Source organism: Balearica regulorum, chromosome Z (assembly GCF_011004875.1).
Source record: "Balearica regulorum gibbericeps isolate bBalReg1 chromosome Z, bBalReg1.pri, whole genome shotgun sequence".
NCBI lineage: Eukaryota > Metazoa > Chordata > Aves > Gruiformes > Gruidae > Balearica > Balearica regulorum.
This window is the reverse complement of record NC_046220.1, coordinates 17,915,527-18,059,705: the sequence shown is the minus strand read 5'-3', so window position 1 is coordinate 18,059,705 and position 144,179 is coordinate 17,915,527. Positions and strand designations below refer to the sequence as shown.

The 144,179-nt window shown below is 41.6% G+C and overlaps 1 protein-coding gene across 9 annotated transcripts; it reads left to right on the top strand.

The window, feature by feature from the left end:
* The first annotated feature begins 26,891 nt into the window (after positions 1–26,891).
* SEMA6A (semaphorin 6A) lies at positions 26,892–143,977 on the top strand. Of its 9 annotated transcripts, none has more exons than XM_075739452.1 (19): positions 26,892–27,017; positions 79,829–79,966; positions 82,620–82,737; positions 87,924–87,984; positions 89,503–89,565; positions 90,422–90,523; positions 93,312–93,402; positions 96,317–96,436; positions 97,494–97,582; positions 98,468–98,685; positions 101,514–101,645; positions 104,413–104,568; positions 105,990–106,166; positions 106,895–107,035; positions 107,131–107,211; positions 109,174–109,232; positions 111,011–111,031; positions 118,225–118,389; positions 141,968–143,558. In XM_075739452.1, exons 2-19 carry the CDS (start codon positions 79,867–79,869, stop codon positions 143,155–143,157), a joined length of 3,084 nt encoding a protein of 1,027 aa, XP_075595567.1. In that variant the 5' UTR covers positions 26,892–27,017; positions 79,829–79,866; the 3' UTR covers positions 143,158–143,558. The 9 variants fall into 9 exon arrangements, with proteins under 9 accessions (XP_075595567.1, XP_075595569.1, XP_075595573.1 ...); XM_075739458.1 differs by lacking the exons at positions 26,892–27,017; positions 141,968–143,558 and adding exons at positions 28,330–28,931; positions 143,789–143,977; XM_075739450.1 differs by lacking the exon at positions 26,892–27,017 and adding an exon at positions 28,330–28,931 and having other exon boundaries at positions 141,968–143,559.
* The last annotated feature ends 202 nt before the right edge of the window (positions 143,978–144,179 follow it).

Genomic DNA, 144,179 nt, shown 5'->3' with positions numbered 1-144,179 from the left:
GCTTGAAAACAAATAAACAGCATTTTCAGGGTTCAGTTTCACTGTCAAGTAAAATCTGCTTAGCCTGAGCCAAGGAAAACAGAGATGCAAGAGGAGCTGCATGCCCAGGTGCAACTGTCTGTCTCCCTGTTCGTGGACTCTAATTTTAATCTCTTTGACAGACTGACGTTCAGGTATAAAAAGCTGCCTATATTTTGATCTACAGATATAACTGGATCCTGCAAACAGCTGAACTTATTTTAGAATCTTATTCTTTGCTTTGCTGGCATCAAAGGCAGCACACGATGATAGCCATCAGAAGAGAGGCTGTCTTTAAAAGCAGCAGAGTTGATTTTTAGTGTTATTTCTCGTGAAACCTGGACTAGAAGGGAAGTTACCAGTTTGCACTCAGGCAAGCAACAGCCTGCTATGGATGAGTAGCTGGGTCATCAACATATGCTAATACATCAGTAGTACTGACAGTTCTCAGGGACAGGCCCATGTACATCCTCTCTGTAGGTGGTTTTAAGTAAAGGTACATACAGTAGGCAACTGCAAGCCACCTTTGGGAAAAAAAAGTGCAAAATCAACTAGGATAAGGAACAATCCTGCAGAGGAATTAACATTTACCTTTGCCTTGCACAGGTATTGTAAAAGTCTCTTAAAAAATGTGGATTCCCGCTGCCTGTCAAATACTCGTGTGTTCAAAGGTGGGAAAGCAGCTGTGTTTTTCCAGAATGAAAAGGATGATCAATTTGAAAGGCTTTTAGGAAGAACTGCCAATGCGTTTAAAAGAGCAAATCAGACTAGGTATTGGCATATTCTTTCTGATGACAAATCACTTTCTACTTTTAAATATAGGTTGTAATTCTAAAAGTGGAAACAGTAAATTTGGATTTTTTCATAAATGCCAGATGCAGACTTTCTGTGTTAGTAACTAAAGATGATATAATGACATGGAATATAATTTTCTCTCTGAAATAGTTTAATTTCTAAGTGGGGTTGTGGCTTGGCAAGCAGGTCCAAGGGGTCTCTTAGACCAACAGATCTCCATTTAGCTTTGAGCTTTCTCTTTGCAGATGAGCTTGCAAAAGTGGAGTAAAATATTACATGAGAACTTCTTACTGAAGATTTGTGTTAGGACAGCATTTGCAAGTTTGGTTATTCAGCTGAATAGAGCTCAAATGCATTGTCATGGGACTTAGTATTAGTTAATGTTGTTTGGTATATTCTCTTGTTTTAAAATTGTAAAATTCAAATACTAAATGGGAAAAAACCAAACAAACACTAAAAAAAACCCCAAGCCCAACAACCCAAATCTGGCTGAAAATACAAGAAAACAGGCAGCATTGAGCGATATCTGTGTATTTCATCTTTCCACATAGGTTAGGCCTGCTTTGACATGAGAAAAACAAATAAGGTCTTCATGAATTAGGCCAAAGATGGGGATGGGAGAGGAGCATAAAACCTGAACATCTTCAGAAGCTTAAAAGAAATGTTCTATTCACAAGTTCAGACCGAGGTTGGATGAAGGTTTGAAAGTATGAGATACAAGTGACAGCTGACACACAGAAAAGCATCTAGACTGTGCTACTTTCATTTAAGTTTTCAGGCAGCTCTGTCCCAGATAAATGACGGCTGTATAACAAGCATTTCAAACAGTGGATGCAGACCTTGTTATGTGAGCATGAAGGGACCTGCTAGGATTTACCATCTTAGTATATCAAAGAAGATGCCCACATCTTCTTTGCCTAGAAACATAGAACCTAGAAAGGACTGTTCTGGTCCTCAAATATGGACAAGCATGCAAGAGATTTTTAAATCACATATATCTACAAGATCCCTACTTCACATATCTTTGCATAACACATGCCAAAGAAAAATTTCTATCATCACGTTAAAATAAATGGAGGTCCTTCAGCACAAGAGATGAAAAATGAGGTTGAACTACAGGAAGGGAGCTTGAGATGTCCACAGTGTTGCCGCTATAAGCTTCTCCAAAATCCGTAAAAGACTACTTGCTCAGCAGCATATGTGTTTAGGAAGGTTCAAGAACAGCCATCTTAGCAAACACAGTTTCTGTCCCTAAGTTCAGAATAAATGTTGAAGGATTCTTAAATAGAAAAAACTACAGGCAAAACTATTTCTTAATTAAGAGATGGAGGACATTAAAACCGTTTTTCAAAGAAAAGCCCCTAGTAGTCCATCAAATATGGAGGTCTTTGTATGTCTACCCACAATGTGCAAGGGAACGTGCTAAAAGTATCATAGCTAATGGGCAATTGATTGTACAGCTTTTGAAGTTACTACCAGCAATTATGTAATTGTTTTTCCCCTTATAATACCATCTGCATGCATTACGTCTTACAAAGATGTATGAAACAGAAACTACTTCATGTTCACCTACCTACTTCAAACTAATGCCCTTTAATTCTCCTTAAACAACCTTGAAGTTGCTTCTGAATCATTGCAGGAAGTGCATAGGCAAGGCAAGGTATTGGGTGAAATTATTCATCCCTTAACTATTTGGAAGTTCCTCTTTGCCATAGTGTGCACATGCTTGCTAAATTGTTAGTTGTTGTTATTGTGAGATGAGTCCTTCAAACATCACTGATGCAAAGGAAGATATTCATTTTTCACACTAATCCCATGTTATTCAGCAGTAATGAGTGGCATAGAGAGCTGGTTCTGAAAATTCAGTTTCAGTTTAAACTGGCCTCTGAAGTTGAGTGTTCCTCAATGTTTAAGTTCCTTCCTTTTAAGTTTTCAAAATATATATGTATCATAAAAATAAAATTATTAACAAGATACACAGCATTTAGTGTAAAAAAACCATTAAAAAATATTTTAATAATGCACATTTATTTCTAAATCCCCATAAAAAAAAACCTTATTACAATAGTAAGCCACTCTGTAATACCTTCTCCTAGGGCTAAAAGTAAACTGGATGAAAATCATCTCAGAGGTGTGTCTGAGTGTAACATGCTTTGAGCATGAGCATATTAAGTTTTATGACAGGCTGAGCTTTGTTTATAACTAGTCCATAGAAACTCTCCAACAATTAAAGCATTACTGCCCTGAAAACGGCTGTGATATTCCAAAGCTTCACTGTTTAGATGTTCCCTGTAGTCTTCCTTCTCCTTCAGATCTAATAACAATATGAAATTATCTATTTCTCTTTGAAAAAAGAATAAATAAAAAATAGACTGCAAGTGATGCTGTTGGCTGCGGACACTGAGGAAATTCTGTGCATTTGCCTAAGTCCCTCCTGCTATCCCAGTCGGATTAGAGTTCTGCTGTGTAAAGCCCTATTGTATGAAATGCTTCCTGTCTCACAGACCATACGCCAGAATCCAGAAAAGCCTTTAGGGATCTAAGATAGGCTTTAGCTGCATAAATACAAATTGCAGTCCTCAGAAATGTCGGTCAGTTGTTTCCTAATTCTGGAAAGTGCTCAAGTTTTCAGCATTACACTGACTTAAACCTCAGCTTAGGGTCATTCTCAAAATGACTGGGAAGCCCTGACTTTCTGCCTCATGTGCAACTCCAGATCTATTATCTGCTGGGTGTCTCAATACCATCCGCACTGTGAGAGTGCAGCTTCCAGACGGGGTCCTGCAGAAGGCATGGACATTGCATTGCCCCCAAATGTGTCAGATGATGGACAGGGTACACCACTGGCCCTGCTGCTTATGGAAGATATATTTTGGTTCTCTTCCCTACCTGAGAAGATCCCAAACTACATATCTGTCCTCCTGTCACCTGCCACAGTAAGAGATGGACTCCTTTATTGTCAGTTTTTCCTGTTGTTGATCCACTTGCTATTGAATATGTCAAAGTAAAGTGGGGACAGATAGTGGGTGCGAGTGTGTCCATCTGTCATACTAAGGCTCTAGTCCCTGCTGTACTGACATCAGATATTTTATCAAATACTGTTTAATGTAAAATACAAGTAGGAAGAATAAGGCAGACTGTCTGCTCTAAATTCCTGCTGGCATATTTGCAAGGTATGAATAACTTAAAGGAATTTTATTACAGTGACCTATATTCAGAGTGCTCATTCAGTTACATCGGTCTAAAACTGCACTGCAGGAAGTCTGTTTGGTGCCATACGTTGCCTTCCAGGATGCCAGTCAATGAGGCAGTCAATGAGGTATAACATTTCCAAGCTGCTCCTTCCTTTTTCTAAGAAAGGGAGAAAAGGAGAGAGAGAAAGGGAGAGAGAGAAAGAGAAAGAGAAAGAAAGAGAGAGAGAGAGAAAGAGATAGGAAGGAAGGAAGGAAGGAAGGAAGGAAGGAAGGAAGGAAGGAAGGAAGGAGAGAAGGAGAGAAAGAAAGACAGAAAGAAAGACAGAAAGAAAGACAAAGAAAGAAAGAAAGAAAGAAAGAAAGAAAGAAAGAAAGAAAGAAAGAAAGAAAGAAAGAAAGAAAGAAAGAAAGAAAGAAAGAAAGAAAGAAAGAAAGAAAGAAAGAAAGAAAGAAAGAAAGAAAGAAAAAGAAAGAAAAAGAAAGAAAAAGAAAGAAAGAAAGAAAGAAAACTATCTTTTTGCCATGTTTTGTAATGCTACTCATTATTACTTTGTGAAAATGTCAGTTAGATCAGCTACACCCTGAGAGCATTACTGTGATATTGGACAGGCTGGCAGACCTACTACTGCGGTTGTAACACAGGTATTTTGCATCCTTGGACCATCTGCCCTGACAGCTTTCACTTTTTAATGGAGCTGAATGAATGTTTAGCTAAAAAGTAGTCATAGTTTGATGGTCGATGATTCCTGTCTTTCATCAGAAGTCCATCCACTGTAAGGGGGTGGGAGTGCGCCTGGTTTTGCTGGACTCAGTTCACTCTCTCTGTTTCTACAAAAGTATGTTTTTGTTGCAGGACTCCCTGCTTTAGTTACTTTTTTTTTTTCTTTTCTTCTCTTTTTGTCCTGGTTTTTTTTTCTAATTTCAGCCAAAACAAACAGAAAAATATTACAAAAGATAAAAATCTTCAGTGGAGTTACAGTTCCAGAAATTTACAGGCCTGTTTCTCATCCAAAGACTTTTAGGCAGTACAGGTCTACTAAAGCTCTATGCCAAGCCATTACCACTTTCAATACTGTCACTATTGCACTAACACGCCTGAAAAGTTCACTCTGACTTTACACCAGCTGATCGCCCCTGTGGTTCTGCCGGCCTGCCTTCACCAAGGCTTTCACACCACTTGGCTTGCCCACCTGCAGAAAGTGGTCACTAAAGCCCTCTCCAAGATCCATGTAGAACCACAATAAGATGCACATTTGTCTAGAGGTGTCCCAGCTAGTTATTGCTCCCATTCACTCATTCCTCAGAAGTGTAACTGGAATTACTCCTTTATTTTTGGAAACATATCAAAGTAATATAAACCTAGCCTGTACAATACTTTTTGAGCAATAGATGCAGTCCAAGAAAAAAAATTGCTGTCATTCCTATTCACTGCCTTGTCCTGACTTGTTTATTACACTCCTCTCTTGTAGAGAGACCTCCAACAGATTTGGTGGGTGAAGGCAGGGGGAGGTAATTAAGATCCCCCTTCACCAAGGTTAAAAAAAAACAACACCAAAGAACACAACCACATAAAACGTCACTTCATTATAGGTTTCTCAGGGGAAAAGTCCAGACCCTCATTGTAAATGAATTATGGTTTCTAAGATACCTCAGTGTTTTGGATGGTGATTCCAAGTAATTGGAAGAAATATACAGCATGTAAGTAAAGCTAATAATTTTATCAGGCGCTTTGTTGAAAAATGAGGCTGTGCGATTTTTCTCTCTGGGCTTTAGTAAAAGGAAAAATACAAGAAAAAATAAGGATTTTTTTTCTTCCTGTTTGAATCCCATTCAACAGGGAAGAGAGCCATAGGGGCCCTAGAAAACCTAGTCTTATCAGTTCAACCAGTACACTGAAATATTTTGCTTTTGAGTGAAAAATTATGGTGCTAGAAATGGTTGCTAAAGAAAGAAAATCTCATATGTCTATCAATTTCCAGCATTTTTAGCTAAGGCAGCATTTACACTGAAATTTGTTATCTTCATTGTTCAGTTGTCAGCAGCCTTGGTTGGGTCTTGAGCTTTCCACAAACTTCTGTTTCTATTTGTAGGAATATATAGGCAATCAAAACTCTAGGCATTGTTAGAAAACAAAATATATTAATATTTTTAGGTATTTAAATCTTATGGAACAGTAGACAAGTCACATCATTTTACTTCTAGAACTATTCTTAATGATTCTACATATTTCAGCTGAGGAAGGCATTATAAATAAGCCCTGGATGCAGTACACTTATGAAGTTTAATTTTTTATAAATTCGTATTTTCTCTCAAAGTGAAATTGAGTGATCTGTCTTACTTTCAACTCAACAGATTAAAACAATCTCTTAGGGTCCTACCAAGAAAGAATTTTACAAATACTTCATTAAGCATATTTATATAAAGCTTCACTACCAGCATCTCTGCATCTACAAAGCCGCATCTTTCCACAGCTCAGTTTAGGGATTTTATTTTCCCTTTATCCAACAGTGGTATCCTCAAAAATAATGAAGGTTTCAGTCAGAACTCCCACAGTTCCTTAAAAATACCACAAGGATTTTATTGCTAATTGAAGAAATAGATAACATGTGTCTTCACTTCAGCAGCCTTTATTTATTTTATGGACGTTTTTCATCAACTTTCAGACATTTTCTGTTTGAAATTCTACATAATTTAATGTGCCCCATCTGGAATGTTAATACTCGGCATGAAGAAAAGGAAGTCAAAGTAAAAAAAAAAAAAAAAAAGTAACAACATTTCTCTGACTCCTGTGTCAGTAGTACCAATTAGCTACATGAATTTTCCATCTGGTTTCGCTAAAGAATAGGTGAACAGCTGCATCCTACAGGAAGACAACCTGATGCAGCCAACAGAAACTGTCAAGCACCTGGTCATTTCCTGTCACTAGCTTCACTAGTGCTGCAGATATCAAATCACACAGGCTTTGTCTGCTAACTTTGACCAAACTCTGCTAAAAAAAATTGCTAAAAAAAACCCCACTTTCTCTTAGTGAAATCTCTTTGCCTATTGATTTAAGTGTTTTGGGTTTATATTTTACTTTATATGCATTGGATTGAATAGCATAATGCCATATGTGCGGAAATTTATGGGCCTCACAGTCTCCTACACAATAAGTACACCAGAGTAAGGCTGCAAATTAAAGAGAAATCAATGATTTTCTTTGGCACGATCTAACTCTGCTGTTAATTGGTAATATATCTTGTGCTGGGTAGTTGCATCTAATCTATTTATTTGCCTAAAGGAATACCTACAACTTCACCCTTATGTTTCACAGTATATCACGCAGACTGTCTCATTCCTCAAATTTAAAAGAGATACTATTTTCTACCTTCCTCCTCCCCACCACCCTAGCCCTCTAAGGAAAAAAAAAAAAAAAAAAAGATACATCGATATTATGGTGATGATAACTTCAAAATGTCTGGCTAGCTGACTTATACAACTGGAAGTACTGATGTTTTCAGATATTTTGCGTGAAGCACAAAGTTTTTTGCAAGATATCTGGACATTTTGCTTCTGTATCCTGCCGAAAATGTTGAGAGAATACCTTTCTCCTTGTTCATTGTTGAAGCAATCTGCTTACTCACGTGGCATTGTTCAGCTCTCTGGCTGAATCAGAGGAAGGCTTACAAAGAGGTAAGACCATCTGTAGTGTTAGGCAGAGAGTGAAAATGCTTTCTGGAACTGTCAGAGGAATTAGGAGATTTCTAATCTTTTTAAACCTGAGGATTCTGAATCCTATAATTTTGACCTCACTTGTGAAATAACTAGTTTTAAAATAAATAGATCAATTTGAAAATAACAGTAGCTATCAGAATTTAAACTTACACTCAACGTCTTCACAAAAAGCAATTGAAAGTCACACATTCATATATAGTTTGGGGCATGACGTGTGTGTATTTATGTAATTTTAGTGCAGCATCTCTTGTCAGTAGTTTTGCCTGACTGTAAAAACTGCCTTATGGACTGCCTGCCTTATTAAATTTGCTGATACCATGGCTGTGGTCTGCAGAGGTGTGAATGCAAGACCGCCTCCTTCATATTACTCTGGGTTTTAAGATCTATATTCCTTCTAGTTCCTAATGATCCAAATAAATTGTCCTTGTCCTAGTTTCCACAGCAATCATCTTTAAAAACAACTGTTGCGACAGAGGTTTTGTATTGTACATGCACTATGAGAATGCAGACAGGGTTTGCTAATAGGTTTGCATCCTCCCCTGGAAATAGGAAGGATGCTTGAGCAAGCCTTCTCCTGTGCTCTGTGAAGATCTCTGTTGCAAAGATGAGGCTTTGGGCAACGTCGTCTAGTGGAGGGTGTCCCTGCCCGCAGCAGGGGGGTTGGAACTAGATGATCTTTGAGGTCCCTTCCATCCCAAACCATTCTATGAGTCTATGAAAGACTTGTTCTGTGTTGTCTTCCCTGGTCCTCAGCACTCACAAGCTCACAAAGAGAGCAGCTAACAGGGAAACAAACACCTGTATGTGGGCCTGGACAGACTCTGGGGATGATCTCATATGAGTTATGCTGACATAGCTGCATCTTTGCAGCCTAATATTTCTGTTAGGTCCACTCGCGCTGGGAAGTATGGCACAGCAACAGCAGCCTCTTTATGTCATTTGACTGGGAAATACATGTTTTCTGCCACAAATGCATTGTTGTACCTAATTTATACACAAATATTTGTGAATCTCCCGCATTTTTAGCAAAGGGAATTGAAATACAGGGGTCAGAGCTATAACCACCAAGTGTCTTAGCTAATTGCAGCTGTTCATCCTGTGAAACACACAGCATAAGTGTACAGCATTTCATGACACTTCGTAAGTTCTGGGTGAGCCATTCCATCTCACTGCTGTGTTAATACCTGTTCCCACAGTGCCTGTCCCTCATTTTTTCCTTTCACAGTTGACAGCCAAGCCAGTTTTTGGTCTCAGCCCAAGGAGGAAAAAAAAAAAACCAAATCATTCAGACTCTGATTTACAAGTTTGTAAGTAAAACTGAATAACGATCTTGGATAGGGAAATGCGGAAATGCATATGATTGGTATTCAGCAAACTAAAATCGTGATGGCCATTATTAAAATTCAGAGCTCACAAAACTCCTCAGAGATAAAAGAGAGTTCATTTATGAGTTCTTTTATGGTATTTTTTACTAGTCCTCAGAATACCCAAACATCTGTATCTATGAAAAAGCAGTGATTTTTTAATACAAATATCTCTACCTTTTAAATATAACTGAAGCTAAAACTGCTTTTCTTAAGATACATTTAGATCTTTTAGATAATGCTTGTTCATGAAGAACAGAATATAAAAATGATTGATTTTTGGATTCTGAATCATTAGGTTATCATGTTATGAGGGATTTTTTGAAGCACAGTGTAGAAGTGTATGGTTTCTGAGTACCTTCTCTCTTCATAAACCATTTTGTTGCAGATGTATCTCTATTCTGTCTTTCTCTTTTAGCCAATTGCCCCTGACAATAACTACATCCTGACAAAATTACACTTTAGGTCTGTGAACTGAAGATCATAATAGCAGATTCTGTAATTAATTTTCAGAGATAAGATATAATATCCACAAATTAAAGATTAAGCTGCAGCAGATATTCTTCTTCATTATTGGAGCTATTTGTGCAAGGTTTATTCTTGACTCCTATGCAACACCTTATACACTTGCTTTAGCTGTATATAGGCTCCTGTTTCAAAAGATTTATGATAGGCGTGCCATTGTCCATAAAACCAGCTCCAGATATTCAGCTTTTGAAAATCTGCACCTGTTCAGTAAGTGCCCAGATGTAGCTTACCCTCCATAAACAATCCCCACACCTAGACATTATTAGTCTCCCATAACAGTGTAACTCTCTTTTTAAGACTCTTTTATGATGACAAAATCTCTGATAAGGGCTCCTAGTACATCAAGCTTTATCATTATCACCACTGCTGTAACAGTACCAGTCTACAACACACAAATAAATTGGCTTTTGAAAATTGTTTTAGGTTTCACAAAGTACCCATTAGACAGACACATATAGTATGTCATATATCTACATTGGATAGCAAGAAAGGATGGGGCATCATGGCAAAAGTAGCCCATTGTTTTGGATGAGGGTCTGTCCTACTGAATCATTTGTGTTTTACTGACTGATTCACTGGATGAACCAAATGCTGCAAAACAGGAATTATGTTGAATAAAAATGGTGAAGAATAATTCAGTTAAAAAACTGAAATAGAGACAGGTATATTATACTGTATTGCTTTACGCAGAAAGCAGAAGGATTGTGAACCTGTTGAGGTAAATTTATTTTTATTTCATTTGATTTACAAATCCACCCATTTTGCAGTCTTTAAGTTCTGCACATTTTGTCATGTAGTAAAGGTTCATAATCTGAAGCATCAATCAGTGTATGTATCTAGATACAAGCCAACTATCTTTTAATTTCATAATAGCCACTATATAAATAGATACACAAATATATAGCATCAGTCACTAATTGCCTTGGTGTTTCCCATCAAGTGTAGGGTTCCACTGAGCTAGCTACTGTACTAATAGGGAAATGTTTAATGGCTTTCATATTAAAGAGAATGCCTTTCTTTTAATCCCTGTGGTTACTACCAAGCTAAAGGCTAGAATCAGCAGTAACAGACCATGAAAGGCAGATAAGAGGATCTGCAATGGAAGGTGTGTATTTGCGCAGCCAGAGGTGTACCATACACTACCTGCTGGTATGGCTATGCAATATTTATCCCCTTTAGACACCCTGTAGCTCAAGAGAGAGAGAGAGAAGGTGAGCAGGAGAAAGAGAGAGCAGAGGACTGCGAGTAAGAGGGACAGGAGGGAGAAAAGGAGATGACGGTTTTTCAAAGCACAGGAGGAGTGGGGTGGGGGTGGGGGTGTGGAAAGCAACTTATTAACAGCAGTCAGCTATGAGAGCTCCACTGGGGAGGCAGAAAGTGCAGCTTGAAGGCATTGGTGTGAAAACCATTGGCTGTGGTGTCAGTTTTGACGTAATTCTGTCTCTAGCTGCTACTGTGGTTTCTCGCGCTGCTCACATCTATCACTCCCACAAGCCTGAAGGAGAAGGCAGGCTTTGCAGTACCATCGGATAGGTGTAAAAAATTAGTCAGAGAGCCAGTGGACTGAGAGGGGGAAGGAAATTCTTGTCTGTGAGGATATGTCGAGCCTGTCCCACGAGCAACCCCATCATTTAAATCAACAGAGCAACAGCAGCTTAAGCTCCTCCAATCACCCCAGCAGTAATGCTGGGCTGCGCTGTGCCATGCCGTGCCGTGCCGTGCCGTGCCGTGCTGTGCCATGCCGTGCGGGGAGTTATGGTCTCTCGGGTACACAGGTTTGTGCCAGAAATCGTCAGCATCAGTGAAAGTGCATGATTTTGGATGGGAGGATTTGTGCTAGTTCTGTGAGTAAAGCTTTATACTGGAGACTTCACAGCTTCATCAAAAAGATTTCTTAAGGAGCAAGCTGAAAAGATGGTGCTCAGTGACTAATTTCAGACACTGAAAACCAAGAGAAAGGGAAAAGATATTCAGTGGATGTCAAAAACATTCATGTCAGTCAACCAGCAACATCTTCTTGTTTATTCTAGATGAATTATTTTCCTTGTTGTTCAAGTCTTCATAGATTTTTTTTCCTGTTTCAGTGATATAATTATTATATAGGCAGAATCACTGCTATAAATGAATTCCTTGTTCTATTGTCAAAACAGTGGGACCCAAGGTATGCCTTACTATCCATGTGTAAATGACAAAGACTAAAAAAAAATCAAGTTAATTAAAAAGAGATGAGAACGTGTATCGATTGTTTCCCAGGGTTGCAATTTTTTCTTATAACCCTTTATGCTCTTTCTTGATGCACTCATGTGAAAAATAATGCTCCTACTTGAATCAGTCTTCCAAACTCTTTTCAAGTCTACTGTGCACTCCAACCTTTAACGACAAGCACTTAAACAAAATGCACTGTTCCACTGGATTTACTGTGAGCCTCTTAAGAGATTCTTCTAGTCAGCAAACTCACTTGAAAGCTTGACAATCTAGCTTTTTTTTTAATTATTTTTTAACTTGAAGAGGAGGTAATTTTAGATCACTGAAGAAATCAAATTTAGGAAATTAAAGCAGCAAATCAACAGAGGGAAGGTGAACAGAATTAAATGGCTAGTGATTTAACTGGTATCATCTCCTCTGATTATGGATACGTTATGTGAACTTTGCCCCCTTTCCTGCTGGTACTTCTTTAAGATCACTAGGGGTGCAATAGCTACTTAATGCACATACTATGAGTAAAAATAATCTTTTTTTTTTTCCATAAATGCCTCTATTTGACTTCATATCCCTGAAGTGAAATAACTCAGTATAAGCTATATGTCTAAACTGGTTTCCATGTAGCATGATTTCTGAGGCGATCACTTCACAGGAATTAGACAATAATGGAACTATGTCCAGATGTATATTTTCTTTTGAAACCAGTAACAAGCCCATTTATTTGAGCCATAACCCTGGCTTAGTGGTCCTGAAACTAGTTACAAACTTGCTAAATCATTTTGACTTTAAAAAAAAAAAAAAAAGTAGTCTTCAAAGTAGGCTTCAGAAAACTGAGGAAGAGACATCGATGCTACTATGCCCCTTTTCATCTCACGGGCTAGTGATATGTGTGCTCACCCGAGATCAGCTCCCTCATCCCCCCCGATGGGGATTGCAGCTGACACCTCTTGCAGCATGCTGCCTCTATCAACATGCCAAAGTTTATTCCAGGATGATCAATCTCCCTGTTCATACCTTGTCAGTCTCACTGCTGTCTCGGTGCCATGGCTCTTTGGATGGGTCACGTGAAGTGGAACAGCATCATAAATGAAGCTGGGAGTAATTCAGCCTCGCACACCCGGTATCACGGCGGCAGCAGCAGCACTCCCCTGGGCTTCCAAGCTCCAAGTCTTCTCAGGCACAGGAGAGGACTGAACCCAAGCCTTGCCCGAGCCATTAAACAGACCAGTCCTCAGGCTACGGGATGGCTGAAGCTGCCACCGCAACTACATCGATGCAAAAGTATTGCTACTAAAAACTCTCCCAACGAAAAGAGACTCGGCTCGACTTGAAGCAGAGCGTGTGAAGTTTTCCTCCCTTCACCCCTCAGCCTCCTGGTTTGCTTACCCGAGGCTGTAACCCACATTGTGCTAACCTTTGGATGCACAGCTCTGTACAACCGTGGTTAACCCCTTGCTCTTTCAAAAATCCCAGTGCCCAGCGCCCACCCCTGCTCTCCGAGGTCAGCGTTCTGCAGCTCGCCTGGATTATCACCCTCTTCGATCTGCCACGGGAGCTGTTGGTGTCATTCTCTCCTTAATACATTTCAATCTGGATGTGTCAGGCTGGCAAAACCCTACCGTTCGAATTGTTTAAGTCAGACAAAACACTGTTTAAAGTGGCACATGAGGGCCTTTCACACCTGTTCTCCCTGAAAACATTTCAGAGACAAAACAGGCCTTGCACTAAGCAGGAGAAATGTAGAACTGTTGTGATTTTGTGAGTGACTAAAAATAACATGTCATGGGACCTTCTTTTTTTGCCTGTGTCTGATAAAATGAGACAAAAGCAATCATAAATATGCTGAGCTGTTTTACACAGGACTAGATCTCAGCCCTGAGATATAGTCATAAGTTGTCAAATCACACACACAGGTTTTCATAAGATGCAAAACAAAAACCCTCAACCATATTTTACGTCTTTTTTGTTTTGCTCTTGGTGTTTTTTCTGCCTCTGTACTGTCTACTGACTCATAAGTAAAGAATAACCTTACATTTTATCTTTGCAGAAAACAGTGATCTCTTAATTTTCAAATAATTTCACAGTAATACAGGTTTTCATACAGTTTTTGTATTTGGCTTTCTCAACATCTGAGCCCTGAGATGTGCACATGAACAGATCTTCATGATACTGTTTCAGACTGCTCCCAGTTAACAGCCTCAGTGAAATCCTGCCCCACTGAACACAAAGGCATTAAAGGGAGATTTGCTGTAGCATTGGACTCCTTACCTATTTCCATGGACAGTCTAGAGAAATCTAGCAACATATGTTTCGCTTTGAATCTAATGGATGAAAAGTGGTTAAGGGCAGACTCATGTCTCTGGCTTCCCGCTTGCTGCTGCAGCTATATTTATTAATTCTGCAGTGGGTATTTTATAGGCGCCATGCAATGCCAGCTGAAGGTTACCACAGTAAAGCAGCAAAAAAGATGAGGACTACAAAGTCATTGGCAGTTTATTTTAATTCAGCTGGAAAGAGCAACTTCTGCTTTTATCATCCTTTGTATTTGGCAAAGGTTAGAGTTTATCTGAATTTCACAAGCTGCCAAAATGCTGAGTAGATCCTGCCATTGTCTCAGTGAACACTGAATTGCATATTAATTGAAGATCTAAGGCTCTACATCAAACAATAGAAGTGTAACCAAACATTGCAGACCTGGGACATGGATGTCTCTGGAGCTAGATGGGAATGTTTGATTTAACAAGACCCTTTAAATGTTTCCTACAGAAATGTTGCTAAATCTTTGAAAATTTGACAGTGTTTTGTTACTAGTTACAGTTAAAAATTATTTTCTATAGGTCAGTCCAGGCTGCGTACCTTGTGGTCATATCCAAACGACCTGTGTTAGGAACGGCCTCATCATCCCAGCTCCTAGGGCTGCTTGAGACAACACACATCACGGAGATTAAACACCTCACCTCCCGCAAGGCTGATTGATCACGCACACAGGCGCATTCTTACCTTACTATTTCCTGATAAAAGGAGAAATAAGATGAGAGAGGCTGCCTATCTCATCCTTCCCAGAGGTGTATGAGCATTGCAAGGGCAGAAAACAGCAGCCAAGAGAGGAGACCTAAACCAGTAAAGTGACATTTGTGCACTGCTTGAATAAACAGGTGAATTCAGTCACAAGGTAATGCATTAAGAATTTATATCAGCCACAGATAAGAAGACATCTCCTGGATGTCACTTAATATATGAATATACATAAAATAGAAGGAGGCAGAGAGAACTGAGGATTTATGCAATATGAGATACTAATAATATAATGTATATTACTAAAGGTGGAAATCAGGAATAACGCCAAGGAGTTTAATGGATTCATATCCATATAAAACCAGGTCCAGTAACAATTACAACGTATGTGATTTGCAGAAATTGTTCTAAGCTGTTTATCTGGATAGGTTTACTCTTTTAAGGAAATTTGCATTGGATCCAGGTCCAGCTTTGCTGCTCAGTCCTTCTTTTATAGTGGTCATGATCTAAAACACAGAATTTCAGCATTTATAAGTCTACATGTTTAGGTGTGACTCCTCTATTGTATGATTTGTTTGTCCAGGGAAACACTGAACTAAATCCCAGCTTCCACAATGTGGAGGTAGCTAGTGATAGTATCATTGCAGTTAGGTAAGTAAGTCCCTTGTTTTAGAAGTTGAGTCACAAATACAGGTTACAGCGTGGATATGGTATCTTAATTGCATACTAGATACCCATATCCCTTTCTGGATCTGACTCCACCTGACTGCCCTATGTATATTATGTGCCATTTACATAGGGTATTTTGTCGAGCACATTCCTACACATCATTTTTCTCATTATATTTGTAATGCAAAAGGTAAATAGTGCACAGATGAAAAAGATTTGCAACTATAAGTGATTAATGATAACATATGTAGTTTTAATGGACCTTCTTTTAACAGAGAATGGATTATAATCTTCAGCATGCTATGGTGTAATTTTAGATGTGGTCCAAAAGTCTAGGAATCAGACATTCAAGTAGGAAGTAGCTTAAAGTACTAAGTATCTGTCATAATTTTAGCCTCTCAATGCTGTAAACTGCAGCCAGAAAAATTTGCATCCCAGGGTTGGATATCATCCAGAGAAGATCTTCAGGCTCCTACAACTTCTTACAGACTCACCATAGCAACTTCCATCTCTGCCTCATCCATACAACTGACAGCCTTCCTTCTGCCCCACACTTTGGGGATGCACTCATACTTTCAGTAAATATACAGGGCAACTGACTCTGAAGACTGCAAAGAAAGGATTGGTGAACTAGAAGATGTTAAGGCTCTCTTTCCATATTCAGTACACATGCTTTAAGTAACAGAGGTTTCTTGAGTTGCTTTTATTTCTTTTCTCGTGGGCATATAACTGATGCATTATAAAAACTTTGTCCTACAGCTACTGGAGCCAGAACAAAGAGGTCATGGTTTTGAAAAGTCATTTATTACCAAATGCCTCCTCTATATAGTTAAACACACATAAAACCTGTGATTCTAAGAGGTAGCAATAAAAAAATAAAAAAAACCCAACCCACAACAGTGAGATAAGGGAGGTAAGTTCAGTGAGATAAGATCTGCTCTATATAAAAAACTCTACATCTTTCTCCTATTAGCATAGCAAAATGATTTTGACTGTTGTGTATATTTCACCTAATTTTTCCAAGTGCTTTTTTACTTCATAGTTACTATTTACGCACTCTAGCATTTGACATGCTATATATTATAGATAAATCACATTTAGCCCTGTTGTCAGAATGTTAAGTTCCATAAACAAGAAAGTGTGTGCAAGAGCATCACCTCTCAACGAAAAAGTTATAATATAAAACTAAGTTCCTAAAGTAAAAGATACTATTTGTGATTTACCCGCATGCTCAGAGGTGACTAACAATCCCCACCCTGCTTCAAGTTCTAACAATAAAAGAGTGCTTCCTAGGTACTTTTTCCAAGACAAGTTACAGCTTCAAAGGAAAGAGTAGCTCCATTCACAAAATGGGTCGCCAAGAGCTGTTGGATAGAAAGAAACATAGCAAGCAAGAAGCATGGAAAAATGGAAAGTAAATTTACTCAGATCTCCTTCATGATATACAAAGGAGAACCTCTACCTGTTCTTATTAACTCTGGAGAGTTTTATAGCCTTGCTTTTCTAACACTGGATACAGAAGCTTCAGTAACACACCCCCCCCCCCCAAAAAAAAAAAGCCATGCAAAAATTACAGAACTTTTTTTTTCCCCCACAGTGTTATGCACAGTGCAAAGTCAACTGGATCATGTAATAAAATCTCTTAGAAAGCTTCACCTATATTTTGTCACATACAATACAAATAAGGAATGGATTGTATTTAATCTCCACTATTTTTTTATTTCCTCATTCACCACTGAATTCATCCAGTCCCGGTCTTCCAGTCACACAAATCGAGGGCAATTAGTTGTGTACTGGAACCCCCTCTTCAATTCATCCAAAAAAAAAAAAAAAAAAAAAAAGAATTTTTGAGCCAGTTTGGAGACAATGGTTACATAGGAGCCCAACTTGCACAAATCTGCATCCAATATGTTACCTGTTCTTCAGAAATTCCAACAGTTTGCTTGGAAAACATGTTAAAAGCATATCCCACTCTTCTGTACAGCCAAATAGTGTAGCTGGGGCTTTTCAAAGAGGTGGCCACCCTTACTTAATTACCTGTGCAGTTATACAAGCTGAGCTAATAAGGCTAATTGAGTTTCCCATGTCACACTGTAAACTCATCTGTAGAGGAGATCAGTCTGCTCATCTAAATAGCTGGAGCTTTTTGCCTGTCTTCTAACAACAGGTGGATAGAGAAAATACAGCAGTCACAGATTTTTAAAAATCCTCACTTATTTCCAATTGCCAGGTAGTATGGTTTTCAATGCTTCCCTACTAAACTTACACACATGGGCACAGGGCATTCGCAATAGAGTGTGGTAACAGTGTTGTATTTTAGGTTTGTTAACACCAGCCGTTTGTCTGGCAGCACAGTGCATACTGTTTTCTCATCCTAAATCTAGAAGGCCGAGAAACTGAGTCTATCAGCTCACAATTAAATGCGATCTACAGGACTCCCCCACCTTTTTTGCAGCCACATATGCAGCACTGGAATACCCAGCTTGCTTGTTCCATTGTATTTCCTCCCAAAGAGGAGCTCTAAAGGGACATTTCTTTGGCTGCTGAATGCCCTGTATTTTCTCTCTTCACTAATCATGCATACTGTGCAATGTAGAGTTTGAACTGCTAAGCATAGTGTGATTCACTTTCTTATGTGAAAAAAAAAGGCAGGATGGTTGCACTTCACATCAAAATCAGCGAGTTTGTAACTGCTGGGACTTTTAATGATTGATGAGAGCTTTGGCATAGTTTCTGTTTGGAAAAGAGAGCTTTGAACTGGTGGATGAAACAGAAGAGGAGAGACTTACATAATGGGCCCATCTCCCCTAATCTCCTCACCAAAGAATACACAAGGAAGAAAAACAAGGAGTCCCTTGTAACCCTTGCAGTGACGAGCGACTCATTTAATGTATTCAGTTACTTATTAGTAGGCCAATATAAATCTAGCACAACAGTGTGCGAAGTCAGCAGGGGGTCTGAATCCTGATGTTATTTTTCCCACCACTGAATAAATGATCCCAACCACCAGCTTCAGAAGCTCATCCTCATTAGTATGTATGAAATGAGTGGAATAAGCACTGGGAGATTTATATTGTTCTGTATTCAATTTAATTAATAAGAGACGGTGCTGATTTCTGGAGGAAAGAGGCAGTGTCCATAGATTCCTGTGCACCTTTCATTGTTATTAGTGATATAAATCTATCACAGCATGGAGACCTTAAAAAGTGCCCTCATCATTTTCTAATCCTACTGACATTCATTAACTAGACATTTCAGCAACCTGCATATTATAATCTGCCACCATCATTAAGGGCACTGTAGAGTTTTCATTATAAGCCCACTACTTAACAAGGTTTTATAACTCTGATGGAAAATTTAAGGATAACCACGGAGTACTTTTTGCAGTAGTCTTGTCCATTTTTAAATTCTGGACAGGCCAAAACAAAAAAGAATAACATGAACACCATTCAAAACAAAGCAAAACAAAGCAAAACACTTATCTGTTGGTGTCAGACACTGCTTTGAGAGCAAATAGTACAGGTAAAGTCACTGTGAAACCAGTTTCCAACAGGCAGGAATGGGATATTAATTTCATTAGCATGAATTAGACTGTGGGAAAAGGTAGCTTGCATACGTCTTATCTGTCATCCACAAAGACCATGCCAAAATCTGTACTTGGACTTGAAAATCCGTGTCTTAACACACTGAGGTCAGCTACAGTTTTGTCACTGACTCCAGTAAGACCAAGAATTTAATCAGACTTTCGAGTCTAATGCCTGTTTTCTTTTATTTTACAGTTATGGTCTTCTGAATTTTCTGTTTTCACAGCGTTAGAAGGCATGGTTACAAACTGGTTAATGTTACAGATTTTGCATCTCAGGTGACCTTTTAGGCCCAAGAAAGTCAGTGACAAAACTCCCAAAGACTTCTGCAAGGCCACCCCTTCACCCCAAGCACTTTAGCCCACATCAAACATAGCTCTTTATAAATCTACTTTGGTTTTTATTCAACTGAACACCCAAATTAAAGATTTGAACAGAGTACAGGCCCAAGCAAAAACTTAATACTCTTAAATCAAGTTTTATTTGTGTCTTTGACATAGGGTGTAAGTAGATATTAAAAAGCACATATGTTTTCTGCTGATTTTCTGTGAACACTAATGTATATTCCACACAGGGCTGAATGTACAATCCAAGCAGCATCCACAGGAAGTCCCTGCCAAAAGTGAGGAATAATGTTGTCTTCAGGACAGCCCAAATAAAGAGTTAGCCCCCAAGAATATTGCTATAAATGATACCCTTGGCAATAATACATGAATTTATTTTTCAGCTAGTGGGAGTTTCATCACTGACAGCACATAAATGAGGATGCCTGTGGTTTATTTCATGAAAGTTGATGTTTTCCTCCACATTTCTTCTTCTTTATGCATAGTCTTGTCACTTCCAGACCTGTGAGGTATCCTGCTTTATCTACTATACTTCCACATATGCCATGGTAACTTCACGCTAATACACTATGTTTGGTAGGACGGATTAAGGAAAGGACAATAGTTTGACTCAGAAATCAAATATGTGTCTCCAAGCAATGGAAACTCTCCTTTCACCGTGAGTCAAGCAGGCTTCTCCTAGCAGTCAGTTTCTGCATGGTCTCTTGCCCTTTCTGTTGGATCAGTGACGCATCTTCCAACCAGCTTCCACTCACTTCCTCTCAATTTTGCTGCACTAGTATCAGGTGCAGTGCAGTGAGTGAAACTCACTTAGGCAGGGCTGGAATGTCTAGGCTGTGATTTACCTGGGACAGTCACACCCGGGAGCACAGGCTAGCTAATGATTGCCAGGAATGAGCAAACACAGGAAGTCTCCGCTCCCCTTTCCCTCATTCCCTGGTAATAGTGCAGGCTTCATCAGCAAATGCTTTTCAGCTCTAATAATCACCAGGAAACTCCAGACTACAACCAGCCCAGAGGGCGGGAGGGGTTGTACGTAGCAGTAATGCTGTTATCATCATCCTCAGACGGGCCAGAAGCTATCACCTCTGCACACAGTAAAAAACACCTAAATCCACAGCTACCTGTACTACTAGCTTCAGTGCAACTTTTTGTGGAGTAAAACCCTTTTAAGTACCATTGGCAGAGTGCAGATAGTTATCTGGAAAAATCTAGATGACCTAATTTGCATCTCCAGCATTCTTATTATTACTTTTCCTGGCCTAATGCAATACAGAGAAAAGCAAAAGCAAGCCCTTTCTATGCCAGTTAATTGAACTAGTGCTAGAAACACCTTCATGTCAGTTTTCCTCTTAGGAAAAGAATTACAGAGAAGCAGACAAGGGAAACTATCGATTTCAGCTCTTTTTCCTGACTAGCAGCTTTGCTAGATAAAGTATACTCAGAAATCACTGAAAAGACCCCATCAACTCCCCACTGCCAATTCGCCGCCACATCCCGTAAAAGCCACACTGTGCTACAAACTGACGGCTCATCCCAGGTCCTCCCTTGGAGAGGAATCATTTCCTGCTCTTCCCCACAAGACACCAGGGATATTAGCTTGCCCTTGGTGAGGGCAGGTGCACAGAGAGCATGAGAGAGATATGTTTCCCACTCACCTCCTGCTTTTGCCTTGCTCACAGGTGTGAGCCAAGCGGAGTCACAAGAGCTCCAGCCAGCCCACCTGGGGATGATGGCCACTGGTCGCCCTGGTGCCTTTATAGACTGATCCACCATCTGACCTGTGTCCTGGAGCACTGCTATTTCCTGGCTATCCTATGTCACTTTTTTCCACACAGAATTACATCCAAATAGCTCATCAGGCTGTGTGGGGAGGTGACTGACAATGATGAAAACTGCTTTTTGCCAAAAGCAGGACATGCTCTTTTCTTCCCAAATACAATGTCATGTCTTTCAACACGTTTTCAGTCACTCTTCTGTATCTTGGCAGGCCACAATGTGTTTGACATTAATTTCTCCTTTAGTATGTAAAAATATTCATATTGTTTAAAAGTAAGTGTAAACCTAGAGCAACTCAGTCTCTCATTTCTTCTTGTTTTAATTCAGTAATCTCACAGGATCAAAGGATGAAACCTGACTAAAAGATCATTTTCCATCAGCTGCTCATTTGTCAAGGTTTAACCAATCCCATTTTTCCTACATTGCTTTACTGTATGTCACTAATCTTTTGCTTCATACAGAGGCTATTTGCTTTCCTCTCTCTTTGGTCCTCTTTCTGCCTTTCTCCTTCCCCCCATCTCTTCTCTCTGGTTTCCCTCCCTCTCCCAAACTGCACACTCTACTTCACAAATTTTCTCAGCTGTTCTCCTCTACTCTTCCATTTTGTCCTGGCTGCTCTTTTCCCCTCTGTTTTTCTCCTTCTTTTTCTTTTTTTTTGTCTGTCACTTGCAGACCCTTTTTTCTTCCCTCTGCCATCAATTTAAGGGTTAAAAAAAAAAAAAGTCAGCTGGATGAGATTTAATGTTATGAATTAAAGTGTGTGTGTTGGGAAGGAAGATGGAATAAAGCCTCTTTCTTTCAGATACTGAAACCGTTAAAGGTTTCTCTTTGGTAATATTGTATTGCCTGGCAATTCCATTTACTGACTGTTCCTATGGGCTCAGTTCAACTGAAGGGACACTGAAAGCAATGATTTTGACTTATTAAAATATCCACTTCTTATTATTTTAAATTGGATTTGCTCTCAGTTTGATGCTGTAATTGTATTTAAAATATTTTTATTATAGTATTGACTTCTTTCAGTACTGTCTTTTCAATTCTGATAATTTTACAGTCAGTCTCCCCATCTAGATCCGAAATGTTGCTTTTTTGGGAGCCACCATGATGGTTCACTTTGGACCATATTTATTCACTGCAAGAACACAGGCAAAGCCAAAATAAATCTCTTTTCTCACTGTTTTACTTAACCTCTTGATCAAGTCCCTCACTTTACACAGTCCTGATGAGAACAAAGGATATATCCCAAGAAAACTGTATGAATTTGACTTAACTTTCCAATCAAAATACATTTTGCATGTTTTCAGAGTGCCCTTCTACACCCCTTCGCTTGTTGTGCAAGCAACACAGTAGTTAGTGTCAAATCTTAATTATATAAAGAGAAACTGCAGCTGAAAGACATGTTTTATTCTGTTCAGTTCCTCACGGTGCTCATAAAGGATGCAACATTTAAGCACAATGCTGGAAAAGCTGGGGGGGTGGAATTTCTGAAATAGTGAACTAAAAATGTAGAGCACAATACTTCAAACTAAACCACCATGAAGTAACTGAGGAGCATATGGTCTTCTCCCATAATAAAACTGATGCGAAAGAAATCCTCAAAACTCTCTTCAGATGCGCTCTCTACAGTTTCTGATTAGTTTTCCTCTCAGAGACCCTAACTAGACGAGACTAATGTGAGATCATCAACATCCAATGTGTGAAGTAAGCTTCCCTTTATGGAAAATCCGATAGAGTTCAATAGCAAATAATTTTTCTAGTGGCTTAACTGCATATGGAATACATCAGATCAGTTGTATTCCTGTTGTAGAGCTCTATAAGCTAGTTAAAAATTACCATACACTCCCTTCCTGGTGAAATTTTACAAACCAGATGATCAGCAAGTGAAACTGGTATGGATGCACTAATGTTAATAAGATTATGTTAATTTACTCTAGAGGATGATCTGGCTTATGTATATTTAGAGTAATTTGATAATGAATCTCTGCAAATTTCTGTTGGTTTTAACAACTGTTAAATTCTACATCACTTTCCCATATTGATCTTCCATGCTCTGCTGTTTTGGTTTTTTTTTTAACAGGGAACCACTCCCGTCACCATATGGTCCAGCCGTTATCCACAGTATTCTCTGCTTATTTCACCATCATGTAACACTCTCCTCTTCTGGGAACTAGATGACACAGTGACATGTGAATGTTGCTCACAGCGCAACATGAATTTCTGCTGATTTTTCTGGCACAGTACAGCAGGGGCTGACCAGGGCAGCCTCCTGCATAAAACATCTGCTCTGCAGCCTTGTTTGCCTTCCAAAATCCTCCACAGCTGTAAAGACCAACCTGCACAGAATTGGCAGAGAGACACTCCCTTTGGGTTCCCAGGCAGAGGCAAATCCTTCACTGGAGTCCCTGGTATTTCTAGTGAATATTTCGAACTACTTTCCTGAATCTTGAATGCTTTGGGTACCCCCGCTGAACACATCCCAGGTCACCCTACAGACATCTGGGTATCCATTTGGAAGATGTCTGAACAAAATGATTAAGAAAAAGCAAATCCATATATGCCATCCAGCAAGCTAAAAATGTGGCATTTCTAGAGAGGTCCTTAGTTATGGAAGGAATTTTGCAGGGATTCACCAACCATTAAAAATCACATCCATGGAGGAAATTAATGGCTTACCTGTTCTTAATCTAATCTCATTTTACATGTTTACAGTGGTCTGTAAAATGTCTAGTGCTTATTTTAAACTATGAGTCTGACTCTACTGGAGTTAATTGGGCAAAAGACCTGTTGCCATTTTACGTTAAGAGATTGAGCATTGGGTCCGTGTTGGGTTTTATGCGTCGTCTTTCCTTTAGCTGTAGTGTGCCCAAGAATGACTATGTGTTGATTAAAAACCTGTCCACTTTCAAACACATTTTTCAGAGTACAGCTGAGTTTGGTGAGTTCCTCTGAAGTGATTAAAAGAAATATCTTATTTTTTCTCTGTGTAGGAGTGATTACTTTGCCAGGCATTCAATAACGTTGTCTTGACAAAAATCATATTTACAGTTTGATGAGTGTTCACTATTGCTGTAAGAGTAAAGAAGTCAACACTTCTTTATATTAAGATGTCCCTGCACTCAACATTTTGTTTTTATTTGTGGTGAGATAGATCCCCACAAGTAAAGGCATCTCCTCTTATGCCAGAATGGGAGATGGGAAAAAAGAGTTACAGCCCCTCCTAAAATTACAGGCTTTGAGTGCCTCCTGGACATCAAAACCATCTCGTACCTTCCTTCGGGCAAAACCCCCTTGTGTTTCTCAGACAGCTGTCAAAATCCTCAGCTCTGACACTTGTGTGTTGTTTCTTGTTAACATAAAGCTCTGCTGCAATTTGAACCTTTCAAATAGGGGCAAGAATGAACTGGATTGAATCTAGTAACACCTGATACAGAAACTGGGGAAGGTTGCACGGGTTATTCTGACGTGGGAATGAGTGGGGATGTGCTCAATGACAAGGTGCCGTTGCACCCCTGCAGTATCCCAGCTCCTCAGAACTATATCTAACGGGGTGCTGCTCCTACAATCACATGGCTCTGCGAAGTTGGTAGAGTAGAAAATACATATGTATACAGTGTGGGGCTCAGCATGCCAATTGGCATCAAAGTTCACACAATCCAACTGAAAGAGTCCAACTGCTGCAGGGAAGCGCCTTCTCCCATACAGGCCAGGTGTCCCATGAACTTCAAGTCAATGTATTTCACATATGATTAGGAAGGAGGGGGTAGAGGTAACATTTTCGTATGAACTCAAGTCAAATCTTTGGTAGAGACCTACTCTAGAAGAGGGGTCAGAGTGAGCTGGAGAACTTCTCTGCAGCTTGTGTGAATTGTTCAGATAAGGCTTTTAAAATGCACAGCTCCGTGGAGACCTCACCAAGAATTCCTGACGGGAAAACCCACTGCACTCTACCTCTTCAGCTGCCAAAAAGCAGCCAGTGAAAAACTATGTCTTTTCCCGTGAATAAGGGTAATAATTCCCTTACCCAAGCCAGTGTGAGTAGCCCACAGTTGTTAACTAGTCTAGGCAAAACAAATAAGGTTGTGTCTCTGTTTTCAGGAAATCTGACAGCATGGAGAATTGAGATTGATATTAAAGTTCCACAAAAATAGTCTAAAAAAACTTGGTGGGAGAGAAAAGATGAGGAGAATAGTTTACTGGCTTGGGTACAGAGAGAGAAAGGGAACAGGGAGTCAGGTAAAAAGCAAAGAGGTGTTTTGTTAAGCCATGAAGACACATCTGATTTTGCAGATGGACTCTAGTATGTTAAGAGCAGAAGAAGCAGTACAGGAATGAAGGACAGAAGAGGTGACTTTCATTTTGACAGAAGGCTAAATGAAAAAGGGCTACAGTGTGTGACTGAAGTGAAGAAATTAGGTAGTGCAGGTTTGGAAATTAAAGAAAGGGAAAGGAAGTGGATGAATGGAAAACACTTTTGTAAAAGAACTTGAATATAAAACTTGTAACAACTGCTGCCTTGGCTAGTATCACTGTCTGGAAAATAGGATTTTGTAGTGCTTTCTGCTTCTTGCAGAACTTTCATAATATAAAAATCTGGTCTGTATTTTTAAAACCCCTAAATATAGGGGAGGGGGAAATGTTCTCTGTCAGAGAGCCTTTTTTGATTAATGAAGAAATGCATGTGTAAAATAAACCATTCAGTACTGCGGAAATATTTGTGAAGTATCTGAAACGCACAGTAAGGGCCCAATCTAGATCTGCTTACAGTTCAAACCCACAACAAAGTCAGTGGAAGTTTTGAACACCTCAAAACGTATGTAGTGATTGAGCACAACGTAATGATTGAATGTCAGCCTTTGGTAGTGTTGAATGGGTATTCCTGCAAATCCTGACTGTGTTCAGTCTCTGTTCTCGCTTCCTGACAGACAGAGAAGTAGCATGAGATGATCAGGGGCCTCTTTGTGGAAATGAGGTTAGGGGTCTTGGCAAATCAAGGTACATTCATCTGGTTTACCCCCCTGATACACGCTTGGGTACCCAGAAATTATTTGTACCAGTTCAGCTTCTTTAATTGCTTTCAGATCTAGTGTAAGTTTGTTTCACTAAAATTTATCTGTCCCCAGCAATTACTCCATTTGGTGCAGAAGTAATTTCTGGTTTAGATTTTCACGGAAAGAAAGAAAATATATATTAAGTCTCAGTTCCTTAGGTTAGAAAATTACCCTAAGTATACATTCAGTTTAAACTGTCTGTAAGGAAAGAAGAAACTTCTCCTTGATACAGATGAATGTTTTCCCTTGTAATCTAACAACTAGAAATTGAATGAGTGTGTAATTTTAGATCCCAAATCAAATACCAAATAAAAACCAATTTCTCAGAGTCCTTTCATTATCTGAAAATAAAAGGCAAAAACCCAGCTGTCATAAACAAGTAATTATTTTAATGTTAATGCCACACTTCGTGGCCTGACAGTAAATCCCCTAGTTGCAGTCTGTCCTTTCACTTATCTGGTTTGGGGGGGGGGAAAAAAAAAAAAAAAAAGAAATCATGTTAAAGCAATTGCACATGTAAATGAATCCGCTGGAAACTAGATACCTTCGCGCTGAAGTAACTAGAGGCTCTGTCCTTGCAGCGTTACTCCGGCGAGATCTAGAGGGTGGAAATTAGTGCTAAAACTCTTGAGGGATTGCATGCCGCCGCCACCAAAGAAACGTGCACACGGATTTCCAGCTCACTGACTTTGGGCTATTTTGTCGGCTTTATGTAGTTCTCCGCTCCCGCAGCTTGTCCGTCCGAGCCTCGATGCTCTGAAAGGTCAGCGGGGCGCGGGGGGCGCCCCACGGGCGCGAAGGGGCGGACCCACGGGCGGTCGGGTCGGACCCCATGGCGGCCGCGCCCGCAGCAGCGGCGGAGGTCCGCCCGGCCGCGGCGGGGTCTGAGAGCTCGGCGGTCCCGCAGCACCTCCCGCTCTCGGGGCCGCCGTCCCGGGGCGGCGGGGAGGGGGGGAGGCGCGGGAGCCGGGACGAGCGGCTCAGTCTCCGTGCGCGGCGGGTGGGGAGCGGTCCCGGCGACAGCCTCCGCATCGCCCCGCCGCACCGGGGCCCCGCCGGGGGGATTACCGCCGGCGGCGGGCCCCGACGCGGGGCCGGGGAGAGGGGGATTAATGTATTAGGGCCGCTTGCTCCTGCTTCTGGCTGGATCGGCTCCGAGACAGGGATTAGCGGAGCCAGCGACCACCGAAGCGGGATTTGGGCGGAGGGACAGGGGAAAAGACAAACGGACGACCGAGACCTGCGCCAGCCGCCAGCTGCGGTCCCCGCCCCCGCTCCCCTCGGGGATACGGGGGATACGGCCTGGCCCGGCTCCGCGCCTTCTGCCCGGCGGCAGCGTGCGCGGGGCTCCGCAGCGGCCCCTGCTGCCGCGCCCGCTGCCCGCGGAGGAGCCGCGCAACCCCCGGGGGGCTGCGGGCGGCTGCCCGGTACCGCGCCCCCGCCGCCGCGGGCGGTCCGGGCTCCTCTGGTCGCTCGTGGGCGTCTCGGTACCCCCACCTTCGCGCCTCCCGGCCGCCTCTCCGAGCCCCGCAGAATGACCGTGATGGTCGGAAGCGGCGACAGCTCCGGGGCGGGGGTTGGGAGGGGGACGGGACAAAGACGGGGGCTGGGGGCAGCGGGCCCCCTCCGCTTGCACCTGCTCGACAAAAGCCCGGTTACGCTCAGCACCGGCCCCGCACCGGCGGAGCGGTGTCGCTGGCAGCAGCGTCGCCGGTACAGAGCACCGCAACCCCCACCCCCGCCCGCCCGCCTCGACACGCGGCGCCTCGGTGCTACCGGCCGCCCCCGCCCCGCGCCGCGCCCGGCACCGCCCAGGCACCGCCCCTCAGCCGCCGGCACCGCCCCCGGAGGCACCGCCCACCGCTCGGCGGGGCGGGGCTGCAGGGCACGTGCTCCGCCTGTCGTGGCGGGCGGGGAGAGAAGAGAGGCGGGGAGCGGGGCGCACCCGTCCGCCGCGGTCCAGTCCGGGCTTTGTCTCCGCCTCCGCCGGCGGAGCCGCGTCCCAGGGGCGGGGGGGCGGGCGGCGGGCGCCGAGGGGAGGCAGGGCCGAGGGGAGGCAGGGCCGAGGGGAGGCAGGGCCGAGGGGAGGCAGGGCCGAGGGGAGGCAGGGCCGCAGGCAGCGGGAAGCAGCGGCTCCCCGGTCCTCACTGCGCACAGTCCAATGCCCGGCAGCCCGGGTCGAGGAGAGACTGCGCTTTCCTGCCGTGGCACGGCGAGTGTCTCCAGCCTAGGAGTTTTCCTGAAGCAGCCGTCGCACCGGGAGCACTTTTGGTAGAGAGGGAGCACGAGGAGACAACACCAGCCCCCCCCTCCCCCGAAATGACTTTCCTCCCGAGGCGCGACTGAAGGGGACTTACTGGAGTGGAACCGTAGTGGAATTTGAGTCCGGAGAGGAGTTGCTCACGCTTTTTTTTTTTTTTTTTTTTTCCTCTTCTTCTCTCTGTTCCCTCCCCTCTTTTCGCCCGTCATTGGAAATGAACAAATTGCATTTGCAATTCAGAAAGTAGAAATATTAAATATTTCGTCCCCCGGGAAGCACACATGTAGTAATGACAAAGGATTGCAAAGGAGAGAGTGGCTCCAGTTTCCCAGAGAGATCCCCTTAAATGGATTACTAAATGGGACACTACATCAGCTAGTTCTGTCCTCTAGCTGCCTAGATACATGCACCGAAAAGGTACAGTACTCCCCCGTCCGTATCCCTACCTGATGTTTTGGGGTTGTTCGGAAAGGAAGGCTCCCGGGTCGCCCCGGCAGGCTCGGGAGGAGCGAGGATGGTGTGTGGTTTAAGGTCGGCTGCTGCTTTCTGTCTCGACAGCGTTTGCAGCGTCTAGGGAGGAGGAGAAGAGCCGCCTGCAAGTGCACACTCTGCGCTTGCTGTTGCCACTTTCCAGGCATCTCGCGGCTTCGCCTTTCTTTTCTTTTTTTCCCTTTCTTTACCTCCTCCCTCAACTGCTTAACGTGTTAGCTTTCCTCCCTAGCCCCTTGGCACGGCTTGCATGCGCGGCGCTGGGGCTCCTCTCCGCCTCCCCCGGCCCCGAGCCCTGCTGGCAGCGGGCCGGCGGCAGGGGGTCTCGGCCGCGGGGCGCCGCGGGGAGCTGGGCGGCCGCGGGACGCCGCCGGCGGGGCTGGGGCCGGGGACGCCGCCCGCTCACGCCGGGACTGCCGGACACCGTGTGGGGCTGGGTCGGGGAGGGGTGTCTTTGTTACAGGGACAATGTGGGCGCTCCGTGCAGAGGCGTAACCCCGCTGTCTTCTGTGCGGGGTAGTGGGGTGCGGTTGATTTTTTTTTTTTAATTTTATTTTTTTTAGGGTATTTTTTTTTTTCCCCCAAGGCTGGGGTTGCGTTTTCGGGGAAGGGGCCGGGAACCGAGGAAACTTCTTCCGCAGAGCAGCCCCCGGCGCTGCCGTGGGCTTTGTTCGCGATCGTGGGCTGGGGCCGCGGGCTCCCCTCCCCGCCCGCTCCCCGCGGACAGCGGCCGCCTTCCCCTCCGCCCCGGCCCTGGCGAAGGGGGGTGCCGGCTGCCCTCCCGCAGCCCCGGGGAGAAGGGTGGCTCTCGGGCAGGGTTGCTCCCCGCCCCCTTTCTGGCGGACGCTGCCAGCCTCTGCCCCGCGGGCCGGTGGCTCTGCCAACCCCTTCTCCCCGGCTGGTGAGCGCAGACAGACGGGCTGGCCCCGGCGGGCGGGGAGCATCGCGGGGCAGCCCAGCTCCTCTCCCTCCGCCCGCGCCCTCGCCCCGCAGCTCCTTCAGCCCCTCTCGTCTCTCCGGCCCCGGGGGAGCCGGGCGAAACGGCGGAAAAAGATAAAGTTTTTCTAAAGGGCCGGTCGGCACAAAGGAGTTCCTGTTCGATCAGCTTTCCCAGAGGGGCTGCGGGCTGGCGGCGCCCCACACACGCCCCGCGCCACCGGGGAGCCCGGAGGCCAGTGGCGGGGCGCGGGGAGGCCGGGCGGGGGCCGGGAGCGGGGCGCCTTCGTGCCGCTGATGCTGAGGTGGGGAGGGATGCTGAGAAGGGGACAGGATGCTGCTGAGGGGAACGGACGCTGAGGAGTGGAGGGATTTCCCCGGACACACATAACACACCCCGTCCCCATGTACGCACGGGCAGGGAAGGGTCCCAGCTGAGGGCAAGGTGCGTTAGCAGCCGCGGCTGCGGCTCCGCAGGACCGGGAGCCCGCACGCCCACCCGGGCTGTGCTCCTGGCGGCGGTGCGCCGGGGACGCGGAGCCGAGGCGCGGGGGGGGAGGGAAGGGAGGCTCGGGCAGCCCCTGGGGCCGGCTGGGGGTCAGCACCGCCCCGCGCTCCGCCGACGGGGAGGGCGGCGAAAAGTTTGTGTCTCCTGCACCACGCGTGGAGAAAGTACCTGCTTCTTGCGAGGGCTCGGCCGTCCCACCGCCCCTTCCTTCCTTCCTTCCTTCCTTCCTTCCTTCCTTCCTTCCTTCCCTCCTTCCTTCCCGCCCGAGGGAGGCGTTTCCCGGGGGTGGCTCCGGCCGGCGTGCGGGTGGGGGGCTGGCGGGGGAAGCGGGGCTGAGGCTGGAGCCCGGTCAGTCGCAGCGGAGATGCCCTTCTGCCCGCCGCCACTGCCTCTGTCCTGCCCGGCTCTTCCCAGGGTGAGTCGCAAGACGGTAACTGTTGGGTTTTCCTTAGGCAAATAGCTCTGTCTTTTTCTAACCTTGACCGCTTGTTCAGAGGGAAATTTGTTCTTCTGTTCCTCTCCCGAGCTAATTGCTGCTTTTGAAGTTTGTAAACGCGCGTTTGTGCCAGCGTCTGGACAGCGCGGATCTCTAGCTGCTGTAGACGGAAAATTATTTTACTAATAGAATTGCAAAAACAAAGGCTTTTGTCAGCTCTGTGATAAATTGTGAAAGACGCAAATTCCTGACTCTGCAAGGTGAATGCTTGATCTACCAAAGGGGCACACACGGCTTGCAGGTGTTCCAAGTAACGAAGAGCTGAATCTCCACAACCGTTTTCTGTCACAGGGCTGCAAGCGGTGGCTTATTATTTGGCATAGATTCTGCTAACTTTTGTTTAGTATCATCCAGCAATGATATTAATTATTAAGTTAATCTCAAAGATAGTAGCTAGAGGCATCATTGTCCCACTGTCTTTGCAAAAAATAGTTAAGTGACTGGTTTTGGTTTGTATTCATTAAATCCAAGTGTCATCCAGTGAACCATTCTCATGCAAGTGATCTTTACTTGGTTGGTAAATCCTTTGGCACCAACGTGATAAAGTCCAGTGGAGTCTGGCTCCACAGATTTTGAGGAGTCTGTGGCATTTCGCAGAGTAAGATTTATGCAGCTGTTATCGTGTTCATGGCTTCCTTTGCCATTTGTTTGCAGATCAGGAAAGCAAACTGATCTTGCTCTGGCTAACTTCTGGGGTTTTTCTTGGTTTGGTGGGGGTTTGGGGGGTTTTTTGTTTGGTTTTGTTGGGGTTTTTTTGTTAGGTTTTTTTTGGGGGGGGGTGTTAAATAAGACTAATCTAGTGTATTGTGAGGAAATTTGAGTCTGCTCCAGCAAATCCCTTTCTTCGTGGAATTGCCTCGTATGTGGTGGAAGGCAAATACTAGCTTCACTAAGATCAGGAAGGTTTGTCACTCTTAAAAAAGTACAGTTGCCAAGGCGTTACACTGTCTAGGGTATAATTTTATCTAAAAGGAATGTGTTTTTAATATGGTAGCTTCTCATAAGGTATAAGACAAAGAGAATATATACTAACTCTCTTTAAAACCAAACAACTTCCTATGCATAAAAATGTTGATCTTCTTTCTCTGCCACTCTTCACTGGAGAAAATCTCTGGCTTTCATGGAAGTTTAGTTCAGAAGCAGAATGCCCCGATAAGGTTTCTGTCTGAATGCTACATGAATTTTAAAATAGTAAGTAATACCATAAAGTATATTTGCAATGTTTGCTTTTCATGTAGTAGGAGTCAAATGCTTGTAGCATGGGTGAATACTTTCAGGGAAGATGAATGGTATTGTCACCGATGTTCTGTGTATTCTCTATTAGTCTACATTAAAACTCTACATTCTTACTTAATGGCAAAACTAACCTTATCAACTGAACTCATACTACTTGAACCATAAAACAATTGGACACTAACATCTATGAGAGACACAACTAGCTAACATCGCTAGCTACTTGAAGGTGAAAGTGAATATTAGCCATAGTCCCCTCTTAATGTTGGTAAATAGAGGATCACAGTTACTGGAGTTGAAGACTGAAGAAGGAGATAGGTTGGGCTAAGGATGAGGAGCTGCCTTCATTGAATTTTTGAAAAGAAAAAGAAAAAAAGGACAGAGATCAAATTAATGACCTGTGTAAATCCAAACTAGAACTGTTTGCATTAAAAAGGAAGTAGGCGATTGTGAACTTGCTTGTGCATGTTTTGTGAAGGGAAGGGGAAATTTGTCATCTTGTTTTGAAGAGCTATACATAAATACACATGAAAGGAGTTCACATGGTTTACAGCAGGAGAGACATAAAATGTTTTAGGATTAAATTGACCTGAGCTAATACATGCCTCGCATCCAGCTTGTTTGCAAGAACACATTGTTACACTACCCAAACAAATGTTTTGTGTATAGTACCTGATTCCCATACACTATAGCAGAGTGCTGAAAACAACCAACTGGGTAAATTCTGGAAAATAACATTCAGCTCTGTGAGGCACAGCATATGCTACAGAAAAAGTTGAACCATACTAAAGCAGAAGTTTTCACTATCCTAATTTAATACAGATGCTGCAGTATTTTACGTCCAACTATTAATTTATTGAGGAGGTAAATCTTGAGCCCTTGTCCTTCCCAGTCTCATTCACCTGAGTAAGCTTTGATTACCCAGCGAAGCCTTGCTTGCCAGAGTAATTTTCTAAGAGTAAAAGCAGTTGCTGAAATACTGCTCGAATAGGGACTTTTTTTTCATGTTTAGGCCCCAATCTGAAAATTCTGTTGTCTGTTGGGAATCGATACTTGGTAAGGACTGAAGCTACGTTGCAGGTACATTTGCTCTGCATCGACCTTCAGTGTTAAGTCAGACCTAGGTCTGTGTGCTGTGGAGCAACGCCTGACAAATTGTGACAAGGTTTGTCATGACGGGGCAACAGAAAAATAAGAGGTGAGCGTTTAAGCATTTTAGACTTATTAATTCTGTGTATCAGGATTACTCTGAGGTGGGTTAGGCGTGCACGGAGATCATTTTGGCAGTAAGATAAAGCCAATAGTAGCATGGAGTCTGACTGCTGACCAAGAGCATACAGCAACTATGAACAGTGTTCAAAGCCAGAAACCAGCGGCTGAGGGAAAACCTGGGCCTGAACCTGCCAATTCTCTATAGGAATATTTTAATTTTTGGTCTGTCGCACCAGTCTTTTGAATGAGGAACAGCTTAGATGTGCGTAGGGTCTGTGAAGGCAGAAGTGGACTTCCTCAGTTCCTGCAAACCTGGCAGACCGGAGTTTGCACGTCTTTGTTTTCTTTATGTGCTGTCTTGTGAGACAACTAAACCATTACCTATGGCCATGGAAATAACTGAATGTTCACATTTATACAGCGTTTAGGGATCTTAATTGTCCATGGTGAACGATGCTTTGGTTTTGAGTCTCGGTTGCAACGTGGCAAGCATGGCAGCACAGCTCCAAGGCACTGCTTCAGGATTTAAAGGGAAGAGTGCCACCTACTGTGTTATAATTATACATATTGCACGTCCCGCATATCTTCTGGAGTTCCCAAGCTGTTTGTTTCCCTATCCTATTTTAGCAGCGGGGAGATGTGGAGGGATTCAAAATTAAATGTGATATGGGAACTGAGGGACGAAAAAAAACAAAAAAAAAAAAAAAGAAGAAAAGAGGTATGCACCTACAACATCAGGGTATTCTGGAAGTCTTAGGAGGGATTCATTGAAAGACAGGTATAGAGGCATTTACAGCTTTTGTCACTTCAGACTTATAAAGGCTGCTAACAGTTAATAGTAGGGCCACTGGAAATAGGGAAGGGGATGAGAGATCTATGCCTCCCCCCATAAAATAATCGTATTCTCAGCTTTCATGCACCAGATGAACATAAATGAGGCTGCCAGACGGATGCCCTCTGAAATCTAAAGTTTAGCTCTAGCTATAGTTTAATAAAAAAAGGAAGTAGATATCACTTAAAAAAAAAAAAACACAAACACCAAAAAAACAGCTTTCAAAAAGGAAGAAGAAACCAAGAAAAACCCAACATGAATTATTCTGTAATTCGCAGCAAAACCTCTTGGAAGTCTTTCTCACTATAGAACTGTATAGTTATTTATCAGCTAAAAGGAGGGGTGTACTTTGCTCTATGTGAATACAGAGTCATTTTTGTAGAAAGGAATTTTTCCCCAAGCCCCAAAGTGTTTCTTTAGTGGCTGAAATAGAGATGTAAAATGAAGTAGATAAACCAGCTATTAACGGAACTGCCAGTTGCTGTATCTCTAGAGTGAAGACATATGGTAATTCACTACATTCAGCGATGACCTTTCCTCTAAAAGTATTGTTAATAATAGGCATTTCTATATAGAGTATTTATACTAGACACTTGAATTTCACATATCATGGACTACACCATGCCAATTTTTTTCAGAGGGTTTTTTTTTAGCTACCATCAAAACTGCTACTGAGGAACTTTCTACAGAAATATAGTTTTACAACATTCATGCAATGCTGAAATTAAAGAGTTTCTGGGGGCAGATGCACAGCATTGCAGCACATACCCATACCAACATGTGTTGTCCTTGGTATGGGAAGCCGTTGGCTCCTTCTTCATCACCCTCCCTAGGTAAAGTCATGCCTTGACTGGAGGGTTATACCCTTTGTGTAATACGGGCAAAAAAAGCATTCCTATGCTTTCATGATCTCTGTAGCCAATTGTCTTTAGTGAAAAATTAATGTTTATGAAAGTGGAAAGAAATAAAGAGTATTTTTATTATGCCCTTTCACCTTAATCCGAGTCCGTCTAGTGAATGAGGACTATAATACCAGTATTTTTACTGGAGGTAATAGCAGAAGTTTGATTTTGTGCTTTAAAAAAAAAAAAAAGGTATTCCTAACCCTCATCAATTTTGCAATTACCCTGACAGACTCATAGGGCCTTCTAGTAATGAAAATATGTAGAGTATATAATAGATACGGTTGGGTGTTCCAGTTTAGCGGATGGAAAAAGTACTCTCTTATATGAATCCCCAGCACAATGGGAAAAACTGTGTCCAAATATATTCCTGACTGCAGCAAACACTATTTCTACTTTCTTATCTCTGCCTGCTCAGCTTCACTCAGATGTTCTATATATTGAGTATTCCTACATATGGCTTTGATAGTCAGATGGGAAATTTGCTACCTTGGTTCCTGCACCATCGTTCATGAACATTTACCCATTACTTGCACTCAGGGCAGCCATGCATTGAAATGTTAATGAGAATTTGAACAGTTTATAGTTCTATAGAAAATTTTTTTTAGCTGAAAAAAAATTGCTGTTTTGTTGATGCCTTTCAAAATCTACTTTTTATTGGTAGATTGAGATGGATTCTATGCTAATTCCTCTTGCATTCCTGAATTATGGCCTAGCTAGGCACTGTCGCTGGGATCTTCATCTATTAATCATGGAAGCTGCTTTCTTATTCGGTTGCCATAGTTTCAGTGCCTCAGATAGTGTTGGGGTGCCTTGGGAAAGGTTTGAGATATACTCGGACTTGCAAGCCTTGCAGTTATTTTGGCAGTAGTAGAGCTCTGAAGGAACAGAGAACAGCATCCAACATTATTCAGAGTTGGATTAAAAGAGGAAACTTCTGGATATGTCTCTCTGGACCTTGTTATGTGAACGTCCAGCTGATGTTTACTCCCAAGATTTGCTTTTTGTTTTGTCTTGCTGGTAAAATTGTACACTTCAGAGACTAATGGCTACCTTTACCCATTGCAAGAGCAAAAAAGGCTTTTCATTAGTTCTGCTGACAAATGGTCGGGCAAATTAGGGTATTTAGGGTTTCCTAAGCAATCCAGGTAATTTGTTTTACATTCTCTTTTAACCTAGCTACATACAGCATGACATCATGTTTGAGAATGAGTTAATGTTTATTGTTACCTTAAGTTTAATAAAATGACAATAAGTACCCTCTTGTTAGCTGCAGAGCAGCTTGAATTGCAAAGTAGAAAAGGGGAAGTAGACCTTTTTTTCAGACAGAACTAGTGCTCTTTCAACACTGCGTTGTCATTGGCAGTATTTTTTAATAAAGTGTCAATATCTGTTCACAAATTCAGCAGTAAAACATACATACTTTCAGGAATGTGGAGCTGTGAGTAGTCAAATACGGTTTTTGACAAATGAGAAAAATGATAAAGTAGTAAATAGGTCTAACAGGAAAGTAGCTGGAAGACTGACATGTCAGTGTAGTACAGAATATTAATTTTTTTGTCAGTTATGCATACTATGAAATAGTGCACAAACACCTTTCACTAAGCAATTCATGGTCTCCTTTTTCCTTCCCCATTGAGAAAATATTTTCATTGCTTCTGTGTGAGCCGGAATAAGCCACACATTTTAGCAGATATTTAAATCTCATTTCTTTTGCACTTTACAATGTCTCCAGAATTAAGTGATTTCCCTCCAGTTCTAATAAAGCAATTTGATTCTTGCACAGATAAGCTTGTAACATATCTTCTCATCACAAAAAAAAAAAGCCTTGAATATTCAGATGAAGGAAAGAATCATGTTAAAAACTGTGCAGTTTAGATTAAAAAATTCTAACTGTGCAGTTTAGATTAAAAAATTCTGTATAATTGGAACTAATGTGGAAAATTAGCCACTTTTTTACTTTCAGATGGTTAGCTTGCATTCAAAGATGAGTTTCAGATCTTCAGCTTGGGACTTTACCACTCAATCTTGTCAATTTTTCAAGTGAGATCAACAACAGATTGAGAACACGTGCCTGAGGGTGTAATCCACCCTCAGGAGCCCTACCAACTCAACAAATTAAAGTCCAAAAATTTCACATGAATTTTAAAGGTGACAAAGCTTTGTTTGCTGGTAGATGCACAGAAAATCTGTATTTGTAATTTTATACTCTCATATAGTATGGAAGTTTCTGGTTTATAGTCTGGCTTTTGCATACTCTGTTGTATACGCATATTTTACATGAAATTAATCCCAGCCTTTTTCCTGTTAAACTCACAATGTGCATGTATCTAGCAGATTGACAGTCTGATAGAACAAAATAATTTGCCCTGATTATTTTGTAGTTCCCTTTGGAAAGGAGCTGGTGATTGCATAAGAAAATTGTTAGAGTGGAAAAATACCTTAGGTCAAAAGCTGTAGAGGTGCAAATTCAGTTGTGTTTTTCTTCTCAGAATTTATTGCACTGTTTAGTTTCAGGTTAGGTATAGAATTGCTCTGTGTATCAATTAATTTAAGTAGTTCTGTAAGGTATCTTTAGTACTTTCTTTAGCATTAATTGATGACTTTTATTGCTTATTACTTATTTTTTACCTCTAAGATACAGAGAAGTGAGTGATAAGTGATAGTATAGTCAGTATAGAGGCCAAGTCTTGTTCCTGGAGAATCCTGGAGTATCTTGGAGAATAAAGAAGAGTTTCTACTGAACACCTCAGCAGCAAGCCCTTACTCCATTTGTAGTCAAGTATCGATCTTTCAGTTTATTTATGGTTGGTCAAAAGAGTTCTCCATCCCCAAGCAGCTGAATTTTAGCATCAAATGCACTAATCTCATCAAGGAAAGAAAACAGTCATTTCAGGAAAAGTAATTGTTATATTTGTGTCCTAATAGCAATGTTACGGAGTTTGCTTTGCAAATCTTGCACATGTTGAATAGCATCTTACTGCCTGAATATACCTGGAAGGCTGAAACAGCTTGGGCTGCATGCTCACAAAGGGACCTGAGAGAGTGGAAAGTTGTCCCCTCTTCAGCCGCAGAGCTGCCCGGTGCCTGCAGCCGGTCCCCGCGTGTGGGCAGAGTACACCCCTGCCCGCTGGTCCTTTGGAGTGGGTGGATGGGCAGGAGTGACGGGAGGGCAACCGGAGCCCTGGCCCCCATGCCTGGGTCTGCATGGGAAGTGCAGGGCCAGGAGGATACTACTACATCCTGGCCCAAAACACCACAACAAGGAAGAAGATGGGACACAATGCTTTTGTGCCATCTGGAGCTGCTTTTCCACCACTTGTCCTACACGCAGGGTACAGCCTGGTGTCTGTTGCCTGATGGCAAAGTAGACGTTGAGTCCCATGGGATTATCTTTCTTGCGTAGTACTTCACTCCATGAGCATGGCTAAATGCAGTCTGGTATTTGATTCAAAATGCCGTTTTTATTACCTAGAGAGAATCACAGGCAGTTTAACTTAGGTCATAGTCTTTATAGTACTGGCTTTTCATCATAGCTCTCTAATGAAAGAAGGGCATCATGCATTAAGATCAACTTTTGAATTTAGTTTTCTGCATGAACAGAATTTGGTACTATGTGTATAAACTTCTAATAGCGTTCAACCCATTCCGCTTTTGAATAATTTGTACTTACTAATTACAAATGCGCAGCTTTTGCAATTACAACTTACTCATCCTAGCCATATTGGTCAGAAATGACTACAGTTAAATTGATTTTTTAAATTTGCTGTAGTCTGTTATAGGAAGGTGATTGTATTATGTGTTTTTTAAGAAGTGTGTCCATGCAGTAAGACTTTCTTTTACAGAAATAAAATGTGCAGAATTTTTTGTTTTGTTTTTTGTTCTTGGAAAGGAATTAAAGAGGAGAGGCTTTTCAGGTTTTGTGAAGAAGTAAGAAGACAAATTTTTTTCTAGTGATTCGTTGGGATGCTTTTTTCCTTATCCGGTGAAATTATTCTTGAATTTGAATAGGAATTTATTTATTTTTAAAAAGAAATTAAGAACTGAATCCTTGAAGAGCTGTTGTGGGAAGAGGAAAGATTTTTGCATGAGCTACTACACTTTTTTATTATTATTATCTGCAAGGTGTTTCCTTTTAATTCTGTTGTAGGGAAGTTCAGCATGTTCAGATACACTGATTAATTCCGTCACGAGATGCGTATATTGTAGGGTGGTGTCGTCTCTTTTGCTTTATCCTGTTCTAAGCATAAGACCTAGAGATACTGCCAGAACACTTCCTTTCCCAAGGAAAAAAAAAAAAAAAAAGATCCTGTTCTTGTTCAACAGCATGTATAGTCCAAAAGGCAAATTTAGCCAACCTGGAGCTAATAGCCTGAAGGTGTGAGATGAAGGCTGGTGACTGACTGGCTGACTGTGAGAATAATGCAGTTTTGATTTGTCAGAACACTTTTCTTAGACTACTAAGATACATGTGCTAAAGTATCTATCAGAGAAAAACTTTGAAAATAAAAGGCAAAGTGTGGAATAAGTAAGTTCTCTGACACACAAATTCTCATGCCTTTTTGGTGCACCCTTTACATTTGACCAGCTGGTTTTGTGTTTATCTGCTTTTATGTCATAAGCTCTCTTGCATAGCTGAAATCCTGCAGGTAACACCATTTGCAAAAAAAACCCAAGTAACACCCAACTCAAGTGTTGTTTATGTGAGAGAGGCATGTTAGCCAGGCCCTTTCTGGTAACACGTTTGTGCAACTAAATGCCGGTGATGTGCTGCAGAAGGGTGGAAAATGTAGAGCGTACAATGACTGTTAATGTCAGAGAAGAGGTCTGTAAGAATCCTTGCATTGATTTACCTTGAATAGCAAATCAATTCTTTAGACTTTCTTTTTTTTTTTTTTTTTCCCATAAATGGTCAGTAATCTGTTTTAGTTTGAAACAGATGAAAAAATTCATTGTTGTCACAGTTAAAGAACTGAAAGAACTTTTCAAAACCTGAAGCACCTATATAGAGGCTTACACCACTGGTTTTTTAGAAGGACTAATCCTGACCTACTTCTTTGTGCCAGGCTCCCAAGATCCAAATATCTGGACTCCCAGCTGTAAACCTCTATTCAAACAGGTAGCCTTAGCTTACATGAATCTGTCATCAGAACCAGTTACATTGCTCACATAGGTAAGTGCAGAGGCGCTGGGCCAAGGCACAAGAATATGGGTTGGCAGGATCTAGCTTTTGATCTGTTAACATCAAACAGAAAAATGAGGACACAGTTTTGCTTCAGATTGCATGTCTGTATTTATTTCACAAGGCATGGGATTTGTCTAGAAAAGCTAACCTCGGACTCGTTCATAACGACTGACTTCAGTAGGAGTCATTAATTACTGAAATAAAAAAATTTTGGAGGAAATTAACTCATGAGCAAAGTAGTACCAAAACCATCAAGAATGCATTGTACTGTTACGTCATCTGTACACTGAATTGATATTTTAGCTTCAAAGAGTCTAGTACTGGAAATTTTTCAACAGTAAACCAGCAGAGAACATGTTAGTAGAGGTCTGGAGTGCTACTTCACAGCTACGCTGCCTGCTTCTCTAGACAACCTTCGTATGGCAGCATGCTCTTATAACTACCCGTGCTTAAAAACAGTTGTGTAATAATGAACACACACATTTACCAAAATACATTTATGGGAGGAGGGCCTTTAAGTTTTCAACGGATGGAATTTACTGAGAGAGAATCCATCGCATTTTCATTACATTGCATGTCAAAGCCTGGAAGAGGGCAAGTAACTTTTCTTACCGTTACGTAGTGGCCTTAGAAATTACCACAGATTTCAAGAGAAAAAGACCTTTCACCTTTTGATGCAGTTTCTGAATGCAGGAGTACAGCTATAACTAATAGTATACTGTCTAGAGAAAGAGAGGAAGAGCTTGGTCACATATTTTTATGCTGAAAGTGAGAAAATCACCTCTTTTAAAGTTTTCCGACAGCCTGTTCAACTGGGCTATTTACGTGGTGAAACCTGATAGGAAAATGCACTGTGCTTTTTCCTTTGCATGTAGCCTGCCCTCTTGTGTTTCCGAATCTCAGTGCAGACGCTTCAGGCATCCCGATAATAATGACAGTAATGATAAACATGCAACAACAACAGGAGATGATGGACACAAGCCACGGTCTTCAAAGGCACTGGTTTTGTGCGTGCATGTGTTGTCTTGCTGTTTGCAGTATAAGAAGCAATATAGTTTTCAGCTTTCTTATGCAGAGACAGAGACATTAGAAAGTGGGTTAGCCAAACTGATGTGCAGAAAAGCTCTGAGAGTAAATTTGCAGCAATGAGTAAAGGCCGTAATGCATATGATGAAAGTGAGACATGCTGCCTACACAAGGAATTGCTAACAAGATTCTTTCACAGCTTTCATGTCTCAGCCTTGCTTTTACAGAAAATAAATTCATGTTTAGTTTCAGTGGTTGCACCGTTTTGCTCAGCCCTACAGGATAGATAAGACAATCAAACTATACAAGTGCAACCAGTTGAACACAAAATAATACAATTTGCACTAAGCAGAAACCGTGGCTGTGCATATTTAGCAAAACTGTGTCCCAGGTTAACGTTCGCTTGATCTATCTTGAGCTCCTTACTGCTTAGTTCTTTAATACTCACAGGGAAGGGAGGCTAAAAGCACAGATTAAGTTAAGGCAAATTAGTTGGATATTTTAGAGAGAAGGAAAGATAGATTCCATGTCCTTTAAACAATATTTTTTTTCTCCTGTTCAAACAAGAGGGTAGAAATTGCTTCAAGCTATTAAATAGTTTCTGGCAGTAGTTCTACTATTTCCCCTTGCTCATATGAAGTATATTTTTTGTAGATCAAAAGAGTATTTAAATACTCTCTTATGTTTAAAGAACTTCCAGAACTTAGAATTATATAAGGTTTTTGCAAGATGTAGAAAAATAGACTACAGCAGCTGTACATTGTCCCAGTGTTTAGAAGAATAAAGAAATAGTAATTCAAGTAATTCGTTATTTTAAAAGTGACTTAGAAGTCAACTAGAAATGGGTTTGACCCACAAATCTAAGGCCATTTTAATTTTCAATTTTCCAATCATTTTTTTTAACTTCTTGAGAAATAGTGTGCATTTGGATTTGGATTTTTCCTCAGATCAGTCCCATGTGAACTCAGTGCTTATTTTACACCATTTCATTCGTGTTTTGCTTGAGATACAGCATCTTTCAGCCTTCATTTTCTTAACAATATTCATATACATCCAAAACAGGTAAAATAGAGATTCTGGAAGTGGTTCTTTTAGCCGTCCAGGAGTTACTTTTGCATTAAGGACGCAAGTCAAAGTCTTAAAAAAATAATTTACTGGGGTTAGCATGTTTTGGGGTTTTTTGTTTGGGTTTTGGGTTTGGTTCTGGTTTTGTTTGGGGTTTTCGTGTGTGTGTGTTTTACTTCAAAGGAAGATGCCCATGGAGAGAGTTTTATATGTTTTGGAGCGATTCTGCTCACACTTCTGCTGATCTCTTGAGATCTACACAGGCTGAGAAATCAGCAGAAAGGCACAGCTGGCTGGTCAAGATGCCTATGCCCACGTGCTGCTTGTGGGCATCTTGACTTCCCTTGTGGCTTTAAATTTGTGCCTCTCCCAAATCCGTTTTGCTGGGGTACAGTGGACTCCCATCTGGGGAAGACCTTTCCGAAAAGGCGGCGTGTTTGTATTTGCATCCTGGGATCGTTCTATGGACAGATGCTTGCTTCTGACCCCATTTCACACCTTTGCTCTGTGCTCAATCCACACCTCAGTCTTAGATCTGCAAGCTTGCAGGTGGTTTTAGGCAGAGCCTTGGGTAGAAAGCTGCTGCCAAGCAGCTGGCATTGTGTGTAGAAGAAGGGTGATGTGTTCACAGAGAAACCACTTGGTTCTTCAGTCTCATCTGATCAAGTCTCACTTCTTTTTAAAAAAAATTAGGGAGTTGTGTGTGTGTACAAAGTGTTGTGGCTAAAATGTCCGGAGACTTAGAACAGAAACAACTCAATAAATCAGACATGCCAAAATAATTATGAAAGACTCCAAGCTTTCACTTCCTGGGTACATTGTGAAGGTGATGCTCTGGAAATACATTGGTGATGCATGGAAATTCATCTGCAAATAAAAATGTTGCCTGATTGCTTCACTCTCACCTGTTACCTGCTGGTAAACCAGACTTTTCAGACCAGGCATTTGTTTATGTAGATTTCTACTTTGTACAAGCTAGTAAGTTCAGATTTAGAGAAGTTAAGATTGGAAGCCTCCAGTTCTTCTCACTACAAACCACAGACTCTGCAGGTATCTGTCCCAAGCCCATCTCAATACTCACTGAATAGCCTGGAAATTAGGGAGGTTGTACATCAGAGAGGGCGTTGGACTTTCAGCACAACCAGCACAGGGTGCAAGGAGATGGGGAATGTGTTGTAGCATCAAGCTATCTTGCCAAGAGTGGTGTCTCAGCAGCCCTGGCTCGGGAGACGCTGCCAGCTCCAGCTCAGGTCTCGGCAATGTGGACAAGGAAAGATGATTTCTGCCAACTCTGTGGTGAAACAAGTTACGATGAAACAGAGGTGTCACTGAGTGACAAGGCGGCTCATACTAACTAGATTATCTTTTAAGAAATAGGTGGGATACTCCATAAAATATTATGTTACACTCTTGTGACAGAACCTGTGATCTACTGGGAACATACGCAGTATTTCCATTGGCATCAACAGGTGTGAAACAAGGACACTGTCTTTGGCCGTGGATTTGGCTTGGAAAACACTAGGATGTCTTAAAGTCAGTGCTGTCATTCTTTGCTTTAAACTCCATTGCAACTCTGTGTTGTAGTGTGAGATATAAAAAGATGAAACATTTTTCTGGAAGCTGCAAGACTAAATGGAAAATTAAGGACAAGAAGTCTCCCTTAACTGCAGGAAAAATCCTTGCTTTTAATCACTTTAAATGAAACCCTCTTCTTGAACCCAGTACTTCATACCTAATGCATATTTTCAGCACTAACTCAGCAGGCACAAAATGGGAAGGTGTGTTGTCCTGCTGAAGGATACATTGGAGGAGAATTAGTAATAGAGAATTTGTCTACTTCATTTTTGTGGTGTCTATGAAGTGCTAATAATATTTCAGAAAGCTGGTATGTTAGGTTAATGTATGTTAGGTTTAATGAAGAGAAAAATGTTTTTAATAGGTGCTCCCCAGTTAATTAGGTTGAAATTAAATTTATGGAGGTGTATCAGTGCTTTTGGTATCTCAAAAACATTATCTTTGAAAAGATGACATCATGACTGAGTAGGTCAACAAGAAACCCATAAACCTTGACACTGTGAGTCGATACAGCTCTTGCTGGATCCCAACTACCCCCACAAGTGGTGGGACAAACACAGATATGTAGAGTAACTTTTAAAGAAAAAATGGTTATAGGGAGGAAGGAAAGCAGCTGTAAGGTTGAGGCTGAGGGGTGGAAGGCTTCTAGAAACAGAGGACTTAAGGGAATAGCTGTAGGTATATGTCCATACTGGTACAGAGGGATACCAAAGCGCTGAGGTAGAGGGGAGGACAGGATGAATGTGCTGTATTTCATCGCGCTCTCTACCTTACAAACCGACACTATGCCGTGGGACGATTCCTTTCTGATGAGCTGTCACTGTCTAAAGTATATAGGAAGCTTGGAGTGGAAAAAAACAGATGGCACAGGGGAGATGCAAGTGACATCGTTTGTGTGTCTGCCTGATTTCTTTACCCATCATACAGAATTCAGTAGGTGGGGGAGGAAAAAAGCCCAGATGGGACTCTGATCTGTCCCTACACCCTCCCCCTTGTCCCTGGGAAATCTCACGAGACTGCTTCGACTTCTCTCACGAGCTATTGGTAAAGAAGAGGGTTTCCCATCATTGTGAAGCATCTTGAATGATTGAATTGGAAAGGTGTTTTCTTCCATGGGGAAGAGAGATTGACACGTAGCAGTGCAGAGAGAAGAGGCACAGAAAAGAAGTGCAGTAACCAATTTTGTTGTAATAAATCTTGGGAAAAGAGGTGGAAGGAAGCTTTGCAATATGTGCATTTTGAGGGAAGCTGCTCATGGCTGTATGATCTTCTTGCTGCCAGGCCAACTGTGAGTTGACGTGTTTGCGGTCATGAGGGAAGGGCATTGGTACTACCCTTTGCAGCTGGCTGGTCAGCTGTCAGAAACAAGTTCATGGCTTTTGGCCAGTTTCCACCAAACTAGTAAAACTTCCTTTAGAAAAAATCCCTGCACCTGGCACTGTTTTGGAAAATTGTTGGTAGCCTCAGTGGGGAAGTAAAAGCCTGGCTCAACACGGAGGTTAAAATCCCTAAAAGTTAGATTTTTATATATTACACTTTTTTAAAAAAATGGCAGCCTGTGTTTTTGAAGGTAGGGTTTTTTTTGGGGGGGAGGGGAAGGGAAAGGGAGAAGCTGGTGGCTCTGAAGGCAGAAGGCCAAAACTCTTGCTGAGATGACCAGGACTTGTCTTTGTGCAGGCAACAAGAATAGGGTTGGTCTTTGTAGTAGGGGAAGAATAACATCAGCGCAAAGATCATCATTCTAAGGTGTGATTGTCACACTGTGACTGTAACTGCTGATGTGCCAGGAGGCATATGAAGTTCAAAGACTCTTTTCTATCTCCAGACCTGGATGTCTGCAGAGGAAAAACCGGCCGAGCTGGCTGCGCCGGAGCGAGCCAGGAGTGCAGCATGCTGGCCAGACGGGTAGCACCAGGAGGCAGGGCAATATGTGTGGTGGCTCTGCCTGCGTCGTGATGAACATGAGCAATGTGGTGTTTGTCACAGGTTTTAAAACTAAACCCGAGTGTAAATAAAGAACCCTGCTGCAAGCGAGCAGGAGTTTTATAGCGGTTTCCAGAAACGAAATCAAACCTAAACTGCAAGGGAAATACTCTCTGCCATATTCAAAGTTTGTGTACAGAACTTTTCAAATAAATGCTCTGTAAAAATGATTTAATTCTGCTGTGATTATGAACTTTCACAAACATGCTGTTTCATGTTACTCTTTTAAATAAATTTGATTAGTAACAGCTGTGATTCCTTAAGCCCCCCCAATTTTATTTTCTCCATAGAAAAGAGTTGAAGAAATCCTCAAATTTTTGTGAACAAAGATTTTGTTTGTTCTTTAAGCTAAAATGTGCTGGACAACGTCACAGCAATAATTAGGTGGACATGCTCCTGCTTGGAGAGACTGTAGTGAACTGCCTTTAGTTCAGACAAACAGTCCTTTCAGTTTCTGGAGCACTTTGTGAGTATTAGCTGCTGTGTGCTGAACAAGTACTAAAATCTAACTAAGTTATAAACAGCCTGCTCGGTGACAGGCTGTTTGAACGCAGAAGCAGGCTGCCATGGCTGCATTGTAAATTACCCCACACACACCCCGTGCAGACTAGATGCAGACACTCACCCCCTCCCAGACACACATATATGGCATGTTTTCTGATGGTAGTGTTTGTTTACCACCCATGTCTCTGTTGGTTTATTCACAGTGTGGTGCTCTGTGGGACAAAACAGCATTTGGATGCTGAGTACATGGGTTGTCTTTCCCACCCGCTCCTCCCTTGTGCAGAAAATATACCTGATTAATGGAGCAAGGATGTGCTCTGCCGGTCGTGCTCTGTGCTGTTGAATCCATTGTTTGGCTCCCCTCCAAAGATACCAAATTTCACTTGATGGCACAGTGTGCTGCAGAGCGTCACCTTCACTAGGAGGACAGACTTCCCTGTCCCCAGTTCTGCCATATACTGCTAGTGCTGCCAGCGCCACATGGCTTTCTTCATGTGTGACTGCAGCCTACTTCACAGTCCTTGATGTGAGCAAGGGCTGCAGGCATACTCTCTGCTAATGAGCTTGTCTGCTAATTAAATAGAAAGATGAAGTTGGCAATGTCTTTGATATTTATTCTCAGTGTGGCCCTTTTGACTTGTTTAGAGTTTCAGGGTGGTCTTGAGGGAAGAGATTGGTAAGCAATTGCTGAGTTTGTATTATGCTTTATCAACATTGAAATAAAGTTTGTAAAATATTCTTTTGTTCCTTCTAAGCCAAATAATGCAATGTAATTAAAAAAAAAATAAAGCTTAACCCAGACTGAACCTAAAATTTAGAAGCAAAAAAAGCCATGTGGGAAAGTCCTTTTGAAATTTAATAATGTTTTTGTATATGCCACACATGTTCAGTGAGGTCCATGATGAATGACAGTCAGAGGTTAAATAGCATTTATTACCCACTTTTGACCACCTTACTTGCACTTTGCTTCTTAATTCTCCCTTAAGATTACTTTAACCATTTCAGCCTTCTTGAACAGCTTCAGGCAGCTGCTATTTTCCTGAAGGCAAAAAAACCCAAACCCCACAACAACCCAGCCCAGGATAGGAAGGCTGCTTTTTTACCCAGAAAATGAAGAGTGCTCTATCCAGACATACATTTGCCAAGGGTAAAGCACATTTTTTTTGCTGAGGTAGAAAATAGTTTTAAAGCTGAGACCCTCTGATCTGGTAGGGTGAGAGACAGATGGCTGGACCCTCAGGTGATTTGTACCTGCTCACTCACTGCTCCCTATCAAGCATCAGTGCTCTGCAGTATGCAGAGCAGGAGATTTCCATACTTCCAAGGAGAAACATGTTATTTGCCTCCTAGTTGTGTGACTTACATAGGTATCAGAATGTGAAGCATTAATTCGCCTAAAAAAACCTAGACTGGGTTTATAATTTTTAATTAGGTACTGGGGTTTTTTTCCTTTCTTCCCTCTATATCCACCTCTAGGTAGCTAAAGCACTAAAGCTGGATATATCACAAAACTATGTGAAAAATGGTACAGAGCCATAATACAGTTTAAATATGTGAAATGCTATGAGTGTTCAGTAATGCTGCTTCTGTTCATGGCTTTTCCCTGGAGTTCTTGATTGTTGCTAAAGATGGGATACCAGGGCAGGTGCACCTCTGGTTGTAATGGCCAGTATGTCCATTCCAATGTTCTGGTGGTGTGGAGAGTTTCGGACATGTGCCTTGGTCTGCTGTTCAACAGGATAGGTACAGGTGGAGGTTTGTATGGAGACTGAATGAAGAAAAATTAATGTTACGAGCCCAGCTCTTTGCTGGTGTCAGGTCAACAAAATAATAAAGGAAAAGTTGAGATAACCATGTGCCACACAGACTTTCCATATAGCAGAATCATTCATGACTTCCCATAGTTACTTCGTAGTGCTAATTTCAAGCCCAAGAACTAAAGGACTGCAGCTCTACTGGTATCAAGTGATACTTGAGAGAGTTGATCTCTTTTGTAACCTTTTCACAATCCTGGTAAGTGTTGTTGAATGTGTAGTGACCATCAGGCTAGATGTTCATTTCAGCCACACTCATTAAATGGAAACAAGTGCTGCTTATGTTTGTATCTTCTGTGTTAGAACATTACAGGTTCAGAAATTGGCATTAAGAACAGATTGTATTAAGAGAGATTATGAAAATCTGCAGACATTAAAATTTGTGTTTAGGTGAAAGGTGTTGAAGGTTAGATGTATGTTATATAGGATGATCTATGTAATTATTTCTTGGTAGTTCATTATATTCAGTATGAATGAGAACTGATCTAGACATTGTAAACTAAAATGGAAATATAGCTAAATGATTTTTCTTTGTACGACTGTGTAGAAGAGGAATGCGAGTTAATTATCAGAGACCTGTTTATAGGCTGTACATGGGAGAATTGGACTGGCAGGGAAGGCACTGTAGGTACAGTTACTTTCATTCTGATCCCATCAGTCATCATGACTTGGTGCTAACCGTTACATATACTGTCTAGTTTTTTCAAAATGGAAAAAATATTACTTTATATGGACATGAAGAGGTGTAATATTAATTGCCTGCTCTGTATTTTTAGTGCAGATAGGAGCAGTTTTATTGTTTTGCTTAATAATAAAGGTTAATGCTAAAGGGAATGTTCTACTGGAGATGCATTTGATAATTTTCCCTCTTTTACAAATAAAGAGATTTTAATGTTTTATCTTCTCCAGGGGCTTACTCTTATGGTTTAGCTTTGTTTGCATTTGTGGAGGCTTAAGGGAGATGTCACGACTTTCAGAACTGCCGAACATTCAAGAGTTCCTGGTGCAGTCAGCGGCACTGGAAGGTGTCGCACACTTTTGAAGGGCAGACCACACATCTCTACTTTTCGCTTGCAAGAGCAGGGAGCACAGGTCTTTTCTTTAACCAGATCCCACAACTTGTGTTGATGCAAAATGGACCACTGGTATCAGGTAGAACCAGCAACCTGGTGCAGCCATGCCAGCCCGCTCTGCCCTCGCCTGGGTCTGCTCGTTGGGCTGAGCTCTGCCCGAGGGCCAGAACAAGCTTGCTGTGTCTGCAAGAAGTGGTGCTCGAAAAACTCCTTTTTATCAGTGGTTTGAATTCCTTAACCCTGGTCTGACAATTGGCGGTGAAATACGTCACTGAGTCTTTACGTCACTGAGTCTTTCCTAACACTCAGAGGAGAGTGCTGTTTTTCGGGAGTCCCTGGAAATACAGAGACACAGTGTTGCCAGCTGATCAGGTCTTCAAAATGATGCAGGGGAAGCTTGCAACACGAACAGAGGGACCAAAGAGTTCTCTTGCTCTTGGAAATTCATTTAATATTGTGATTCCAGAAGCCAGAGCATCAGTGCAAATACCCGCTGTTATATAGCCTTGTGATAAAAATTGTAGGAGTTAGCAACACTGGCACACAGGAAAACTTTTCTATAAAGGTATAAATATGCATTGCATTAGCTGGCAAGCAATCTTCGGGTGAATCTTAAGTTATCTTCAAAAAGGTGTATGTTCTTGTCAGCTGCCACTTAACACAAAAGATGACTTGATGAATAAAGAAATAAAGTGTTTCTAGACTTTGGTGCTACTGTTCATTTGTTGTCAAGTATGTCAGAGTAAACAAGGAGAGATTCCCTGTGAGCAGACAGCATGTGAAACTAATGTGTGCCTTCAGACTCCAGGCCTGTTTAGTGATGGGTTTCTTGCAAATTAGTCGTTGGATTTAAGTCATGTTTTAAACAGCTTTATTCATAGACTATGGGATGGGAAAGCAAGGTCAGTGTAGAGTCCGTCCTGTAGTTATTAAAGCAGATGGTTGAAAAATACAAGCAGACATCTGCATCTGCTTTGCATATTTGAACGCAAAATAAAAAAAAGAAAAAGCATCTCAAGTTCTGTGGGTCTTTGAGACAGCGAGTGTGTATTTCTGAGAGGAAATAAGAATAACTTTAAAAATTCAGGAGTGCTAGGGCAGCATGAGGATGAAATTGGGAAGAGCTTGACTCTTGGGAAATAGTTTTTTACAACTCTTGAAGAATATGAAGAGCAGTGACATTGAAGTTTGATTCTTTATACAAGAAATTTAGGGTGTTGTCAGCAACCAGACTCACTGGGAAAAGAAGTATCATCTGCAGTGGGCCTTTTTTTTAAAAAAAAAAAGAACAGTTTTCAGAAGTCATATCTGATTGTCAGTCCTATTGTATTTGAAAGTAGGAACCAAAGCTACTGAATCACGGCTGACTGAGAAAAAAAAAAATATAAAAAGTGAAAGATGCTCTGAATAGGCTAAGGATAGTTCCACAGTCACCAGCACATCTAGCAATGACCCTGTTAAAAAAAAAAAAAAAATCTGCTAAAGAGCTGGGAATTGGTCCAGTAAATTTGCTGCAAGTACATTCACCAGCTAGGTGCTCTTGTAGAGGAAACTGACAAGGAACAGTGTTTTTAAGCCCTTGTATGTAGGCACTGGAGTGTAGAAACAAGGGGAGCATCATCATGGTTCAGTGGGCAGAGGTTTACCAATTGGCGCTTGGTGATTTGTGCAGAAGCCCTATGGCTTTGTCAGCACAGGGCTCTGCCAGGGTGAATAGACTCGGCTTTTTAGGGTCTTGTAATACTCACTCCCTTGTTTGATGTAGACTCACTGTTGTTTTACCTTATCAATGTATATGAAGTTCACACAAAGTAATACTTACTGTTCCTATCGAATATTCCAGGAAATGAACTCATTGACTGGAGTATCTCTGTATAGAAAGTGAAAAGGAGTATAACAGCTGTAAATAGAAATATTTTCTCGTGATGTTCACAAATGAATCAGGTAGCCTTATGGATGTTAGGGACATGAAGATTTTGCACCTGCTTTCAAAAACAGGATATAGCCTCCAGGTAAAGTAGATATGTTAAATTGATGCTAAGTGGTATCTCTCTTCCTTACCAAATATTTGATAATTACTTGTCAAGGAAAAAACCCTAGTTCTTCAGTTCACGTAGAAACCATATTTGCAGCCAGCCATTGTAAGGTATGAACACTTGTGAAATAAAGTCAGTTAGTGGGAAAGAATTTCCTACTGGAATTCACAATAGTTGGAAGGTATTATTCAACCCAGTCTCATGTAGCTAATTTGCAGCTCTTTGAAACTGCTTACTTTACAGTAGTAACAATACTGTAATTTTCAGGGTTTGAGAGGGGCAAAAGCTATAGGCACTGACTGCAGACTCTATAGAAGAAAGTTCCCATTGCCTTTAATAGCTTGTAAGATCCCCAAGAGTTGCAGAAACCTGCGGGATTCCTGCATGTGGCATGATGAGCCTTCAAAGCAGCCCTCGTTTATGAAAACCTGGCTTGGGCATGTGCTGAGGAGAGGTGTGTGAAAACTGTGTCGCAGCCAGGGGCTGGAAATCAGTAGGAAAATTCCTGGAAATCAGTAGGACACAAAGATGCATTGTTCACAGCTTCTTTCCCTTTATTTCCCATACAGTGGTGTTTTGGGAAGCAATAGTTAAGGACACAACCTGGCAGCTCTGTGCCAACATCAGATGCCTCCCTTTCTGAAAAAGTCTTGTTGCAGCTCAGCTGCAGAGGTCTGTGTCCAGTTTACCCTCAGAGCCAGGATGACAGCACTGACAGGGTCTGAACCAAAAAAACCTCTCCTATGAGCTGGCCAAAAAAGTGCTGTCCGTACTTCCAGTTCAAAAGCAGAGGTAGTTCTTCAATGTGAAACAAGAAGGGATAAGGAAATATTTCTCAGCTTTGGTGGTTTTTTTTCAACTCCTTTTAATTTTAGAACACATTTTTTTATTTTTGTTACTCATTGCACATAAAACATACTAAACTGCCAGACTTGATCGAAAAACTAATTACAGCAGACCTCAGCATTTTTGCATGCCTTACGGAGTACAACACCTGCACTCCAGGGGACTGAATTCTCCATTGGTAGGGCTGGAGCCATCTTCTGCTGGGGTAAACAAAGACTCCAGACAAGACTGGCTGGAAGTGGTGGGAAGAGTTACCCCACATCAGGCAGTTGTTTGTACTAGCTTTATCCTTATCAGGGAATTCAACAACAGGTACTTGAGAAAAGGTACTTTTATTTTATTTGTTCAGTGAGCTCTTGTAGTTTATAGTCTAAAAACATCTCAAAAAGCTTTTGTCTGAAAGGAGCAAAGGAGACAAACACCTTGTGTGTACAGATGGCATATGGGTAGCTGGAAAGGAATTAGGGGAATTTGCAAACCACTGCTGGCAGGATTGAGATGGGAAGTGGGTTCGTGTGTGAAGGAACAATCCGATGAGTGTCAAAGTCCTGCAGTCTTACTGCCTCAGCTAAATGTTTAACTAACAGGAACAAGGGAGGTGAAATATCCTGTGCTCTTACTTGAAATGCCTTTGCTGCTTTCATTGTTTCCTGTAGTAATGCACAGGATATCCAGCTGATTAGCCACAGCAGGCAATGTGATCTTCACAACATCTACAGGAACCTTCTAGGATGTAATCTCTTGCTGAGTCTGCAGAAGAAACTTCTACAATTTACGGGCAATTGCAAATGTTACTCCTACCTATACGGATTTTGGAGAAACTGAGTGCAGATGAGGATGTCAAAGATCTGGTCAGCTAGGACAAAGTCTTACCATTTTTTTTGCCAACCAAACTTTTTCAGGTCTCTTCTCTATATCACCATGTCCTTGTTCTCCAGGACATAGATAGGTAAGACTCATTACCTACAACTATGCTTTAATTAAAGTGCATTGATCCCTGTATGAGTGATCTAATTCTGACGTGGCCTTATATCAGCTTAACTCTGCATGCTTTGGAAGATTAGTATGTTTTAAGAATTAACTTTGAATTCACATCTTTCTTCAATTGTCTTGACTTTCCTCAGGATCCGAGTATTGACAAGCTCCTAATCTTTACTGCAGTTCAACCAAATCCTTTCTTCCTCTGAAGGATTCGTATTTCAAGCCTTTCTCCTTTCTTCTCTGTAATTGCAGCTGCCTTTCTCTCTACATCTTGATTGCAGTGGTTCCTGCTCCTCCGTATTCTTCTTTCTCTAGCTTAGTTTCTGACTCTTCTTGTTTGTTTGCCTTTTTCTTCCAGTACGTGACATCTTGGGAGGTCTGATCTTCAGGCTGTCTGATGCCTTGTACCATCAGTGTTTGAGAAAAACCTGAATCATCTGAGACTTAGGAGATCCCTGAGAGGCAGACAACATTGTATTTGCTGATGCCCACATTATATTAATAAACATACTTTCTCTGTAAACAGTGAGCCTGGCATAAAGAGGAAGCATTATTTACACAAATTTAAAGAAGATATGAATGAGGTTTAGGATTTGAGCTGGAGTTCCAGTTGCAGCTGGTTCTTAATTTTTCCCCAGACAAAAGCAACTACTGCTAACTCAACCAAAAATTTGATGATGTATTGAAGGAAAAGACCTGCATTCATCTTTCTGTATCATTGAAAATACTTTGACCAGTAAATAACCTGCTAATATGAACAGAATCATCACTAGCAGAGCTGTGGTAATTAAATCACTTTTAATAATGCCTGTCCTGCAGCAACAGAAAGTGTTAGTTACAGTGTGTGCTTGGGAATGAGTGTCAGAGGAACCAGTCGTCTGCAGGTCTGTCTACATGACTGGCTGCAAAATTTTTATCTTTTTAAGCTTTTGTTTAGGTTATGTGTAGGTACAAAATAGGCAGAAATATCCACCAACACATCTCCATCTTAAAAGAATGGGTGCTTTCCTGTTCTTCGTCATAATAAAAAATGGGTGCTTTCTTTTTGGCGTCAGTGAGTGTAAGCCTCACAGCAAGGGAGAAATACTCTTTTGAGGTCAGTGGAAAAACTCTCACTAACTGTGATTTTGTTCCAGGTTCTTGCCAGACTGTTCTGAACATGTGTGGATTTATCCGGGGATGAAACAGGTGGGGTGCCCTTCATTACTCCCTGTCAGAGTGGTCTGTGCTGCCAGCCCTCTGAACTGCTCGCAGACAGAGCTGCCTGTGGTGCAGATCCATTGGGTCGCGTTCGGATCAAGGCTGCTGAGTCTCCTGTTCTGAAAGCTGGAATTCAGAAGTACTAGTGCACACACGGTGGATGTGTGTCTAAGAGCAGTATATACTGCTTCCCTATTTGGAAAGCCTGTAGTAGTTTAAGCATTTTTATATTAACTCTGGTGCGTACATAGCTTGCAGTTTGTTCCATTGATTTTAATGATGGGCAAAGGGGAAAGTAGAGAATGAAATTCTCCTTTGATTGAAAATAAATTCTCAAAAGGGAAAGAGAAATGGAGGATCAGAAAAACGGGAAGAGTCAGATCACCTTCATGCCCTAGGTTCAGTTGGCAAGTGGATCCCAGAAGCAGTTATGCTGGTTTTGGCTGGGATGGAGTTAATTTTTGTTATAGTAGCTGGCATGGGACTATGTTCTGGATTTGTGCTGGAAACAGAGTTGATAACACAGGGATGGTTTCATTCCTGCTGAGCAGTGCTTACACAGAGCCAAGGCCTTTTCTGCTCCTCACACCACCCCACCAGTGAGTGGGCTGGGGGTGCACAAGGAGTTGGGAGGGGACACAGCTGGGACAGCTGACCCCAACTGACCTAAGGGACATTCCATACCATATGATGTCATGCTCAGCATATAAGGAGCTGGGGAAAGAAGAAGGAAAGGGGGGACGTTCGGAGTGATGGCGCTTATCTTCCCAAGTCACCATTACACGTGCTGGACCCCTGCTTTCCTGGAGATGGCTGAACACCTACCTGCCCATGGGAAGGGGGGAATGAATTCCTTGTCTTGCTTTGTTTGTGTGTGGCTTTTGCTTTACCTGTTAAACTGTCTTAATCTCAAACCAGGAGTTTTCTCACTTTTACTCTTCCAGTTCTGCCCCCATCCCACCATGGGAGGAGCGAGCAAGTGGCTGTGTGGGGCTTAGTTGCCGGCTGGGACAAAACCACGACACAGTCCAGCTGGAATCCCTAGTGACGGGGATTGTTTCAGTACATTAACAAGGAGTGTATCCAAGATACAGTTGCTCAGGTCTGGCCAGAAAAAAATAACGAGCACACCCTCTGGTACTTGCAGCTGGCACTTATTCGAACCTGTCATCACCTTCACTGCCTTTGAAAGAACGTTTTGCTAAAAGGTGAAGGCATATGCTTTTCCCCATGTTTCATCTGCACAACTTTTTATAATCTTCAAGTAAATAAAAATGCCACTTAGTCTCAAACAGGTCTCTAGTCACATCACTGGGATTTATGGAAACTCAGATTTATTCGCTTGTTTTAACACGTTGATTATTCATCACAAGCAGAGTCAACAAATGTGAGTGCAGAAAGTCTTGAGAAGGGAGCCTTGTAACTCGATAACTGAACTTCTTAAGAAGCAAAGAATGAAGTTCAAAACCTGTTAGGAAAAAAAAGTGAAATTAAGGTATTCAGAAAGTTCCTTGATGTGGGAAATGCCATGACCATCATGTGTGCGATTCTTGAAATAAACAAAAAAAACCCTTTATACTTGAACTTACGTGTTCTTCTTAGTCATTTGTAAACCAGGCTTTCTAGTTCATTAGGCAAAGAGAAAAATAGCAAATAAATTGGAGTGTGAGGGTGGTGGACAACGTGCATTATATTTATTATTTATTATTTCAAGGGGAGAGGTCCCCAAAGCTGGCTTAGCAAATCACCATGTTATTAAGCACTGCAAAGGCTAAAAAATGTGCGCTTTCTAATGAGAACCATGGAGGTAAGCTGTCCATTGAATTCTAATAAAAAGCATGTTGTACCTCATTTTGCTCTCACAGCAGAGGAAGTCGGGAATTATAACACTGAAGCCAACACCATTGTTAAGTATGAATCAACCTGGTGGCAGTTAGGTAAAAATCTTTTATTTCACTGGGAACCTAACATGGAATTTTCCTGCAGAGCAGAATTTAAACAGTGAGAGTTCCTCCGTAGTTTTCACTACTGCTAGCATGATGGCCTTTGCTGGGACTAGCAGGATGCATGTTTTTAGGTAAATTGAGGCTTAAAGTACTTTGTTTTGTTCTGCTGAAAGGAGCACCATGTCAGTCAACAAATGTCTGTGAGGGCTGAGGTTGTACTCAGAGTCTCTGCACCTTCAGAAATGCTTTCTGCAGTAGTCTGCCAGCGTAGGGTCTGCTGTGCATTTTTGAATGCTCTTTTTGTGATTGAAGGGATTTTATGAAATCTGACGGAGTGAAATAACTCACTGAAATAAGAGAGCACTAATTTAGTAATGGGGGTTACAGAAAGCAAAAAACATGTGAACAAGGACATGATACAGCTACGAGGGAGAATTCCTGTGTGGATAAATCAATCTTCTTTAAGGCTTACAGAACTTAGAGCTTTTTCCTGTCCTAGATATCCAGCCACGTGTAAGACAGCAGCATGTGTGCTAGAATTACTAGTGTTTGCACCTGTAATGACAATAATGTGTTAAGTACTGGCAGACAAAAGCTATGTGGGTGGACTGTTATTGTCGGTATATTATCATTAACCCTTTCCTGTGTCCGTGGCAATCTTTTTAGCAGTTAACTTCAACTATATTTTTAGTACGCCATCTTGTATGATTTATTCATTCAGAACATCATGGCTTTCAAGTGAAAACTCTCTGCAGTTGTTCTTTTTCTTCTCAAAATGGACACCTTATTTGTGTAACACTGATGGATGGAAGGACTGCATTGTCTGGTTTCAGTTCCAAGAAGTTCAGGATTTTTAGACTAAGCTAATTCCAATTAATTAGTAATTTGCTTCAGCAAGTAATTCAGCATGTAATTCAAGCTTTCCTTTACTACTGGGCTTTTTCTCACTGCACCCTGCATCTGCCCCCCCACCCCCAAATCTGTGCAAGTGTTCACAGGGATATTCAGCCTTCAGCCCATATGGCACAAAACCAATTGGTGACCTTCAAACACTTTGTCGTCTTTTGGAGAGCTCTATGAAAAGCTTTTGCAACAGGGATGAGAGAACTAAATTTTTATGTTACTGTTGGTATAGCTTGTTTTAATTCCCATAGTTTACACTAAAAACTCTGACACTGACTCAGCTTTGCTAGTGGAAATTTATTTGCAAAGTTTTTGGCCTTGATTTAGAGACAGAGCAATAAACTGTAGCCCCAGGGCTAAGAGAGATTAAAATTAAGCAGGGAAAGGGAGAATTGTGCCAACTAGGAAAAAGGGGGAATTTCCAGGGAACAATAACATTACCATACACTTGCCTAGCATCCTTTATTTGATTATCTTGAAGTGCATTATGAGAATTAATGGAGCCTCATAACTTCCTTGTGAGGCAGGTACTGCATTACGATACTGATTTGCAGATGAATAAACAAAGGCCTCGGGCAATCCTGGCGAAATCGTGAATATGCTGAAGAGAAGATTGGGAAGGGATAGCAAAGACGAGCTAATGTATCGTGGACTGGTATTTACCAGTAGATTACCCATACGGCGCTCAGTCTTAATTCAGGATGGCTCCCTGGCATCCGTCTCCTGGAGAAAATCAGGCTTGAATGTTAAGAAGAGGACGTTAAAGAACTCCCCCGAAAAAAAGAACACGTTTGTACACCTGGTATTTCAGTTGGCTACTAGCTTGCCACTTGGAACAGCCACTCCAGTCCTGCTCTGCCTTTCTCTCCTGATAAATTATTTTGTTTCTCTTCGTGTTCCTCCAGTGCAAGTCAAGTAAGTTAGCAGTGGCTTAACCGTCTGTGCTAACACAGGGTTTCACTCAGCAGTCTAAAGGGAATTTCCCACCTCTCATTTATTTGGCTATGATTTATTCTTTGGGGAGAAAAGATTGGGAACTGGGAAAAATCATACATTTCACAACCTTTGAAAAAACAAGCTGCAAGACCACTAGTTGGTGACAGCTTTATATCTCCTGTGTTTGCCCCCACTGGGGAGCACAACTAGTGAAGGGGAAATGCTCCACTTACACCTCATCATGAAGAGCAGGCTTGAGTTGCACTGTGACTAAGTGCTTGATCCCTGCATGCCAAAATACATACCTTCTAATTGGCATGAATGCAGCTTCTGGCTTGGTATTTAGGATGTAACACAGCTCCTAGTGCAGGCTTGGTTTCCAGAATAAAGCACATTCTTTTCTGCCATGCATGTTAATGCATTGTCCTTCTTCCTTCTCCTAATAGCCCGTGAGATTTGAACTTGGAGTCAGCAAAGTAGAGGCTTTGTGAAGCACAAAAGAACACCAGGTTTTTATCACACCATGCCTGTATAAAGAGCTGTTCAACCATTCAGTTGCTGCTTGTATTGTGCAGCTGTTATTCTGCTGCTGAGAACATCTTGCTGTCGACACTGAAGTAGTACCTGCAGGAAACACTGGCACACTGAGCTTTTCAGGAGGAGCTGGGCTTGGGGATTTGCCAGATCCCTCTGTGGAGAACTGAGGTATTTTCTCCCCCTGTGCCTTTCCAATCTAAAATCCTTGTAAATAAGTAACAAATTTTTGTCCACCCGCCAGCATCTGCTCCGGGATTTTTGCACAATGATGTCTTCCCAACAGGATGAAGGTCCATCCATTTTCTTGTCTTCCAAACCTAGCTACCCAAAGCTGACAGTGGGGCTGCGACGTGTGATGGCAGCACTGTGCCGCCTGGATCCCCCATGGCGGGATGCGGCTTTCTCACACAACGGCCCTTTCTTCCCTGAACTGGTGGTCACTATCTGGTCAGCCTCATCTATTTAAAGTCAGCCAAGCAGGGATCCCAGTGCTGGTGGAGAGGGTGCTTTGTTTGCTTACGAGTGAACAGGAAATTCAACTGTTTCCAATTAAGCACAAACAACTGTGTGAGGACAGGGTGAAGGAAGTGTCTGAAATCCACAGAAGGGAGGAGGGGTCAGAGATAAGCTTAGCCTTATTCAGCCTTCAGGGCTAAATTTGGCTCTGTGCAACTGGGGGTACAATTCCCACTGTAGTTCAGGGCTGAAATTCTTCTGAGCAATTAATGCAAATGGCTATATTTTTAGCCTGGCATCCTAAAGAAACAAGACTTGTGTGATCGTATTGTCTGTGTATATGCAGTTGTCAGCTCCCAGTAAGTTGTGAGTTTTTGAGTTGACTGAGCCCAGGCTGCAAGACAGTGGCTTTCCAAGGTCCTTCCTGAAATCAGGCAAGCAGGTGAAAGAGTGTGGCTTCAGACAGGCAAAGGGTATGCGGGGTTCTCTGTCCTTTTAAAGACATGAGCATTGGGACACAAATTCCTAACAACCAGGTTTCACTGGTTCAAGTGCTTGTTTAGTAGTAACGTTTCCGTATCAATAAACAGAACATTCCTGCTGTAGGGTTGTGTGAGGCTGAATTTGGTATGTTGAGTTTCGCAGTGCCCGACACATTCTATAACGTAAACTAGCAGACTAGCTAGTGCAGAATATTAATTTGGTAAGGTCTGACTCGCTGGCTACACTCCCATTGACTTTATTAAATTAAATGGCAGTTTTGTCTGCCTACATTTTTCAGGATTGAGACCCCCAGTTTGCATATTTTTAACAGTTTGAAAGTGTAACACTGCACAGCTCCTGGTCTTTGCCGTATGGGATACTAACCTTGTGTGCCTTGTGCGGGAGATGTAACCCCATTAAAATAAGACGGCACTAGAAAAAAATGCATGGTAAAATGCATGGTAAAATGCATGGAAATCAATGAACAACTGTGTGCAAGCAACAGCAGTGTGTTGGATAACGGCATGGCAGGCTGGTAAGTGATATACCAATGTCAGTATCTATTGTATGTGCTCACGACTTAAATGTTCTCATCTTAAATATTTGTGCTTTGTTTCTTGCTTTTTTTTTTTTTTTGGTTGTTTCTTAGAGGAAGAATGCTGAAGGCATGTCATCTGTATTTTTGACTGGATCCTTTAAATCCAGTGAGAATCTTTCCACTGACTCTACTGAGAGCTGAACTGATCCCTAATTTTAAAAATTAATAGTCTTTCTTTCACTTTGGAGTGGTATAGAAAACATTTAAAACCCTTGAAAGTACAATTTCAGGCTGTAAAATAGAGCATTGTAGATCCCCTTCTCATGTGGAATTGATTTCAAGTCTGGGACTGCCAAATTCCAGTCCGATACAAATTGTAACAGCTGAGTTAAATTTTTAAATCAGCCCTGAAGATGAGGGATTTATAATGGTTTCATGGGAAGGATGTTTATCTTTGCAGCTGTATGAAAATAGAGGTCTATTCCACTTAGATGTAGCTACCCAACTCCCATGAGGCAAGTTAGGTACTTGTTGTCTTGGGCTTTCTGTATATATCCTTGCTCCATCTTATTTCTTGGAGGTTCCCTTCGCACTGCCAGTGCTCATCCCTCAACTCTGTCCTTTCCATCTTGCTCTTCTTTCATTCCACCTTGAGGCTTAGAAGTCTTTTCCCCTCCTTGAGGGCCATTTGTCAGTGCTCTCTGATGCAGCTGCTGACTGGGGTGTACGGTAGTGCTCTGCAGGAGGACATCTTCCTCTGCTTTTATAACAAGTCCCTGTGCTGCAGGCAACAGACACAATTACTATATAAATCAAGCCACACGTGGATACATACAGGGAGCTGGGCCCAGACTCCAAATCTTTCATCTCTGAAACATAAGGACAATTCTCATGCACAGGCAAAATTCCCTTGGCACAGTAAGTCTCCTTTTTTTTTTTTTTTTTTAGTTTGGATCTCACATGAGTGATGTTGTTGTTTGTTGGACCACCTGCCTTTCCACCTATGATGTAAAAGTTACTTTCCCTTTCATTCATTCATTTTTTTAAAAAAACGTCTCTGAGACAACTACAGCGACTGCTGACATGGAAGAGTGCATTTAAGAAAGTATTTAATGTATTTTAATGTCTTTAGACAGTTTGTGACCAGAGAGGTGCTGACAGAAGTGACAAGGAATTGTCTTTTCATCCAGTAGTGACCTATGGGACACAAACTGTGAACCTGTGTTTGGATGTAACTATAGTATTGGGACCTGCAGTCTTCCTGTGAGCCAGCTGCTGGGAGGGCAGCATCATTGCCTCCTTTAATACATGACATTAGTCGATGTGCAGAAGACTTCCTTGTGTCCTTCCCTCTCCTTGAATTATTTCTGTTAGATTAAAAAACTGATGAGTTAGTAAAGGAACAAAATAACACATACCCATGAGACCCAATTCCCAAGCAAGGACTCCAAATGAAAATGAGTGTGATACACAATGGTTGCTTTGACAATGTGTTTTCTTACTCTATCGTTTCCTTCCATCCAGCTGATGTCCTTCTCTTAAGTCCATTTCCTTACAAATCTCCTCTGAATCTTTTCTCTTTCTTCTCCTCTTACCTGTAATTGCCTGCCTTCACTTCTAAAGATTCCTTTACACGTATTTGCATCTGTCCTTCTGCCTCACAGTCTTTTCACAGCTATATTCATTTTGAAATGTCCTCCTCATCTTTGTATTTTTCACTCCGTCTCCTACTCTCTGATCATTTCTGTCACTCTGTGCCCAGAAGCCACGACAGCTCTCCCTCCCTGACCTGCTTCACCTGTTTGAACCTCCAGCTTCCCAGTTTTCAGTCTCCGTTCTTTGCTTCCCTGTACCTATACTCAGGTCTGCTGCCTTTTTTCCCCACTTTAACCTTGCTCTTCCTCATTTCTTTTCCAGGTTCTTCCATCCACTGTGTGTCAATATAACTGTACCTTCAGCCACTTCTGTTCTTTAGTGTGGGAAATCTTTGTAGGATTCAGAGAGTAGGATTTCATCTCAAGTATAAGGTACATTTTGGAGGTTGCGGTGGTGATTTATGCCTCCTTCTCACATTTGGCCCACTACTTGTGTTTGATGAGGAGTCCTAACAAATCCCTGGCACTGGAAGACATTGGACATTGATTCTTCTGTTGATGGATGTTACTGGATCAGTATTGCCTTGAAAGCATCACAGTATGAGAACAGATTAAGACAGCAACCACACAGCAGTGGGATGTGGAGAGATACAGTCAGCATCAGCCCAAAGGGTTGTTGGAACTTGTAACACTGCATCATCTTTCTGCATTTTCCCAGATGCTCAGGTATATTCATGCCTCTTCTTTGTTGGTCTTCACAGTAGTTTCCACAAGGCCTAAAACATAGTCCATGTAGGAGCAGTCGTTGAACCTCATCTCACTGTACCTACTGCTTGATACTATATCGGCTTGTACAAAAGCCTTAATACGTGCTTCTGCAGCTGCTCCCCATAGTGAAGTCAGTGGGATTTCTACATGTAGAATGAATGCTAAACTCCAGTACGTTAGAGTATAAAAGCTTCCCAGGAGTAGGGAGCGCATCTCTCTCTCTCTGTACAGTGCCGAGCACACAGCTGGTCCTCAATAAATAATGTATAGGCTTGGTAAGGAGTAACTGTTCATCTAGTGCAGCTGAGGTGAAACATCTTTTTGTAATAAGAAGAAATGCATTATCACTTTTACTGGTCTATTTTATAATTTAGGCTTTAAATGATGAAAGTGTATTAGCCAGCTAGTTCAGGGGAAGCTCATTTACACCTCCTTCACACAACATGTCCCATGTTTCAAATGACAGGAAGGATAGCTGGTTCTCTACAGCCGAATGCATAGTGATTAAACTGTCTGGGCACCAGCAGTAGGCAGCCATCGAATAGATCATTATTAAGATGGCTATAATTACAGAGTCAAAGCAGGCCCTTGCAGCGCGCTGGTAATCTGCTTTGAAAACTGGGGGCACAAAGGCATATCTCCTTTATATGTTGAGGCCCAAGCTGTGCAAAGTAGCTGCAGGTTTTAATGTTACATCAGCATCAGTTGTGTCTTACACTGTTAACTGCTTCTGTCTGCTGTTTGGAAGCTGGCCTGTTTTCCTGGCCAGGGGGATCTGAGATAGAAATAAGTGCTGAGTAAAAGGCTGTTTAAAAAAAAAAAAAAAAAGTATAGCTGTGACACCTCCACAAGAGCTCTCATGGTATTGCTTTAGTCATTAGCTGAGTGGATACTTGAGCTTAATCAGTATCAAAGGGACATACACAAAGTCATCTATTTCATTAAGTTAATTTGCATGACTCGGCTTACCAAGAATCAAATTTTCATGTATTGTCCATCTTGCTGTCAGCAAAATAAGGGGAGGGGGAGGAGTACGTGGTAAGCAATGCAAGACTGAGATGTGGTGAGGTTTATTCCTTTTTTCAGAGATGCCCGCTAGTCTCTCAGGAGCCTTCATTGCTTTTGGATACCAAAGATACAGACTAGTAAGCATTATAAAGTTTATTTTTAGTAACCTCTAGTTAGAAATCAAGCTTACAGAGCTTTATTAAGTGCAAGATCTTCAAAGTAATGCGTAGTTAGGCTTTTAGCTGCTGCTGTGGTTGAAAAGGAAGGTAAGTGTTGGTTTGCGAGGAAGCAAGGGGAGGATTAGAACAGTTAGCTAAAATTGACCTTCAGCCTCCTCTGGTCCCCAGGAGACATCAGTGAAGTGTTTTGTGTGTAGCTTCACACAACATTGCAGTCCCAAAGGAATTGCTGCTGCTGTTTATATCGAACCAGATCTGGCTGTGGCTTTAACAGAAAGCTGTAATGTGCTGAGATGGCTGTTCGTGTTCTTCTGTTTTGTCCCTGGTGCTCATGACACTGTCCTCCTTCAGTACTGAATTTTTGTCTGTCTTTCTTTCCCTCTTTCTTTCTTTCTGAAAGGTAATATTTAATATGTTCCTTTTCATTACTGCTAGAATCGAAACTTAATGACTGTTGAGTGAAACCATATTGTTTTAGTTGTATCATCTGGTAACTGTTTGTATGTTAAACCTTCAATTTGTCCAAGACATTGTGGCTGAGGTTTGCTTTTAAGTGTGAATTTGTTATGATGATTAGATTATTCTGGTAAAGCCCAGCTGTTGGAGTCTAATAATTAAATGTAATTTAACTTGATTGATTAGACAGAATGAAGGAAAACTTTCATAAGACAACTAAAGAAATGTGGGGTATCTTTTCTCTTGTTATTGAACTAAGAAGTGGTGAATTCTGCAATCTGTTCCCAGACCCTGACCAGGGTTTTTCAAACATCAGTGTTTCTAAAGTCTGCTGTTTAGGAGAAAGATTTGATATCAACTCTTTTGTTATTTGGGTAACTTTTGTAGGTATAGCTAGAAAAAAATGTAGCTCTGACTGACCAGTTGGTAATGATGGAAAAACTAAACAAATGCATGATTATGAGTTGAATATTCCCAGTGAGATGATTCATCATGTTTGTACTCCTTGAGCTGCAAAACTGTGCTCCAGAGCCATGTCCCTGCCGAAACAGAAAGTGCAAGCAATAACTCATCTATCTTGAGGAATGCATCCCATGTGTGTGCATGTGTGAGTGGTTCAGTTTTTAAGTACTTGGTGCTGGACTGGAGGTCAGCAATTGAATGCATTTGTTCAAGCCCAAAAACACTGATCTGAGCAGTTTGGGATGTTGGAAGTCAGCTATTACGGAGGCTGTTACACCATAGAAATGCTGTCAGTATTTTTACAGTTAGGTAGCTAAAATGTTTGCTTAGGGAAAGAACAGGGACAAGACTTGTGTGTTTGAATCAAGAACTGCAGGTGGGAATAGTTTTTCTTGTACCTGTAAAAATTGAAAAAAACACCCACCTTTATCCACAAATGCATGTGTTGTCTACGTGGATTGTAAACTTTTCAGAACAAGGCCTTTTTTTCTTAAAAATTGTGCACCACCTAGCATTCTTGGGGTAAAATACAAGTTTGGGAAAAAATAGCCAAAAGGAGCTCCAGTGCAGTAACATCTTCTGCCGGTGAAGATACTTTTTTTTGTTTTGTTTGTAGTGCTACTTTAATCCCCAGCAGTATTTTGCTATAGGGATTGTAGCCCAAACTTTATAATTACACTAGCAACAGACAGAAACTAGGTTACAGTCTTCTAGTTGATCGTTGGGTCCAGACAGCAACAGAAGTGATAGCGTGGACAGGACTGCTTAGTGCACTACTTTGTTCAGCTGATGCAGGAAGTTGGTTGACTGTAGATGATGTGCAGTGGCTTTGTGACAAAGCAGTAATCAGTAATCAAATTGCTATTGTAGGAAATCATCAATTCATCTATTGTATAGCTTTGCAGAGTCAGAAAAGGGTAAAAGAAGATGGAAAGGTGGAAGACTGCTGGCTGCTGAGCAAGTTCAAAGGAGAGGTTTCTTATCCTTGCATTCAAAACTGTGTTACCTCTGAAGTTGTATCTGGTTTTGCTAATTAGAGCTGCTTTATTTCAGGCCTGTCATAAAAGAGAGCATACCTTTTGTCTGTATTTACATTAGAAATACCTTTAAAGCAGCATATTGGAAATGGAAGTTTTTTATAGCATTTGTGTGTGTTGGTTCATTCAGTACAATTAATACTACCTGAGAGAAATCTAGGCAGGAGTACCCTATGGAGGATGTGTGGCTTAGCACTTTTGTCCTAATGTGTTTGGTCTTGTGCATTGCTAAGTGTACGCAGCAAGAGAAGAGACTGAATTGGAAGTTCTTATGAAAAGATTTCTATCCTCATTTGCATTTCCAGTCAGGCAAAATTCTTGTGGATGACTGTGTCCTGCCCCTGGGGATCGCACAGCAAGGGCAACCCACTTCATTCCTGGCAGAGGGAAAATGGTTATTTTGTTTGGTGGGTCAAGGGAAAAGAGAGTGCCTAGCTCTACTGACTGAGAAAGAGCACAGTAGTTGATCTCTCTCCATGACAAAAAAAGAAGGAACGTGCCTGGTGAGCTCCAGGAGGAAGCACCTTCTTCTCCATTCTCTTCATTGTCCAAACCCTGGGAGAAAGCTACCACATCTCTCTATCCCCGTTTCTCTGTATAACACCTGTCTTCAGAGCTTACCAGCATTCAGCTAAGAGAAATGATGTCACAAGTCAGCTTTATTAAAATGTACATTCAGAGGTATATGCCAAGTTTAGTCATCCTTTGATCATCAAGAGCTGTTTTTTTTATTTATGTGAAGCACTAGTGATCTTCTTAAAGCTGTCCAAAAAAGGAGGGAAGATACCATCTGTCCCCATGAGCTTGCAGCAGAAATAACATTCTCAGTTTTTGGGGAATGTAAGGGTGTGTGTGAGTAAGGGGAGTAATCTGTTCTGGTGCAAGGAAAGCCAAATCTGTTCTTGCGTGAGGAAAGCCAAGTCCTTTTACGAGAGAGACTCCCTGTATGTAAGTGCCAGGAAGGGAAGGGGTTGTGGGGAGCTCCTTAGGATTCAGAAAGGAAGCATACAAGCATTTCTCATACCCTGTACCAGGCAGGCATCACAGTTTTCAGTCTCACAAAGAAATTCCGTTCTTTATAAAAGCACTTCAATGTAGAGCATCACCAGTTTGCAACTTCTTCTTGCTAGTCATAGGTTCGTGTTGCCCCTCCTGGCTGCATTCTCCTCCATGCAGACCCTGTGCAGGTTGTTTCTTCCTGTCCAAGGCAGTAAGTAATACTTTTAGGACAGCAGGGAAAAAAAGTACAGTGATTTGCTGAGGGGAAAAATAATGGTTTCTAGGTCTGAATTAAGGAGGGGAGTTGTGGTAGGCACCAATATTCAGTGTTAATCATAAATTATCAATTAATTTCCACCTTTTTTCCACAGTTTTTTAATATGTGAGAACATAATTTTTTTGTTTGTTTGTTTTAAATAAAATTGTTCTTCAGCATGTTCCGAGAGTGCCATTTGTTCTGTGGCTGGACATGTTTCTGGCTCCACATGCATTAAGCACAGCTTACTGGTCAGTGAACTAAATAAAGGTCTTTCTCCTTTCTGGAAGGTTTGTGAGAGCATGGAGAAGCTCTGGGCTGTTGGTCCCGCTGAGGTACCTCTATGGCTGGTGTCTAGGAAAAGCTATTGCTGAGGTAAAGCAAATGTCAGGTAACAGGGTCCCTCAGAGCTTCCACAGAAGATATTGTAGGTTAAATGCTTTCTTTCAAAGTTACATTTTTCCATCAGAAAAAGGGGAAATGCCTGAAGGGATGTCCCTCGGATCTCTTTGTTCCTGCAAGTCATTGAGAGAGATCTTCTTCCGGAAAGCTTTTTCACTGAGCCATCACAGACCATTTTGTAGGTGGTATTGGTCCTGTTATTTAGGATACCAGAAATTATCAGTCTATGTATTATAGACAATGCAAAATTGACATTTTCACAAGAACAGGTTGAATATAGGGGCATGCATGTGCAAAGAATAGTCTCTTAAAGCTGATGTAGTAATGTTTACCACAGAAGAATAATGCTCCTGAGATTCTGTTTTGAATTGCTCACAGGCAAATTTGAACAAGAAGAAATACAGCATGGAATATGAACAATTAGCTTACTCTAAGAAAGCAAGAATTCAAACCAAAAGAAGAATTCCTTCTTTTAAAAGATTAAGTATAACCTCAAATTTCACAGGAAATTTGGATGTGGTATTTCCATTTCCTCATATTAGATATGAGACTTTGCCCGAAAGCCATATAAAGTTAGCAGAATTTAACTGAGTCTTTATGTAAGGATGTGTACTTTCATGAGGATGAAAGTATTAAATATATACAGTTCTTTATAACTGGAAGGCTTATAAATAGGTAAAGCAACATCACCTGTGGACTGATGCAGATGGTATGAGCTGTAGAGCAGCTACAGGTCTTTCTGAAGTCCAGTGGGAATCAGTACTCCACAATCTAGCAGGTATCACTGTCAGCATTTCCACTGACATAAATAAAAACAAGTTGAAGCCCTTTAGTTGTAACTGCTAACTGCGTGACTGTGCTGCAAGCTGGAGAGTCACTGCTCCGTGGTACAAGGAAGCATAATCTGTGAGACATCATTCCTACATGTAGCCAGGGCTTGACATGGGGTTGCCGGATTGGAGTCCAGTTGAGAATGTCACACCTTGATGCCAACCTGGATCTCTTCAAGCTTTTCTAGTGAGTTCAGCACGGTCTGTGCATACAGCCTTGAGTCTCATTAAAAAGTAATTTGATTTTCTGGTCTAATGTCTTTTGTGCTTTTTTCCTCTTCTATCTGCTGGCAGGAATTTGTGTCTTGGCTGTAGATCAGCTCCTGGCAGCTGATCAGCTGAATGTCCACATTATTGAGGCCAACCCAAAGTTAGAGGAAACTCTCTCTGCAGCATTTGATATAAATCACATAAACAGCAGAACTGCGGAGTAAGAAATAACAGCAGCAGTTTGCCAGCTATGCTGTCTTCTTCCCTGTTCCTGCACAGGAATTTCTGTTCTGTCAGGCAAGCTAGGAAGGACTCATTTGGGTTCAAGAACACCTGGCAGACTTGTTAAAAACCCGTAACTCTGTGTGCCTACTCATCAAGCAATCTTGCTGAATTCACATAGATGCACTCAGCTAATGAACCATTGCATTTCCTGCATCCCCCACCTTAATGGAATTAAGTTGCAGTGGGTGGGGGAGGAAGAGGTTTGGGAATAGGTCTTGGTTGTCTGAGAAAGCCTTTATATTTTGGTTAGAGCCAAACTTTCCTCAGTGAACCCCAGAGAGAGTCTTCCCGTCCTGGTGCTGGTGGATATTATTTCATCACTGGGATGATGCCTGCTTTCTGTCTGTTGCACACAGTGTGGGTTTTTTTCAACTCCACAAAATTAGCTGGAATATTAGTAATGATGTTTTCAGCATCAGTCATTAGCTGTGTGCTGGTGCCGTGAAAATGACTTCTCTTCCCGTGTATCTCATTATTTGCAGTCGGAACCTGAATGCAGCCAATCATTCCTAAAATAGCCATAGGAAGCGCAATATAGAAACGTCTTTGTCTTGCTGCAGGGTTTTGGACTGCGTAGCTGAGCCTGCCCTAGTGCAAGACCTGGAAACAGGCTGCTGTCTCATCTGGGTGACAGTCTGGATTGTCCTTTGCAAAAACCCTGCACGTGGTATCGAAAAGGCAGAGGATATTTCACGCAGAAGAAGAGACCGACTTTGCCTTGCTCTACCAATGAGCCGGAGAACAGATTAGAGGCTTTTCCTATCTGCAAGGAAGCTCATCCATCATGCCCCATTCAGGCAGTCATACTCAGTGGGCTTGTTCTCTCTTGCTACACTGAACCTTTTTCTCCACTGCTTTTCCAAAGAAGTAAAGCACATAATAACAGAGCTATTGCTTTTGTAACTTGTACTACAGGCATTTGTCAATGCTGCTTTGACTTCCTTCTCTATGCTGCTCTAATTCCCTCATGCTGTGCTAAGAAGCAGGTGTGAACAAATGTGTAAGGATGCTTGTATTCTTCAGTATGTGGGTGAATGTGTGTCAGGAGAAGAGAGTAGTGTATTTGTGTGATGCAAGGGCTCATCTCTGTCTAACTGTTGGGTTTTTTTGTTTACTTTTTCTGACCTACACCAGCTCAATTTTAAGTTTGCCCTTGAAATCACATCAGATAGTTCCTGTTTCCTCCCAATAACAGACCCCCAGTAATTACAGTGATCTTGCACTGTTCTATTAATTACAGGGATTGTGGTTTTTATATTCAGAAGTTAATTGATGATATGTGCATATAGCATTTTCCCTTAAAAGAAATTGAATCGTAGTAATTAACCTTATGTCCAGGTTTACAGACAATATCATTTGTCTCACCAGTATCCTGGAAGTAGGATGTTTGTTATGTATCTGTTCTTCCTTTGCCTTCCTTGCTTCTTGCTTTGCCTTTTGTTTTCTTCATAATCCTGAAGTGGTGAAATGAAAAGTGAAAAATGTGTCATGTTGGCATATTGAGGTGATCCCTTTACTCAAAAGGCATTCTTTAGGATAGGGTACTTTCTTGTATTAACTTGTCCATAGAGCTGTTTGGATTATATATGATGTAAAATTTGGGAATTTGTTGGGCATGAACCTAGGCAGAGCAAAGCTCAGTGTCTACCACTTGCAGCTAGCAAACTGCAGGAACTCGATTATTGCAAGCATCATGCTCATCTCAGAGGAAAAGCAAACTACATAGATTTTCTGTCTCAGAGTCAAATTTATTCTACTCTGTTAAGGTTTCAAAAAATATCGGCAAAAAACATTGGGCAACGACAATCATGACAGATAGAGGTCTATGAAATTTCTCTAAAGTTTTAATAAAAAACCTTTCCTGTGATATCTGAGCCTTTTAAATTTGGTTGAATGTCTATGAGTGTATGGGCACATGTGGATGGATGGATGGATGGATGGATGGATGGATGGATGGATGGATGTCTGAGGGAGAGAGATGTCAGAGGTAGTGCTGACAGACAATGTTCCCAGTTAATTTGATTGTTTTCTTAGCACTCAGAGTATTCTGGTTTTTTCTCCTACCTGCTCATGTCTATCCATAGGTGTTTTAAAAGTTTCCCTCAGGGATTACATTTGTTTTGTGGACATTTTTCATTTTTGCAGTAATGTATTTCATGTTCTTCTGCAAGGTGCGTAGAAACCTGAGAAAACTGATTTCAGAAACAAATTAGGGGCTCAAATTATAAATATGTCTTGGGAACTCTTTGCTTACCTGCATTTTTTTGTCTGTCAGGGACAAACGTAACTTACCCTGATGAGACTGCCTGATTTCCGGAGGGACAAGCTTTACCCTTTCTCCCTTCTGTAGGAGTCACCTTGCCTGACCACCACGTGTCTGCACGTCCTTGTGCTGAGCAGCCTTCCCCAAAATACCGTGCTGAGATTTGGTCTGAGTTTTCCTGCTGCTGTGACTAGGCTGTTGCAGTGTGCAACAAGTGGTGGGCTCTCCAGAGGTGGCTGTCGGAGTAAAACACTTTGGGGTATATGGTGTCCACAGCTAGAGTTATTAATACGTAAATGGTAATGTCTGTTCTTAGTGTTTGCAGTGTTACAGTAGATTTCATTCACATTTTGAGGTTAGGGGTGTAGGTTTGATGTTTTATCAAACCATTTTACGTCAAAGTTGATTGGTGTCTTTTGAAAAAATATTCTAACAAAACTTGCTCTTTCACTCAAGGTAAATGAAGCCAGGTTAATGAGTCAATTTTTACATAAATGGATTTAGGGCCAGAACTGACCAAATAGAATGAAAGCTAAGCAGTGTGCTCTGGTTATTTAACAGCTGATTTAAATGTGAGGATTTGCATTTCTCTACTGCTTTATCACCTTAAAAATGGGCATTTTCATTTCAAATGAATGAGACAAGTTTCCTGAAGAATACAGTGAGGGTTCATGCATTACATGCATGAACGTTTCCTGCATTAACAAAAAGCAAAGGAGAATTGTTTGTGATTACATTGAGCTTTAAACACAGTGGTGTGTTCTATGGGATCCTAGCTTTTTCTTAAAAGTTAACCTATGCCCTTGTATATTGATCTGATCTGTAACACAGACGTAAGAGGACTGGAAATTAAGTTTTTCTTCCTGGTTAGAGGGTGAAGAAGGGCTGCAATCCATTTAAGTATGTACCAGCAGTGAAAGGAAGCAAATGCTGAGTATCTGAGGGAATCTGACCTGAAGAGTTGGCTGAGCTGTAGGGATTGTTTTAGGATTACTGCCTGACCCTAATGTTATGTTTACAGTAAGCATGTGGCAGCTGAGGCAGTGTCTGCAGGGCTGTGTCAAACTTTTAATCAGTGACAATTGTCAATATTGTTGTGAAAAAGAATCAGGCACCGTGTTTCACCTTTGTTATCTAAAAGGAGAGAAAAACAAAGGGAGACCATTTCTTTCCCGTTACAGCTTTGGGTCACCTGCAGCTACCTAATTTTTATTCCATCCATCAAAAGAGAGAATGGAAGGTCAGTTGACTGGCACTGATATTTCCCAGGGAAAAATGAGGATTGGGGAGAGTAATGGTGTTGCTCATAGTGTATCTGTTTTCTATTAAGCATGCTGAGATGAAACAGCAAAGTATATATTAGAAATGGCGTTGTCTCCTGTCAAAAGGCAGTGATTGCTGCATTTAGCTCGTAAATCAATTCAAAATCTTGACAGAGATTTGCTGAAGTCCCGCAAATAATCAATAGGGCTATTTTTACCTCTTAAATGAGTGAGGCTTTTAAAAATAATAAAGACATCTTTGTAATGACCAACCAAGCTGTTCCAGAGTTAGGTCTGTTGCTGTGTGTGGTTGGGGGTGGTGAGTGAAAGGGGTTATTTAGGCATTGCCTTTGTTCCGTTCTGCAGGTTTATAACCCCAAAATAAAATTGCAAATGTTTCTGGCAGTCATCCTCCAGGCACAGATGGCTTTCCTCCCAGTTTTGGCAAGCCTGATTTCAGTATAAAACTGAGCAATTATTAGAAAGTGAAATATTGCATGATATAATATCACTACTGCCACCATCAACATCGTGACAAATGGAGCGTTCATTGTTTCTGGTGCCACGTGAGAGAGCTAGTGTTACCCCTTCCTCTAAAACCTGTATGTTTGCTGCTGCTGGTGATGCATAGGCAGAGGGATGGAACAGAGCAGATGCTTTAGCAAGGAACTGTGGCCATTTTCTCATTTACGTCGGCTCTATATTTCAATGCAAATATCACTGAACAGGTGGCTGATGAGGCCCCTGTGGACTGTTTACAGTAAAGGTTACAACCAAAATCGATAGGCCTGAGATGCTTCTAATTCCATATGGGAGATGTTCATCTTCCATCTGACTGTTCCCTCTCTGAACAGCAGCATCCTATTAACGCTGCAGTCATCAGGGACGTCTCACTCAGGTCAGCAGAAGGTTTCTCCTATTTAGGCCTCCATTTGTTCTTTACATTTTCTTTTTGCACTGCACTGGATTGAGCAGTAACGTTGACAAGAAAGGTTGCCAGCATTAAGCATGCTGAGTTTTGCCTACTGACTTGACACCTGCTACTACCGTTCGGTAGGCCGAGGCTCATCAGTGCTACCTGGGGGTTGTCCAGATCTTTTCAGCTTATCGCTTACTGAAGCAGAGGGTAGTGATGTTACATATCGTAGCTGACATTATTGTGCGTGATGTACGGCCTTGTAAAGTTACAAATGAGGAGAGAGGAAAGCTGGTAAGGACTCACAGTTGCACGAACCTGAGCAAAATAAGCAAGTACCCCTGAAGCTTGCTTGGAAGGTACTTTGTAGTTTGGCTGAAATTTTATTTTAGACATGCATTTTTGCAAGTATTAGTCCGCATGGTCCATGTATCTGTGTTTCATCAAACTAGTAATGAAGTTTGTATTAGTCTTTCTAATGAAGGTAGATGCTGTTGCTTACTGTATGAGGCAAAATCACTCTCGTTGGTGTCTTTCCCTTGGGCCTAATCGTCACGTCTGGCGTGCAGCCCACAGCAGCTGGGCAATGAGTAAGCAGTACTGAATCCAATTAAAATGGTAGTAAAGCGTGTATGGCAGAGGGCACCCATGCATTCCTGTTATGGTCAGCAAGAACTTTTTGATACACACAAAAAAAAGAGAGGAGCGTGTTTCATACATGTAATTTAGGGTCAACAGGGATGCCAGAGAGGTGGGGGCTTCCCTTGGGCACTGCCTCCCTCACCACGCCAGCATTCAGGAGCGACCCCTTGTTACCACATGATTTGAAGGAGTACAGGTGATTACCCCAATGCAGTCATGCACCAGCTACCTGCAGTGCTAGAGTGCTTTTTTGGCCACGTGAAATGAATGGCCAGCTGCAGAGACAACAGGAGAGGACAGGAGAGGAAAGATGAATGATGGCTGCACCATCGGTCACAAAAAGATGTTGGAGGTTGGTAGTGATGATGGGCACAGAGTTGGCATTAAGTCTCTGTGGCCACCTGCACCACCCTTTAGGTGACTGAGCAGCAATCATTAGAGAAAGGACAACATGAGTGAAAGAGCTGGCCACCCCGGGCACTGTCCTGCCACGTGCCAATTCAGTTGTAATGTCTGGCACTCCATGCTGTGTCTTGCTGATAGCCACTTGTGTCTCCTCTCTCTTGAGCTCCCCGAGCACCTGCTGAGCTTCTATTCACTCACATCTGTCTGATCCACTCAGCAGCGGTCAGCCTGGGCATTTTGCATGATCCCTTCTGCTGCCAGGTGCAGCCACGTGAGGTGGCTGAGCAGCAGCTAGCCCACCACCCAAGCAGTGTAGACAAAGGATGCTCTCCTGAACAGCTCCACTGTGCCGGCCTAACTTTCCTCATTTTTCTGGAAGCTGCAGTCTGCAGGTTGTATTCCTCTCTGTTTGTTGTTGTTGCATTATTCCTAATTCCTTCCTGTGACTTGCACAGAACTCGTCTTTCACTTTCTAGGAGCTGTGAATTTAAAGGGGTAAATAGCAGTAACGGTGTCTTCCACTCAGAGATTTCCAAAGGCTCAGCCAAAAGAGATGAAGGATGCTTGCCAGCATCGCATGGCAAATCTGTACCGTAGCAGGGAACAGCAGTCAGGTCGGCTGACTGGTTTCTGCACTCTGCCTTCAGCACTGCAAAGCATGTGCTGTGTAGATCAATACGTGATTTTTTATCTATGGGTAGATAGATCTTGCTCTCTTTCGATGAGATGCTGTAGTAGGACTTGAGTTTCTGATTCATTTACATGCATTAAAGCTGTTGCTGCAGGAGAATCTCAAATCTTTTTGTTAACTCTGTTATGCAACTCAAATCAGTTTCTTCCCTGCTTTTTTATGGTCCTTTTTTTTAATCTCAGGGTAAGAAATTATGATTGTGATGAGAAGGGCTATTTGCTGAGTATGTCCAGGGTCAGATCACCAAGGCTGCTACTTTTTCTGGTCATGCATTTTTCCTTATGCAGTAGTTCAATTTCATCCGGCTTCAGTTTTCAGTTTCCTCACTGTTTGGTTAAATGCTGCTCCTTCTTACTAGACTTACTCTCTTTTTGAAGACTAAGTTATTTCTACATGTTTGTAGAAACAAAAGAATTTATTTAAGACAGTCATGGGTTTTTATGGCCATTAGGTTTTCTGGTCTTGCTTCATGCATAACACAGATCATTGAATTTTGTCTGGTAATTCTCACATTAAGCTTAATAATTTGTGGATCAAAATGCAGCTGTCGTGTATGAACACAACCCATCATGGTATAAAGAAGGTTTGTAATAAATGAATTTAACAAGATCTGTCCATTACTGAGCAGGCTTACTGTGCCATGGGAAAATTCTGACATGGTTACATACTTTGATTTTACTTGGAGTTACACTGGGGTTAGCTGAACGTACTACAGTGAGGCCAAAGCAACAAGATGGGAGGTTTTCTAACATGGAAGGGCGTCCCTTTCAATATTTATTTGTAGACGTGTCTACGCAGTCATTGCTGTTGCTGTTGAATTTGTTCTCAAGATCAAATCTGGCCCTACAGTTTTATGGAGTTTACCAGGAAGTTAGCTCTTCCATTTAGGATTTTTCATGTGATTTGGAACTTACAAGGTGTAGATACGATAACCTGGTTACGTTGGTTAGGGTATTGTGGCAGCAGCCATGTAATAATTTCCTTAGCCAAGCAGCTATTCTGTATGCATTTCGACCCAGATTGTTGTTCACTAAATGCTAAAAATATTAGACAGCAAAAAGCAGAGTTCATCCTGGTGGCTCAGATAGATAGCCATGGATGACCATAGTGGAGGGCACTTGACACGAAAAATCAGACTTTTCTCTTTGATTTGGAATGATTGTTACTTTCCTAGCTTCAGAAACTCCTTCATGCCAGCAGCATGATTTTTACAAAATTAAACACCCCTATTTCAAGCATATGTGGTGGTGGGGGAGATGTATGTGTATATGTATGTGTATATGAATATGGATATATATACATGGCCTTTGAGTGAGTAAATATAATAGTAATAGCAACTATATTGCACTAGTATCCAAATGTCCTGCTTAGAGGTGGTTCACCTTTGAGCTGCACTGTACAAACAGAAAAACTTATTCCATCTAGGAAGACAAAACTTTGATTTCTATATATGTTAAGAGATCATATGGTTTATTTATACTTAATCATAAGATGACAAACAGGAGGGAATACAGAAGTAACCAGAACAAGTCATCTTACATACATTTTTGAAACCATCAACTTTAGAAAGAAGAATCAGAGCACCGAAGTATCTTGCATATATTTGCATTGGTCTTAGGCGTGCAAGAAGCAGATTAGTTGTGGGTTTTTTGAAGCTTGGAAGAAATCTGACCTACTCCACCAACTCAATGGCTACAAGCCATTGCATTAGACATAGATTATAAAACATGCTCTTAAACATTTGCAGGGCTGTATTTTATTAGCATGTCTGCTAATAAAAGAACACCACCAAAACTCACTCATCTTGTCACCACTAGCTTCCTTCGACAGGAGCAGTAATCATGTTTTGAACAGGGAGAACTAGAGTTCTCAGAGCCGGATTTCTCTCAACCAATCTTAACGGAGCCCACATTGAACTGCAGTGGGCTACATTGACTGAAGATCTCTCCATTGATGTTTGCAAAACTTTTATTTGGAGACAGTGCCTGTAGTTGCTCAGCATCACTGTCTAGCTACTCATGCTTCATCAGACACGGCATTCACAAGCACTTTTGATTGGAAAGTAGTTTCAGCACAGTTGCAAGTGAGAACGTTTGCATCTCTCCCAGGAGCCCAACCAGAGCTGAGTATTTGCTGAAAAGGAAATTTCTGCTAAAAATTAGCGTGACTTTCTCGAATCAGCACTTTTCTTAAATTCCACTGAAACAGTATGGCCCTTTCCACCATTGTAAGAACAGCAAAAGTAACATTGTGTTTGAATAATTGCTTCCTAGTAAAAAGCTGCCTTTGGATGCGACTTGAGACCTACTCAATGTTACTTTATTGGCACAGACATTGTTACAGATGTGTAGTCCCCTTGAATCATTTTCAGATCAAGTAGACATTTTGCGTTTACTTTATATGAATTTGAACAACTATGTTAGCACTGGAGCAACAGAGAATTATGCTTTTTTCCTCTCTTCTCCCTCTTTTCTTCCCCAGAAGCTACCGCTAAGAATGACAGAGAATTTAATATACTTAAAAAACTACTAATCTAGTATTTGTTAAAAGGCAATATGTCAGTTCATTTGTCAGTTAATTCTTTTCAGGTAAAGAAAAAAGATCTGTCCCAATGCCATGTACATAAAATGACAAAATAAGTGTCCTGGGCATTGTTCATTTTCCTGGGAGCTCCCTCTTGTATATATTTACGTGGAGCGGTACACATCTCTGAATGAGAAGCAGGGAATGATGGTGCAGAATCGTCCATGGGAAAAGTTTTTCAGGCTCTGAAATGGAGTGGCAGTGATATGTCTGCAGTACCGTAATGCTTTCCTCATAGAGTACACACATTGTGAGATAGTGGATGATGTGCTGATAGGCAGTAACAGAAAGCAGCTATTCTTATGCTCCAGAGTCTCACTGTGAGCCAAGTGGTTTGGATTCTCAGCCTGCAGACTGATACTGTGGATGAATAAGGTTTAAGTGGAAGAATAGGATTGCTTGATAAGTTTCTTCCCATTAAACTGTTGCTCCTCATGTGCATCTCAGAAAAGACTTCTGCATTGGACTGTAACAATTTCAAGAAGGAAAGAATTTCATTCTATTTGTGTATTAAGATAAGGCACTTTGTTTTGTCGCTTTGCATTGTAGTTACAGGGGCAAAATTTTTAAAGCAGCAGAATTACATTTCAAAAAATTGTGTAGAGAGAAAGGAATTAACCCCTTTAATGTGTATATCTTAGTTTTAATTCAAACCTTTTGAGGAAAACTGTGTTTCCAAGTATTATATTTACTTCTGCTGCTTATTTCTACTTTGAGCATTCCTAAGGGCTTCAAGTGATGTTTTGCTGGGCATGGAAACAAATAGAAAGAAACAGTTCCTGCCCCAGAGAGCTAACAGTCAAGAGAAAATGTAAGAGGTGATTAAAGAGGCAAATGGAGGAAACAGGTAAAGAAAGTGTCTGCAGGCAGACATAGCTGTGTCAGTAATCATACACAGCTATCGGCCTAACCAGTGCTAGATGGAAATGCTTCTCTTGGGGCTTGTACGTACTATTTTCTAGTATGAATTCTCACATAAGGTATAATAGACAGACAGTGTCTGCATTGTGTTCCATTTATTCTTGCTATTTTTATCCTTTGCCATCCGTCTCTCACTTTGTTCAGTTATGGTGTCAGACATTGCCTTTCATTAAATTTTAATTTTTCTAGTCTCAGTCTAACTTAGTCTCTCAGTTATTTTGTTAATAGAAACAGAGAATCAGCCAAGTTTCTGATTTGTGTGTTTGAATAATAATAGGCAAACACAGAGTATAATAAATCGTTAGTCATTGTGGACTATATCACCCTGTAACAGAGTCCCTATTCCAATCCAGTTATGGGAGCTGAAATTTTATTTGAAGGTAAATCTCTGATAAGGCAAATTAATTATTGTGACATTTTTCAGTTGGGTAAAAGATGAGGAATTAGCTGTGTCTGTGAAATTACAAATGAAAATGCAACACTCAAGAGTTGTTAATGCTTTTTTTGGCATCGAGAAAGGAGACAGAGGTATCTAATATTAAATGATGTTGCAGGAGAGCAAGTTAGCACTTTGTTTGCCAAATTAAGTTTCAAAGACTATGTAGGTTATGAAGTTTGACTTTTTGCCCGTAAATCTTGAATGACTGACAGACTACTGTAAAATAGCCTTGTTCAAAAGGAATCTTTGGCAGGTGGCATCAAAGGTTTGAAACTCTGGAAAGGATGAAAAGAAAACCCCACTTTTACACTGATTTCCCCTGCAGATCAACGTCTGTGTGAAATTTGCCAGGGAATTATGAGCTATTTACTGTATTATATGTTGTTTTCTTTCACTGTATCCAAAGACCCCTGTGGTTCCTTTTATCTTCAAGATTTAGGGTATTTTTTGTCCATGAAATGTGATTGAGTGAACGCATCAGTGGAACACGGGAAAAACGCTCGGTTTAGACAGTTCTGTTCTCCTTTATTTTATCGCAAGTTGGAGTATTGGTTTTATGGCACCTAAATTTATGGGTACATATTTTTATGGTAAAGCCCAATGACATGTTCTGCATGCTCCATCAAGCTCTCTCAGTGTTTCTTCACTTGATTCATAACTCTGTAGGGTATGAATCAGTCTTGTAGTGTAACCTTTAATCTCTTTTTAACCAGAGTAATGTAGTGTAGGGTTTTTTTATTTATGGTGTGTGCCATTGTGTCATCATCTAATTATGTAAACCAAAGAAGAGGAAAACAAAATATTTCCCGAAAAACTCTTGTCAGCTGTCGATCAGTGCAGGAGATGAAGTTTCTTTACTGCATATAAGCAGCTGATGCAGAAAATTTTTCATAACTCACAGATAATTAAGTCTATCCTCAAGCAAGATGTGGCACTGCTGGGGCTTTCTGTATACAGTGGTTAAAACTGAATCAGCAGAAGGCACTTAAGCCCTTGTTTGTCTTCCACAGGGTGAAGTGAAGAAGTGAAGCCTCCCAGCTGAACTACTATGAGGTCAGAAGCCTTGCTGCTATATTTCACACTGCTACACTTTGCTGGGGCTGGTTTCCCAGAAGATTCTGAGCCAATCAGTATTTCGCATGGCAACTGTAAGTATAACGTGCCAGAGGACCTCGTTTGCTTAATTCAAATCAACAGTCTTTTGTTACAGTTGCTATTAATAAATTAATAATAATTAATACATTTTCTTGATGTCTCCCAGATCAGCCAGTTTACATTCTCAAATACTAATACAGGAACATGACTTTTTCATGTTGACTTACGACTACTGGGTGGTAAACTGCTTCATCTTCCAAAACCACAGCCTTGCTCCTTGTCAAACAGAGACACTTCAGTAGCATAATCAAAACAATTATCTTGCTCTATCCAGCAGCAAAGGAAGGAAGCTTTCTCCCCACCCCGATAATCAAAGTGTCCCTCGCCTGACTTGTGAAAACACAGTTCTAGATAACCAATGAAGCACTTCAGAGTATCAAGCATAGCACATGAAAGTAACCAAGCTCTGAAAAACAGAATTTGTTGATCTAATAGAAATAATTGAACTTACTTCTTTAAGTTCTGATGGATTCTGCTTTAGCATTAGGCATTTTTTGCTAAGCTCGAAATGTAGCTAAAAAACAAAGAATCTTTTGTAACATAACCGCTTTTCTTTCTTACCAGTAATTGGCAAACTCTCCAAAATCTAGGGTAACACAGACAGCTGTGAGTCAGTACTGAGATTTGCTGGCTAAACAGGTGAAGAGCTTTCTGTGCATTTCACCATGCAAGTCAGGCTTAGCATAACTGATTCTTTCACATTTACCTCAATTCGATAACAATTACTGCAAAGAAAAGTCTTCTGAAGTCCCGAAGGTTCAGATATTTGCATGGAAGTCTTTAGTGTCTGGGTCTGTAAGAGTATGCTAAGGAGCAGCAAGTCAGCAATGAGCAGGCTTATGTTTAAGTCTACTTCGGGTCAGGAATTTGAATTCAAAGTGAATCTCTTCATTGTCCTTGCTTACTGTGCCTTCGCACCCATAAGCTTGTCTGTCTTAGGTAAGACCAAGCTGAAAAATGTACTCCAGGGGTGCACTTGATGTGCTCCAAATGCTAGTCAGCATCTGGGATACAAGAACAGGGTGGAACTGCTCTGAAGCAAACCCTGCTGAAACATGTCTAGTGTGAACACTAGATCTTCAGCACCAACATTTTCACCCTCCAGAGAGGTGATGCTGATCATCCTTGCTAATGCAGAAATAGCCAGTCTTGATCCTTTTGGAGAAATAGAACATGGGATAACTTCTTCCCCTGCAGCATGGCATGCTGAAACGCACATGAATGTACAAGCCCCCAGCTCATGTTAAGTCCGTGAGTTACAGAGGAAACGCAACTGGACAGAGAACAGCTTGACAGCTGAACTTGGCATTTTACATGTAGGACTTGGTCAGAAGGATTAAGCTTTTGAACATAAATCCTGCCTGGGCTATCTTAATTTGTTTCTCCAAGAGTTCTCAGAATCTGATTTGCAGGGAAATTCCTGTTTCTGTACAGTTTTATCACCAGGTTTTCTGATGCATGGGACTCTCAAGTGCTTTGCTGAAGCCACAGTATGAATCAATATTTTGACCAAGCTTAACAGCGGAAATACTTTTAGAGAACAATAGCTGAAAACATGACAGCAGTAGCTGAGTTTCTGGAGAAACAGACTCCCTCAAACAGCTCCAGGAGAAGCATATGGATGGGGAAAAGGCCCAGGCAGAGCTAGTTGCTAGTCAGCTCTATATTACATGTACATGCATCAGTTCTGCATTGATGATGATGCTCATCAGAGGTTTATTCTCCTCCTGTCTTTTAACTGTTGTTTTGTTTACTTAACTAACTCCCTAGTTTGTATATGTAGATATCATGATCATGTATAGATATGAAATCTCACAGGGTGGTCAGAAGTGTTCATTGTTGTTATAGGTTGTACACACATCTGGGGAGCAGCAGCACACCCCATGTATGCTGAGGTCTCACCAAAATAATTGTGGGAATAGAGTGAATAAATGCTCTTGCTGAGTGGTAGAACGGGGGAGGAAGCTGACTTGTTAATAGCATAAGCTCAGTACAGGGCTTCTACTCAGTATTGTTGTCCAGTTGCCAGAAGAACTGGAGTATCAGACTGGTTGCCAAAATAATATGCAGTGACTTTCATTTTATAAAGTTCAAGTGGTGGTTTCCCACTGTTTCTCTGAAAACCCCACAGCTGTTCTACGATGGCAGTCCAATCCTGTAGGAAACCCAGAGAACTGGCAGTTTGAACCAAGGAGAGGCAAGTCTTTTGCTTTAACCACTACCAGTCCAGTCATTGTGGTGATTGATGGGCCACTGTGAAACAGCTTTGTCCTGCTAGACACACTTTGGCAGCCAGGAGCAAGCATTTAAGCTCTGCAAGCAGTGAAAGAAAAACTGTGAGAAAGTGCTGTGTACCTATGTGCCAAGAGCTCCAGAACAGCTTTATACTCTAAAAAAACTCACATTTTTTGTCTTCTACAATGGTGATGACTTTCTCCTTTGCAGCTGCAGAGACCATAACTTTGAAGAACTCTCCAGCCCTCTGTGCTCATGCCTTCCAGCTCCAGGCTGTGCTGCCAGGGCAGAACAGAAACCACAGGTTTTGGCTGTAGCTGGGCCCCATAGCGCTCCATGTTAGCACAGTTTCAGTTTATGATTCTCTTTTGACCCTGTTTTGTTGTTTGGTTTTTTTTTTCCTTCCTGCAGATACAAGACAGTATCCGGTGTTTGTGGGTCACAAACCAGGGCGGAACACCACACAGAGGCACCGGCTGGACATCCAGCTGGTCATGGTAATGAACAGGACCCTCTACATTGCTGCTAGGTCAGTAATCCCCTGCCTGGCCACTCCTCCCTTGCTGCTTTCAGAGGAGGAAGGAGAAGACAAGGGATATTCTGATTTCTTCTCTGCCAGACATGTTATTTTTAGGATTTTGTCACACTCAGAGAGAGCTTTGCAGCCTTTTAGTAAGACGTATTGGAAACCTTGTTAGTCAGTCAACTAAGGTTCAGTTTTGCAAGGTGCTGAGACAGTCCTTTCAGGATTACACACCTCTGCTTTCCTTTGAGTTCTGCAAGAGGGAAGTTGCCAGAGAAATTGTTCAGCCCCGTGGATGAGAGAGTCCGTCCTCATCCTGTAATTTTGTTTGTGCACACCATTAATGATGTATTTTAGAGAATGATTCTGCTGGTGCAGAAGTGCATGTTCAGGTAAAGAGTTATTAAACTGTAACGTTGCTGTTTTAGGCACGGTTTTAGTGTCTTGAGACAAAAAAGAGGCGAACATTTGCTGCTGTTCTTTTGTTGTACTCAACAAGCTAAGCTGAATTTGGTGTATGGATTTTTTTTTTTTTTTTTTTTGAGAGCTATACTGTGCAGATACAAGCACATGCCTTTTTATAATAACTGCGTATAGAACCACCCATTCAGTTTGCATAGCTCAGCATGGCACCATCAGCTTCAGTGGAGCTACACTGATTTATACAGCTGCCAACCTGGCACAGGTCAGGCATTAACACTTCCTCTCCCTGCCTGTTGTTAGCGAAGGAGATGATTGATGATCTTACAGTGGGAATTACCTGATGGATGCAGGATAAATGCAAGGGTCCAGATTAGCAAGGGTGAGTAGTCCAGCTTAGGAGCTCTTGGACCCACATCCTGTTTGGGACCTCCCCACAAGCTGCCCCTCTGGTAGCAGCTTGTTTCCTACTGGTTTTCTGTTCCTTCTCCATTGGAGAAATACACAACCTTCTGTGTGTGCCGCAGAGAGCCAGGCTGTTGCTGCAGATGGGAGAAGTGGTGGGTGGGATGCCCAGGAGGAGAGAGGGAACATCTGCTGAACAGGCAGCCTCTCACCACCAGCCCTGTCCTCAAAGGCCTTGGCAGCCTCCGGAAGCTGCCTGGCTTCCTTCTCAAACAGCCACTCCCCATATTCTGGGTGGTCGGATGTGTCCTGTGGTGGAGAATTGCCTGTTGATCTCCACTTGGCACCAAGTAATGAGCTGCGTTACGGCACCAAGTAATGAGTTGCGTTACACCAGCAGAGTCACTGAATGCCATTTTTACACAGTCGTGCCTGCAGGAAGACCACATTTCTATCTGCTGACCTACCCAAGCACGGCAGCCTTACCAGCTAAGTGCAGCTTCTTTGGGCTTCTCACATACGCCAGTTTGAACGGGATCAGAGCAGCAGAGCTCTGGGTTCTCGTTCATGCCAAGTCCTTCCATCAAGTCCGGGCAAAGAGCCCGCATCCTTCCACGGGGAGCTGCAGTGGCGTTGGTTGTAGGGCACAAGAGTGGGCAGCCCCACAGCAAGACCTCCTTGCGCTTTGCCTGAGCTTGGGGCTTAGCATTTTTGCTGCATGTAGTGTGATAATGAGCGGGGCGGGGGAGCGGGCTGAAGGGGTTTGAAAGGTGGTGGCAGGATTTCCTCCTTTTCATGGCTGAGTACCCTTTGCTTTCCTTATTTGTTTTCCTTTAAATTAGGAAATCATTTGCAGTGAGAAGGTGGTAAATCCGCTTTGTGGATTTTGCTCAGCTGTATTCATAGTTTGTTCCCAGACTGAGATTGACGCAATTAGACTGTCGCAGTGCCCAAGCAACTGGTATTACAGCAGGAAAACCCAGCGAAACATTTTGGGATATGAAACCACTGTGTGCAAAAATTATATAAAGAATGCCCATGTTTGGGGGATAGTATGTGTACTGGTATGTGAATATGCATTCTTACGTATAACATGGCTATATATTTGTATAAATCAGCTTACTATAGTGAGAGTGCTTATATACTCTTAGGTCTAGTGACCTACAAAAAAGAATAAAGGCATGATCTGTTTTGTACTTACATAAGCCCAAAAAATGTTCTTACACTTTTTCCCTGTGGCAACTCAAAAACTCTTTGACATATTCTTTCTCCCTCCACACGTTACTGAATAAAATCCCTGCTGGGCTGAGAAGCCTATGTGATACAAGTTAAAATTCAAAGGTCATTTTTATCTTTAAGTAATAAACTTCAGAAAATGAGTCATCCTTTGACAACTAGTGTGAATGGAAGTTTATAACGGCAGCGCTTCATCTCCCTTAGAGGTGGTAGTAAATCTAGAGATTGAAGCAAATATGTACACAATCAAATGTGTTTCTCAAAGAGTTTTGTAACAAGATACATTGAAAATTGTAGCTAATATAAATCCCTTAGCTATCATATCAGATGTCGCTTTCATGACAGTTTTTTTAGACATGGAAATATAGCTATGCTAAGTTTATACTCAATTATACTGAAAAGCAATCAAAACAAAATGATTAAGCATTGAGAGTTTTTATTTTGGGGTTGTTGGGTTTGTGTTGAGGTTTTTTGTTTTGTTTGCTTGTTTTAGAAAAATCCAGTGTTTACTTTGCAGACAGTTTCCCTGTGCAGGGGAGAACTAACTCACATTTGAGAACCGCTAACAGTTTATTACTCAGCGACTGGCATAGAACAAAATTTCTGTCTGTCCGTTGCTTGTTTTGTCATACAGGATATGTGAATCCTGCATTAGCTATTACCAAATAAAATTTTGTGTCACTTCGGAAAGGCTTTATTTCATATTATCAGGCAGAGATATCCAGCCAGTATAAATCAGAATACCTCAGCCGAAGCCCATGAATCCATGCTGTCCAAATATCTGGCTTGCATTCTGCAAAAGACTAGCTCTGTTTTCTTTTTTCTCGTGGGAAGGGTACTCCCTTGCTGTCTCTCTCACATTCACCCACACCCACGCACACACCCCCTTTTCTAAGTTTGCCATGTCTCCTCCTCCCATTGTCTTGCGCGGTGGCAGCTTTTGCTCACATTATCTGTCACCCCTCATGTGTATGTACAAAACGGTTTATTGAGCCCACCAAGCATCGGGGACGGCTCCCTCCTCATTTGCAGTTACACATTTCCAGACGATGCACTGCGTGGCCAAGGGTCAGGCACAGCCGGTGGCATTATTTAAATTCCCTTCCTCCACAAGATTATGCCATGGCAACAAAACTCGGTTCTGCTGACTGGAGGTGGGAAAAACGGAAGCTCTAGGATTAAGTCAATTTGTGTTAGAATAACTTAATTAGCAGCGAGCTGTACACATACCACAGCTAGTAGATAGTAGGAGTTGGGCAGCAGTGGGAAAAGGAGGGCAAGGACAATCCCGCATTGTCCGTGATTAGCGAGCCCTCCCCTGAATTTGACAGCTCTTTTGCTCTCTGCTGACATTGTCAGCAGCTACGTTTCACGTACGGCATAAGAAAATGATATGTAATTTGTCAGATACTAACCTTCTTTCAGATGATCCCGTAACTTAGCATCTGAGTTTTCTTTGAACTGTTTCTTGAACCAGAAAGTAAGTCCCCTGAAAGCTCTTTTATCGAGAGTGGAACTAAGCAACTCAAGGCTCATTCTGAATACCACCACTGTATTTTATAATTGTTTTGTCTAAAAAGAAAAAAATTGTGACCACTAGAAAGCAAGACTGATGATTAAAATCAAGAGCTGTGCTGGAAGAAGGTTTTTAGAGATCCAGCCGCACCTAATTTGCAATTCAAGAGATTTTGTTCCCACTTTTATATAGTAGGAGTGACAGCAACAAGGAGTGATGTACATAAAAATGGAACCATGCCGTAATCTGTGAAGCTGACACCACGCTAATATGTAATTTTGGTCCATCACCAACTCTGACCACTGCTCTGCCAGTAAATTCAGGCAAATAATAAACTGAAGCATTAAACCAATCTTGGAAGTAAATGACAGCTCTGGTTTTACACAGCCTGGAGGAGAAGAAAACCCACAACTCCTCAGTTTGGCATCTTACAAAGCAAAAAGCCTCAAGCAGTGTAGCAGACAGTAGATTTTTAAAAGCTGGTTCCCTGCAACAGTGCTGCCTCTTTTCTCCACATGAGAGAAGTGTTGCTTATGCCTCTTATAGCAGTTTTGTGTTGGCTTTATTTAAGACTAGCACTGTTTCCCCAAAACACAATAAAATTAAGCTAACCTCGGGAGTGGGGATTTCTAAAATGGAAACAGTCTGTATCCTACTTTCAGCAGACCCTTCCAGTGCTGTGGATCATGCTCCAGCTGCACAGCTTCTTGCATTTTGAAAAAAGCCAATGTTATTTTAACGGAAAATGAGAGGGTCAGTCCCAATTTGATGTGGCAGTTACTACAGCATTGTGGGTTGGTGGGTTTTTTTCAGATTTTAGGTTCCATACGAGATGTCCTTGTTCTCAGTTTATACAGAGGAGAATGTTTAAAAAGATCTCTTTACCTGAGTAGCTGAGTCTCTTTCTTCTTTCCAAGAGAGATTGGCAGCTAATTGTAGAGCGGGACAGGGTCTCAGGAAAACAGGAAAGTAAATGCAAGCAAGAAATGTGAACTCTCTTAGAGGAGTATTTTACAGTTTAGTCTGGCCACCATTGTGTGAAGAGAAGAACGATTTCTGGGAATAGTTTTGTGGCTGTCAGCCTTTTGCCTACCATATTGTCAATCAAATAATCACAGCTGAAGTTAGATGCATGATTAAAAAAAAAAAAAGAAAGAAAGAAAGAAGCATTAATCTTTTTTAACCCTGAATAGCTAAATGTGGCACAGTGACTGCTAGCCCAGGAATCTGGCAAAGGCTGCCTGATTTCAGGATAGGCAAAAACATCTGCATGCTAGATCGTGGCATCTGCTGTAGGACCTATAGAGCAGAAACTATGTGAGGCTCATCTCCTTTCCAAAATCTCATTTGTTCAAATAATGGCTTTTGGGAAACAGTATTGCTTTGAAGTTTTGTAACATTGTTCTTTTTTTTCTTAATGGGAAGGAAGATAGTTTATATATGAAAGTGCTTTTCTGGGAGAAGCAGGCAGTGCTGTCAGTAATGTTCCCTGGTAAGACCTGTGATCTTTTTTTGAATGGATTATGGATTATCTTGAGATAGATAGCTCTCTTCATAGAAAATGAACTGTCTGACTACTCCATTTGACTTTGCATTCATTTGCCTTTGTTTACAGGGACCATATTTATACTGTTGATATGGACACATCACATACAGAAGAAATTTATTTTAGCAAAGTAAGTAGCTTTTATCATCATTCAGAAACCAAGGACACTAGAACAAGCTTCAGATAAATAGGAAGATGACATTGTTTCAAACAACTTGCCAGCACTGCTGTAAAAACTGTAATAAGCAAGTAAGATGGCATTACTAATCATATTTGGGGAAAGCTAGAATAGCAATCATGTCCTCTGTGAATTTCTGATAAGTGATTTAGCTGGGCTGATAAGCAGTCCATACTGAAATAGTGATGTCCCTGATGGAACATCTGTCAAACATCTATTCATTTATATTCAGCAGTTTTCTATAACAGCTATACTATCCCAATTAAGTATACTGAAACTTTCATCGTAAAAGGCAAGTGCTATTTACATATTTTCATGCACACAAATTTTATTCACTCATGCAACTGCTCGCTAAATAAAATCTTATTATAACATCACTTTGTAGACATATTCACATTATCTCCATGGAAAGTTACGTTCAAACTAAGAAGAGCTTTGTCTGCATCACCATACTGTATATTAACATAAACATAATTGAAATAATCTCTCTTCAGCTGCTTTGCATTGCATAAACATTGTGTAATATGTGCCAAACACAGCCTTGGTCCAGCAGAAGATCATACGAATTTGGGTGTTGGATGAATTCCACTGTAGGAGGGGAGAGTGTTTCTTTATAACTATGAATGATGCAGAAGATGAGCTTATGACTAATTCCTCATCAAAAAGTGAGGGCACAGGCTTGTAATGGAACAAAGCCATGGTTACTCTAGGTACTTACATGGTTACTCTTTCAGCTTGGGGCCCTTCATGAATGCACAGTGCCTCAGTTTACCAATGGGAAACACTGTCAGGACTGTTGTGGCTATAGTGTCTGAGGTGTTACTATCCTGGGCTATATGTTTTTAAATAAAGTTTTATTTAAATTAATCAGCCTACCACATTTGACCACTCCTGAAACTCACTGCAAAAAACTCCAGGCTGGGATTTAGCTTTAAATGTTTTGGAGAAAGAGTATTAGCAGATAAAGTCAGCAGTGTCCTGATAGGTGGGGGGGCTCTCTGAGCCTGTTAGCTGACTTGAAGTGATAAGAATTACCTGAATTTGATTTCTCTGGTAATCTAAAATGTCGTCTTCCAGAATACATGTTTCATTTAGAGTCCAATTAAGTTTTATAGTCCATAAATGTTTGTTCTGATTTGCAGAACAGTATCAAATTAAAAAAAGAGATCATCTAGTATTTTTAAGAAACGTGCACATATTTTTGAAAGTTGGCCTATTGCTGAATTTCATTGGTTTAGGCTTTAAAAAAAAAAGACATAGGTTTCTAGTCTAATGAATAGATGGCAACACAAAATTAAGTGAATGCTCCACATCGCTGATCTTTCATTGTTGTGGTGAGTTAATCATGGAGAAAGGGTGCAGAAAGCTTTCAATAAATATATGTTCAACAGCTAGTCTCCCCTAAGGGACTTCTGAAATCAAATGCAACAGCCTCTGGGCTCTAATTGATTTCTTTCTTGATCCTTGCAGAAACTGACATGGAAATCTAGACAAGCTGATGTAGACACGTGCAGAATGAAGGGAAAACATAAGGTACGCAATTTTCTTTTCTTCTGCATCTGCCACTTTAGTTTAGTTGCTTCACTATTATCTCAGGCTGCTGTCTGTGATGTGGAATGGATCATGCCATTCACTTCTTGCCAGTAATTGTTTTTTTCCATCAACTTACTGAAGGCTTTAATTTGCAAAAATACTTTACTGTTAATGTGATAAAACATTACGACAGGAGCCACAGCAATATCCTGAAATACTTAAAGCACTGGGGATTTTGGACATAATGCTTAGTTTACTGATTTTGCTTATTATTGCCTCAAAAGCTAAATGCTGCTGTCTGTCATCTTGCAGGAATTTACTGAGAAGTTTGTGTAAAGCATCAGAAAGCATGAATGTGTACAGTTGTAGAAGGACTTCTTCTCACACCAGTTTTACCCTACTGTAACCTATGACTAGAACAAGTGGTATCAGAATTAGATGCAGACTCTGATTCTTTACACCTGTTTCCCCTTCTAGTTACAGATGCTTTATGCCAATACATTGCATTGGTGATGCTACTGTCTTACAGCAAGATAGTTGAGAAGAACAGATTTTTCACTCTTGAGGACACCAACAGCATTCAAACAAAATTCACCTGTGTGAACAATAGCAAAATCTGAGCTATAATATGAATATTGTATCTTCAGTCCTTTGTAACCATTTTTAAACTACTAGAATATAAATCAATTGCGTCTTGCTCATTGTCAGTTAAACATAGTTGAAATAAAGCCCAGAATATCACAATGGCTACCAGCTAATTTCATTTTAGACCTGACAATGAAATATCATGGCACAAAAATAAAACCAGACACCCAAAATGTGGTAGCTGAAATACTTTTTATTATTTTTTCTTCAGGATGAATGTCATAATTTTATTAAGGTTCTCCTAAAAAGAAATGAGGAAACATTGTTTGTCTGTGGAACAAATGCATTCAACCCTTCTTGCAGGAACTACAAGGTATGTGGTCTGTTTGTGGAATTTCATTTATGCTTTGTCTTTCTGTTGGATTTATTGTGACTATGCTGGCAACAGCATGAGGTTGTCATTCAACAGTACATCATTTAACTGTAGCATTTATCCTGACTTGTTTCAATGCTACAGAGCTCAATGTTGATTGGGTTTCTGATGATTGCTCAGATTGATTGCCTACTTCTTTGTAACTGCTGCACATCAGAGTTTATTGCCACTTTGCATTGCCCTCCATGGGTGCAGAGTCCTTCGGATCCTTTCCTGGCCATGTGGTGACTCCTCAGAAAGTTTCTCAGCTTGTCACTGACACCCATATCAAGTCATAGGCTGATGCTGAAGGTTACCTCTGGGGTAGTACGTTTTACACGTCTCTATTGTACTCTTATCAGTACCAAAGCCAGTTCTCAAGACACTTGAGGGCTTAGCACAGCAAAACCTGGGAAGGTTAGTGTTGGGGACCCAGCGGATAGGGAAGCCGTAGAGAACCTATGGCATTGTGTGCTGTAAAAGTGGTTGACAGCAGATTTCCAAAGGGAAAGGTACAGCAGGAGGGTGATGTACTCCTCACTAGCTGGGAATCTGAAAAGTCAAAACATTATCTAGAGCAGTGTAGAAAAATGTGCTGGTCCATGGATACTCAACATTAATTCCTTGACCTCTGTTTCTTCCTTTGACATAGTGTGTCCCTGTCGTCTACATTTTAACAGAGCCCATTTATTCAAATATTTCCCATTTTCTCAGACTTGCACCAGTGTAATCTGATATAACCCCCAACAGTGGATGTCTCTGGAGTAGCTTTGAAATGAATTCACTTAGGCCCTTGATATCCAGACTCTGCTTTTCCAGGCGCTGCTATGTCCCACGGGTCATTTCTCATCCTTCTTCAGGAAAAATAAAGTTTAGCTTTGCTAATGCTGCTTCTGATAAAGTCACAACACAGTTCTCATTCATTTAATTGGGTTCAGAATTATTGTAAAAAAACCAAAGACATTAACATCCAAGAAAACAACTTCCTTAGTGGTATTCACTGTGACTGCTGCTCTTCCTTGCTTTTTCTGCAATACTGCTTTACCTTGTTTAGCCACTGTGAAGGCTATAGTCTAGGAGATACAGGAGAGAAGCTCAGCATAGTCTTTTCTTTCAGTTTGTGTAGAAGAATCAAATCTGAATAAAAATACAAGCCTGCATCATGGCAACTGTGTGGTACGGGTAGCTGCCATTTCTTCTTTTCTTCCTTTCCTTGCACCCCACTCCTAGTGTAAAACAAAGCTTCTCAGTCTCAGTACTGTATTTAGACTTCCAGCACAGTTTGTCATTTTTTAGCTCTCAATGCCATTAATGCAGCTAACAAATCTCAACCAGTCCCTTTGCTAGAAAGCTGCCTTTTAATACAAATACAGATTTTCTTGGCATCCCAAGGGATACAAATGGCCCTCCTTACCCTTACTGCAGGTGTTTCATTCCCTGTGATGCATGGCCTCTGCAGACTGCCTCTCACCCACTGCTGAGCTGCGGGGGCTGGGTAGTGATACCTCTGGGAGTCAGCAGAAGGTCTCTCCTACCCTGGCCCTTCCTCCATGTATTTCTGCATCATACAGAGAGAGCACTAAAGAGGTGCCAAACAGAAAACAGGGCTGTCTGTCCACACTGCCAGTGGAAGTGTGGATCAGCCTGGGGTGTGGGGCTTGGTGCAAGGAAAGTTGCTCAGGACTGTAACTGGTTTCCTCTCACTATCACGTGAGAGGCTTTTCAGCCCTTGAGTAAACACCACTAATTCCCTCCAGAGTGGATTTTGACAGGAAGGTTACATGACAGAAAACAAATGATGACAAATTGTCCACTGGAGGACTTGGGTGCTGTAACACACGAGCTAAAAGTTGATTGGAGTAGTTGACGGTGCTGGGTGCATTTTTTTTCACACTCCATGAATCTGTACTGTATGTGATTTATACAGTATGAGCTGCTCAAGTTACTTGAATATGCTAGAAAGATTCTTATTCCCAAAATGCAGTAGTATAAAAATCTTTAAAGAGGTAAGAGCTGTACCTTTCCCCTGAAGCTCACTAAACCCTCTTGAACTTAGCGTAAAGTGATCTGTATATTTGTATCATTATCTGTGCCCAGGGTGAATTTATTTCCCAGGAGTTACACGTAAGCCTCAGGTTTTACAATTTCTGCACAGATTAATTCTTGCCTGATGGTAAGAGGATTTCTCTGTGACACAGACTCAACTGATACAGTAAGACTTGGAGAGCATCCTTCTGAGTATGCAAATCAAGGGAGAGAGCACCATTGTTGAGACTAGAGCAGAAGGATCTCCGGACTTTGGGGAGAAAAATGCACACACAGATAATTGTCCTAGTGTTGTTTCTTCTGACTGCTGTGGCTTGCAGTCTTTTCTGTGTATAAGAGCGCTTCTGTTGGATCACTGTTGAGGATAAATTTTGAATCCTTGCCAGAACCACAGACCACATAGCCTGCTACAGTTCAACAGGAAGCTTGTGTACAGATAAAATATAGACTGAAGACTTTTGTAAAACGTGTCAGGGTAAGAGTGATTAGCTCCAAAAGAACGCCTGACTTATTGGACACACTTTCTTCAGACTGATTTTATTTAACACCATGATTTTTTGTCAGGATCTTTAATTCATAGTCAGGAGCACAGTTAGAGAAAGAACCTTCCTCCCTGCACAGAAAAGAAGAAACACTGTCATAAGCCTCATCCTGGGTAAGAAGTTTTGTTTCTCTATCTGAGGAGCTCCCTTTCATTTTTCAGATGGATACCCTGGAGTTCCTGGGAGATGAATTCAGTGGAATGGCCAGGTGCCCCTATGATGCAAAGCATGCCAACGTTGCATTGTTTGCAGGTAAAGTGATGGAAATAAAGGGTTTGCTTTCTGTCCTGCACTGTGTGTCTTGAGTCCAGAATGCCAAAAATTAAAAGGTGGCAAAGGCAGTGAATAGCGACTAAAAATAGGGGGCATAAGGAAATTACTAGCACAGAAGCCTCCCCTTCTCTGCGATTAACTTCACTACCATAAGCATTGACTGAAGTCTCAGTTTTCTGGTTCAATATTTCAGTATTTCCTGGATTCATGATACTATGATGCCAGACCAGTGTAAGGCATCATTTCTGGCTGCATCTGATTTCTGCGAAAGTCAAGGAAAGTCAAGGCTTGTGTAAACTTTAATGAAGAGTGGGCAGGATGTGGTCTTTAACAACTCTAAGATTAAGTTAACTTTTATAGTAAAAGGCAGTTAGGGAACATGGTGTGATGTCCCCTTTTCTAGATCTAGAAGAAAGGGACAGCAATTTTATTTTAAAGCAGAAAACTTCTCAATGTGGTGTTACCCGCTGTTGTAGACAAAGAAGAGAAACATGTTGGCTAATAATGATTTATGCTCTATGTGGCAGAATACAGTTAGCTCTGATTTCTCATACGATAGTTAAAAAAAAGTGAGTGCGTTTTAATGGACTTAATTTGGGCTGTTGTGAAATGGTTTTTTTGTACCTCTCTTCATGAATTCCTGATTAAATTGTTTCTTTATTGAACTTCTCTTTGTGTGAACCCTGCTGATCTTTTCTTAGATTTGGCTGTAAAATAGGTGGTAAAGATAATAGAGAAGTCACCCATGATAATGTCAGTCCTTTTCAGCAGGTGTGATGCTGGAAAGTAGAGCCTGAGTGCTCACATGGAAATACTTCAGCTGTTCTTCTGAAGATTTAAGACTGAATCTGTGGCTAAAGGGCTGCTTTAAGCATTACTGTGTTTGAGGTGGTTTATCTGCCTTACAAGGGAGAGCTTTTATAGCAGGTTGCTTTCTTTTTTTTTTTTTTTTTAACTCTACTCTCTATAGTGTAAATAAATCGGTCCTTTTGTTTCAAAAATGATGGTGATGGTAGTAGTATATGATTTCTTAATTACAGTCAAAAGAACATAAAGTAAAAATTCTCTGATTGTAGCAGGTAATTCATAAACCATGGAAAGAGAGAGACAGCTTCAGAGAAAGACTTTTCCCATGTGTCTCAGATTCCCCATCCTTAGGGCCATCTGAATCACCTTTAAGAAGTGCCTTTCTCACTCCGCTGGCCAAGAAAGTATTTATGACCAACTTAATGTAAACATTTAACTAGCATGCAGCTGAAGTTTGTTAAGATGACTCCCACTCTGTCACTGAAGAAGTCCCCGCATTATTTGAAAATAAAAAGAGTATTTATAGAAATCATCCTACTCTTTCATGATGATTCAGAATAAATTTTATACTGTTCAAATAAATTCTTGCAGAATATACCCTGTAAATCTGCTAGTTTCAGAAAATCACTGTTTGATATGCCATACATATTGATACCCATGATAACTTTTCAGAGTGCAGTGAAAAGCAGTTTCAGAGCAGTTTAGGGCACTAATCCAGCTCATCTGAGTCTGTTGGGTGCACTTACATGAATATGGCTCTTTTTGTAGCTATTACAGCTGATATGTGCGAATTGTAATTGGTCACATGGTCTTCAGGAACTTGGCAGGAAAGAAAATAAATGTGTGATTGTATTAACATGAGTTCAGACATCCATATCTAAACAATTCAGCTTTTTATTCTATTTTAAAATTGTTTTTAGTATCTACTTTTTTTTGTAATTTTTTTGTGGTTTTGCTAAGAAAAAAACTCATTTTTAAATAGCCAGATAATGATGGGAATTGTGGGGCTCAGAACAAAGAGTACAGTCCTGCTAATAAAAAACAGTCTGATTTTTAAATCTTGAGCTGAAATTAAACGTTGTCTGTAAGTGCAATGAGGAGAGCTTGACCCATAGAAGCCTCTCTGCTTTGTCCTGGGTATGTCGTTAGTGTCCAGGGCCAGCACCCAACATAATCTGTCAAAGGAGATGTAGGCCATTCTGGTTTTTGTGTAAACACAACAGAGACACAAGTTGCTGTCCTCTTGCCATCATGCCTGCGCTCACACCAGACATCACGTTCCAAGACCTATGTCACATGTGAAAACAGCCCTGTACAGTTACCATGACCTGCAAACAGATTAGACAACAAATACAATTTTAAAATGTTGTTGGAGCTCATGCTTTTACCTCCTGATAGTTTTGCATCTTTTGGTTGTCCTTGGGGTGCCTTTATGTAGACCCTTTCTTATCACTTGTCCTCCAGTTCTTTAAGAGAGAGGAATGCATAATTCATGTGTGAAATGCCTAAAACGCATTTTAGAAACGAAACATAGATAGGCAATTCTCCTCCATCTCTTTGCATCCCTGTTTCGCCTGGGCTCCCTGCACACTATTTAATTTTTTGCTAGTGATCTTTGGCAGAGGAGAAGTGCTCTCAAAGGGAGAAATTTGCATAAGTGTCAATTAGCTGACAGTCCCTAAGACCTGTCTGGTTTGCCCTCCCAGTTAAAACTAACAGTTCTGTCACAGCTTCCCCATACTTATTTTGCTCACATACGTAGGCAGAATTTATGAGCATTGAACCAGAGGCATGTGCAGTGAAACTGGATAGGTAGGGTAGTTCAGTGTGACTTACCTAGACTGGAGAAGAATTACTCCATAAGATTTCTTCTCTCACAGCATGCCTCTGAAATTACCATTTTGAAAACTGGTGACTTGCTTGTTCAGTGCTCAGCCCCATTTACCTAGCTGGATTTTTTCCCTTCAGTGTTCCTAAGGAGATTGTGATGATTTCATTTGCCCCATCTCATTTGACTGATGAGAGAAAGCAATTATGTGATTTCTAATGCTCCTCCTCTCTTGTTTCTTCTTTCCTTCTTCCCCAGAGGGAAAGCTGTATTCTGCCACAGTGACCGACTTCCTTGCTATAGATGCAGTCATATACCGGAGCCTTGGAGACAGCCCAACTCTGCGGACAGTTAAACATGACTCAAAGTGGTTGAAAGGTAGATAAACAAACAAAAACTAAAAAAGCAGCATCTCTGATGAGAGTCTTGGATTCCTGACAGACCTCTCTGTCATTTCATTTCACCAACACTTTCTGGCAAAAAGAAGGAACTAATTTACATCTCTTTCTTACACTGATCTGTTTATCTCTTTCCCTCTGCTCCTGACGCCAAGTTACTGGACCTGACAGAAACTGTGAGCGTGGTAGATCAGAATATATATTCCAGTGAGCTTTCCAACCTGAAATCCATCAGTTTACAGCTGTTGGATGTGAAAGTTGGAACATGCAGGACTTGGTGTGCTTAGTCTGTGTTTGAAAATATTCCTGCCCCAGGACTGTGTTAGGTAACAGTCAAGGCTTTATGAAGTATAGAGGGCTTGTTCTGTAACATTAAGATTCATCAATGAAAATAAATTTATGGGAATATTGGACAAAGCCTTTCTTTTATGGTTCTTAGGGATTGTACAGCTGCCATTGAATTAGGCAATTTTTGTGCTCTAAATGCCCTCATTGTTTAGAACGGTGCTGTTTAGCTTCACGTAGGCGTTATGAATAGTTAGCATTTGGAGTGATTTTAACAGGGAGCAAAGCCATAGTTTGAAGTCTTTTTCTGCATGCAGAAATGTTTTGCCAGGTGTCAACTTTAGCTGTCCCACTTTGCTTGCTGCTACAGACACATGTGGGCAGAAACAGTTACATGGTTTGTTATTCCCTCTGCACACAGCCTGCATGCCGTAAAGAGCACTGCTTGGACCCCTCAGGCATACAATTATATATTGCCTCTTTACCTTTCCTCGTACTCCACGCACGGCAGACGTATTAGCGGCAAACACTTAACTACCGTGCAGTGATGTTGCACAGACTTGTCCCCAGCTCTCCTGTCCCCACACAGTGATTTTTCTGCAGAGGTGATGTTGCTAGTTCTGAAAACTGAGCAAGTTTGCCTAATGCAGGTATTTCACCTTTGGATGTTTAGTGTGAAAGTATTTGGCTTCTCTTTGCACACTATATGCTGTGTATGGTGCCTAAACAGGATGTCTTGGGTTTTTTTCTAGAACCATACTTTGTCCAAGCAGTGGACTATGGCAATTACATTTACTTCTTCTTCCGGGAAATAGCAGTGGAGTACAACAGCATGGGAAAGGTAAGGGCAAAAGCATTGCCTTGAATGACTTTGTCAGATTCAGGAGGAGGAAAACATATGCTATTCTTGGATCAATGCTGTTAGGAGTGACCTTGAAATGGGAACCATAAATCATGATGACAAGGTCATCATTTTGAGAATATTCCTGTCGTTCAAGCCAAAAGGTTGGTTGGAGTGAAACATTGCACTGTCTTGAAAGGAAGCAGGGTGGTTTCTTATGGTGACGGTGTATGCTGGAATCTCTTTTCTCAAACCATAAAAAGCACACGGCAAATGTAGTTCAGCATAGTAGGCAATTATTAAAAATAGATTCCAAAGCAGGGAGATAGTTTCCTTTAAGAAATCTGAATTGGAGTGCTGAATAAACAGGGGCAGGAATTTTGTGCTCTGCCGTTCTGCAAAGAATAATTAAACACTTTCTACATTTTTGCTAATTTCACAATAGCTTTCTGACTAAGCTGACCAAGGTCACAAAGGTGGAGGGCAGGAATAAAAGCCCAGCAAGATTTGCATACTTTTTAACTGCTGAAAACACAAGAGTCAGAGCACGCAGCGTGGGTTGCAGGGATTGTGAATATAAAATGTGCTTTTGTTTGGGGAAATAGAAAGCTAAGCAGTCTGTATGGAAATGAGTTTTATATGAGAACAGATCTCCTGAAGGATTTATGGCTGTATAGTGAATGCCACAGCCTTATCTTTTATAGCACACTGTTGCAAAACTGAATTTTAGTCTGTTCCTTATTTGTCACAGATTATGGAAACGTGGGATTAAATTAAGCACCTTGCTGTGTCATTCCAAATGTTTTAAAAGCAGAATTCCAACCAAGTCTTTTAGTTCAAACAAACTATTCATTTTCTCCATTATTTTTGCTCTACTCCTTCCAGGTAGTTTTCCCAAGGGTGGCTCAGGTTTGCAAAAATGACATGGGAGGATCTCAGAGAGTGCTGGAAAAACAATGGACTTCCTTTCTCAAGGCTCGTTTGAACTGCTCAGTTCCTGGCGATTCACACTTCTACTTTAACATACTGCAAGCAGTTACAGATGTTATCCATTTCAATGGCCGGGATGTTGTTTTAGCAACCTTCTCCACTCCATATAATAGGTAATAGGCGCAATAACCTTTTACCTTCTGTTTCCCTTATGTTTTGCTTTTCACTGCAGTTTCTTTTTGCTTCATGAAGGTACAAGAAGTGATTGCTCATACAATGTAATAATTATGTACCATGGACTTAACATAAGTTTGTGTCTCATTTTAAGATAGCTTGGTTTGCTTACTGCATTTTATATCTGATAATTTAGAGTAGCTTTCAACCATTTACTATCTGGACACGTTCCTTGGACGTACTTTTCTTTACATGGGAATAATCCAGACTGGCCTCCAAGAGGTTTTGCAGCATGTAACTTGCAGAATGTTATTCTAAAGAGAAAATATTGGTTTGGTTTTTGTTTGGTTTTTTTTTCTCACAGAGAAAAGACAGGGTCTGTCCTGCTTACATCTAAACCCCCAAGAACCACGCTAGTACTCCTTCCCTTTATTTCATGCATCCTTACTGACTCTTGCACTTTCTCCTGGGAGAGCCAAGATCCTACGCTCTCCTGCTGGCTGGGGAGGAGGGTCCCCAGAACACCCACCTGTAATTCATTGTTCGCATGGTTTTCCAAAAACATCAGTTCAACTGTAAAGATTTTATTTCCATCACACCTTATAATATGTTTCTCTTGAAGTTATTAGAAGGGTAACTGTGTCTAATTATTGAGGTCTCCCAGAGAAGTTAAAAAAATAGTAGCATTCTAATTAAAAAATGTATTGCTGTATCACAGAGTAACATTTGAGCTGAAGGGGGAATTTTATTGCCGAAATTCATCTGGTTTTGCTGTACACTTGCCACCTTTTGTCAAAGCCTGACCTCACTGAGGTCATGCACAGAACTGACTTCAAATAAGAGTAAGCCCAGGCCTGTAATGTATAATCACTGCTTTTGACATCAAAACAATAGGAACGGCAATGGAATAATTATGCCATCAATAGGGAATACAGGCTTAAATTAAGATATATTTTTATGCAAATCAGATTAATAAAAACAAGTGAACAAACAGAGTTTCAGCATTAAAAAAATAGGTTGTATCTTGAGATTATCTCAAAATTGAGATTGTCCTCCCCCTCTGCTAGTATTTCCTGTAGTATGTCATAAATAATACTTTTCCTTAAACCCTGCATTCTAAAATCTAAGTATTTGATGTTAAAATCAAGGTACTGTTTTATAGGCCCCAGTTTTTGTCAGATATTAAAGATGACAGGAAAGCACATAAGCTTGGAGACATCTCATTAACAGACCTACCTCTGACATGGACGCATCTCTCTCATTCCTCCTCCACTAACGAAAACCTGCAACAAATACCTTTGATCTCTGGACCAAAACTTCCCCCTAGAGTGAGCTGGAAGAGATTCCCCAGTCTAAGGCGAGGTCACCCAGGGTAGAAGCTGGTGATGGGTTGTAGTCCAGTGGCTGGGAGACGGCTCAGCTGTGACCCGCAGTACTCCTTCCTTATGGCTTTATCACACTGTGGACCCACAAACTGCTGTCCTCAAGAGTAAAAGCTCTTGCAGTCTTCTGCAGGGCAGCCATCCCTCCATCACGGTGGAGTTATGTGTTGAGCATAGTTCTCAGCGCTTTTAGTTCTGTATAGCACACATCAAGATTTTAGGGTTGTTTTTTCTTTAGGGCTGAATTCAGCAAAGTGCAGATTCAAGCCGGAGTGGGTCTTGAGGTGTCTTTTAGGGTGAGGTCCTGTGCGTGGCCAAATATATACACTTGACCAAATCTTATATTGACATACATGTGGCTGCCTCTATTTAAAACTCTTGCTGTGTAGTATCATGTTAATATAGAGCTTTGAAGTTTCCTTCCGTATAACGACACAATCTGTGGAGATCAAAGTAAGACTATCTCTCTACTTGTTGTTTCCTTCAGTAATAAGCATTTTGAAACCTTTTAATATTCAAACAGTTTTCTATCAATTTATATACCTTTATAACCTACTAGCTAAAAGCAGGATTGAAAGCCTCAGCCAGCTGGGTTCATGCTATTTACTTGATAAAATCAAGCAGTGAAAATCAGACACAAATACAGGAGTTCATGTGTAAAAAAATGAAAGGTGGGTAAATGAATAATTCATGCTTCCAAGTGACTGACCCTAGGAAACCCCTAAGACTTTCAGAAAATATGTAGGTAAGGATATAATTATGTTTAGACAATGCTATTGTGCAGTTGCATGCAAATAATCAAAAAGTTGACATTTACAACTTTATGATCTAAAAATAAAGTTGAATTTGCTTCTATAAGCTTTTTATATCTCATTGAGTTAAGCAAATTCCTGAGCATAGTTAACTCCTTTCTGTTGGGAAAACTTGGTGGAGATCAGGCTGTGGGAGGATGGAGTAATAACATGTAAATGCCAGGTCGATGGCACATTGCAGCACGCTCCCAGTTTGATCAGCACAAACTGCTGAACTGTCTGCAGTGTATTTTTGAGGCATGACAAGGACTGTGAGAATTAATACTGAGAGATGTTGTAACTTACAAGAACTTGAATTTCCAAATAATGGGCTCTGAATGAGACTGGCTATTACTCCTCATGCATCGCCAGTGGTACCCAGCATTTCCCAGATTCTTTCCCTTCTTCAAGATTATTGCAATTACTTCTTTCTATAGAGGCTTTGAAACAAATTGTGCTGGCAGGACCTATCTGCTGATTGGTATATTTCAGACTTTTCCATGGTGCTGGCTTTTCCTGTCAATACTCAGAGGTTACAGAGTTCAGGATTGAGTAGCCTGTGACAGGAAGACTTCTATACAGCATGTTTTTCACTCAAGATTTTATGCATAACTGCAGAATGAGTAACAATTTCTGGGAAATGTCACTTTGCAGCATCCCTGGCTCTGCAGTCTGTGCCTATGACATGCTTGACATCGCCAACGTATTTACTGGGAGATTCAAAGAACAAAAGTCTCCAGACTCCACATGGACACCAGTTCCTGATGAACGAGTGCCCAAGCCCAGGTATGTTTAATGTATAGTGATATTGTTCTGTTCCTGCACACAGAACAGAGGTTTTTGATAATTTGAACAGCCTTGTAAGTTGCAGATACAACTGAAGATACATCTTGTAACAGTAAAATAGAAATTGAGTTGCATTTGGATCTAAGGTATGCAACTGAGAATTTTTCCACTTAAACAAGATTTGTGTAACATAAATCAGGCCAGTGCCAGATTCACTTGGTTAGAATAATCTATCACTTAAGAGTGGTATGAGTTACACACCTGTTGCAAATTGGTTCAGTAATAGATACATCTCATTACAAAGCCTGCACCAGTTCTATGGTTTGCTGTTCTGCAGTTAACATGCAATTTATGTGCCACAGACAATGCATCATGGGCAGAAAAAAACAACATTCCATCCAAATGGAGATTCAGTTTGCCTCATTCCTCCTATGAGTTGTTTTCCCTGCTTCCACTTCCCTCATGCTTGCATGTGGCTCCTCCATTACACACTCTTCATATTTCCTACAAGGACCCATTTTGTATAAGTTGCTGTTGACAGCCCCTTGTTAACTCATTTACACCAGTGGCATTTTGCTCTGAGAACATGATATGAATGTCGATAAAGCAAATTCACTTATCTCAGTCAAGCTCTACCACTTTAATGTATGTTTTACATTCCTTGTGATATCTTACATAACAAAAGAAAAACACATCTGAAGCTCTCTAGTGGCAACTGAGCTTCTGCCTAAATCCAAATTTGGCCCATCATGTTTTAGAGTTGCCAAGTATAGTATTGCCGTGCTGTCTTTATTCTGAAGTTGTCACTCAAGAGAAGAGCCTGGACTTGACTGGAGAATCTGGTAAATTCACTATCTGTTTCAGTCTGAGCCTTAGTAAGGCACCTGCTAGCACTGTTGCTGGATTTTCTTCTCCTTTTTGCAGTGTTTCAACAACTCTTTGACGTGATGGGCTGCCTTGGTAGTGCAAGGCTGCATGAAGGCTCCAAGGTTGTTTGTTTGGAACTGACTCAGATAAGAGAGTATTGGCAGGGAAGGGGGAAGGGAGCGAGAGAAATCTTGTCTTTCAGTGGGAAGGAAGAAGAGAAAGTTGCATTATGAGTTTGTGGGATGAGCCAATAGCAGGCTAACAGTTATGATGAAGAGGGGATAATACTGCTCCTTCTAAGCCAGCAGGAGGTAATGTGAACTGAATTGGTGAACACTGTTTCATGTAATATTTGGCCATCAATCTGCTTAATAGAAATAATCATTACTTCTAAATCACGTTGAAATGCACGAGAGGCACAAGATGCTTTTGAAAGAAGGTCACTTCTATTTGGATATCTCAGTATGGTGCAGAAACGTTAGTGCTCCTACTGATCGTAGCATTTCTTAAGAAACATACCAAAGCCTTTCAGGGGCCTCGCTTCCCTTTTTGGCTGAGGGCCACAGCAGGGTTTACTCGGTTTTATGTTTACTCGATTAAACCAGTTTTGAGATTAAAACAGGATTAATCCAATCATGTGATTAGGATTTAGGAGGAAATAGGCCTCTAGATTAGATATACAGAAACTCTAGGCACCACGGTGCCAGAAGAGTTCTCTGGGAATGTCACCTCATGAATCAGTGCCCTTGCAAGGACCTAGGAGATCAATGATGCCCTTGGTTTCTCCTTCTCTCCCTCTATTGCTAGTTCTATATGCAGTTACAAGACAACCAGAACATTTCAGATGCGAGGAGGCAGAGCACAGAGTCTCTGCATGTAGTGTTCATTGTGTAGCTGTGTGGGACCAGACGCTTTGACTCATGTAGTCCCCTCCAGTCCTATGCTGCCTTCCTACATAACAGTTAGTTGCCTAAGGTTTGAGTATTTATCTAAATCTGAGTGACAGATATGATAGGACCAGCGCTATATTTTGTTCAAGTTGGCATTACTCCATTGATATCAGTGGTTCTACCCACGTCAGAGCAGGTGAAAATTGGACACTGCAGCATGTTTATGAGTGGGTGGTCCATCTTTCATCTTCCCATTTCACAGTGGCTCAAATGCTTGAAGAATCATAATGCTCTAGGAAATAGGATCAAATGGACCTTTTGTTGGAGAAAATAACCCACAAAATATTAATAACAGGCAAGCATTTTGCTGCTTTCTATGTAGAGGTGATCTGTCCAGGCAGGAAGGTTAAGTTACCTCTGAGGAGCAGGTTAGATTTTAGGAATAGGATAAGCAGGTTTGCATTTAAGTTGTCAAAGAATGATTAGATAACATTTTGGTGAAAGTCCTCAGTATGCTACCATACTTAATCATCTCATCCAAATTGAAAGAAGGGTAAAACCAATTTTACATGGATGCTGGCTAGGTTATCTTCTCCAATAGTCTGCTTTTCCACTTCTTTCTGTTAGAGACTGTTTTTATTCCAGGAAAGAGCTGTCAACTAGGCAAGTTGCAGATCAGAAAGCTCATGTGCCAGTGGGCAGCATCAAACCAACTGCACACATGCAGTGATTAGGTTCCATGTGAGTGGATGAACTACAAACAGTGTGTGTCACACTCCTGCTGAAGAAATGTCTTTGTACTTTTAGGTGACATGCTAGGTCCTTTTGAGTGGAGGACAGAGCAAGATTTTAGGCTTCCCTGAAGGGGCTGAACAAGTCCACCAGACTTCTCAGTCCTCCATTTAAACCTTTGTAATGCACATCAGATTTCACTAAGGGTCTCATTACAAAAGGAGATCTACGCTAGGCATCAAATAAGTGTTCTGACTTTACCCTCCTGTTTTATTTAGGCCCGGTTGCTGTGCTGGCTCTACATCATTAGAAAAATATGTAACTTCTAACGAGTTCCCGGATGATACTCTGAACTTCATCAAAACACATCCACTGATGGACGAGGCTGTACCTTCCGTTGTCAATCGACCCTGGTTCCTGAGAACGATGGTCAGGTACGTACCTCCAAGTAGACTCATGTCCTCATTATAGCTGTCAAGTTGTGCAAATAGTCTTGCGCAGAATACTCTCAAACTCTGTAAACATCCTTGGTGTGCTGGGCATGAATCCAGCTAGGAATGATGGCAGCGCTGAGCAGATGCCGCAGAGCTCCCTGAGCAGCTTTCAAGACAGGAAAAAACCTCAGTCCTTTCCAACCACACTGTGCTGAAACCGGATCTTGGAGGAAATGCAGTGAAGGGAACGTTGACCTGCCTGTTGGCTTATGGGTCAGTGTTTGAGACAGCTCTGTAGAAAAATTTGGGCAGGGAGCAGCAGACAGCCCAGGGATGTGTACACAGGATACAAACATGTCTGCCAGGATATGTTCACAGGATATGAAGATGTCTGTCGGGATATGTACTGGTATGTTTTAATATTTAGAGAGGTGTACAGGCAGAAGTAATCACATAATCTGTATCCTTTCTATGGCAACAAGAGAAAAATAATAATGAAGAGATTTGAACAAAGACTCATAAATCGGCAAGCCTCAAATACACCATCCCCCTCCTATCAAAATACATTCCCACTCTCTGCTGTGGTCACTACACTGCTTATCTACCCTCCAGTTGTGAACAGAATAATGTGACTAACTTTTGTCGTATTTTCCTCTCTTCCTCTGTACAAGTGTAGAGTTTTGTGCCGGGCAGTGTTTAGCTCTGGAAGGGTCTGACTTAGTTTTAGTAATGTATCTTCTGTCAAGTTTTTGTGTCAGGTTCTGTACTTCCAGCCAAAAATGAGAGCAGCAAGCTCTGCAGAGCGCTTTTCTTTGATTGCCAGTACCAGGTAACTGGTACCAAATCACCAGTACTCGTTTTCAATAAATTGTGTGTATCATCTCAGCACTGAACTTGTTTAGTGGCAGTTGTGTGATTGTTTTTAGTGATGTAAAATGGTGTTTAGTGTCTCACTATTGCACTGGCACAGCTTTTCCTGCCAAAAAAGTTGAATGTAGATCAGTTATCATTATTGTTGCTTTTAATGTGACAGAGCTTGAAATTTAAAAAAAGAAACTCACTGTGCTGATTTTATTTCCCTGCCTGAAGAAGTCACCAGGCAACTCCTTTGCCTTTGATTTGAAGGATAATTCCTACATGGCCTCCCTCAGATTCTTAGCACCCCTTCAGCTTTCAGCAAACATTTCTGCAAGCTATTGGACGTACGGACATGTAGACAAACACTTGAAAATTCCCCACCTTTTGGGGAGCCCAAATGGTAGGGTCTGTGTTGACTTACAGGGTTATTCAGCTAGGAATAGTGTTTAAATATGTCATGTGGTTGCTAGAAGGCTACCATGCAGTTATCTGAAGTGGAAAAAGCAAAAAAATAAATTGCAATTTAAGCCCAAGTGATGCAACATGCTGTATTGTTATTCTAGATATCGCCTGACCAAAATTGCCGTGGACTCTGCTGCTGGGCCATATCAGAACTACACCGTGGTTTTCTTGGGATCAGAGAAGGGAATCATCCTGAAGTTCTTGGCACGGACAGGAAACAGTGGTTTCCTAAATGACAGCCTTTTCCTGGAGGAGATGAACATTTACAATCCTGAAAAGTGTGTATCTGATTCTTTGTACTTATGTATGGGTGACTTTGAACTTCCGATTTCCCAGAGAGTAGGTTGTCCCACAAAAAGGGAAGTGGTTAGAGAAGCCAAGTTTTTTGAGTAATTTTGAATTGTTTGGGGAGGGGATGTCTGCTTATCAGTCTCTACATTTCAATAAGGTATTTTTTATTCAGTATGTGTAGAAAATAGCCCATCCTATGCAGCAGTTGATGGATAATTAAAAGTGAAATTCTGCAAAGGAAGATTAATTTTCTAATCCTATAAAAAAACCCTGATTCCTCTCCAAATAACTCAACAACCAGCAAACTGTTCGCCAAGGGAAATTTCCCGCATTTCAGCCTTCCTCAAATATGCCTAAGGGGGCTTTGAAGTGATCCGTAATCATGCAGAAATTTCAGCTACTTTGAGTGCTGGAGAAGAATAAACACAAAAAATGAAGGGCCCTCAGAAAGCTTGTCTGGTGTGCTGTCTCTCTCCATTTCTTATTCCCCCATCCCATGCATTTTTAATACTAACTTGTATGTCTATCAGTGTTTTTAGTGGCTATTGTGTGTTGTTTTTCCTTGGCTTGTTCAATTCTACCTTTATTGGGGTTTTTTTGTGGGAGGATTTTTATTTTGTTTTGTTTTGTTTTTCAGCTTGAGAAATCATTAAGTTTTCATCTAGTTTCCCAGAAGAACTCATTTATAAACTTATCTCACTTTTTTTCCAATCAGGTGCAGCTACGACGGCGTGGAGGACAAGCGTATCATGGGCATGCAGCTTGACAAGCCCAGCAGCGCCCTGTACGTCGCCTTCTCCACTTGTGTCATCAAGGTTCCCCTGGGACGTTGCGAGCGTCACGGCAAATGCAAAAAGTACGTGTTTTCTGGTGGCTGTCAACAGCCCCTGCGCCAGGCGTGGGGAAGGCGGGAGTGCTCATGAATGCCATCTTGTGCTCTTCTTTGTCCAGGGCCTGCATTGCATCCCGAGACCCCTACTGCGGATGGGTGAGGGAGAGCGGAGTGTGCGGACAGCTGGTCCTTGGCTCCAAGTGAGTAAGGGCTCTGGCTGGTGGCGCCAGGCAGTCTTGGGCAGAACTATTTGAAACATGGGGCTCTTGAGGAAGGAAAAATATGGGAAGTGTTTGTTTCTACCTTATTTGCATTCACCTCTGATACGTCTCACAAATTATTTTGATGTCAACTCCCAGCTGATTGGTAACTGCTGAAAGAGTGGGAAGAAGAAAATGAAAGAGCTGGATTGAGGTCCGCATGTTATTGAAAGGAGGGAACTGGATGGGTATGTCTGGACCAGCCCACACTGGAGCCATCACAGCTGATTAAAGAGGCAATAGAATCGAAATTAAATTACTGAAGCAATTTGTCCACTGAAAACAGAACCAGTCCTTCTAATTTACTGTGCATTACTAAGAGGAATCACAGAGCACAGTAAGAGCTTAAAGCAGATTCAGAGAAGTGCTGGATCTCCCCTTGCTTAATAGTACAATTTAATTATTTTATAATAATGGAAGTCTGTGAAGGTTTGTTTAAATATGGTTACTAAAGCCTCCTTGCAGGGAGCAGACCCACTTCAGAGCTCTCATTTCTTGGCTGCATCTGACACACCTCATGCTTGCCCACTCTGAGGTATAGCTATACTTCCTCAGGGTAGTGGTGGAAGTGTAGCACAGACATTGCACAACCTCAACAGCCCCACAGCTGGCCACGCTTAACCCTGCTTCTGTCAGGTCTTCAGTATATAATAGATGAGTTACCATCCCTGTGCTTGTGTATTGTTCTTAATTTTCTATTTCAGTTCAAATTGTTTTGTCCACTGGGGATGCCATAGGTATATCTGTCTATATAAGCTTTACTACTAGAGTGTGGTCTGTTCCTGACTGGACATTTGGCAGGATAATATTAAAATACACCTATGTCCGTATCAGGCTTTCTCAGCATTCCCAAAGTGCTTTAGTCTTTTTGCACTTCCATGGCAAGTTGTAGGGGACTTCCAAACCTTACTCTTAAAAGCAGCCCCCCCCCCGCCCCCTGCCCCGTTTATCAATAGATCCATCAAGACAGAGGCAGCAGCTTGTGGTGGTGCAGCCCAGAGGTGAGCAAGGCAGGTCACTCTCTGTCCAGCAGATAGCACTTAGGAACGGGATCCAGATCAGATGTGAAGATGTCTGGTGAACTTCTAAACTAGCCAGCAGGAGGTAGAGATGTTAGGTGCCCTCCTGGAGCAGGTGAGAATTGAGCATGAGTTTTAAGAACATGGAGCTGGGAATGAGGTGCCTGCAAGGGTAATTATGCCTCACAGGCAGGATCCTAACTAATGTAGACAAGGGCGTGTGTTGGAGGTTTTCCAAGGCTCTTGTCATTCACCTTTGACCATACAGGAAGTTGGAAGAACAGCTTCACTAGTTGGCCAAAATCACAGCCAGAAGTTAGGAGTGTAAACTGGGCATGTCAACTAGAAAAGACTGTGTTTTTCAATAGAGCCCCCTGAGTTCAGTGGAATGCCTGCTGTGGACTGGCACCTTGCAGCCTCGTCCAGCACAGTACCTAAATGATTGCTGAAATGCAGGTTATCTTCCCCCAGCACAGTACCTACCCAATGGATTAGCTTCCTTCTCACGTCAAAGTATTGGTGCACCTTGTCTACTCTATGAATAAGTTAAGATAAGAAAGATCATAATTGCTCCTGGTAATGTTATATATTATAGAGTTAACAGTTTAAAAAATATCTCTTTGCCTCCTTTGACAATGAGGCATGCAGTGGATTTTTAAAAAGTAATAGTAAAAAGACAAAGCATCATCAGAAGGCAAGAAATCATTAAGCAATGACAAATAACTCAAATGTCTGTGTTGCAATTTTTCACCCTTTGTGTGGAAGTTTGAAAGAAACAGCCAGTTTCGTGGCAGGACTTTATTTCAGCTGCACATGTGATAATTTCTTTCTGGTGGTGCCTGTGACTGTTATTATTCATACTGTTTTGTTTCTTTCTATTTAGATTGGCATTTGAACAGGACATAGAACATGGCAATACAGATGGCCTGGGTGACTGCCAAAGTAAGCAAAGCTTTTACCCTCTGTTTACCATGTGTCACAGCATCCTTCTGAATGCCTCAAATCACCATTACCTGTCAGGCATTCTTTTATAGCAATGTGAGCCACAACAGGGACAGTAACTGCAGCTAGCAATGCAGGTTCAGAAGAGGAATGGTTGTTTAAATGTATTTAAATAAAACAGCCCACTTGGTGTGATTTATACAAACACTGGACTTAAAAGCAGTTATATAGTGAGAAAACCTCAGTTCTAGAGGATATTGATTATAGCAATGACAGAATGAATTGGGTCTTCATTGTCTTTATCAGCCATGTGGTTGGGTTGTTTATGTAGATGTACAGAAGTGGCTTGGTTTCTTGGTGTGGACTGTGACTTGGACTAGATTCCCATGCTGGACAGGGACACAGTGAAATGGATCTTCAGCTTTGGATCTGGATCAAGAAGTGGGAACTACTTAGTTTGTGAGTCTTAGTGGATTTTACATACAGGCTGGACAACATAGTGGTATTAAGAAATGTTAATGGTAAACCTAAGGTACTGACAGTATGGTTTGGAAGCTTAAACAGTCTTTAAACATTTATCTTTTGCACTGAGGTGCTTAAAAGTGCACAGCTTGCACTGCATGCAAAGAAACCTCGCATGCTGATTTCTGAGCCTTCAGGAATACAAACATCTGTGTTCAGGACAGCTCTTGTTCCAAATGTTCTTGCCAAGGTTGGTTTAATTCTGAGCCCCAAATAGTATTTATAAACCTTATGAAATCAAGAGTCACATTCCTTTCAGTGCAATTTGCACTGATGCCTGTAGATGCAATAAAACTGCTGAAGCTGAGAAAGTAATGTACAGTGAGAGTCATTACTTCTGGAATACAAAGCCAAGTAACGGAGGGCTAGAGTGTGCTGTGGGATACAGTGCAGGCCAGCTGCTCTGGACAAAGCCAGATCTTTCTCATGCCTTGTGCATCCTTGGTCAAGAGCCATTACTGTGATCACTGTGCTTGAGGGAGTACAAGGATTTCAACCTCTGCATGCCCCCCCATCTCAGCTACACCTCCCTCTGCCTCTGCCCTAAGAGAAGGTTACATAGGCTGTCTCTAGGTTTTTTGAAGGAGGTCTGCACATAGTCCCTCCTGTGCTCCCTGTAAAACAGGTTAGCACCAAAATCAGGTCAGTTCCCAGCTGGTGCAACTTTGCCCTTTTCAGCGAGTTCTGCTCTGCTTGGGCAAATAGGTTAGACAGGAGTGGAGTGTACCTGATATCAGTTAATAAAAAGAAGGGTAGGAAATTACTCAGAAAGACCACATCGTGCTCAGGGGGAGAGATCTGCTCCTGTGCAGAGAGCAACAAAGCCCATACCCTGCTTAAATCCCTCTTTAGCCCTGAATGATGCATTGAAACTCCACACTGCACAGGGGTACATTTCACTCTCCGTTAACCCAGCTGATCTTATTATTTCCTGTGGTCTTGGGTCATGTGAGTTTTCTCCTCATTGATTCACCTTGCTGGCTGCATCACCTGTAGTGCCTTGCGTTAGATTAGGACTTGATCTTGCAAAGAAAACCATGGCAGGGAGGACACTGGCCTTCCCACTTGGTATCCCTTGCACTTTCAAAACCAGACATTGTTTTCAGGTATGTCTGAATATTAGTTTTGCCTGGTTCCTTAGGCTACTAATCACATACATATAAATATCAGCTGAAGCATAGAAGGTTGCTAGCAGCAAACTATTAAAAAGAAAAAATGAGAGAGAAATAATCATTTTTCCCATGTTTGTCTTTCAGATTCCTTCGTAGCCCTGAATGGTAAGGAAGTTCTTAGTTTCATTATTTACTGACAGCAAATCCATTTTGGAGGAATCACTTTTTACTAAACTTTTAAGTATTTTCATACTTTTGTTTTATTTAATGTTTCTTCCCAATTTATTTTGTTCATAGACATTTCAACTGCTTCACCTGATCATGAAATGTCTTACGACACAGTGTATGGTCAGTTTATGACTGTTTTTAAAAATTCTCCCCAGATCCTTGTGTTAGCTAGTAGTTCCTGTACTCAAATAGCTATTAGCCTTTTTTGAATTGTTTTGTCTTGTTTTTGAGGGCCTGATTCACTAATCACAAGTAGGATTAAGTCATACCTCTTGATTTTCAATACCTCTTTTTCAGTCCTCCTTCAAAACTGTCTCCATTGAATTAAAGTCAGATATGGCCTATTTTAATGGCACACCAGCAGACGTGATTAAGAGCTTGCTTCATCTGAACACTCAGACACAGGAACACTTGGGTACAGTGATGCATCTTATCTGTTGGTTAGGAAAAACAAAATAGCAGCTCACATCCCACTCATGAGTTGTCCAGGCTGGTGTCATGACTGCTACAGCAGCCAGATACCTTAGGGAAAGGAGCAGAACCGTCCCTAGATTACAGAAAGATCTCTCATAATGAAAGTTAACATGTTACCCATGTCACTTGAGACTGGGTTATGCCTCAATTCCTGAAAGTTCCTGTCACTTCTAGGGCGAGTCATTTATGTTGTCCAGGCTTGCAGTACCTTAGTGCCTGAACAGTGCCTGGTCTGAAAAAAAAAAAGGGATTCACATTGCAGATTAAATGACCTGAGCTGAAGAGGAGCATTTCTACAAGCCTAGAGTAGTATTTTCCCGTGAGGCAGCTGTTAATCCGTGCTTACAATACTTTCCACCGCTTTGTTCTTTATATTTGGAAGTGGATTACTCTGGTACTTAGAGTGCAGAATAAATGTCTTCATGAGGAATTATTGCAGAATAAATAATCACTTTAAACTCAAACCTAGACTTATATCACAATAGTTTCTCTTTATAGATACCCTGAACAAACACAAGTTCTCACAAGCTTGTGGTATTGCTCCCAGTGAAGTCAATGGGAAATGTCCATGTGGGGTGGGAGCTTGCCTGTGAAGTTGCTTTCAGGCTGTACAAGACTAGCAGTTCATGAGAGCTAGGGCAAATTCACCATATGTTTGGCTGAATGTAGCAAGAGGTAGGTTAGTGTGCAGTTGTGATGAACGTTTAATTGATCCCTTCATCTCGTGCCTGCAAAATATGTAGGTACAAAGCAGAGCAGTACAGCAGCATATAAATAACTGGAGGCACAGTAATACTGTTCAACATTTGTAAAAATAAAATCAAATTCCCCATGTTGTTTATTACCAGGAAATGGAAAATTTGCAGGTGAAACTTGTTTGAAAGTATAATAATGAAAACCAGTTAAGGGAATATATAAAATCAAAGACAAGTTGAGACTTTGTAGTGTATAGAAGACTCATGGTTTCATCTGCATATACAACTTGTCCTTTCTTTCATTTGAAAATTGCTATATTTGCAATGCACAGAGCAATAATTAAAGAAGAGTAATAATCAAATCTGTACTGCTGAATGTGAAAAAAAAGAAAATGTCCCTGGGCATAGTGCTGGTGTGCCAGAAATGTCCTAGGTTTTCTGCTTCTAAGTGCATTTGTAGGATGCACAACTATAGCTGTGAGGCTGTGGTTCTGGATCCCATCAGCTACTCTGTTAGGAGGGACTTGAACAAAAGCTGATTTTTTTAATCTGACCAAGAAAGCGTAAAAATGGTTCAAGTGAGCAGGAGGGTGAAAAAAGCTGCAGTCTCAGGGAGTACAGGTTACAAAAGGGGTCTATTCTACTGTCCCAGCCTGTCAAGCCCAAAGACAGACTCCATGAATTAACCCAGCTCTTCAAGTAGGACCCTACTGCCAGAGGCAATAGAGAAATGCTGAGCCAACATTACCATTGGTTCCCATTCATGCCATGTCTTTCACACGTGATTTCATTCACCCTCCTCAGGTACATCCTGATAAAGTGGTCTCTAGGCAAGCCAGCTCTTCCGTTCATGTGAAATACCCATTCCGATACATGCAGTGTTTCTTTTCACCTACCATGGCAAAATATGAAAGGAAATTTGCTAGTTGCCTCTATTGATCATTCACATGAGAAGTGTAAAAAATTCCAGCATGAGGTAGTAAACCAGTCTCAGTAAACATACTCATGTTTGCTAACTGTAGTGACTGCTCTGAGTAATATTTTTTCTTGGGAAAACTAAAATTATAAACATGGTGCATTTTAATGTTATTGAGTACAGTTAAATGCATAAATAAATGGTATTTCATAATAGATTAAATCTCAGAACGCTGGAATATACCAGAATGCCAACCACATGAATGTTCAGGGCACTTTTTGATCCGGTGGGCTAAGTATATCCAAAGACATCTGAAACTCCAGTTGCAAAAGAAGTCTTGAGGCCTGATTCCCTTGATTACTCCACTGTAAATCAGCTCACTTCAATGGACTTACTGCCAATCTGTAGCAGTGTGAATGACAGGAGAACCAGTCTTTGTATTTCTGGCATCAGACTCCTCCTCAATTTGGCAGATGGGCTCCCTTTTCTGGGGCATTCTCATATGATCAGTTGTAAACAAGCAAAGTGCAAAGTCCACGCAGGTGACTGTTCAGGTGCATGCCTTTGACACCCAGGGAGAAGATAGTAGGCTGAAAGTCTGGCTACAGAAGGTCAAAGAAAAATGATGCAAGAGCCATATAGTTAAACAAGGAGATTAGGCTAGATTCCTCTGCAAAATTGTAAGCTGCTTCAATTACCTTTGGAAACATCAATTCTTAGTGAATTGGGCCCTTATTTTACCCCCTAGCCATAGTCCTTTCTCCCTCTGTAGTATTGATTTAGCCTTTCCCTCTAATTGTATAATTAGGTTGCTATAGCTGTTAATAGGATAGTGTGCAGACATCTTAACCTCTGAGATCCTAATGACTTGTGCATATTAGAGCAACTATCAAATACGTATTGAATCCCTGTCTTTGTTTTAAACCTGAAAAAAACTCCTTATTTTTTACAAGTGCACTTCAGAATGAGCTGTAGTCACAGAAGTGCGGCCCTTCTGAATCATTATCCATGCTCGTAGACACTGAGTGCTTTTACTCTCCCTCTATTACTTGATTGCAGCACTCCAAATGAAAAGTTTTTGCAAATAATGGAAGCACCTAAACCAGACTTTTGTAAAAAGTGTGTCTATTTTGATTTTTACATGCTTGCTTTAAACAAAGAAGTTTGAAAAGCACCTTGTCTGCAGTTTTTCAGATGGACTGTTTTAAAACAAAGGCAGTATTGTCTTTCTAGATGTTTAGGTATTAACCAATATTAACACAGAGGTACTGGTCTACATCTCAGATATGCTAAAGCCTCTTTAAATTGCAGCAGAGCCTATTTACACAGTCAGAGTGGTAAAAATGGTGTAATGGCGGGGGGGGGGGGGGGGGGGGGGAATAAGCCCACTAAGTGTTGCAAACTATACAGCACATTGTAAAGGTTTAGTAATGGCTGTGTGTGAGAGGGCTAGGTATGGGTTGCCTGCCACTTCAGTCTTTTCTTGGTTTATGAGAGAAACTTAACTTGCTCATACATTTGTGGTACCACTCTGCTCAGAGGTGAAATTCACCCAGCACGACTGGCTATTCAAGCACTTACAGGACACAGTGGATGCTCTGCTTATGGGAGCAGCTACTGCCCAGTAGTAAGTGCTTGCAGAATACAGCCCTAACACAAGTGGGACAGGTTATTAAGGTCTAATCTGCTCCTGCCCTGCTTCCTCAAAATCATATGGAAGAAAGTTTATCTCAGTTATGTGCGGAAGGTTGTTTCTCGGTGTATACTAGACTAACACATTAGTAACAGAGCGAATAGACTGATTTCTCGCGTTTGTATGAAACCTTTCTCTACCTAACGACCATCTGGTATACATTAATATCTTCACAAAGCCTTAGCTTTCCATTACGAAGAAGTTCTCTAAGTATTTGCAGCATATGGTTCAGGAAATCTTTTTTTTATTATTATTATTTTCAGAAAATGTGTCCCTTAGGCATATATTTCCTCTAGATTACTGTATTAAGAAATGTTTTTCTTTAACCATACTTATGGCTTTTCCTTAGAATTTGCCCTTTGAGCACACCTAATGTGCAAGTGTCTGGGCAGATATGGGCATATAAATGCATATCAAACACAGGCATAAAATATGATTGCTACTTGGCAAGATTTTCTTCTCTTCTACCTCCTTATCAAGCTATGACTAATTGCTTTCTTATGTTGAGTGCAGCACTATTTGTAGGCTGACCAAATATTGTACACATTATTGTGATTGCTGAATGGGGTATTAGCTTGGAGACTGGAACCCCATGAATGCTGGCACTGTGGTTTAGTCCTTAGGGAAAAGCAGACATGGAAATCTCATAATTTCCATTCTGTGGCCTGTTCCCTGTCCTGTTATTTCTCCTATTTCTTGGGGATGAGCACAGGAGTTGACAAGCGTAAAATGGTATAGGGGTGAAAGCTTTCATGCTCCAGCGTATTCTTGTTTCAGGAGGGCACGTGTTTTCAGATGCTGGACCTCTACCTGTCCTTATGGAAACAGGCAGCCCTGCTGCAGGTCTGCTGTGGAGCAGGCAACACGTTTGGATCAGAGTCCACCATCGATCTAACTGTGTGTTACCAATGCTCCCAGCCATGCTGTGGCTTACGGAGACTTTTTAGAAGTGGATAACGTTTGGCTTCTCTTTTCTATTTGAGCGACATTAAAAAACTGTCTTTAACAAAATACAGCTTCTAATTCGCTGTGTTAAAGAAAGATGGCTGGGGCAAACCACACTTTCTATCATGAGAGGTAAAAAAAATACAGTGCCTTTCTCAGTATAAGCCTTCAGCCTGAGGTCCAGAGCTAAATTGTCTTAATGATTAGCTGTAGTAGCTGAACATTGGCTCCGTGGTGAGAACGCTGTGAATCCGACCAATTTTCCCTGCTAAGCATTAGTTGTGTCCAGGTCCTGTGCAAAACACAGTCCAAAGTGCTGCCATATATAATACTGTGCAGTAAATCAAAAGGGGTCCTCGAAAATATATGGAGGAGCACAGACATTTTCTTCCTCTGTAAGATCATTAATATTCAGCAGGACTTCTGTAAATCATAGCAGCATCTTAATAGAAGCTGCAGCTTTTTTGCTGACTTCATCAGTAGTTCAACCCCATGAATCTGGTGAAAGGGCTAGATAAAATGAAACACACGGCTGCATTGAAAAGCTTGGGAGCATTGGTGGACAACTGTTAGATTTTTGGTTGCTAGAGTGAAATTGGGGACCTAGGTTCATCAGCTCTCAGTGTGCTTCTGAGAGCTGGGGCTGGATGGCTTTAGAAGCCATCTAAAGCAGCCTTTTTGAGATACAGCTTCCAAAAGCTTTATGCTTATCCAGTGACTGTTTAAAATAGCATACAGAAACACAGTCTCTACCTGCACAGCTCTGTGCCTTCTTTCACTGTGAGGCTCTAAATTTGGGCTCTTTGTGTTGCTCTATCTCTGCCCCAGCGAGCCTCAAATTATTTTTCTGAGCAGTGAAACAGCATCAAGGGAAGGAGTGGGGAAAGGGTCCCTGCTAGGGCAGTCTGGAGCCTGGTGATTGGACTCCTCTCCAATCACCTCTTAGATGAGAGAGTCTCACATCTAAGGAAAGAAAATTAATTTGCAGGGTTATTAAAAAGGAGGCATGAGAAAGGAGGGGTGCTGTCAGTCTGTCTGGCAGTATGTGAAGAGAAAGCGTTCCCTGCCATTCTGTCTGTGAATATTATGATTCTGTTAGTTTGTGTTCGTGCATGTTTCAAAAACCCCTATTTTGATGGGCTCTTTCAGGAGAGGAGGTAAAGGGAAATATAGTTACTCCACGTCAAATTAACTAGGCCCAGAGCTGCTTGAGTCCTGCTGAAAATAACTCATTTTGGTGCATATGCCAAAAGGGAACTTTCAGAGATGTGTGCATTTTTAAGGTCAAAATGTTGTGGTGTGGATGGAGTTTCAGTGCCCCCTCCCCAGCAGTGACGGATCAGCCCGAGCCACTGGGAAGTCCAGGTTGGAGCCGTCTTTCAGAGTTTGTAGACTCCATGCACTCCAAGCATTTTGAGTGTGGATGTACTTCTGACAATGTAGCTGAAAAGAACGTATGAATCTACAAATACCAAACTGCTGTTAAAATTGTACGGTGTTGCCAGCAGGACATGTCCTGTGAATGTGCTGTTAGTTGGGGTATATTTGATTGGTGAGGAGCTCATCAGCCTTATTCAGGACAGTAGTGACAAGGTCTAGAGTAGTTGTGATGGAGACAGGGCATGCAAGACCTGTGTCCTAAGACGAGGCTGTGGCAGCAGCTGCTGGAGTCATGGGTTCTTGGGCAGATCCACGTAGCAAAGTGTTGTCTTCACTGTCACTCTGAGCAGAAATGATGTTCGGTTTCATACTTATCTCGGAGCCATTTTGGACCACCAGCTCAGACAGGACTAATGGCAATGGTGCAGACAGGTGCGAGCATCTGACGGGCTCTGCATGTTTCCCATCCAGAGGGTGATGTCGCAGTGAAAGCACACCAGTGCTGGGCAGTCCTTCATTCCCACGGGGGCATGGGGCACAGCCACTGACGTCGCCATTTTGTAGCTCTTCTGACATTCCCCTTCATATTAAAAGTTCTTCCATTTTAAATTGTTTTTAAAATTGTTTTTTAACTAAGCCAGTACCAGACAGCGTGGGCTGATACTTCAGCGTCGTTCAGGCATGTCTGCTGAATTCAGCCAAAGGATGCTTGACTCAGATGAAGTGTGCTCACCCTCTTCCATACACATTTAACTCAGTTGAGTAAAAGCATGCAACTGCGAGCGCAGCAGCAGCCCGAGGCATGCGCGCACCTCCTAACACCTCCTCCTGACTGATCTGGAGAGTTCCAATCCCCTGTTTCCTTGGGGCAATGTTTTGAAGGCCTTTTGAAATGTTGCTTAGCCTAAGACAAGGTGTTCGCCCATCACAGAAGAAAAGCAGTGCGTGCGTGCCTGAGTGCGGTGAGGTGGCGTGTTAAGTGACTAATGAGACTTGTCTTCCCTACCTGTATTTATAATGTAAACAGGACACTCCAGTTCCCTAGTCCCAAGCACCACCACTTCCGACTCTCGCACTCGACAGGGTTATGATGCTAGGGGACGCATGCTGGATTGGAAGGATCCGCTTGGTTCATCTGAAAATACAGATCCATATGTGGCAGTTTCATCCCATAATCATCAAGACAAGAAGGGTAAGGCCTTGGAAATGACGTCCTGTGGTGAGGAGGGAGGAGGGGGAGGACTAAACTGTAACTGCTTCCAGCTGGCTCGGAGTAACATGTAATAAAACTCCTGTGCTATAATTAAAAGCTTATCGTAAAGCCTGAAACTAAGCAGCCAATCTCAGAGTCAGTCCTAGATAATTCGCTGCCTGAGGAAACCACACAAAACAAACAGAAGTGTATGCCTTTGCAGTGTGTGTTGTGCATGTGTACGGGAAGGAGGGAAGCAATGGGGATTTATCTCTCTTTAAACTTGATCTCCCCAATGGTCTGGCAGAGGAAGATCCATGGCTTCCCATTGTTCTTAAGGGTGCACTTTTATATTGCTTTTATGTCTGAATTCCCACAGCAGCACCACAGATCTCAGCTAATTTCACATTATTTCCGTCTGTCTTGACGGACAGAGGTACTGAAGGTCTGCTTTAGTTTAACCATTAAAGTAAAACTGACACTCAGCCTAGCCACTGGGTCTAAGTCCCGCTGTCTTCAGTGAGACCCGAGCATCAAATACCTTTGAGAGTGGGGGCTAAGAAGGTCATTAGTGTATTTTAAAAGATTCAGAAGTGATTGCTGGTGGAGACAGATTCTGTGTTGTGTTTTTAAAGCACCAAAAGGTTAGGATTTAGGTATCGTTCCACAGTCTTCAGCCCTGTGCTGAAGCACACTTGGGTCTAATACAAGTGACAGTCCTGTCATTTGGCCTCCAGCCCCCCTTTGCTATACATATGAAGAATTAGGCAGAGAATTACCTAAATTTGCCACTTGAGCATGCTTAGAGAAGGAGAAGCTTTTCTCCGCTGTCAGGATGGTGGTGCCCCCTCATCCCATCTTGGCCCTCCATCGTTCTCCCAGCTCCTTTTAATCTATGTCTCAAAGAGATTAAAATGGTTCCTTTGTATATAGGGGAGTTAGTTAGGTTCAAATAGCTCCACTGCCTAGAGAGGTCTGAGTCCTTGTTATTCTTCTCCAGGGTGTTCTTAGATTGCTTCTCCCAGTCTCTTCTCTGTTGAAGACATTTTGCTCTGTATGGGCTAATTAAGTATTCAGTGGGCCAGGAGGAGGGTGGGTATGAGCAAAACTCACTTGCTGAGTGGTTAGGGCACTCACCAGGGGCAAGAACACACATGAGCTTCAGTCCTTTCTGCTATGAATACTTGATATAAAACACTTAAAATATTAATTGAAATGTGGATTTCAGTCTCTATTGTTCATGCATTTTACATGAAAAACTCATTAGATAAAAGCATCAGCTGTTCCTGGAGAAGCTACTGGCACGCCAGACCTGCTGCTTTGCGTTGTCTGCCCAAACTAGTAGGTTACTAAATCATACTCCATCTGACCCAGTGAATCTTGAATTCTCTGCATTAGCTGTGGAGACTTTCAGCAGGGGGTAATGAGCATGTTAACATTGCAGACCAGTCATCAGCAGAGCTGCACGAGCAGCTGGCAGTGGTCTGGACCCAGGCTGTGAACTTAGTGCCTGTTATTCACAACAGCCCCAGACACGGTGCCTCCCACAGTCCTGGGATATCCTGGATTTCTCACTGAACTCCCCAGGATTGACCTCATAAGCCTTCATGGTTCCTAGCCATGAAGGCAGTGGCCATCACCTGGCTGGCCCAGCAGAGGTGAAGCCTTGAAGAACTTTTCCAGCTGAGGAGACTGGTCAAATTAGGCAGGAGATGCAGTAAAATTTCCTGAGATGCCATGGCAAACATTAATCTAGTAGCCTTGGCTTTTAGGCTTGATGGCAGGAAATGCAATATGAAGATTTGAATTCCTTCAGGCAGAGGATGTGAACTTGTCTCCCACGTCCCAGCAATGAGCTTTTCCTTTAAAAAAGGGAAAAACTGCTATTTGCTCTTTTTTCTTCAACTGCATTTTAGAAGTGGCCCGTGTTCAAACAATTTTTTTTTTCCCCAGAGCTTGATCAGGTAAACATTCTGGGAGAATAACTGCAAATCTACAGCAAAAAAGTTAATTTCTAGAACCTGATCAAGCTTACATGCGAGTTAAGCACGCAGCTCCTCTGCACCCTGCAGACTCAGCAGAGGAAGAATTTCAGGCAGCTGCAATATTCAAACTCAAAACCATAACTTAGGGTGCAAGGGACTGAGGGTGCTGAAGGTGAGAATTCAGATTCCTAATTCCTGCTTAAGCTCAGTTTGGGATACTGACCTCATTTTTTAAATTCCTCAGCCCTTGCTCTTCAGGTGTAAAGGGCAATTCAGAAAAAGCGATTTCTGGGTATCACGTATGTAGAGGAGGGAAGTCAGATAAGCTTGCATGCACTTCTAAAGATGGCATGTGATTTACCTTGCACTCGTCTTTCCTCTCAGCAATAAATCAGTGATAATACTGATAGCCATAAAAAAAAAAAACCACAACTTTTTTTCTTTTTGTGTCCAGTCTGTTAGTAACACCTGTATTCAGAATGCTTGTAGTGAGAGGACATCTCTTAGAAAATCCAGTGTTCCCTCTTCTGAAAGTAAGTGGTATCTTTCCTCCACCATGTGAGGAGGGGATGTCATTAAGCCCTGAGGAGAAGGACTTGGGGGTATTGATTGATGAGAAGCTCAACATGAGCCGGCAGTGTGCGCTTGCAGCCCAGAAAGCCAACCGTGTCCTGGGCTGCATCAAAAGAGGTGTGACCAGCAGGTCGAGGGAGGTGATCCTGCCCCTCTACGCTGCTCTTGTGAGACCCCACCTGGAGTACTGCATCCAGCTCTGGGGGGCCCCAGTACAAGAAAGACATGGAGCTGTTGGAGAGAGTCCAGAGGAGGGCCACAAAGATGATTGGAGGGCTGGAGCACCTCTCCTATGAGGACAGGCTGAGAGAGTTGGGGTTGTTCAGCCTGGAAAAGAGAAGGCTCCGGGGAGATCTAATTGCTGCTTAGCAGTACCTGAAAGGGGCCTACAGGAAAGATGGTGAGGGACTGTTTATCAGGGAGTGTAGTGACAGGACAAGGGGGAATGGGTTTAAGCTGAAGGAGGGTCGATTTAGATTAGATGTTAGAAAGAAATTCTTCACTGTGAGGGTTGTGAGGCACTGGCACAGGTTGCCCAGAGAGGTTGTGGATGCCCCATCCTTGGAAGTGTTTAAGACCAGGTTGGATGAGGCTTTGGGCAACGTGGTCTAGTGGAGGGTGTCCGTGCCCATGGCGGGGGGGTTGGAACTAGATGATCTTTAAGGTCCCTTCCACCCAAACCATTCTATGATTCTATGATTCTATGATATTTGATGTTGAACCCAGCTCTCCTGCTGGTGTCAGACAGGGGAGCAGTGTCAGAAACCACCAATAAATGAAGACATGGCCCTTTATGTGCCCAGAGGAATGCAGAGACGTGTATGCATTTTAATGGCATTATTTGTTCTGTGTGGGTCCCTGCTTCACAAATCTTTTGTGAGGCAATGCTTGATAGATGGAAAGCTAGCTCTTAAAAGCATCTTGTATGCCAGTAGCAGCTTCCAGAAGAGCATGCAGTGAAAATATTAATAAATGTATGGCTGTTGGATTCTAATCATTTTCGCTTCAATTCACTGACTGATGAGGTGGCTTACATTCAATAGTTCCCTCCCCAGAGAGTGATGGTTACCAAAGAGCCTTATTAGCACTTGACAGGGTCATTCAAATATCATGCATTCTTTGGTGCCTAATTATGAATATTGACAAAGCTGGAAGCAGTCTACATGCAATCAAAACAATGGCGGCAGAGGTGACCGCATGGTTGTTTACCATTACCACCTACTTGTGTGTTGTTACTCCTTGCCTTGCCCAGTCAGAGCCGGTTGGCTCCAAAATTGCTATTGATTCATTGTTTAAAAGGGCAAAGGAAAGAGTTCTTACACAAAATTAAGTCAGAAAATGTTATGCTTACTATCCTTTTATCAAGATTTTGTTTTCACTTTTCTGTGATTTTTTTTCCTTTCACACATTCATGGATAAAAAAAATTCTTTTTTTTTTTTTAACATTTTCTCTTTGTTTTGCAAGGTGCTTTGTGGTGTTCTTCATTGGTTGTGTCTAATCCTTTGGACAGTGTTTTCTTTCTTTTCCTGTGCTCACAAACAACTTCTTCCTGATTGTACTAATTGTACAGAATCCACTTGCTGCTTTCTTTTCTGTAACACGGGTGCTTTGATGATGTCACATCCATCCATATGCTTCACTTTTAATTCAGTGCAGGCATCTTGGGGAATATCTGTGGGGGTGTGAAGAGGGGGTTCTTTAAAAGGGTTGACTCATGGGAATGTGACATTTGTGTGCCACAGCTTTAGTAGCTAAATATACTCTGGGATTGTTGTTTCTGAGCTACATCACATTTCTTGCCAAGATGAAAATGTGTAGTGCAACCCATAGAGTGGGAACTATGTGTTGCCATCCCACTGGCATTTTCATTTTGGCTATTAAGGAATCTGCCCTTCCTATTGCAGAACAAATTAAAAAAAAAAATCAGCTCTGATTGGGCAAACTGCACCCCTCTCTCCTCTTCTCCTCCTCCTCCCTAGAAAAAAAAAAAAAGAAAAAAAAAACATGTTCTAGAGTATGTTTATGTTTTGTTTCCTTTCTTGCTGTGTTTTAGTCTTAATTTAATTACATTTCTCACCTTTGTTGAAACAGTTTCCCTAACCTCGCCGTCTAACCTTTTCCCCTGCTGCCATTGTACTTGGTCTCCCTCCCTCCGCAGTTGTGAAACTCCAAGGCTTTACCCTCTACACCCCAGTAGTGCTGTAGCACTGTGTCTCTCTGTAGGCGTCCTACTAACGAAGGGGGGAGTAGGCACGTACCACTCATTGAGAGGCCTACGTGAAGAAAACAAAGTGAATTTCTTCAGGAGTAGCTGGCCTTGCCCCTCATTACCCTGCTGCCCTTCTCTGCTGCCTCCTGTCCTTCCTGCCTGCCTTCAGAAATGCCTCATGCTTTTCAAGTCCTGGGTTCATTAGCACAAATGCAGCCAACTGCTCAGTTTTCTCACTCACTCCCTAAATGCCTGGAGCCTGCCTTTCCATCACAGTTTTGATAAATTGGTTGCAAATTTGTGGTTCTGCTACAGCTTCTTCTCCGCAGCATTCAGGTGGACGTGGCTGAGCTGGGCACTGAATGACAAAAGTGTAGCGTTGCTGTTAGCCGGCTTAATGTTTGTGTTCTTACTTGTCTCTGCTTTCATTAAGTGAAGATCATGAGGTGGTATCTCTTTTCCTTATCAAACCTTTTGTCGATATCCATGAAACAATGGTAAAAAACTGATTAGATGCAGGATGTGATGGACACAGTTTACGGAGTTAACAGTTGCTGGTATATTTGGATGTCAAGAATCCTCCTGTAGATATGGTATCTGGTGGCACCTATTATTTTATAGATTGTAGAATCTATATTATGATTTAGAACTGCAGACTTTCCTCTGATAGAGAATTAGACTTCATTAGCAATAGTCGGCTCCTCTATTTGGAGAGGGCCGTGCTACTGTGGAGCCCAAGGGCTGTTCATTTCAAAACCTGACTCCCGAAGATATTAATATTGTACACAGGTGGCAGAGTTACTGATTTTTACTGCGATTATCGCTATTTCAGAGATTTGCCAAGTGCTGACAATGCTTGTCTCTGGAGAGTCTGCAAGTGTTCATGCAGATTCTGCTGCAGTGAGACAGAATTATATCAAACTTCAGGTACAGTTATGCTAAAGAATGTAAAGTGGTGATTTAACAAGATACTTTACAAGTAGACATGAAACAAGAGAAAAAACAATCAGTGGCAAAACAAAGCTTCGGACTCTTTTTTGCATAAATTAAACAACTGGTGTTCATCATGGGAGGGCTGAGTTTTTCACCAGGAAGTACATATGCAGAATATGTTTTTACACAAAAATATTGTTATATGCTAACATGTGCAAAGATGTAAGAGATTCAAAGCATTTTTTTATCAGAGGAAGCAGAAAGAAGTTGTTATTACCTTGCTGGCATTTGTAATAATTCTGAAGAGGATTTAAAGTGGCACAAAATTCATCAAAACTTACCTTTTGAGTCAGTGTTTGCAGGTCTGAGGGGGAGGGCTTGGATTTTCAAGATGAAGCAAGTGCTCTGTATTTGATCCTTATCATTGTCCTGGCACGGTAAGAAGGAACTGACTGATCCTAAAAAAAAGCGTTAGGCTAACAGTTTCAAGTGCTGAGGAAACAATGAAGATCTAATCAGACCAGATCCTTCGCTTACTGCACTTTTAGGTCTTTTGCCCAGAGACTACTAAAACAGTGCTGTGAGAAACAGAGTAGGGAATTTGCCCTGATTCTGTCTATGATTCTGTAGCATTTGGCTGAGATTTGAAGTGAGAGGTGTGGTTACTAAGAGCTGTAGTGCTTCACAAAGGGATTTCACCTACACAAGATAAGATGACATGGGACTTAGTCTATTTAAACTTTTATAAATCCACATCTAGATTAAAACCTATTTATTTTTCCCATTAGGATTTAAATAGAGGTTGGTTGGATGGGTCTATGCTAAACAAAGCCCTATAGATTTTTTTTCTAAAATGTTCTTAGGTAAATTAGCATCAGCTTACTGTAAACATGCCTGGGTTTTTTTGAGGGGAGGGGTGCAGTATTTCCATTTGCCACACATTCTAGCTGCTTGGGTGAAATACTAATTTTTTTTTTTTTTTTTTTTTTCCAAAGCAAATGAACAACTAACCCTATATTTGCCTAGAATGTCTCTAATGAACAACTTGTCCAGGAACTGAATGTCTCAGAGACTAATCACGGCATACCTGCTGTGGAGCACCATTTTAGCTCTGTATGAGATAAATACCGGAAAGCCGTGGTTAGCAGTTAAATGGGACCAGATTTCTCAGCAGAGTTTTTAATGGCCAGATACCTGTGTCACCAGGCCAGGGTAATAACTAGCAAACATGCCAGAAGATTGTTGATTGATGAGAAGCTCAACATGAGCCGGCAGTATGCACTAGCAGCCCAGAAAGCCAACCGTGTCCTGGGCTGCATCAAAAGAGGGGTGACCAGCAGGTTGAGGGAGGTGATCCTGCCCCTCTATTCCGCTCTGGTGAGACCCCACCTGGAGTACTGTGTCCAGTACGAGAGAGACATGAAGCTGTTGGAGAGAGTCCAGAGGAGGGCCACAGAGATGATTGGAGGGCTGGAGCACCTCTCCTATGAGGACAGGCTGAGAGAGTTGGGATTGTTCAGCCTGGAGAAGAGAAGGCTCTGGGGAGATCTAATTGTGGCCTTCCAGTACCTGAAGGGGCCTACAGGAAAGCTGGAGAGGGACTGTTTATTAGGGATTGTAGTGACAGGACAAGGGGTAATGGGTTTAAGCTGAAGGAGGGTCAATTTAGATTAGATGTTAGAAAGAAATTCTTTACTGGGAGTGTGGTGAGGCACTGGCACAGGTTGCCCAGAGAGGTTGTGGATGCCCCCTCCCTGGCAGTGTTAAAGGCCAGGTTGGATTAGGCTTTGGGCAGCGTAGTCTGGTGGAGGGTGTCCGTGCCCATGGCGGGGGGGGTTGGAACTAGATGATCTTTAAGGTCCCTTCCAACCCAAACCATTCTATGATTCTACAATAAGATTGACAACGTCACCATGCTGGAGTCACGGGTATTGCACCAGAGGGCTGTGCAGTCGGCATTGAGGGAATACACCAGACTTCTCCAGAGGAATGGCACTGATCCGTCCTCTGTTCCGTCTTGCATGTATGAGCTGTCTGCTTGCAGGACTCGAGACAGCTAATCATCTCAGATTGCATCATTAAGTTCAAACAGTGGCAGTAGAAAACTAGATGCTAATTAATAAAGTGGAAATTGTATATAAAATTGATGAAAGAAAAATGCTGGAAGGATGTTTCTGACAACAGACTTTCTTCAAACTTGCTTTCATTATGTTTTTGTAAGTTTCTATGAGAACAAGAGCAAAGAGATGAGAGAGGAGACGAGGCATGCGGAAAAGATGACAGAAACTAAGTCCCTGGGCAGGGCCACATCCTTAAGCCAATTTTAATAAAAAATGAGGATTGTAATAGAATACAGGACAGTGATTTAGTGTGTCTTCTCTGTAACTAAATCTTCATTTCAAATCTTACATAAAAAGATCCAGCTCATTTAGGCACAGATTTTCTATAGTAACCTTTTGAAAGTGTGAGAGTAACAGTTTTCACTGCAAAAGATAGGCAAGGATGAGGAAATCAAAATAATGGAGGGCGTATATTCCAGCACACACCAACTCCCTGTGCCACATCTAAAGAAATGCCTGTACTTCAGCACTGGTGCTAACTTAAATTTTCAGAAATCAAGGTGTAGAAACATTGCTAACAGTGCAAATTTCCAATTTAACTAGCAGAAGTGGAAACGTGAGTAGCAGGATTAGAACCAAGACCCATTTGCTATTTAATAGCCAAAAAAAAGACATCATTGGTAATAGAAAAGGTTGTGTTGATGATGGTTATGAAAACTATCAACAGAGCTTTTCATTCTAAATGTCACCAAATTACTGGATCCTACAAATAAAAGAAGGGTGAAGTTTAAAATAGAGCTTATCAAACGTCAAATGTGGCTGGAGGAAACAGCAGGTGTCCTTGACCTGTAATTGTCAGCCTGCATAGATTTAAAGTCAGGCTATCCATTTCCAGGCTGCAATGAGCAGTAGAAGCCTGTCTTACTAAAACAGGGAAAAACTGTCATTGCCCCAGGACCTTGATCTGCTTTTTCAATAAAAGAGGCCATGTCTAATTTGTCAAGGCAGCTGCTCAGGGTTCAGGGCATTAGAGCTATTGTGTGATGGACTAGATCCACAGCTGCATTCATCCACAGTCGCCCGGTGAGGACAGCTTGGTGGAGGAACACAGACTGCCTCGTGCTCTTGTTTGACCCTTGTAGCATTGACCTATTTATCAAGAGCTGGGAATTCGCTGTAGGGTATGCTGGCCCCACAGGGCCACTACTCTATCTGGAAATAGCAAAGCATAATTGGTGGACAGGATGTTAAGTAACACCAAGTTTAATTTTTTGGTATTTATATCGAGTATAGGCTGACGTTGCGCCATACAAAGATGCTGAATTGCGAGGGCAACCTACCTGTTTAAAGAAGAGATTTCTGAAACTGCTTTTAAATCTGAAGGGATTTAAGAGCAGAAAATCTAGTAGCTGAAAGACACTTAAAGCACATTTTGGTGTTAAGTTAATGCCAGTGTACAATTAAAATGTCAATATCCTGTTAAAGATATTTGAATGATTCGTTTTTCTCATATAGGATGTGACTAGTTTCAGTAATTGTATTAATTAATAGGTAAGATGTCCTGTAGTAATTTTACAAGGACCTAAATATTGACAGTCCTGGTTCAGAGCACTTTTAGTACAATCTGTGGACTGTGAACTGTTTAATTACAGGCCTCTGTACAAAACACCACCTACATTCTTCTTGTATAGGTAACCTTTTAGTGAATGGTATCAACATCCCTTTCAGTATGCAGGAAGGATCCTGACTGACTCTCTTCCTTTTTTTCTTAGGTTTCTTTCAGACTGTAAAAAAAGGCAAGCTTAGTTTTTATATATCAGGATGTGCTGGTGCTTACTGATTAACAGCATGCAGTTATTTAAAAAAAGAAAAACCTGGAGAGGGCATAATTTAGATTTTGCCATGTTAATTTTATTGAACATTAAATACAGATAACAAATGTCATTGCGTTTGGAAAGTAGTTGTTCCTATGAATATCTGTAGTTTAGTCAGGTGTTTAGGCAAGTGTTACTTCAAGCTCTTTAATAGTCATTTAGAGAGACACTATAGCCTCTGGTATCCGATTACTGTTGCTACGAGTTTTGCCAGATTTTAATCATGAGTTCTAAGATTTTCTGTGCCAGTAGCTGAGAAAGAGGAAAGGGGAAAATATGTTGTTATTCTCATATTACAAAAAAGAGACTTAAGGGCATTTTATTGAGAAGTTTTGAAGCAGATAGTGCAAATTTACCATTATATAAAAAATGTGCATCCTGACATCCCCCCTGAGTGAAAAAAGAGCTTTATTGGCCAAGCTGTAAGTTTTTGAAAAATCTCAGTCCCTTATACCCAGAAGAGACTTGTCACGGTTAGCCAGCTAAATACACAGAGAACTCCATGTACATTGAGCATTGGTGCTGTGACTGATAAGCACTTTAACCACCAGCTGATAGTCTGACAGCTCTCCCTGCCCCAGTAGATCAGAGTAAGTCAGAGTCCCTGTTGAAGTAGATTTTAACAGCTCCATTGGCATTAAAAGAGCTTAGGGCAGTTTATAGAGAAGTTGCTCAGGAAGCATTAAGAGGCATTTCTGGCACAGTTGTAAAATACAGCAAACATTTGGAAATGGCTAACAGCACATTCATCACCAACTTTGTGTTGGCCGGGAAGAATACCTGTAATACTCTGAAATAGTCCCAGTGGATAGCCTCCAGACCAGTTCCAGCCTCCTACATCTACCAAAGTAGGTTAGCCCTGAATATTAAACTGCAGTTCTCCCACCAGCAACCAAAGATTGCTATCTCTTGTGAAATAAAATCTCAGACGAAGGTGCAGCTTGATAGCATTGTCACAACTCGGCATAAACTAGACAGTTCTTTCATATGCCCAACAAGGACTTTTTTAATTGGAAAATAACACCAGCTGCATGCTGTCAATAATATGCCATCTTGTTCATGCTCCATCCCGTCTTACCCACAATTGTGATAGAAAATAAAAGAACAGCTGTTAAAAAAAGGAGGGGGAAGCAGGCACATTTTTAAAGCCCTACAAAGCTACTGTTATTCACTATCATGTTCTTGTAGAAAGAAAAAGAGGGGTTTTTTTGGAGAGCCTGAAAGATCTGCAATTACTAAACACAAACAGTACCAGCACAGATAGGGAATTTAAGCTTGCACAGAAAACACCTCCTAAACAGCAGCACACTGAAGCTTTCATTAAAATAATTCCAAAAGTCTTTTGAGAAGCACATATTTTCCAGGTGTTTCCTTATTCTTCAAATCAGAAAACTGTACTGAATTCCTGTTTGGAAGCAAGCAGGGTGAGTGAGACAGAAGCTATAATCCTGGTAAACACCGAGTACCACTTGTTTTTAAAGAAGCTAACAGAAGTGGTCTTGTCATGTGGTGCAGAAAAGGCCATTAGTAGTTTCTTTGAGCCCGTGGTCAGCACTGGAGAAATTTAATTCCTGCCACCAGCTTATAGCTCCCATCAAACAGTTCAACAATTCTCCATGTGTATTCATTGCTGAATGAGTCCCAATCAAAGGCTCTCAAAGGAGGGCACAGAGCAGGAGTGCCCTCTGTCCCTTCTTCTGCCTGCCTCTCCCCACTGAACCTCTTCCATTCACCACAGAGCCTGCCCAGAGGTTTGGGCAATCACAGCTCATAATAAAGAACATAAAGAGCACTGCTCTTTTTTTTATTTTTTTTGCAGATAGCATTCGGCTTTATCTCTACAAAACACTAGTCTCTATTCAGTGTCTTAAAGAGGTCTTACAGTCCTGTAGCACTTTATATGCTTTTTGTCTAAATACGATCAAGCTACAGGCAATGCCCTGAGGCACTCATCCAGTAAGACCAATTAATTTTCTGTAACCAGGGCGATATGTATATCTCAGTGTGCAGTTCTCTCTCATTGAACTTAATTACTAATATCAAATCAGTGGGTACTTCGATATATCCAGCATCAAGACCAGGGAAGACAATACAGTTTCTCTCTACTTGCTCATGGCAAGACAACTTGATAACATCAGCTGTGCTTCCACAAAAGTTTTGGTCTCACCTATGCTGTGTTTAGAGAGGAGGAAAGAGAATAAATATATATTACAGAAAGAAAAGAGATTGTGATAAAATTTGTTAGGGTCCCAAAGCTAGGAGAAAAATGAGGCTTTAACCTCTCACATGGAAATTTGTATTTCTGTAAATCAGTGAACGTATCTTAAGAATTAGTCTACAGGTATGAAAAAAACAGTCATGTTCCTTGTTATAGCACCTACCTTCATGTTGAATAACTAGCTGTGCAAGTTGCCTGGTTTGCCTGCAACAGTGCAAAATAGTGACTTAAAGAGCATGAGCAGAAAGTGTACAAACACTACAGTAAATCCAGAAAATGGAGATTTGAGCCAGTACCAGAACTGAGTGGAAGGCTGGTGGAGTTGTTGCATTGGAGAAACACTGCTGCTTGTGAGATGTGTGATAAAGCAAATAGTCTGCCTGGCCTGCTGCTGCACAGTCAAAAGAGTGTCTGGACGGGCTTTGAATGTATGTTGGAGAAGACACTGGTTTGCACGCACTAATGTGTCTAGATTACTGCTGGCCCCAGGGCAGCTCTCTTGGAGCTGGGTCAGGTACCTGCTTCCTAAAGTACAATCTGAGGTGAAGCTACAGGTTTATCTTACTCAGGGAAGCACGCTGGCCAGAGTCATCACTGAGCATGTTAAAAAATGTGCAGACAGGAAACATCAGTGAAGTTATGGCATCAAAGTGTAAATGTACATGCAGCGCCCGTGTCATGGTTCAGCCCCAGCCGCAGCCGAGCACTGCGCGGCTGCTCGCTCACTGCTCCCCAGCGGGATGGGGAGGAGAATGGGAAGGAAAAGGTAAAACTTATGGCTTGGGATAAGGACGGTTTACTGGGACAGCAAAAGGAGAGGGAAATAGCAACAGTACTTAGAATATACGAAACGGGTGATACACAATGCAATTTGCTCATCCAACAACCCCACAGACACTGAGCCTGTTCCGGGCCACCACTCCCCTGCAACTAGTCCCCTTTTTTTTGCTAAGCATGATGTCATATAGTATGGAATATGCCTTTGGGTAGTTTGGGTCACCTGTCCGGGCTGTGTCCCCTCCCAGCTTCTTGTCAAAATTAACTCTATCCTAGCCAAAAACCAGGACAGCCTGCAAGCAGGAGAGGTGAGGAAAATAAAAATTAGGTCAAAAAATGCAGAGAATTAGAAAACAGGCAGAAAAATGCATGAAGTAAGCCACCACTGGAGACAGAAAATGAAGTAAGTGAGAGAGATGATAGCAGCCACAGGACAAGAAGTCCATCAGGGAAATGCTGTCTTTTACCTCAAGATGTGGCTGGAGTGAGTAGCCCTGCTTGCTTGACTGGAGATAGTGCAGATTTGAGTGAATATAACTGAGAAGAAAGAAGGCTTCTGATATTTATATTGCAGGAGTAGTGAGATAGATACAGAAAAAGAACTAGCAGTAAACTTAGTCTTGCTGGCCAGTGGTTCAAGCTCATCACAATTCCTCAGTCACTTAATGTATTCAAAGGCAGATGAGTCTGTGGGACTGAGATACAGAAGCAAATTATAAACCTAACATCAGACGTGTACAAGCTATTTTTTGCCTACAGCACCAGCCCTGCAAATATTTAAAGAAGCAGTCTTGTATTTTACTGATCACAGGAGGCATGTTTTAATTCTTAAGTTCAGGTCTTTTGACTACACCTGCAGTGTTTGTAAGTTTAGGAGAAATGAAGAGTTAATCCACAGTGCTTTGTGTCACAAAATATGCAATGCTTGTGTTTTAATGACAGAAGAGGTTTCATCCTCCCTCTGTGTAAGAGCAGACCTAATGCGGGCTGCAGCCATGTTCCTAGACATGCACCAGCAGCCCTGCTGTGGGCAGAAGGACAATCCCTAAGAAATACAATCTATATGCATCAATAAACATTCTTGGCTTGGTCACATAGTTGTTCAGCAGTTTAATAATAAGTTCCAGGGACCTCATGGAATATGATATATAGGGTACAGTCTTATTATTTAAATGTCTTGGATGCTTAATAGATGGCTCCTTTGTTAGTTCAGCTGTAGTGTGTTCAGTCACACTAGTAGCTCAAAACTAGAATTTCCATTTTTCTGTCTTTCAAGAAGATCAGAGGTGATGAGGAAACAATTTTTGCTTTTTGGTCATATGCAGTGTTTGAAATTTAACCCCAGTTCTTCCATAAGGCTGTTTTGAGCTTCAGCCTGCTAAGCAGAGCTGCTTAGGTTGACATTCAGCAAACTTCACTTTTCCCTGTTGTGCAGAAAGGCCATAGTTCAAAACAGGCTGTAAAAAAGGAGAGGAAAAGCCACAGAATTTCTCAGTGACAGCTTCTCTTTCCTTGACATTGTTCATAAAAACTGCTTCCAGAAAGGCACTAGGCTGCCCAGATCACATAATGCCCACAGCAGGAAAAAAAAATAAAAAATACAGCATTTGTTCTGCGCCATCAGAGGAGCTCCATACAGTGAAATGGGAACTGTGAAGATGAGAGATTCACTGTGCAGGCTACAACAACTTCTCTGGAGCCCTAAAATCATGCATATTCAGCCAAACATATGTAAATCTGGTTTAACCCAGCTGTGAAAGATCCCCTGAAGTAAACTAATAAAGAGCAGCTGGATATGTTTAAGCTCATCCCGGGGATAGTAGAAAGGTCCCAGAATGTGCACTGAGCTTTTTACGTCATTAGAGGAAATGCAGCAGACTTTAAAGGAAACTTGTGTTTTAAAATGCAAAGCAGCATAAAGTTTGTCTCTGCCAAGACAAGCTACAAAAGAATTAATTTTCCTTGACATTTGGATTTTACACATCTTGTTTTAACTACTGTGAATGCCTGTGTTTTACTTTTTTTTAAAGGACCTGTGATGTCTGCTTATTCCCTATCACACACAGGCATCTAAAATTATCACTGCTCACTTGGAAAGGGTGAGAGGTGAAGGAAAGTACTGAAATCAGGAAAGTTCAAAATGATCAGCCACTGTGTGCCACCTGCCAGTGGGAGAAAGGTTGTCAAACACTTTCTAATGCAAGAGCTGGCCTTGAGCCTGGCTGCTGGGACAAATAAAATTGCGTTGGCTTCAGGACTGTAATGACTTTAATCATTAGAATACAGATCCAGGAGGTTGTGTATCTCAAACCTTCTCCCATACCTGCTAACTTAAAGTGGTTTATTTACAGATAGACTGCTTAGAAGTAACACAACTAAAAAAGCTCTAAGAGCTTGCTATTCCAGTCCTTTTCAGGTCTGCTTACCCTTCATTTCAGTGGGAGTGGGAGTTGTCTGAGCATGAATTTGCTGGTTCAGATCTTGTAATTACCATCTATAGCAATCCCTTTAAAAAAAGAACTGCTTGTTTCTAGTTTCCCAAAGTTCACAAGAGTGAAATGGTGCAGGTTTTGTATGGCCACTGTGGCATGCAGGAAAATTGGATTGCAGGCTTATAATTAAACGAAAAACGGATAATTGAAATCCATTCTGCAAAGGTTACTTCAAGACTAACAGGTTATCTCATATGGACATGGTGGAGTCATTTCTTTCATCTTTCCTGCTTAATTTATCTAGCTTAAAAAAATACAAGAATTAAAATTCTCCATCTTCCCATTTAGAGCAAAGCCACCTGTTGATCTCCTGTCTTTTAGTAAGTTTCACCATCTGTTTCTATTGAGAGTTATGTCAACAGTCATTCATCAAAAGTGGAGAGAAGTGATACAATTTGGACCATTTGAAAGAAGAAATAAAACCACCCTTGGAGATCAATAGATGAACCTGTCCTGGAGGGATTGCTTCTGAAATACGTCTGATTAAGGGCCAAAAATGGCTGATGGAGGCCACTATGGCTGATCTGATTGTTTAGATCCTTTTCAAGGCTTTGTTACGTCTTACTTCAGGCACATTATATATTGATTTTCTTTTCATAGTTTTGAAGTACAATTTCTCCTCATACTTCTAATGATCCCCAGGCCTCTTGTAACTGAAGGTTTTTTTCTTCACCAGATTCATTCTTCTCTCCAAGCACATGCATCCTCTTTTTGTTTGCTGGATACCTCAGACTGCTAGCTTGGACAGCTGGGTTTGAGAGCCATAGGGCAGAAGCTGGGGGGAGATGGATCACTCCTCGCAGCACAATCACGCAAAACTTACAGTTGCAGACCTTTACAAATTACCAATACAGCTTTAAGGAAGGGAAGGGAAAAAAAAACCAACGTTTGCCAGCAGCTTTAACTATGAATGTTTGAGCTGTTTTTTTCTAGCTGGTGACACGAAGAGTCCAGAAAAACAAATATTGGATAGAATTGCCCTGAGTCAGCAGAACAAGTCCTTGCAGCCAAAAGATGAAGGAAAAAGCTTACTTACTGCTTTCAACAAAGCGGTTCCAATAGAGTGGCAAACATCAAACCATTTGTATTATAATGTTGTTGGTTTATGTCAAACCTGGAAATTATTCCTTCAAGAAAAACAATGAGAGAAGATCTCAGAAATGCACAGTAGACTCTGGTCATTCCTGAATTTGCTATCACTTTAAATTGGGGTGTCCCGTCTAAATTAATCTGATTTTTCTTTCTTTTCTTTTTTTATTGCTGGTTAAAAAGGAGGAAGAAAGCTTGTTAATACCTGCAGGGAATTTCCAGGCTGAAATAGTCTTTTAGCAGCATGAGATTGCCTATAAACACAGTTCTAACACCTGGAGACACATGTTGAAAACCTATTCAATGGTATTTAAAAAAGATATTCTGAAGTCCATAAAAACTTCCATTCGTAATGAGTCTATACCAGTGTTTCTTGCAAGTCTAAGCAGAGGGAGATGTACATCAGACAGAGAAGTTTGCACTGAAGAATGAAATTAACTGCAAGGTTTTCCCCTTAAATAACAACAGTAAAGAAATCACTGTGCCTTTCTGGAACAATGACTTGTTCTGTGGAAAGTCTCAAGTGATTTTGTAGGTGTTGGAGATGGAAGTGGGCTTATTCCCGTTTAGCTGGAGAGGTGAAGTTTAAGACAGCAATGACACTCCCTGACTGCCATGAATGTGTGGGCTAGACATAAATATTACCTTATTCCTTGGTAGTTATTCCCCCACCTTCCTGCCAAAACCATCATTCTTCACTTCCTATCTCTGTGTTTCAGTTTTGTGCGTGCTATCATTTTCGGTTATTACTTTACCATCTGTAGCAGGCAACTTTGGGAAGATGGACAATGACAGCTGCCCGCAGGAGTGATCACAGAACATTCTTGGTGAGCGTGGCATGTGGTCTGGGATACACCTCTCATGGCCATACGTCATTTCTGGGACAGAGGTGTCTTTGTGTCCACAGTACAGCTAACTGTGGTGCTCAAACTGAAAGACATTATTTTTGGTGACAGGTTGTTCACACGCAGGAACTTGTAGTTAGGGACCAGGTATTGCTGTCTGCGTTGCTTTTGTTATTCTCACTGATTCAGCTTGGCATGAAAGGCGGCAGCATCCAGGCTATTGTATCACTGAAACAGCCTCACATTAAGCTATTCAAACTGGGAAGTAGTTTGTTGCTTGTTTTCAGTCATCAAGCAACTGTGAGGGTTATAAACTGGAATTTCAGTTCCTGCTCACTGCAAAGCATATGCCAGAACTTAGACTTCGAGGAATGTGACTGTGAGGCTTTTCTTGATGTTCTGCCATCCCTGTTCCTGATCACAGATGAGACAAAGAAATTTAGGCTTTATCATGGGATGTTTCTTTTTATACTGTGCATGCTAAAAGGACACAGGTCTTTTGCTGGGCTTCTGGAGTTGAGGTCTCCTTTCTGCAGATGCCTCTTAATTGCTGTTCTCCTGAGACATGCACCTTACTTCACATCTCCTTCCAGGTAGACCTTTGATCAATACTTTTCAACTGCAGCTTTTCAGCAGGTTTTAGCTCATTTTCATTTGCTTCTGAGAAAATATGTCAAAGACTTTACAGAACTCAAAGGGTATCATACTTAATGTTTCCCCATTAAAAGTAAGCCATTTATCCTGTCAAAAAAAGGAAGTTTGTCTGGTTTAATGTAATTTTTTCTTGACAAATTTGCTTTGGCTTTTTTTTTTTTATATATATATGATTACTCTATCATCCTTGGGACGCTCATAAAACTGATTATTTAATCACTTGTTGTAGTGTCATTCCCATTCTAAAAATTGGACTGGCAGGTCTGTTGTTTGTTAGGTCCTCCCTTTGGATCATCTCAAAGGCAGGTAGTATGCTTGTCCTTTTCCAGAGCTCTTGATGCTCAGACTTCCTCCAGCATTCTCCAAAATCCTGCACAGTGTCTAGAAATTGCTTTGGCTAGCTCGCTAAGCAATCAGGGACTAATTCGTTTAGGCAGCTTGAAGACATCTACATTATCCAAATTTTTTTACCTCTTTTCTCTGTTCTGATCAACACTTATTCTGTGATTTTGTCACATTTCTGATCACAGATCAGAATGGGGATTTTTGCTGAAGAGTGAAGCAGGAAAAGGAGTAAATGCTTCAGTCTCCATGTCTTTCCTTATCTGTCCTCTTTTATTGAAGCTTGTACTGATTTCATCATTAATATTCACTTATGCTTGTACCATGTATTCTTTAGAACGATGAACTTTATTCCTTTGTGAATACTTCATCTTAATTACATTTCTGTCCTCAGAAGTTCTTTCCTGTTAGAATTAGAAGGAGCAGGACATGCCCAGAATAGCTTCGTCAGCATTTTCATACAATAATACTGTCAGCACATCCTGCTTTTTGGCTTGTTTTTAGCAGATATAGAGGTACAGTCCTAACCCTTGAATACTTCCATTAATTGGTGAAAAGAAGAAGCCTCGTCTCCTCCCTGCTTACAATGATCTAGTATGCAGTAGATCTATATCATTATATCACCTATGATTTTTTCTTTTGTCTCTTATTTTCATCCAGAGACATTCAACAAGTCTGCTTCTCACCTTTTCCAGAACTTTAGAAAATTCATATGTATTACTGACATAAAATTTAACGTCTCCTTGCTTTTCCCCAGCTACCTTTAGTGAACAGGCTAGATCAATACTCTACTCATGTGATTTATCCAAGCACTAGCTCACTTAAGAATTGAAACACTTCAAAAGTTTGGAAACATTTTTCTTAATATCCTCTTAACCAACCAGCCAGCCAACACGGCATACCTTACCTATGAGCTCTGCTACAAGAAAGAATTAATTATGTATAGCAAAATAATACAATACTATATCAGGTCTTCTCTCTCATTAGATGAGTAAGAAGAGGTGATTTTGCATGTTCCAGACTGTTACAGAACCATACTGACTGAGAAAATGAATGGTGATGTTAGGAGATGCAGACAAAAGGACATGGGATGAAATTACAGAAAGTTAGTGGAGGAGGAAGGATCAGGTTTTCTACGGGAATCGGAATGGCCATGAAAAGTGGAGGATATCAGGTTACTAGACTGGCTCTTTTAGTAGCCAGAAATAATAGTACATCACATGTGGGAAGACCTTGAAGTCATAAGCCCACTTGTGATTTGCAAGGGACAGAGCTTGTCTTAACTGGAAGACTTCAGGGAGATAGATAAGTGTCAGTGTGTTTGTGGCATTAGTGACATGTAAGGTCTGATCCTTGAAGGTGCAAATATTTAACCTTATCTATGACTTTGAAGCTTTTTCAGTTTTACTATTTTTACCACTAGACCTCTCCCAAGTATATTGTTAATACAGGTAATTCTGTCAACAATATCGCTTTGCAAAGAATAGCTGGTTATTATTCGTGGTGGTATGTCTTGATGTACTACAGAAAACAGCCAAGAGTATGGATGAGCAGTTCAGACCACATAAAATGAAATAAGCAATGTATTTCCACATTTGGAAAGAACATATTGCAAACAGAAAAGTACTAGGCATAATATTTCAAAAGTAAAAGTATTTAATTTAGAATAATTGCTTTATTATTAAATATAAAATAAAAATAATGTAATGTAGCAAAATTTGTATCAATCCTATTTTACAGTCTGGTTCCATAGCATTTTATGCAGCCAGCCCAGTGAATTTACCAGTACATAATGTCTTAGAAGGATGTCAGGTAATAGATAGTTATAATACTTCTCAATAGCAGATACTTCCTCAAAGCTGGGAGTCTGAATACTTTACTTTCAAAAATGTAGGCCCTACATTCTTCTGATTATTTTCTCCATTTATTTTAATTCTTTGAATAATGAGTGCTAAGGAATTATGCTGGACTAAGCCTCAGGGACTGTGTTGTTCTCTAACAGCTGCAGGATAGGTAAAAGTGCACACAATGCAGTCTGTAAAGTGGCACGAACACTGTCCTATCTGCTTTCAAACTGGCTTGTTTTGGAGACATCGTTGGGATCACACGCTTGCTTATTCTTCCTGGTCTATGAAGGCAGTTACTACTGATCCTAGGGGCTCGAGATGTTGATTGACAACGACTACAATTATCAGCCTATTTCATAGTAGATTGCCCACCCCCGCCGTGTTCATGACAGTAGGATGCTGAACGTGCCTCATATTTTTCATTACTTAATTGTATCTTTTCCATAAACATTAATGCAGGGTCAAATCTTGCCCATCTTATGTCATTTAAGTTACAGTTGTCAGGATTGCTTGCATAACTAAAGAATACATATGAATGTGACCATGATTAAAAATAAATTATATCATTAACCTGACATTGTGTGCAGAGAAGATCCACCTGCCTAGAGAAAAGCTACTAAACATCCTTTAACTCTTGTATAGAAAACATAATAAACATCAGGAAGGTTTGAGCTCAAGAGGAACTAGCTGTAATCAGGCTGTTTTAAGACCCTCATAAATTTCAGCTGATAAAACACCTGCAGCATGAGTGACATCATTTCAGCTACCCCTTTCTTGAACATACATGGTCACTCAGTCTGAACGGTGTGGTAATTTTGTAATGTGAGTTGTAATGATTCATTATCCATTGGTAATGTAAAACTGAAGATTTCATCTTGCTTTTGTATGCAGTGATGCAGGTTTGTCCTTAAGGCTATCATTTGCAGAGTAGGACTTAGCCTAAAGCAGAAGGCTGAGGGTGGAGAACCGGTGACCTCACTTAGCCACGAGAAATGTCAGGCATGGACTTGAGCTTTAAGCCATTTCCTTGCATCCACCAGACATCTGAGAGAGAGATCAGCACTTCCGTCTCCACTCCCCATCTTGAGGAAGTTTTAGATAGCAATGAGGTCTGCTCTTCTCTAAGCTGAACAAAACAAGTATCTTCAGCTGCTCCTCATCAGTCATGCCCTGTAGACATTTCACCATCTTTGTTGCATTCTTATTTTTATACAGTTGGCCCTTTTGGCCAGCAGAGAACATTTTTGACTCGTATTGAGCTTCCCGTCAACCAAAACTGCCACATGCCTTTCTGCTGGGCTGCACTCCTGTCTCTTGTCCCCCAGTCTATACTGAACAGGATATTAAGTTAGTAAGGCATGACTTTCCCTTCATGAACCCATGATGGCTTTGACTGTAGGTGCTTAACACCCTTAGGTAGGCACTGAGCAGGGATTTTGAGTCTTTTTCAAGCATTGGACTTAAGTGCTCAAAGGAGCATATCTCTGAGAAGTTTGTGCATGGAAGGTGTCCCTCAAATTAGGCTTTTTAAGTTGAAGCTTTCCTTAACTTCATGCCCAGCAATGCATTTCTGGGTAAGATTTAACACTTCCCTGACCATCCTGCCCACCCATTTAAGACTCACGGATTCGCCAGTTAATGACCGCAGACAGTTTCACAAGCGTAAATAAATTTGGTCTTAAAATGCTGCAGAGTCTAGCATGTAAATATCAGCAGGTGTAAGGTCCACAGAAGACCAACACTTTTGCGGGGAAATGTAGTTACTGCTGACTGTGCCATAACCACTAGACTGTGGTACTGGTCTGTATATGGCAATTTTGTGTGTGGATTTAAATTACAAGGGCTAGATTCTACCACTGCTTCTTAAGTACTGATGACAAGGAGTAGAAAAATCTGCCTCTTAAAAAGCTGCTGGTCTTTAAAGGGAGGTTCTCTTAGAAACACTTAATTCAAAGATTGTTTCTAATTATGTATTGTTTTCTGAGATTTACTTTCCTTCCCTTACTTTTTTACTATAAAAAGACATTGATATGAATGCAGGATCTTTTTTTCTTAAGCAATCATCTGCTCTTGCTATATATTCTCCTTGTGAAATCATAATCCTCTATTTGTCACAGCACAATAATTTCCGTGGCAACCAGCTGTGATGTCACACACAGAGACTTATGATTTCAAGAGCTGTTTTGCTTTTAAATATAAAGTTTCTGTCTTGTAAGCAAATATCCCTTGTCCCCCTAAACACTGCAATTAAATGGGGACAGAAAAATATATGCTATAGAAGCAATACTGTATCTAGCAAAAATACTTATCAAAGGTTTCTGTGAGATAGTGGCAACTTTTCAATGCTCTTTTAACATAGTTTGGTGAGGAGTATTTTGCATCTGGTTCTAATTCTGGGCCACTAATACCTTCTCTGCCAAATACATGAAAAGACATTATTCTAGAAGGAGTCGATTTATGACATGAAAGTCTTCTGTCTTCATGAAGTGTAAGGAGAGCCTTGGAGGTACATTTTCTGTCTTGCTGTCTCTCCTGCCATAAGGACGAGGATTACATTTCTGTAGAGCATGTGGACCTTTTAATGCCCTGGCATTTGGACCCTCTCTGGAGAAAGAGGTGGGAGAGATGTTCCTTCAGCTCCTTGTCAGGCTGTGGGTCCTCCTTGTTAAGCACTGAGAACAAAACCAGAAATGGAAAAAGGCAAACTAAAGGGTCTGTGCTTTCATTAGTGCTGCTGGCTTGGTGCCCAACGATGTCAGAAAGAAATGACTTTCTTCAGAAATTCAGGGTATTGATTAATTCTGTATTAGGGACTTCAGATGGAGGAGGCATGCTCTGCCAAAGATGCTTTCTCTGACAGGGGGTACTTGGAGAGACAAGTAAGATTAGACAATGATCTCTGACCGCAGTGCAGGACCACAAGATGAGGCCCTCAGAGTAAGGGCTTTCAGATGAGAAAGCATAGGCTTCAGCACAGAGGTCAACCTATTCATGTGTTCAGAACAAGGGAGAGCTTTTAAAATTAAAATAGCAAGGACAGTCATCTAGCAGGCTCAATAGATTTCAACACTGTGCAGTATCTTTCATAGTTATTTAAGCATCCTCCTGCAGCTCAGGCATGTGACACCAACTTTCAGAACACATGATACAGGTAACAGAATGACGAGCAGAGAAAGAAACCTTAAACAATGTGGGATGCACTTCTCTGATATTTGCAGAGCTTCTGTCTCCTCTCCTCCTTTTAAAGGTTTTTCAATGATGTGAGTGGTTTACCATAGTAAAAATAAGATGGTATTAGCTGAAGAGAGATCAGATGGAGGGAGGGGAGGAATGAGCCGTATGTCAGAGGAGAAATAATAGCTCTGACCTGCTGAAGTCAGTGTGAGTTGCCCAGGGCCAGGATTTCAAACTGATTGCACTTGCCCTGCAAGTAAATTCTCTCTCCCCTCCTGAACTTCATAGTCTCCAATTCCAGATCTGAAAGCTGTACTGAAAGCCCAAGGCTGCACATGCGAGATGTAGCTGGCAGGTACAGTATGTCTCCAAATCTGGGCAAGCTGATCAAAAACCACCTTGCAAAACATAACCTCCCAGGACTTGCATTTGAACAAAGTAGTTAATGATGAGTAGCTTTTCCCCATCCTTAGTTTGTTTAACCGCTGTATGCTGTTTATTGCAGGAGTGATTCGTGAGAGTTACCTGAAGGGTCATGATCAGCTGGTGCCGGTCACCCTGTTGGCCATTGCTGTTATTCTTGCTTTTGTCATGGGGGCTGTCTTTTCGGGAATCATAGTGTACTGCATCTGTGACCATCGCCGCAGAGATGTGACTGTTGTGCAGAGAAAGGAGAAGGAGCTGACCCACTCCCGCCGTGGCTCCATGAGCAGTGTTACTAAGCTCAGTGGCCTCTTTGGGGATGCTCAGTCCAAGGAGCCAAAGCCTGAAGCTATCCTCACGCCTCTGATGCACAATGGCAAGCTGGCTACCCCAGGCAGCACTGCCAAGATGCTAATCAAAGCTGACCAGCACCATCTGGACCTGGCTGCCCTGCCAACCCCTGAGTCCACCCCAACCCTGCAACAGAAGAGAAAGCCCAGCCGTGGCAGCAGGGAATGGGAGAGAAACCAGAACCTCATCAATGCCTGCACAAAAGATATCCCCCCGATGGCCTCACCCGTGATCCCAACCGACTTGCCACTCAGAGCTTCTCCTAGCCACATTCCCAGTGTTGTGGTCCTGCCCATAGCCCAGCAAGGCTACCAGCACGAGTACGTTGACCAGCCAAAAATGAGCGACGGGGCTCAGATGTCTGTGGAGGACCAGAATGCCACCCTTGAGTACAAAACCATCAAGGACCATCTCAGTAGCAAAAGCCCTAGCCACGGTGTTAACCTGGTGGAAAATCTTGACAGCATGCCACCAAAAGTACCCCAGCGGGAAGCTTCCCTCGGGCCCCCGGGCACCTCGCTGTCACAGAGTGGCCTGAGCAAGCGGCTGGAGATGCACTCTTCTGCTTACAATGTGGACTACAAGAGAAGCTACCCTACAAACTCGCTCACAAGAAGTCACCAGACGTCAACCCTCAAAAGAAACAACACTAACTCCTCTAACTCGTCCCACCTCTCCCGCAATCAGAGCTTCGGTCGGGGTGACAACCCACCGCCAGCTCCGCAGCGAGTGGACTCCATACAAGTCCATGCTGCTCAGGCACAGGCTGTAACTGTGTCGCGGCAGCCAAGTCTCACCGCCTACAACTCACTGACAAGGTCAGGGTTGAAACGCACGCCCTCGCTAAAGCCAGACGTACCTCCCAAACCTTCCTTTGCTCCGCTCTCCACGTCCATGAAGCCCAACGATGCGTGTACATAATCAGAGTGGGGTTGGGGGGGGGGAGGACGGCAGTTAAGCAGAGGTTGCCCTTGAAAGCCAGTGTTCTGCAACTGTTACCGCTCACTCCTCTGAGAAGATGTTTGTTGCAAGCTGAAGATGCGTTGGATTCTGCTCTCTGGGAAAAGTGGAATATTTTTTTAAACCCGAGCCATATGACCCATGGTTGAAGGTTTGCAATTGCAGGACTCGCCCCCACAACCCGCCAGGTCTTTGCTCAAAAGCATAACCCTCCATCACAAACATTGAGCCAAAAGCACACAGGTGAAAAATGACTGTGACATTTCACCCCCCACCCCCCAACTGCACAGTGCATTCCTGAAAAGTGAAACAAATAATTACAAAAACAAACAAATTTAAAAAAGAAAAAAGGAAAAAAAAAAGAATCCATTGATAAAGCTAACTCTGACTTAACAATGGCAGAAGTTTACTATGTGCAGGTACTGTGAAATGATGCCCATCAGTGTTACAGCCATTTGGTTACAGCAGTTAAATGCCGTGTTGGGCAAAATATGTCATAGATTTCTGCTACCCTTCTCTTTTAATGAATAACATTTGACTGTTAACACAAGTAACTCCTCTTATTTATTGTTCAACTTTTGTTTTTCCTAAGGAAATGACTTCTGCATATCATCCTGTGAGCAGCTCTTCAGAGAAGTACCTTGAAAGTTATACCTATTTAACGTGAAACCCATTAACTGGAGTAATTAAAACTCTTTTATTTTTCCAAGAAGTTCACTGAGTTAGATAAGTTGGAGCTGGAATTCTGAACTTTGTGCCTGGACTGCCTGATTAGCTGAAAAAAAAGGGGATATCTATTTAAGTCTCTCAGCTAATTAGCTGGCTGGGCCTCTGACCTAAGACAGCGACAAACAAATACCGCAAGTTCATAACTTCTAAAGCCACTGCAAGAGAAACTCTTAAACACCATTGCTATCAACATGGCTTTGTCAGTAGCTAATACTTTCTGTGAAGGCACCAGCTTGTGATGTGCCATCTCATTT

What these genes read in the sequence shown, in the direction of transcription:
- SEMA6A (XM_075739450.1), top strand. Translation starts at nt 79,867, where the DNA reads ATGAGGTCAGAAGCCTTGCTGCTATATTTCACACTGCTACACTTTGCT. An exon ending in AAGAAATTTATTTTAGCAAA is followed by an intron (nt 87,985 to 89,502) that starts GTAAGTAGCTTT and finishes TGATCCTTGCAG; the next exon opens with AAACTGACATGGAAATCTAG. An exon ending in CAGCTGGTCCTTGGCTCCAA is followed by an intron (nt 107,212 to 109,173) that starts GTGAGTAAGGGC and finishes CTTTCTATTTAG; the next exon opens with ATTGGCATTTGAACAGGACA.